The sequence below is a fragment of the Pipra filicauda genome, unplaced genomic scaffold (genome assembly GCF_003945595.2).
Source record: "Pipra filicauda isolate LSUMZ 115617 unplaced genomic scaffold, ASM394559v2 scaffold78_size3787270_pilon, whole genome shotgun sequence".
NCBI lineage: Eukaryota > Metazoa > Chordata > Aves > Passeriformes > Pipridae > Pipra > Pipra filicauda.
In genome coordinates this window covers 3,451,877-3,559,400 of record NW_024104964.1, presented here as the reverse complement: position 1 = coordinate 3,559,400, position 107,524 = coordinate 3,451,877, and the positions used below count along the sequence as shown (strand labels likewise).

The window sequence follows — 107,524 nt, the reverse complement described above, 5'->3', positions numbered from 1 at the left end:
GCCGTCGGCCCCATCTCTGTCCCCTGCTCAGGGGGTGCTGGTTCTGACCTCCCTGTGAGGGAAACAGAGACAGCTCTTCCTTGTAAAGCAGGAAAAAACCCCACTGTGGGGGGTTGCTTTTTGAGAAAAGAGGGGGTTTTGCCAGAAAAGGCAATTCCCCAGCCATTCTGCTGGGATGTTTTGGTCTGGAGAAGGATGTTGACTCCGAAGTTTGCAAGGTCTGATGCTCTGTGCTCACTTCAGGCCAGAGAGAGGCAGAAGCAGAGACAGGAGTAAAAAAATCCCAAATATTTCATGCAGATAAAATGTATTTCAGTCATTCAGAGCTGGAGGGAGCAGAACAGGATGGGATGAACCCCCAGCTCCCACCTCTCCGGCCTCATCCTGTGCAGCTCCTGTTCTGCATCCAAAGGGCACCAAATAACACGACACTCACCCACCTCACTGCCCCTTCACATCCCTCCTCCTGCACCCTTCGTCCCACCAAAAACCAGCACAAATAAACCTGGATCCACAGACAGGCTCTGGGAATTGCCACGCTCTGGGTGGGCAGCAGCACCTTGCTCGCCACCTGCAGCTCCCTGGGCATCCCTTTAGCATCCCTCCTCTACAAAAAAAAAACCAAACCCCAAACCTTGAGCTTATCACCTCATCCTGCAAATATTCAGCAGCTGGTTATGGAGCATCCCTTCTCCAGCACAGCCTGGGTGGGGGCACAAGGTCTTGGAGACCCTCTGGACCGGCTGCTGCTGGCACTGCCCCCCCTGAGGATCCCTTGGGAACAGGAGGAGGCGAGGCAGGACCACGTGGCATCCAGGTAATATTTAATAGCCCTGTCGGGCTTACGTGCTCTGGGCAAGCAAATTTTCTGGTGGGCTGAGACTGGACAAGTGGCCACCACCCCCCAGATCATCCCCCCCACCCCAACCCCACTGAAATAAAGTGCTGCAGGGGCTGGTGAGGCTTCACTCACCCCCACATCCCCATCCCACAGTTTGTTGGGTCTTAAAGTGGGGGCTCCTCCAGAAAAGCCACCAGGAGAAGGGCTTGTAAGGCCAAGGGCACCCACCAGGAAGGACATCCCACCCCAGGTGAGTTCTCCCCGGGAGCGGCGCGTCAGGATCTTCCTCTTGGCACCTGCTCACAAACGAACCCCTCCTGGAGAGGGGCTTTCAGGGCCGCTGGTGGGTTCTGGGGGCCAGGACGAGGGGCTGTGATGTCGTGGTCCCCAGGGATGTCACACCTGCGTGCCCTGCTCTGTGCCCACCACCCAGGAGCTGGGCCGGGGCTCTGCCCGGCTCGGGGGCTCGCTGGGCTCCAGCAGCCGGTCCGAGGACTCGCCAGTACTTTCCAGTTTGGCGTAGCCCACCAGGCTGACGTGGTCCAGCCGGGGCCAGCTCCGGTTCTTACGGTCCTTCATGGGGGCCACCAGCAGCACCCCCGGTCGGCCGAGGTCCAGGGATTTGGAGTGTCCTGGGGTGTGGAGCTGCACATCGGGGCTGAGATCTGCTGCCACCAGCTCTGCAGCGGGGCACCCGCCATCCATGTCAATGACGGTGTGACCACCACCACCACCACCACCACCACCACCACCACGGCCACCACAATCCTGGCCACACGCTGTGACGCTGTCGCCGATGGAGAGCGGGGCCGGGGGGGGCCGTGGTGTTTCAGGGGGATGCTCAGCAGGGCCCACCCTCCCACCAGCCCCTCGCGCCGCTGCGTCCAGCAGGCAGTTGTTGAGCTTGATGACGGGCAGTGCCAGGGCGCCCACGGCCGAGCAGAGCAGGGACTCGGCCCCGGCGCGGCGCGGGAGGCCAACGTTGGCCTCGGCGGAGGCGCCGGAGCGGAGGCTGTGCAGGGAGGCCGCGGGGGATCCCGCCGGGTGCTGCAGGAACTCTGCCATGGCCTGGAGCCGATTGGGGCCGTAGCAGTCGGACCACTTGCTGCCAGGGCCGGGGCAGGGCTGGCAGGACAGGTCCACCTGGTAACAGCCCTCCACGCACTCGGCGTTGGCCTTGGGGCCATCCCCGTGCTGGCAGTGCCCGTCCTCGGGGCCGGCGCCCTCGGGGAGCCCCCCGACCATGCCGTAGAGCCCCTTCTGCATCAGCCGGCGCGTCTCCATGTCCCTGTTCTCGTAGAGCATCGTGTTGGCGCAGATGAAGATGAAGAGCCCGATGCCCATGATGACGGGGCCGATCAGCTTCAGCTTCTCACTGTGGGGTCCGTGGCGCGCAGCTGCCACCTCCCTCCTCGTGTCCCCGGCCACGCTGGCGTTGCCCCCGCCGGCCCCTGTGCCGCCGTGCCCCCGGTGGGGCCAGTAGCCCACCACGGCGATGGTCATGCCCACCAGGACCACCGAGATGCCCACCATGACGAAGGCTCCGGCCGGCGAGCGCATGCGGAGCTGCCCCTTCACCGGGCTCTCCGGGGGGGATTTGCGCCGCAGGCGGCGGCCCCGGCGCCGCGAGGGCACGGGGGGCACCGGAGCCTTGGGACCCCCCAGCTCCGGCTCCCGCAGGGGCCCGTTGGTCTCCGTGCTCTCCACAGTCATCGTCTCGTCCGGCTCAGCCGCTCTTCCTGCGGGGTGGGAGGAGAAGGTGAGAAGGTGTCACTGAGAGTCCGTGTGCCTGGAATGCTGGGAGCACGGGGATGGCAGCAGCATGGGGAACAGGGGGACACTGGGAATGTGAGGGTGCTGGGAGCACGGGGACACAAGGAGCATGGGAACCACAGGGACACCGGGAGCGTAAGGGTACTGGGAGCACAGGGGGGCACGGGGACATGGGGAGCACAGGGATGATGGGAACATGGGGAACACAGGGCCACTGGTAGTGTGGGGGTACTGGGGACATGGAATGGCACAGGGACACCAGGAGCATGGGGATGCTTGGAACATGGGGAGCATGGGAACACCAGGGGCACAGGGATGCCAGAAACATGGGAAGAACGGGGATGCCGGGAATATGGGGACCACAGAGAGAGTGGGAGCATAGGGATGGCAGGAACATGGTGGACACAGGGATACCAGGAGCAGGGGATGCCGGGAGCATGAAGGACACCGAGCCCGCAGGTTACACCATGTCAGGGAGCAGCAGCTTTGCTCTCCCCCCTTGCTCCCTGTTTTCCTCGAGTCAGTTCTCTCTCCGCTCAGGAGCTGTGAAGGGCTGAGGAGTCCCCTCCAATGGTGCTCCTAAAGCCCCCAGACTCATCCCTCTAAACCCCTGGGCCGTGCAGAGAGTGAGGACAGCAGGGACCCCACTGTCAGCAGGGACCTCACTGTGCCACATCTGGCACAGCACTATCACTGGCATTGGGGCCCAAGTGACCTGTCCTGGGTCACTCAGTCCTGCAACACCTGCAGAAGGTGCCAGCACCCAGTTTCCCTGAACAGGAGTGAGGGAAGGGGCTGTTTGTTCATCCCCTGGGGACACTGAGGCCCGTGGAAACCCTAAGGTCTGACACAGACACAGCCGGAGCCCTCCGAGCGCTGCCACTCCCTGGTCATGCCCCACTTGTGATCCAAGCATGACCTAAAATCCTAAACCAACATCCCATCAGCCCCAAGCCACTCATCAGACCACAGGACCCACCAACCCAGCACACACAGGGAATTTAAGTCAAAAGAGATGTTTTTCCAAACTTACTGCTGTCTCCTATTTCCCCTGAACTGCTCAGTGCATCCCCAGGGTCCTGCCCTTGCACACACCAACATAAAGCTCCACATCCAGGGATTTACAGGGATTTACAGTGTTCCATTTTGTCCAGCACTTTCTTTCCTAGAGGAGCAAAAAGGTGTGGAAGCTGCTGCCCAAAGCAGCTGGTGCCCAGCCTAGTAGGAAGTGTCAGCTGGGCACGGGATAAGTGGTGCCCCACAACACTGGGAAGCCAAAAACATACCTTGAACATGTCCCAGACCAAAAACATCTTTAAAAAAATATAAATAACCTCATGGTGACAGGAATCTGTGTCACTCATGCTGCGAGCACTGGCACTGGGGCTGGAGCAGGACAGAGCGTCCGAGCCCAATCCCGTGTCTCCTGGCACTGCCAGCACGGGAATGCTGCCCTTGGGAACATCCCAAAGAGAGCTGCAGGGTGGCTCCCAGCCAAGGGATGCTGTGGCAGGGGGCTTGTCACACCACTGCATCTCCAATGGACAAGAAAAATGTTTGGACAACACCCAGCCATGGATATTCAGCAATTAAAATCCAGACACGAAACTTAAGGAGAACCCCTGGGAGGAAGGGGGTGACCACTCCAATTCTACTTCCTGAGATGAATGAAGTGCTGAGAGTCAGTGATCAGCATCCAAATAGCAAAAAATAAGATATTACATTTCCCCCCCTCCTAGTCTTAATCATCTTAAGGTGTTATCAGCATCAGAGGGAAGGAATTAAAGATATGAGTTTCAGGATGACAGCGTGTTCCTGGCACAAGGCTGTCAAGCTGTGACAACTTGAATAAGGGAGATTTAAAAGGGAGAAAAAAAAAGAAAATAAAGTCCCAAACAAACCAGCCACTGCTGAGGGGCGTGTTAAGCCTTTCTGGGAAACAAGCTGATAATCCCACATGGTAAAAGGGGAAACACAATAAACCTAAAGCAACGTTCACCCTGAATGGAAAAATGAGGTTTTAAATATTTCGATATTAAAGGGAACCAACTGGACACTTGAACACATCCCAAAGGCTGTGGGTGTTTTGCCTCCAAATGCCCTGATTTAGGTTATATCCCAGCTTTCTCTAATTGCCACCTTGGCTTTAACCTCTCTTAATTTTATAGCAAAGCCTTTATATGCCTTGCTGGCTACTTAGGGATTAAAAAGAGAAAGAGCCCCTAAATCACAAGAGCAGAACAAAGGCTCCTTGGCACTGACTGGGGGGAGAACATGAACCCCCCCAGGGCTCATGACCTCAAAGTCACACTGAACACACAACAGTCACCTCCTGTTTTGGGCCTGAGCCTCAGATGTGCCTCTTTAACCCCAAATCTGCTGTGACCTCCTCTAACACTTCCCCCCAAGCCCCTGTGGAGCCAAGGCCAGTGTCCACAGGGACCACGAGCATCCCTCAAATCCCACCCGTGAGGGCCAGGAGCATCCCCCAGGTCCCATCCTGGGCAACACTTTGGGTCCAGGTGATGTTCACCTGGGCTGCTCTTCCCACACTCTTGCCCTGGATGCAGCCTGGGGTTCAGCTGAGGGATCTGGGATGTTTAAAAACGGGTGCAGGAGGATGAGAGGTGCTCACCCACCCCACACCCACGGGGTCCAGACCCACACTGGGGCTGAAACAACCCCCTTCCCACCTCCTCTCTTTTTCCCTGGGCACCGGGAGGTGTAGGACAGGAGGCACAGGCAAATCCTGATGATCTGCCTTCAGGCAGGGAATCCCTTCTCCCCCTCCTCAGCCCCTGGCCACTATTCCTGCCAGGAATGCCTGTCCCTTATCTCCCTTCTGCTGCATTCTGAACTTGGAGCATTTCCTTGCTCATTGCTGGGGCTGGTTGTTCCCAGAGTTCAAACCCATTATTTTTATTAATAGAATCCCCAAGGTTATATAAGCCCTTTCCAAAAAAAAAAAAAAAGAAATAATTAAAAAAAAAAAAAAGAAAAAGAAATACAAAACCCAGCGCTGCCATCCCCTCCTGCACCCCGCAGCTGCGGCATTCCCGGGAATGGATTCATCCAGCGTCGGAGCAGCAGCATCAGACACAGCCTGGAGTGCAGGAATGGGGGTCCTGGGGGTGCTGCCAGGACAGGGGGACAGGCAGGTATTCCCAGCCACCTCCCTCCAGCCCACAGGCAGTGGTTCACCGGGACCAGCTTTGAGGTTCTGGTTGCCGGTGGAGAGGAAGGACAGCATGGAATGACAGTGTGGAGCTGGAAATGCCATCCAGAGCGGGATGAAGTGCTGCTCTGCTGCCAGGTTAAGCTCCCAATCCCCGCAATAAGCCTGGCATTAAAATAAACCCAAATATTTCTGCAATCCCCTCCCATCACGAAGGCACTTCCACCCTCCCACCTCAATCCTCTCCCGCCGCCTTCACAGACTGATGCTCCTAAAATTTGACACTAAATCCCAACACGTCCAACAGCAGCGGAGCTGGATGGAGGTAAAGTGGAATTTGGGAAGGGTCCCTCCTGCAGGTGCCCTGGGGATGCTCTGCCCCTGCCCCAACCAGCTTGAATTTGCATCATGCCAGCCTACCAAAAATCACATTTTGTCTCAAAATCTCCCTCTGGACAAGGGGTAAGGGGCAATGCTCGTGCCTGGTGGTGCCAGCCTGGTGCTGTGCCACAGGAGGTGCCACCCAGCTCAGTGATGGGCTGCCTCGTGGAAAAGGGCCAAGGGCAGCTCTGAGGGTCTTCCCCTTGCAGGTTTATCCCCCTCACCAGTTATCCTTCCAGGAGCTTTATATTTTCCTTGGCTCACACCTGGGAAGGGCTTTGGTGTGGGACAGCCTCCACCACACAGCAGGGATTTAACACCCAGCATCTCCCCAAGGGAGAATATTCCCATTGCTGTCCTGCCCTGCTCCAGGCTATGATCCCATCCTGCACCCAGGATCCCATCCTGTGGGTCCTCTGCAGGGCATCGCCCCGGGGACCTGCCCTGGATGTAAGAAACACCCAAGAAATGCCCAACAAACAGAAAGTGCCTCCTTTTTCTCTTCTTTTCCTAAAATATTGTGACTTTAAAGCCTCTCTCCTGATTTGGGGAATAAATGGATTTTGAAATCACACAGCAAAGCCCTCAGAGTGTCCAAAGGCCACCCCCAAAGCACCGAGCACAGCACAGCCCCCTCCACCTCATCCAAGCCCCAGGCAGCCCGTGATGGCCAAGCTCGTGGGGTCTGAGATCCCCCAAATTCCCCCTTGGCAGGGAAAAGGGACCCAGGCAACCAAGACCTTCTGGGTCCAAGGCTGTGCTGAGCTGCTGGAGCCCCCCCTGCTCCCCCACCCACTGGGAAGGTAGGGAGAATGGGAATGACAGTCTGAGCCGAGATGTGGAGCTTAAAAATAACTCCCTTTCAGCCCAACCTCCAACGCCGCCCCCAGCACGGGGCAGGAGGGACCACGGGAGCAGCACCCAGGCACCAGCTCCCTCCCCATCCCACCTCCCATCCCGGCTGGAGGAGAGGAAAAGCAGGAAAGCAGCAGCAGTCCCAGTGTGTGGTGCATCCCCTCATCCTTCTGACCCCACGTTCCCACCTGTGTGGTGCCTCCTCCTTTCCTATTTCCTCACTTCAAATTCCCTCCCCTTGGCTACACATAAAGACCTCCAGAGGGAAGGGACAGGAGAACAAGCTGCTGGCATCTTCCTGGGGGTCTCACCACCCCACCACCCACCAGCAGCTCCCAGTCCAGAGCTCATTCCCCAGGGATAAAACCTCCCTGCGTGACCCCGGCACCAGCGTGTTCCCAACGCGGTGACAAAATCTGGCTCTGCAGCTCCAGCTTTAGCTGGGGACACCCATTAATCAATCATAATTAAGTTCCCTCATAAAAGCTTCCACATAAACCCAGTAATGCTAATTATCACGGCGTGGGAAGGATTATCCCCCTTCCCAGCAGGAATCACCTTCTGGTCCTGGGCGAGGGGGGGGAATCTCACGCCTGGTTTTCACCAAGGTGGGGATAGATTTTCACCTCTGCTGCAGCACAGAAGAGCCCAGGTGTGATGACCCAAGGGTCTGAAACATCCCCTGTTCCTCTCTCCACAGCAGTTTTCCTCTTGGTTTCCCTCCGTTGCTTTTCCCAGGTGAAGGAGGGGATAGAGGAAGTGTTAACACACAACCCCCTCCACCTGCTGACGGAGGCATCACCTGGCCAGGCTGTGGAGAAGCAGAGTGCCAGCTTCCCATCTTCAGGTCACACATCCCAGACAGAGCCAGGAGCCACCAGGGCCACCACCATCACTTGGAATACGATCCCGGACAGCAGCTACAGGGAAAGGGGGTGCTGGGGTGGTTTGGTGGCACACGGGCCTGTCCCTTTGCTTTCCACCCCTGGGCTCCCCCAGGAGAGAAGGTCCTGATGGGCAAGTGGGATGTGAGGAGTGAGAGCCACCAGTGCCACCAGCAGCTCCACCTCCATTCACCTTGACTTCTCCAAAGTCCTCCCTGCTCCCAAAAAACGGGGCCATGCTCTAAACTCCTCTCTACCCCTCAGGCACAGAAAGTGCGTGGAAACATCCCACTGATTACTAATTACCAGAGCCTGCCTTACCCAGATTTGCTCTGCTAATTAGACTAATCTCTCCGGCTGGGAAATGAGCCGCAGTCACCCATGGTGAGGAGCTCACGCAACTTGGATGATGCTTAACTTGTGTCAGACCCCTGCGATGGGATCGGGATCGTAATTCCCGGCTGCTTCTGATGGGCCATTGTTTAGGGAGACAATGGAAACGCCGCGGATTTGGTGTTTCTCCCCCAAGCCGATGCCGAAATCAGGACATCTGCATTGCTCAACTTTTTTTTTTTTGATAGGAACCAGATGCAAATAATTAATAAATCCAAATTCAAGATAATGCAGGCATCTAAATTTAAACGGAGAGCGGATTTCTAATGGCAGCTCTTTGCTGGTTTGGAGGAGGGGGAAGAGTGGGGGGCTCGGGGGGATTTCCTGGGGGAATTCCTGCCTCTGGGAAGCAGTGCCGGATGGCTGGGCACCCAGCACCTTGCAAATCCTCATGGCCAAGAGAAAAGAAAGGAGAGGCGAAAAAAAAATCTGTAGGCTGGGATTTCCAGGTAATTAGGACCAAACTCTTCCTGAATTTGGCACCTTCCCTGCTGCTCCTTTGAAAAATCCCTGCCAGCGTGGAGGGAGGGAGGGATGGAGTCCGGGGGGCTGCCAAGTCCTCCCTGCTCCCAGGCATGGCCCAAGTTACCCAGATTCCACCTCCTCCTGTCCCACGGACCCACATCCCACTCGGCCTGTAAGCAATGGAATTCCCAGCTGTATTCCCAGCTGGCATCACTCCTGCCTCCAGCTTTTTAAATGCCTCATCTCCCCCACTCTCTGCCCTGCAAAAGTCACATCTCCCCGACTTCATGGACAAGGATCCAAATCCTCCTGGAGGCGAGAGGGAGCCGTGGGTTCTGCTGTGGTTGTTCCTCCCTCCATGTCACAAAGCTGAGCCCCTTGTGCCCACAGGCCCTCCCAGTCGCAAATTCCAGGAGCTACCGGGATAATTTCCACCCACTTCTCCTCTCTCCAATGTCTACATCAAGCCCTACGTGGGGATGAGCTGTGAGGCTGCTCCTTGCCCCAACCCTCTGCCAGGAGCCTCAGGAACTCCTGGCACAAAGTGCTGGGATCTGGGGAGTTGTGCCCAGCTCCCGTGTTTTGGCTGTGTGAGGATGTGTGTGGGCTTGCACACGAGTGTGTGTGTGCACATCTGTGCACACCTGGCTGTGCATGTGCGGGTGTGTGTCCGGGTGTCCCTGCGTGTGTGGGGTTGTGTCCGTGTGTGCACCGTGCCCGTGGCTGCCTGGTGTCTGTCCATGGGTGTCCGTGGGTGCCCGATGCCCCTGGATGCCCAGTGTCCATCTGTGGGTGCCCAGTGTCTGTTCGTGGGTGCCTGGTGCTCCTGGACTCCTGGTGCCCACGGGTCCTCGGCGTCTGTCTGTGGGTGCCTGGTGCCTGTGGGTGCCCGGTGCCTGTGGGTGCCCGGTGCCAGCGGGTGCTGGGTGCCCGTGGGTGCCCACGAACGCTCAGATCCCATGGGTGCTGGGTGCCCGTGGGTGCCCACGAACGCTCAGATCCCGTGGGTGCTGGGTGCCCGTGGGTGCCCAGTGCCTGTCTGTGGGTGCCTGGTGCCCGCGGGGTGCTGTGTGCCCGCGGGTGCTCCCTGTCCGTGGGTGCTGGCTGTCCCCATGTGCCCGGTGCCCGCGAATGCCCATACGAATTCCCGGTGCCCGCAGACGCTCCGGGGGTGCTCCGTGTCCGCGGGTGCCCGGCGTGCATCCCGCCCGGGCTCTGTGTGCCCGGGGTGATGTGGCTGTGCGCGGCCGGTGCCGTGCGTCCACATCCCTATCCCTGTCCGTGTCCGCGTCCCCCGCGGCTCCCCCTTCGCCGCCCCGCCCGTCCCCCCCCGTCCCCGCACTCACCGGCGGCCGCCGCTCCGAGCCGGGCCCGGGGCCGGTGCCCCGGGGGTGGCGGGCACTGGGCTCCGCCGCCGCGGCCGGGGCCATGGAGCGGCGGGAGGCGGTGGGATCCCGACTCCCGGTTCCCCGCTCGCCGCCGCCGGGACGTCTGTGCTCGGGGCGGGGGGGGCGGCGGGTTCCGCCCGGCCCCGGGTCCCGCCCCGGCCCCGCGGGGGGCGGAGCGCGGCGGCTTCGGGCGGGGGGGACACGGACGGGACGGGACCCCCCCCGTGCCCCACCCGGTGCGGGCTCCGGAGGGGCTCGGGAGCCGCTTCCCGGCCGTGGGAAAGTTGCGATCGCCGGGCGGGATCGGTGGGATTTGGGATTTTCCCGGCTCCGAGCGGGGCCGGGAGCGGCGGCGGATGGAGGGAGCCGGGCTGGGATCCTCCCTCCGCCCCGCTCGCGGGTCCCCTCGCCCAGCGGGGACCCCCAGACCCCCCCGCAGGATGGGCCCCGCCGCGCCGGGGATGCTTCGGCGAAAGGTGTCCCTGCCCACGGGGGGGGGTTTGGAACTGGATGGTCTTTAAGGTCCTTTCCCACCCAAACCATTCCATGATTCCGTGATCCTGTGAAACACTTAGAGCCCAGAGACCCTTCTCCACCCCCTGGGCACAGTCCCCCAGCCCCCCAGCCTGCAGTGCACCAGCAGATCCTGGTTCCAGCCAGGCCAGCCTGCCCTAGGACTGGGGCTGCAGTGGTTTCCCTCTTCCAGCACAGGGAGTTCAGCAGTTGGGATAAAGCATTATCCCATGTTAATCCTGGCAGTGGAGGCGTTTGCTGCAGCCCCCCCCCAGACAGCACTAACGTAGGTTCCAGAGGCACTTTCTCCTCCAGGCGCTTTGTTTCTCCTCCTCTGAACTCGCCAAAAACACAACAGATCTCTGTCAGCCCCAGGGACCATGGCACAGCATTCCCATCCTCTCATCCCCACATCCTCATCCCTTCATCCCCACCCCCTCATTTCCATCCCCACCTCCCTATCCCCTCATCTCTATGCCCTCACCCCTATCCCCGCATCCCCATCCCCTCATTCCTACGCCCATATCCCCATCCTCATCCCCACATCCCCATCCCCTCATCTCCATCCCCATATCCTGCATCTCCATCTCTGCGTTCCCATCCCTGCATCCTCATCCCCTCATTCCCATGCCCACATCCCCATCCCTGCCTCCCTGTGCCCACATCCTCATTCCCACATCCCAATTCCCGCAGGGGATGCAGCATCCCACTGGTGGCACCTCCCTACCCACTTTTCCCATCACATTCCCATCCCAACACTCCAGTAAGTGCTGTGGAGATTCCACCTTGTCCCTCCCCAGGCCTGGGATGTTCTGCAGGCAAAGGCTCTTTCTCAGCCTTTAATTAAAAACGTTTCCCCTTCCCCATGGTTGTGGAAAGTCTCGGATCATCAAACCAGACCCCCTGCTCTCCCCAGGGAGCCACGAAACAACTCTGCAATTCCCTGAGGGACTTTGCCACTGACACCCCACAATTCATAGGCAGATCCAGGATCCAGCTGGGTGTCTCTATGGCAGAGAGCACTGCCCAGGAAAGGTTTTTAGGGATAAAGCTCAGAAGTGAGGGGCAGGACACTGGGTTCCTCACCTGTCTCTGGCAGAGGAGCATCGTCCAGTGGGTTGACGATGAGAGAAATAAACTCCCAAATTCTGGAGGAATGCTGCATGGGATTGGCTTTCCCTCCCCCCTGCCAGGCTCAATTAAAAGAGATTTTGGGAATCTTCGGAGCTTCTTGAGTGAAGGGAAAGAAGAGGGATCATGGTAGTGGGTCCAAGGTGCCAACTGCACCGCTGGAACAGAGCGAGGCCTCCCTCATCCAGGCCTTGCAGGCAACAAACCCAACTGCCCAGGGAGAAATGGGATTTCACTTTGGCTTCTCGGGCTGTTCGAGCGAACACGTTCAAGGTCTCCCTTCACTGCCACTGGAACCCATCTGGGCACTCCATGATCCAGAAGAAATTAATGCTTTTGAGCAAAATCTGATTTGTATTCCGAGGCTGTACCTGTGCCAGGCAGAGCCGGCCAAAGAGCCGGAGGGGGAAGTGGTGGGAACTCGACGCCGGCGGCTTTCGGAGCAGGGGTCGGCGGTGCAGCAGTGTGGGCAGGGCAGGGAGTTGGCAGCACAGGGCTGGCAGAGCCCACCACGCTCCAGCACTGCCCATCCCTGCCCAGGACACTGCAGTTCTGCAGTCACAGGTCAGCAGTGATGCTCCCAGTGGGCTGGTCTCCCTGGGGGTCTGTGAGGAGAGATGCTGGAGGCAGGATTAGGGGAGAGGGCAATTCCAGGGCTTAAAGCTGGACCCTGCAGGGGACAGGCTCACAGAGAAGAGGAAGCATGGATCTTCCACTCTTCCTGAGGTGGAAGCTGCCAGGATGGGGATGTGGGGATGGGAAGGTTCCTTCTGTCTCCTTGCACAGTGGGATCACCTCCCTTTGTAGGAGCAAAGGGATGAGGAGGAGAAAAGAACCCACTGGAGACAAAAGCGATGGTGGAAAGAGAGGAAGGGGCTCAGGGAGGAGGATCTTGAGCAGAGCCCATGGCAGGGCAGGACCAAAGACTCAGAGCACCCTCCCAAAGCTCTGGGAGAGGGTGGCGGTGGTGGCTCTTCCAGACACATCTGGGATGGGGAAGAACAGCAAAAAACAGTCTGAAAGAGAGTCAAAGTCACTGTCTCTCTCCAGAGAGAGAAAAGGTGGATCTCCTGGTTGCTGGGCACCTCCTCTTAATACTGGGGGAGGGAGGGGATCTGCATCCGCCGTGATCCCGGCAAAGCCTCCTCTGCTGCCTCGGCTGGGGACCGAGCCTGGGCAGGAGGGACCATGTGGATGGAGGAAGGAGAACTAGACAGGGAGTGATCACAGCCAGGATCTGAGATCAGAGAGAAGGAATGTTGTTATGGAGAGGCTGAAAGCTCGGGGTGGGGATGACTCATGCTAGAGAACATACAGCTGTTGGAGCGGGATTTGGCACCGGCTCGCGAGGCTGCGGAGCCTTCCCCGTTAGCAGAGAGGGGAAAGAGGAGCCTCCGGGATGGCTCCGACCTGGCAGAGGCGGCTCCCGACCTGTGCCGGAGGTGATGGGCAGGGAATGCCGCCTGCCAGAGCAGGGACACGGCCCGGAGAGGTGTTTTGGGCAGCAGGAAGGGCTGAGCAGCGAGGTCCCCTGCGGCTGAGGGATGTGCCCGAGTGCCGGGGCTCGTTTGCTCTCGGCGACATTGCCCGACCCTTTGTGCTGGGAGAGGTGGATTGTGGCTGGAAGAGATCCCTGCCTGAGGAGTCACACCACAGTCTCTTCCCAGGCTGCTGGCAGCTGATGCTTATAGGGCACTGGGGCTTCTATCCAGCTTCCATCCAATTTCCATGCAGCGGGAAGGTTCCTCCTGTGCCCTTGCAGACAGTGGGATCACCTCCCTCCAGGGGAGCAGAGGGATGAAGAGGAGAAAAGAACCCACTGGGCACAAAAGTGACAGCAGGGAGAGAGAGGAGGGGGCTCAGGGAGGAGGTTGTGGGCAGAGCTTCCCCAAAATTCACAAGGCTGCTGCAGGGGTAAAGGGGAAAAACCATCCCCCCATCCACCAAAGCCAAGACAGGCAGGGAAGGGGATTTGGACGAGGCATCAGGAGGAGGGGGGTGAGCCAGCATCTTCCCAAAGTGGCTTTCAGAGAGATTTTTTTGGTATGATGCCTGGAAATAACCACAGCACCAGATTCCCAGCTCCATGGGATAAAAGCTCCATGGGCTGCTTCAGAGGTGGCCCCGTTGCAGGGGTAAGTGAAGAAACTGTAAATACAAACAGACTTGTTATTAATCATGTTCTGTAAATGTGGAGTCATTATCTTTATGTCCCTGCAAAAGTAATTATCTCCGGCTTTTCAATAAGAACTTGGAAAAGCCCCGAGACTTGAGTTCTGGAAATGTCATCTGTCTCCATGTAGAAGAAAAGCTGCATATTTTCACAGATTAATACGAGTTAAGCAAATTTACAAAACGAGTGAGTTTTAATTCATCTCCAGAGCTGTAAGTTAAATGCCTCTTCTCTTCCCGGCGATTTATGTTACTGTTTTGCAAACTTTTCCGGTGTTGGACACATCCTGTCATGCTGTGTTTTATTGTCCAAGCCAGTGGTACTCGTACAGGAGATAAGGTGGGATCTGATTTAGGGATCTCTCCTCCACTGCCATGTAAAGCAATCCCTCCTCACCCGACCGGGCTGGCGGGTGCAGAGCTCTGTGTAACCAATTCCTCTTCCCTACAAACAACCAAATCCAAGCATTTTCCACTTGAAGGGAACGTCAAGCCGATAACTCCAGGCCAAAGCACAGCTCTGTGCAGTTTGATGTGACTGAAAGCCCACAGAAACACCGAAAATATTTGGGAAGTTTGACATTGCCTGCTGCATCTACATTCCTGATGCTCCAGCAGCCACTTGGGGAGAGGAGGAGGAGTGAGGAGAGAGAGGCTGGAGACCCAGGGCCAGAACTTGCCAGGAGCCACTTGGCTGTTCCATTTCCAGCTCTGACAGCACAGGGGAGGAGATCTGAGGTGGGTTGAATTTCACCCCGTGTCTCTTTAAAGCAGAACACAATCGTTAACTGGATGGTGCTTGATCCCACCACCTCGGTGGGTGGCTCAGACGGGGGTCAGTGCAGCCAGAATTCACTTTAAGCAGCCAGAAGTGTTCAGGAGAGGGGTTTTTACTCTGGAGTAGCTGCATCTGGTCATCACTTGCTTTGCTTGGTCACGCAAGGGATCAAGATCCAATTCCTGATGGGAAGAGTGAACTGCCTATGAAGGATTATCCCAAAATGCACCAAAAGTCTCATCCTTCTAGCTCTTCCCCAGATTTCACAGAGTTTTCTGCATCAAAGTGTTTTCTTTTGGTTTGTCATTTCAGTTATATCCTAAATTACTAGGCATTAGTGCTTGCTAATGTTGAAGTAACAGAAATAAAAGCTGAAGTGCTTCAGCTAAAGCTGGGATGGGATGTTTCATGGAAATGCAATATTCTGAGATTGCCTTTTCATTTCAAAATGAGCCATAATGTTTCCAGCTCCACATGGCTCTTGGAGAGGGGGGAGGTAATTTGGATTTCCAAGCCTCTCTTGCTTTGCTGGAGTGGGCAGAGAAGGATTTGGGGCAAGCTGGGCTATTGCTGATGGCACACGGGTGATTCGGGGCAGAGGTGAGGGGTCTTCATGCTGCCTCACCCTACAGGAGAAATCCCAGGGGAATCCCAGGGATCCACCAGGGCCAAACTTGAACACACTCTGAGGGAAATGCATTTCAGGCCCTGTTTGATTGAATTGCTGAGCTCATCACTGCAGGAACGAGCTCAAAAGGGGGAGAGAGTGGAGGGAGAGGAGCTTCACGGACGTGGTCGATGGGGTGACGTCTGCAGCTGCAGGAGCCCTCCAGGCATCGGTGCTCCGAAGGGATGGAGCACTCTGGGAAAGCGTCATCGTCCTCCACACGTCCCCAGCCCCGGCTGGGATCCACCTCCCGGGCCCCTCTGCACCAGCCTTGTTCCTTGTTTGTCCCCTCCCTCATTAAATCACACCCTCGTGAGCACCAGCCCTTCATTAGCAGCTTGCAGGGGGAGACCCTGCAAGGGAGGGACCCTCCCAGCACAGGTGGCACCGTGGGGTCTGGCAGTGTCCCCCGTCCTTGTTCCCCCAGTGGGACGTGGAGCTGTCCTGTACCAAAGGTTCCTTCCCAAAATGCTTTGAGATCCATTTGGGTGACACAAAAGCCAAACGTTCCCACTCCGCTGCACAAGGAAAAGTGCAGGACTCGGGTGTTTGGGAGAGGAAAACATCCCCTCACCTGCCCTGAGGACACATCTTGGATCAGTACATTAAATAGGTCCTGTTGGCAATTCAGACACCTGAGCCCAGCATTCCCCAAATACAGCAAATATCAACAAACCTCTAAAGAATTAGCAATTTAATAATAATAATAATAATAATATTAAAAAAGTCACCCAGTGCAACATCCACAGGATTTTCTCGTGCTTTAAAGCTGGTTCCCGAGGTCAGGTGGGAGCAGGAGGAGCCTGGGCAGTGCCTCAGCACTAACACAGTTATCTGCTCCTCGGCCCATCAGCTGCATCTCATTATCTCTGGAGCATTATTGCATTTATCCACGTCCCTGCCTCAAATAACATCTCAGGGTGCAGGCAGGGAGGGAGCTGAGACCTCAGGAGGGGAATGGACTTGGGAGGGATCCCTTGGAAAAGGGGACGAGCCCAAGCTCAGCCACAAAGCTTTCTTGATTTGGAATATTCTGCTTCGTCCCTGGATACAAACTCATCCTTTGCAGCCCTTTCCTTGACAGATTCAGATCCCCCCACCCACATCACCTCACACACATGGAACCACTGCACACAAAGAGCATCTCCCACTTTCCAGGGATTGGGAGGATGCAGAATGCTCCCACACACCTCACAGCAGGGCAGCCCCCGAGGGTCCCAGCAGGGATCTCAGCCCTACAGCACCAGAACCCAGCACAGCCCCCCAAATCCTTCCTCTCCCACTCCCCAGGGACACCAGTCAGGCAGCAGGGCCAGAGCTGCACCCTGGTCATGTTTGAGGTGATGGTGATAAAATAGACTGGACGTGGGGTGGAGGTGTGGGGCTGGAGCAGGGGGATGGCTTTGGAGCGAGGGCAGGAAGGGCAGGAGCACCCAGGCATTTAACAGCAACTTCCAGGGAACTCATTTCCCTCAAACCAGCGTGGGTTTGTCTCAAACACCTCATTTTCCCTCCCCTGGTAAGGTCCTGGAAACCCTTGGCTGCTCAGTGAGCTGAGGCTGGTGACCTCATCCAAAGCCAGGGGGTTTACACAGGGCAGGGAGTCACCCAAGGGCCACATTTCCTCCCAAAGGGTGTTTTTCCACCCAAAGCGAGCAGGAGCAGAGCCTGTCAGCCATATGGTGTGGGCTGGGAGCAGCTGGGAGGAAAGCTGTGGAGAGCTTCCACAATCCCATCTTTGCAATTTCTTCTTTAAAGCGAGAAGAACAAGAGGAAAAAGAAACAGAGAGGGGACATTTGTGGGCATCCTTCTCCTTCCCCGCTGGAAAGGTCGGATGCTGAGGGTGGAAACCCAGCACACCAGTTATTTCCAGGAAATTATTTGGGTTGGAGCATCTCGGTGTGCTTGACCTTCCCAGGGAAGGCCAGGCAGGGACTGGAGTGGGTTCCATAGACAGGGGAGAGCGAGGAGAGCTCTTAACACTAATGTGTGGGAAGTGGCCATGAATAAATCAGCAGCATCTTTCCAGCCATCAGAGCCTGAAACTCTCCCCAGCGGATTGAGGAGCAGATGGAATGGCAGGATGATGTATGGCTGGATTGTGACAGGGGTTATTCAATGCTGTTACCTCCAAACCCAACAGACTTGGCCCCACAGGCCCCCAACCCTCTGCCATGGGGGGAATTTTGGCCCTCACCCCCCAGCCCTGCACAGAAATCCCCTCCCAAAGCTGCTCCAGTGAGCGATGCCTTTCCCTTTGGTACGACTCCAGGCTGGATCCGGGCATGGGTTTCACACTTGCCCTGCCCTTTTGATGCCACAGATGAGAGAGGAGATGTGGGGAGGCACCACCAGCCCAAACCTCCCTGTAACCAGACACATCCTTCTACCTCCAGCTGCCCAGCCTGGCCCCGGTAATCCCAAATCCCAGGCATTAGGCATTTAATCTTACATTTTATCATGTCTCCTCTCGCCAGGGGGGTCTGAAATTAAAAGGGAAGGAGGGAAGGGCTGAGCTCCTGTGGGTTTAAGTGGTTCTGGCTGGCGGACAAGAAGGAAGGAGGAAAACGCCGCGGTTTCTTCCGCCGGCTTTCCTTGTTTCCTGAGCAGCTGAACTCCTGAAGAGGGGAAGTGATGCAGCATCAGGGGAGGGAGGGGAAAAATGCCCCCTCCCAGGACAGAGGAGGAACTTGGGTTCGTGTCTCAGGCGCCGCGGGCAGGAGGGACCGAGCGGCTCATGGAGCTGAGCCAGCCCTCGGCTGCAGCCCCATCATTTTCCATGATGCAAACGGGGAGAGGGGGGAGAGCGGCCGAGGCAGGACACGGCCAAGGCAGAGCTCGATGCCTTTGATGTCCTCTCCTGCCGTGCAGGAAAGCTGGAGGCATCTCCCCCACCCTGGACTGGTGCTGGTTCGGGAGGTGGGATGAACTGGGGGCAGAGCCAGAGGGGATGTGGGGCAATGAGCTGGGAGCCAGGGATGTTCGTTTTGGAGCACTGGGAGCCAACAGCAGCGTGGATTTGGCTGTGGCTCCTGGACAGGACTCAGAGCAGGTCCCAGCTCTGCTTTGCTGATGCCCTGTGGGTTCTGGGATATAAAAATCCCAGTTTCCATTCCCTCCCCCCAGTCTGCAACACAGCCTTGGAACACCTCAGGTTTTTGTCCCAGAACAGAAGTCCCAGTGCAGGATGTTGCCCAATTAATGCAGGATCCCATCACTTGCCATCTTGCTCATCATCTCTGGGTCCTACTGATGCTAATCAGAAATGGAGCTGCCCTGGTTAATAAAAGCACTTGTTTAATTATTATTGGCAGAATAGAGAACTTTTAATTGCATTTCCCAGCCCCCAGATGAAATGAGGGACTGTACTTTGACCTCAGCTGAAATAACTATTAGCAACAGGTATATGTTACATATATCAATATGTTTCATGTAGATATATATATCAATACATTATTTTCTAGATGAAAATAAACAGAACCACAGCTGATAGTATACAAGGAAATGGTGAAGCTGTAACCCCACTTTTCCATATTAAGCAGGAAAAAACTATACAGGAATTTCAGCATCCCACAGCGGTGACTGGAGAAGGTCACTGGGAACCACAGGCTGGGATGCTGCACAATTTCACCACTGCCAGCCTGAGGGCACTGCTGGGAGAACATGAATTTTGGAAGAGCCTCACTCACTTAAAGAATAATGTAACCTGCCAGGCACTTAACACAGCCGGAGAAATGGAACTGCCAGCTGGAGCTCAGCCGGGTGGAACCGCCCGAGCCAGAGGGCTCCAGGGACAGGGAATGAGCTTGGGGGTAAGGCAGGAGCTGCCACTGGGGGGTATTTCCCTGTGTGGGTGTGCAGAGGCTCGGGAAACAGGGTGAGATGGGGAGGGGGGATCTCTCACTTCCAGGGCCTAAAGGGGCTCCAGGAGAGCTGGAGAGGGACTTGGGACAAGGGATGGAGGGACAGGACACAGGGAATGGCTTCCCACTGCCAGAGGGCAGGATTAGATGGGATACTGGGGAGGAATTGTTCCCTGTGAGGGTGGGGAGGCCCTGGCACAGGTTGCCCAGAGAAGCTGTGGCTGCCCCATCCCTGGAAGTGTCCAAGGCCAGGTTGGAGCAACCTGGGCTATGGAAGGTGTCTCTGCCCATGGCAGGGGGTGCAATGAGATGGGCTTGAAGGTCCCTTTCCACCCAACCCATTCTGTGATCTGGGAATGTGGCTAAAATCATGGAATCACAGAATCGTTCGGGCTGAAAAGCCCTCTAAGATCGAGTCCAACCATTCCCCCAGCTCTGCCAAGGCCACCACTAACCCAGGTCCCCAAGTGCCACACCTACACATCTCTTAAATGCTTCCAGGGATGGGGTGGGGACTCCACCACTGCCCAGGGCAGCTGGTGAAGAAATTCCATGAAGAAATGCTTCCTAATATCCAGCCTGTACCTCCTCTGGTGCAACTTGAGGCTGTTCCCTCTCCTCCTGTCCCTTGTTCTCTGGGAGCAGAGCCTGACCCCCCCCCGGCTCCCTCCTCCTGTCAGGGGGTTGCAGAGAGAGAGAGAGAGAGAAGGTCCCTCCTGAGCCTACTTTTCTCCAAGCTGAGCCCCCCCAGCTCCCTCAGCCTCTCCTCATCAGACCTGTGCTCTAAACACACCACAAGAGACATCCTGGTGTTCCCGACCCCGCTCCAGGCACTGAGAGATGGGGCACAAAACCAGCGGCAGCAGGATGGTTTCATTCCTCAACACCATCACCACGCCCACTGTGTGGACACCCCCAAACACTCTGCCTGTGCCTGGGGCTGGCAGAGGGGAAGAGGTGCCCACAAAGGACATGGTGCAGCTTGAAGCGACGGCGAGAGCCGGGCTGTGCCCGCTGCCAGCCGAGCACCCTCCGCCTGGCAACTCCTACCCCCGGCAGCAACCCCTGGGAATGGTTTGCACCGAGATCACACACACACACACACACACAGAGGCTCTCCCTGCCAGCCCCCTGCCTTTCCTCGTGCTTAATCAACCCCACATGTTAACGAGCAGCCGAGCAAAGCCAACCTGCCCCCCTGCTCACCCTGCCCGAAGGAGCCCGGCACGGGCGCTCCCGCAGGAAGGGCAGCTCAGCCTGTCCCTGCTCCGTCCTGTGCTTTGGTTCCTGGGGAGGAACATCCCAAAGCTGCTTCTCCGGGTGCCGGGAGCAGTCGCTGGGACAGGTTTGGATTCAGGGGTGCTGCAGCCGGGCTGGGAGCGCAGGCATTTGGGAGCAGAGCCAGCAGTGCTGTTTGCAATTAAAGCAAAGGCCCAGCCCTTTCCAGTGCAGGGCTTTGCTTCTCACCCCTGGACCTCACCAAGCTTCCAAACCCTCGGCTGGAATTCTTTGGCATTGTGTGAGTTTTCTCCCCTCCTCTCCAAGAAGAAGGACCCGCTGCCTGGGCACGGAGCAGAGCTGAGGAGGTGGATGCATGGTTGGAAATTCAGGAGGTGAAATCACCCCAAACACCCTGTGCTGAGAAGTTTTACCCAGAAAACACCAAGCTTCATACGAGCCATCCCAATCCACACTATATATTCATAATCCCAGTGAGTTGCTGCAGCCTGGGATGGTCACAGCCACCTGGCCACCAGTGCAAAGGCAACAACAACCATGAAAAATGCACTTTATAATCCCTCTGGAGGGGATTTAGCCGTGCTGAATGCAGAAATGAAGATATTTTATGGCCACCAAAGGACTGAGCAAGGGAGGAGACACCAGCAAAAGGACCCAGGAGGGAATGAGCAGGGATAACCAGAAACTGGAGGGTTTTGGGGAGTAAAAGGGATAGCTTTCATTTAAGGAACCTGACACTGTTTCTCCCAGCAAGTTTTCAATTACACAGTGGGTAATGGAAAATCCTGTAATAATTATGTCCATGTTGTAATGTTATGGAAAATACTGTAATAAGATTAGGGCTGTGCTGGGCTCCTCTGCCTGCCCCATGTGCCCTCTGCCTGCCCCATGTGCCCACTGCCTTCTGGCCTCTCCTGCTCCCCACAAAGATTCCAGGGCTTGGGAACCCCCCTGATGCCCCAAAACCCCACCACGTGGTGGGGAAGGGCCGTGGGTATCTCCTACCATAAGCAGGAGCTGGAGGGAGTCGGTGAAGGTCTCGAGCCTTCCCAACCCTCTGATCCTCTTCAGCCTCACCATCTTCATCAGTGAGATTTCTCCTGGAGATATTTATGGCTCTCTCTGTGTTGCTTTCCATGTCCCACTGAATATTGCATGTGCTATCGTTCCCCAAGGACCGATAGTCTGAGGAAAGCTGGTTCTTCACAGGCTTTTCTAGAGCTGCTAAATGGCACCTCTGCCCTTCCCCGGCCTGATTAGATCCCTGCTTTTACCACTGCTTACGTTTGCAGGCACTTTGGGGTGTGAGCAGCAGCTGAAACCTGTCAAGGAGTCAAGCTCAGGCGTTACAGCCTCGCTGGGGCTGCAGAGGGAACAAAAGCAGCATCTTTGCTCTCCATGAGGGCATGTGGTGGAGCTCAGCGGAGTTGGGTGGTGGCAGAGCCACCCACGGAGGGATCTGAGCCACCCACGAGGGTCTGAGTCACCCATGAGGGTCCAAGTCACCCATGAGATGTCTGAGCCACCCACAAGGGTCTGAGTCACCCAAGCCCTTTATTCCCATATCCCTTGCCATGGGGTATTTGGAGCCACCCGACCCCTTTAATCCCATCCCTTGCCATGGGATATTTGGAGCCACCCGACCCCTTTAATCCCATCCCTTGCCCCGGGGCATTTGGCTGGAGATCTCAACCCAGACGTAGCAGGAAACAAGGAGTAAAAGCTAAAAACAGGGTAAAAAAAGGGAAGAAACAGAGAAGGGAGGAGAAGTGCGGGTCCAAAGGGAAGGTGGGAATCTGTGCCATGAGGCAGGGGCCTTCCAAACCTCTGTTCCTTACAGAAGTGCTTATAGGGATTATTATACTTAATTTATGTAGATCTGCACTTGCACTAAAAGAACTTGGGAACTAATTAAACAGCAACTAAGAACAGCCCTGGCCTTGGATCTCACCCAGAGGGAAGCGATTCCTGGGAATCCTGTACCGAGAGGGAACTCAGCTGTCAGAATGCTGCTTAATCTTCCTAGAAAAGATATGAAATTTGGGATGATTTTCTGGAGAAAAGGGAAACAAATCAGTTCACAAACCCTGGAGTTCTCCCAAGGCAACAGTGCAAACTCTCTGGCATCAGTGGCCCAGGGGAAAGGGATCATCTGATGAGCAATGATTTTTGACACTATGTTAAACAGACAACTTGGATCCAGTCTCCAAGTGACTGTGTCTAGATGAAATCCAGGGGAAAAAAAAGAAGGTGCCATTTGGGAGAGCACTTTGCTAACCCTGCTAAGGGTGGCTGAGCAATTACACACACAGCTCTAATAGGCAGGAAAATAATTAACACTCTGCCACGGGCTCAAGTGGGGATTTTATGAGTCCTGATGAAGCCAAGCTCCCACAGGAGTATCAGGGTGGGGTTTTTTCACTCTTTCGAGACTATTTGATGATCTCACACACAACTATTGAATTTTTCCATCTATGGATTTAGCTGAGCTGCCCAAACAGCAGTGAATGAGTCGACTCTTGTGCCCTGTAAGGACAGAGCTCCAAAACACCAAGCCACGCACCCAGATCACCCACCCCCTTCCCAGGATACTTCCCATCTGATGCTTTCCTGAAGTTATCCTGCATTTGCTGAACATTGTGAGGAGCTTTTCTAGGTTAATCATGCTCACAGCCTGCACAGGCAGGTGTAAGGAAAGAGGAGAGAAATCCTGCAGTGTTGTTCTAATAAAACACGCAGTAAATACTGTGGGAAGCATCCACACATCCTGCCTGCGGGAATTCACCACTGCTGACCTCAGCCATCTGAAAATCAGCCGTGCTCTGGGCTCTCCTGAGAGCTAAGGGGGAAAGGCAGCGATTCCACACATCTGATCCCAAAACAGCTGTGTGAGGAAAAGGGGATTCCTTCCCTCCCGCAGAACTCGGTTCCTTCTCCCGCGTCCGGCGCCGAAGCCGAGATGCCTCAGATGAGACGTTCAGCTCTCGGGGGGGCTGATGCCACTTGAAACCAATCAGAGTTTTGACAGTGCCCTGAGTATCTCTGGCCCACGCCAGGTCACATCAGAGCTGTCCTGTCTCATTTCCCGCTCTCCTTGGCGTGCCAGGGAGGAGGGATGAGAGCTGACAGCACTCGCGTGCAGGAGCAGGCTCTGGCTGCGGCTCCTGTCCTCGCCTGCCCTCGTGCTGAGCAGCTGATACTCCGTGTTGTAGCTACTCTGGGTGATGCTCCTCTCCCTTGAGCCAGGCAAGAGCAAGGAGATGGTCCCTGGAGGCCCAAAGCTGTTCAGCTTCTCCCCGAGAGCAGCGCAGTGGGATGAGGGCAAGGAAAGGTAAAGGCACCCGTGGTTTGCAGAGTCTCTGCCACAGCGGGTCTGACCCTGTGGGATCAAGAGAAGACTTTGTTTTCTTTATCCCTTCCAGTAATTAATCAATTTTACTGCTAAACAACGCTGACTCTTTGAAGGGGAGGGCTCCTATTTTAAATCTTGCTTTGGAGGAAGCTGTAGATGATCTTAACCAGACGTGTCTTCTTACAGGGATGCAGTTGCTACTGCTCTGGCTGAGCACTCTGGAAGATCATGGAATCATGGAGTATCCTGACCTGGAAGGCATCCACAAGGATCATCCAGTTCAACTCCTGGCCCTGCACAGACACCCCAATAATCCCACCCTGTCCCTCAGAGCATTGTCCAAACCCTCCTGGAGCTCTGGCAGCCTTGGGGCTGTGCCCACTGCCCTGGGGAGCCTGGGCAGTGCCCAACCGGCCTCTGGGGGAAGAATCTTTTCCTAAAATCCAGCCTAATCCTCCCCTGACACAGCTCCAGCCGTTCCCTGGGTGCTGTCCCTGCTCCCCCAGAGCAGAGCTCGGAGCTGCCCCTGGGGAGGAGCTGCAGCCCCTGCTGAGCTCTGCCCTCAGTCTCTTCTCCGGGCTGAACAAGCCAAGTGCCCTCAGCCACTCCTCATATGGCCCCTCCTGGCCCTTCACCATCTTCATGCCCTTTCTTTGGATACTTTCCAGGATCTAAGATCAAACAGCACTTGGAGAATTCACTTTACTACAACGTTTTCCTCTTCAAAGATGCTGTTACCTGATTCCTAACAATCTGAAGGACTTAAACACATATTCCCAGCTCTTCCCACTGACAAAGCTCATGCAGGAAGATCACATCCATCCATCTCTCCTGGGCGACAGAATGCTCCTGAGGAGGAAGGGGCTGTAGCACCTACCAGAAGCTCCATCACCTCACCATAAAGACACCCCCATGGCTTTGGTGCTACTTAAGCACCTCTCAAGTGTTGGTGAGAGCCAAAGCTCCTGGCTGAGCTCTCCTGCCATGTCCAGTCTCCAGCTGGGGTGGATATTGATTTTTGGGGTCCATCAGCACGTTATGCTCCTCCTGGTTATCACCACAAGCTCTTTGTGGCTGCAAGTGGACAAGAGTTGATTTAGTCTGGGTTCATGTCCAGCCCTTTTCTTTGCTGTTCCAGGGGCAAACCCTGTATTTTTGTCCCACCTGGAAGAAAAGCTCCTTGGCTCCATGATCAGAAGCTCCAGATCCGAGTTTATGAAGGTTTTCTGTTTGTAGTGGGTGTAGAGTTTATTTGCAACATCCAGCTGGAAATACAGTGGTAACATGCAATAGTGGCATCCACGGCATTGCTCTTGGTTTTTAATGGAATTTGCTTGTAAACAGACATAAACAAGCACCAGCTTCGAGGCAGGAGAAAAGCTTTGGTGGCTCTGTCCTGGGGAAACCTTATGCAATAGTAAAAAAACCCAGAGCCTGTTTCCAGCGAGTCCTCATGAACATTTTATAAGAGAAACTGCCTGGGTATAAAAAGAAGTGACTCAGTGAAACTGGTAACGTTGAGCACAACTTTTGGTTTTGATCCAAAGCCAAAAATGCTTTATTTATTTGAAACGTAAACGGTTCCTTTATCAACTGCCTGGTTCAGGGGTTATTTAGGGCAGAAAGGTTGCTCAGAGCAGAGTTTCAAAAAATCCTGGGAAGCAGAGAAAGCAGCAAGGAAGACAGAAAACCTCTTGGCTGATTTATGGAGAGGAGGGTGGGAAAGGGGCCTCCCATCCCTTGGGAAAGCATTCCCGGAGCTGCCTTTGCTGGAGACTTGTTGCTGCAGTGAGATGAGCAGCACAGCCCGTGCTGCAACCACCAGCATCGCTCCCAGCCCACCAAGCACAGCTCTGATGGTCCTTTTCTGCTTCCAGCCCAGCCTGGGGTCTCCAACTGGTGAGCACAAAGATCCCAATGGCATCCCGGGCTGGCTCCCCTCGGAGCACTGGGGGATTCCCGCTCGTTTCGGGTCACCCCGTCCCCAGCTCTGGCTGTGGTGGGTACAGGGATGGTGCTGGATGGACCTAAATGGATCTGGTGCTGCTTGCTCTGGCTTATCCTGGGATTTCTGGCCGTGGGAAGGGTCTGCAGCCTGGCTTGGTGGGAACAAGGGAGGCTGAGATGCTGCTGGAGCTGCCCAGGAGCACCTTTGTGCTGTTTTATTGCGGGATTTGGAGGAGCTGGTGGGAAACCCCTGGGTCTGCCTTTGCCCTTCAATGCCTGAGGGACCCCCTGTCCTTGGCTGCTCAACCCACCACCTCCAGGTGGGATACAGGGGGCTTTGGGAGAGTGGATGATGTTGGGAAGGTGGGGAAAGAAGGGATGGGGGTAAAGAGAACGGGAAGCCTGTGGGGTCACGTGTATGTGCACAGCTTAGGGATGGGAAGGGAATTGATGATGGGAAAGTGGCAGAATTAACTGATTGCATGAAGAATTGATTGATGGGGAAGGAGATTCGCAGGCAGGAAAATGCCACAGGCACGACCAGAGGGAGGAAAAAAACCCGGGGAGAAAAAGGGAGGAGGTGCCACTGAGCTCTGAAAACTTAATTGGGTTAATTCTTTCAGCACGTGGTGCCCTGGCACGGAGAAAGGAGGAAGGAAAAAAAAACCTGTTTATGGGTAAGAAAATAAAAATCAATGTTTCAACCGTTGTGTTTCTTCTGAAATGAAGATGCTTGAAGTGTTTTCACTGAAACCAAAGCGTGAGACCTTCCCCAGCCATCGACCGGCAGCGCAGACGTGCTCGGGAACGGGGAAACTTATATTGCAGCCTCTTCTCTGGCCTTTTTCAACTCCATCCAGAAGAGAGACGAGTGTGAGACGGCGTGAAAAGCATCTGGAGACTCATTGAGTAGTTGGGTGGTCCCACTTGGAGCAGCAGAGACATAGCAGAGCTTCCCTGGGCTCCGGGCCTGCCAGGGATAACAAAGCCCAGAGCCACGGGCACCTGAGCTGGGAGGAAAAGCCTCCTTGGGGTTTTAGGAGGGTGCAAGAAGTGAAGGCATTTTAGCAACCCCTGACCCACAGAGCTGCTGGATTCCAGCACAGCCACGACCCCAAAACAATCTCGGTTTGGAAGGAGCTTTTGGGAGTGTCTTTTTGACGCTCGGGGAATTCGAGTCGGTTCGAGCGCGGAGCTGGAAGGGACCAGGCAACTCAGAAAAGCTCTTTAAAGCAGCACTGCTAAAAAAAAAGCCACCTTAGATCCCAAAAGGACCCACCACTGATGACACGTGAGGACACCAGGTTGATTCTGGTGAAGGCATAACCCTGTTTTTGAGGACAAACCACACCGAAAAAACACCCACTCCCAGATGGGACCTAATGGGGAGGGGTTTGCTGGGGGGATGCCAGAGCCCCCCACGCCAGCACCTCTCAGGGTTGTGGCACTGACACCCCCATCCCCTGCACAAACCTTCAGTGCATTTCTTAAAGAAACAGCTGGAAATGTTCCAGCAGCAAATGTATCCATCTCCAAAAAACCTCTCGCTTACACTGCCAGGGTCTGGCTGGCGAATAATGCAGAGAGCAGAAAGTGTCGTGGGGCAATTCATAAGCTCAGGCTGTTCTTGGTGGCCAGAAGAAGGAAATATGAGGGGAAGTGACAGGCAAAGTCAATAAATAGTGGAGTAAGTGCATTATTTGGGAAAGGCCTGGCACTGCTGCTGCTGGCTGGGGCACAGGGAGCACAGTTAAAGTCCTCCCTGGGCAGAGCACAGCCAGCCCTGTCCTTGAACCTCTCCAACCCCCCATTTGTCTCTTGTACCACTGTTCTCTCTCCCTCTCAAAGCTGGGATTTGCCCACCAGCTGCAGAGGTGCAGGATGGAGAGGGCAGGTCCTCCCTCCATCCCCTCATCCTTCTTTCCTGCTGGGGTTGGGCTCTCAGGGCAGTGAAGTTTGTCTTTACAGTTCCTGCTGAAGGGCAGTGGTAGGATCTGAGGGGTTTAAGGGGTCAGATCGGGGGGGGTGTATAGGAAATTAAGGCAGACACTTCCCCCCAAGGTCCCTGAAGGTGCAGGATCCAGCCAGTGTGCACGAGGAGGTCAGAGCTGGGGTCCTGTACCCACCCCTTGTACACCCACAGGTAACAGCAGCTTAACTGATAAAATCCTGATTTACACCTCAACCTGATGCAAAACCACAGTGAAAATCGGTGTTTAAAGGCACTTTAAAGAGCTTGGCTGCTGCTTTTTTAAATGAAATGCTCAGCAAAGCCACCTTTGAGGCAGCCCCTGGAGAGAAGCTTGGGGGGTGTGGATGCCTCCTCCACCCAGAGCAACCCTCCCACAGCCTCCAGAATCTGCCCTGGGCATGTTACACATGGAATCACAGAACCATGGAATGATTGGGGTTAGGAGGGACCTTAAAGCTCATTCCATCCCCTGCCATGGGCAGGGACACCTTCCACTAGCCCAGGTTGCTCCAAGCCCCATCCAACCTGGCCTTGGACACTTCCAGGGATACAGGGGCAACCACAGCTTCTCTGGGCAACTGTGCCAGAGCCTCCCCACCCTCAAAGGGGACAATTCCTTCCCAATATCCCATCTTACCCTTCCCTTTGGCAGTGGGAAGCCATTCCCTGTGTTCTGTCCCTCCATTCCTTGTCCCAAGTCCCTCTCCAGCTCTCCTGGAGCCCCTTTAGACACTGGAAGACTGGTGGTTTCTTCGTGGATTCCTTAATCCCTCATGGTGTCCTATCACAGGCCATCCCAGGACTCTGCCATCTTCCTGAAGCAGCTCCCAAAATTGAGTGTTGAACTAAAACCAGCAAGAACTTGTTCTCAGTACGAATCAATGTTTAAACTCTGCATTTTGGGGTCTGTTTCCCCTTCCCTAATGCCCCACTGGGCTTCTTTCCCTGTGTGCCCATGGCAATGATAATTAACTCACCTCTTCCTGCTCTAATTGCAATTCTCTGATAAACTGCAAAACACTGTGTAATGTGCCCCAAAATCAGGTGTTGAACTTTTCCTCCTGATCCCCCCCAAGGTTTCCCAAAGCCACACCTGCAGCAGGTCGCCCATCCCAGGGGATCAGGGCACGGAGTCACGTTGGCAGCTGAAGGTTTGCAAACCTCCTGAAACCAAAAGTATTGGAGATTTGGCTCCCAGCCATAATTCCTAAACTATCCCATCCTCGGGGTAAACATTTGCTCTCGTTTTTTTTTTTTTCCCCAAGGTTTTTTTTGCTTCTATTTAAAACCCTCAGCTTGTTTGTTTTTGTTACCGTGATCGGATCCCTGGTCTGGGGAGTTGGGAATGGCTGGTGCAGCCTCAGGAACATCCAACACTGCCTGGACTCTGCAGGGATGCCCTCGCACTTCTGAGATCTGAGTTTCTCTGTGAAAGGGTCTTTATTTCCCTGATGGAGAAGTTTGAACAGAGCAGGATGAATCAATCCCCCAAAAGGCTGACTGCACTTGCAGGTTACTCTGCTCAGGCAAACGTGGAATTTTTTTTTTTTTTGTCCCAAGTTTTTCTCCTTCGGGCAGGAAAAACCTGCAGTTATTCCATGTCAGCCCCCAATGGTTTGTCCTTCGTGCTGAGATCCTTGCACAATTCCCTGGTGGAATCTGCACACCCACTCGAGGGGCTGGAGGAGTCTCTGGAGAGTCTGGGAGGTTGTTGGCCTTGGCTGAGTGGGTTTGGAGTTTAGGGACTGGTACTTGCAAGGCCGAGCTCTGCTCCCATCACCATCAAGCCCCTCTGCTCTGGAGCCAGGCTGGGAGAGCTGGGGTGTCCATCCTGGACAAGAGAAGGCTCTGGGGAGACCTTGGAGCCCCTTCCAGTGCCTAAAGGGGGCCTACAACAAGGAGAGAGAGGGACTTCTCATATGGACAAGGGAAAATGGCTTTACACTGAAAGAGGGTAGGGTTTAGGTTGGATATTAGGGAAAAATTCTTCCCTGTGAGCATGGCAAGGCCCTGGCACAGGTTGCCCATGGCAGGGGGTTGGACTAGAGGGGCTTTAAGGTCCTTTCCAAGGATTCTATCATTAAAACCTTCTGTCAGCAGCAGAGGACAGTGAGGAATTGGGGATCAGGTGCAGCCACAGCCAAGGCTGGTGCTGCTCCGTGCACACATCAAGGAGAGCTCCAACACAGAGGTAAGAGACACAGAAAAAAAGGGATAAAAGATGAAAATGCTGCCTGTGTTGTGAGTGCCAGGTTTGGGTTTAGGGGGGAGGAAAACGTGATGACCATCCCACCCCAGTGAGAGCCAGCCCAGCAATCCTGCCCAGCCCCAGCCCCAGAATGAACAAACCAGCTCTGAACTTATATTAATTTTATTCACATTTCCAGAGGAAAGCATCGGTGGAGTGCAAGGGCATGGCTAGTGTTGAAAAGCTCAAGTATTTGGTTTCAAACAGGCAAACATTCCCGAGGCTGAGCCGAGCCTTCCTCCCTTCCCCTGCACGTGTTTCCAGTTCAAGTAACAGGAATCTCCAAAATAAGCTGGCTCATCACATGATGGAGGGGATGTCAGAAACTTTAAAGCTCTCTGTGGTATAAAATCCCTAAGCAGGGCATGAAAGTAGCAGGCAGGAAATCTTGTACAGCTGAACGAGCTTATCCCTGGGCTCAGTGCTGGGTTTTTCCCTCTGGATGAAGAGTTTTGCTGTCAGTGTCCAACCTTAATGGGATTCATTACCCAGAGCTGGAATTTGCTGCTACTGGATTACAAGGATGATCATTGGTGATGGCACAGAAAAATTCCAACAGGAGGAGAAGAAAAGGAGAAAAAAAAAAAATGATTGCTTTGGGATTCAAAAAAACAGGGATGCAGGAAGAAAAACAGAGCCAGGAATAAGACCCACTTGGAGAACTGAAACTTCCCAATTCCTCTGCTGGCCCACAGGAACTTGTCACAGCTCTGGGTGGCTTATGAGGAATATATTTGTATTTCTAAGTGGCTCCTGGGTTCAGCTGGGCCAACAACTGGTTGCTGCCGACATCCAGCAGACCCCAAATCCTCCCAGTCCCAGCTGGAACAAACCAGCCTCAGCTTTGTTCCCTGCAGAGCCACAACTTTTGGCTTTTTTTTTGCTTCAAAGTGCACGTTTCGAATGAGACAACAAGGCATCAAGACAAACCAAAGGCATCTGCAGAGCCCTGGCCTGGAGCAGGGCTGGGAACGGGCCTGGGGCAGAGTCTGGCAGCAGGAACAACTCATCAGGACACACAGGAAAGCAACAATCCCTGACACAAGTGCAACAGCATCAGCAACCCACGAATTCCTAAGTTATGGGGCTAAAAAGTGAGCTGGTTTAGCTGTTTTCTCTGTCTTGTAAATATTAGTGAGTTTGAAATCTCTTTGCCCGGTGAAGTCGCTGGATTTTATTGGAATACAGCTATATTTGGGAAAGGAGTGGGTAATAGATGTGTGCACATTCTTGCTTGCTCTGCAAAGACAATTATCAGATTACAAAAAAAGGCACAAGAAGCACATTCCTCCTTCTTCCAGCCCTAAAAGGTTCCTCCTTCCCCCCTGCTGAAAGCACTGTGCTGGCTGTCACTGAACAACCTCCAAGAACACATTTTCCTCTTTGATCCAGCTGGCTTGGAAGCCCCAAGGATTAAAGATTTCTCTTCTGTTTGAATAATTTCACTGACTAGAATCTCACTGCTTGTTTAACCGATTCTCTTCATCCTCCATCTATATATAGTAAAAAGAAATGAAATTAATATTATATTTTGGTTCAGTGCTAGAGGCAATCTGCTGTCCCCCAACTCAGGTTCCCAAAGGGAGGAGGTGAAACAGAAACTCTGGCAGGATTTGCTCGTTAGGAACAAGGGAAAGGCAAAATTGCACTCACCCCACCTGGCTGGGTGTCACAGAGAGGGAAACTGGAGCATGGAAAGGCTCAGGGTTATTTAGCAAGTCAGTGGAGAGCCAGGAATAAAACAGCCCAGCTCTGGATCCTCTGCTCCACTTGTCAGGAAACAATTTTGCTCTGCCCAGAAGGCGAGTTCTGTCTGAGCCCAGGACATGCCACTTACAATTCAAGTCTTCACGTTGATGCTGGATGTGCAGAGCAGGATAAAGGAATGGGACTCTTTGGTGAATATCCTGGTTATCAGACTAAAAATGCATTTTAATACACTAAATTAATCTCTTGCCTAGTCCTTACCACTGCAGTGAATTTCTCTCCTGCAGCTGCCTGGCTGATATTTAATGTTCCAGTTATTAAATATCCCACCTACCCTGTGTCTTCTCTGTGAAGGCTTAAACATCTTATAAAAAATAAGAGTATGGAAACAAACTGCTCTAAATGATTATTCCAGGACTGAATGGCTTCAGTGGGGTGGATTCTGCTGTATTTACAATTTTAAGGAACTTCCTACTTTAGGCAAGTCACCAGGACCTTCCCAGCAGCTGAAGGTTGGACAAAGGACGTGGGGGATGAGGGAAGGACTTTGTGTCACCACGTGGCCATGGACAGTGTGTTCATCCTGTTCCCAATGGCTCTGGGGAAGCAACACTGTTGGCAGAGATGCCAAGGGAGTTTGAGGTGCCTATGGATGGATTATGTCACCATGCAGTGCCCTGAGAAATTGCCACAGCCCTGGCAGAGGTAAACACACCTCCAGCACTTGGAAGGGCTCCCACATGCAGGATTCAGCCTGGCAGCTCTGGATGAAGGGCTCTGAGGGCTGTCTGAGCTAAGGTGGTCCTGGATAAACTCCACAAGAGCCAAATATCTCAGGGAGAGCATCCAGAGGGGGAACCAGGAGCTGCTGTGCTGCCAGGCAGGAGCGGGAACACCGAGGTGTTCACCCTGTCTCCCAAGGTTTCCATGGGAGAGGACAGCTCGGGAAGTAACAGTGTGGAAACCCCATCCAGGATGTCACAGTGCCATGGGCATGTTCCTAAAACTGGCTCTGTTCCTTCTCTGGCTCCGAGCAGAGCAGGAAGCCCTCGTGCTCCCACCAGGAGAGCACAGGCTGCCTGCACAGGGACACAGGCTGTGCTCCCTCCCTGATGCACCTCAGCTCTTTTGGGAAGTGATTCCCACCCCATTTTACTGTCTGTTTAAACCCTGATTCCTCTCCAATCCAACTTCCCTGGATGTGTGCTCTGCCTGCCCCACTCCTGAACAGGCAGAGGAGCTGCAGCTCTGCCCCACAGGACCCTCCAAAGTCCACCTGGAGGGGAGAAGGGCCAAAGCACTCCACACTCATCAGGTTGGAGTGTCCAAAAGAAAAGCCATTTGTTTCTAGGAAATCTGTTTACACACACACTGTGGCCACTGCTGGGTTTCCAACTCCCATTCCCAGCTTTTGGCTGACAGTGCAGAGGACAAGAACAAACCCATCCGGTCCCCAAGTGCTCCTGATTGTGCCATTTTGCCAGAAAATGTTCCTGGCCCAGAGAGCAGCTGCACAAAAGCACAGAGGGAGAACTACAGCTAAAACATTTATCCTTGTCTCCCGTGGGAGATTCCTTCCTGGGATCTTTTCCCACCCAAAGCCCACCTGCACAGGTCCTGGTGATCTAAACGAGGGTTCTGCTCGCTGGCAGAAGCAATGCCTGATGGAAACCCTCTGCCCACACTCCCTTCCTGCTGTGGTTTAAGCAGCCCAGCAGCCAAGGGGATCAGAAGCACCAGGATCAGTAGGAGACACTGGAATTTAACAGTCCTGAAAAGGTCAGCTCCTGAGTCACAGCAGTGAAGGATATGGGGGAGTTGCTTTAAGTGCACCTTTTTCCTCCTTCCTCACTCTCTCTTTCACACATACAGAACATGTTCAACTCACTGGTGATCACTCAGTCTCTCTTTCAGGCACTATCATGGACACAGAGTCAGTTTTACTCCAAGCTTTCCTCCTGCTCCTGCAGCTCCACCAATGCTACCCTGGATTCCCCTTAGAACCGGAGGTTTCTTCTCCATCTCCAAAAGAGATTGATATATCAAAACCAAATTCAATTACAAAATATAATAATAATCCTCTTCTTGGAAGTGAAGCTGCCCCATATTCCAGACTGTGGCAGGATTTTTTTATAACCTCAAAATATTTTGACTAAGTTCTACTTAAAATACATCCGAGTCCCGAAATCCGCCCGTTCGGCACATTGGAATGCTCACAGCTGAAGACCCATTCCCTGTGAATTCCTCGTGGGATGTGCCCAAAGGGCCCTTCTCAGTTGTCTTCTGCAGATTTGAACATGAGGATGGCGTTGTAGATCTTCAGGGCAGGGCCCAGCTTGATGCTGAGGATTTTAACGATGTCGTTCTGCTTGAGGAGCAGGAAGGCCTCGCCGTCGATCTGCTGGAGGTTGGGACACAACAAAAACAGGGATTAACCAGCAAGGGACAGGCAGGATTCCCACTTCTGGTCATTCCCTAGTCCTGGCACCCACACCCTGGGACGTTCCCAGACATGCTGCCCTTTCCAAGGATCACAGACCTCATCGCATTTTCCTACCAATGGAGAAGCCTCAGGGTGTGCTTACGGAGAGACCATGAGGTGCTTCTTCAACAGAATTTAGAGTCTCTAGAATTGCTTTAAAAAGCCAAAAATCCTACAGCCTATACACAATCTGTGGCCAGAAATTAGGTCAGAAAATCCAGAGTGCCAAACTATCCAAGAATTAATATACCACCCTGATCCATGACTGCCCCCACACAGACTCCTCCACCCCTGTTAAGCTGTTCAGGGTAAAAAATTAAAGGCAAACAACCTTTTTTTGGTCAGTTCTGCTAAAAACCTTACAGATGAGAACAATCCCTGAGATGTGAACATCTGGCTACTCCCACAACTGGGATGTTTTATGCCCACAGACAACAAGTCTCTGTTTAAAGGAGAAACAGGAGGTTCTTGTGAAATCCTTGTCAGTGGCACTAACTGGGCTTGCTCAGCACAGGGCAAAAGAAACCGTGTGCTGGATAGAACAAGGCATGGTAAAGTCTGGAAAAATCCACCAGCAAGGAGATATTCAATGAGATGCAAATTAAGCAAGTGATTAACACACTACCATGTGAAAATCCAGGATGCTCTAGGTAGCAGCGAGTGAAATCATGACAGACTATTTTAAGAAGAGGTTAAAAATTTACTTGAGCAAGAACATCCACAGAGACAACACAGATATAATTAATATAAACCCCAAATGCTGCAGGGAAGAAGTGAAAGATTAATGGACACAGACAAACAATATGTGTCTCCCTAAGTTATTCCATTAAAGTCCATTTACAGGGACTGACAGTGTCTCCTCCTCTCACTTGATGCTCACCAGTGCAGCAGACAAGGAGGGACACTCAGCCCAGCCAGAATAACAGTTCTGCTATTTTTGTTGCCTTCCCAACTGGAATTTTTTTGGATGTCAATGACTGGTGCAAGAGGAAACACTGAGTAAACTCGGGCAAACATCTGATTAAAGCAAAGAGTGGGAGCCAGGAGATTTGGGTTCCCCACCTCTCACCACACAAGAGCCCCTTAGCAAGTTATTTAACCTCCCAGTTAAGTAACTGGGAGGAACTGGGAAGTTAATTCCTCCAATGGGAATGCCAGCAGTGCTCCCAGCCCACAGATGGCCACACAAAGTCCCCCAATCTTATTTTCAGGCTGCCCAGAGTCTACACTGCTGCAATGAACATGTTAAAAATAGCTTGAAACAAATGGGGCTGCTGTTTAAATTAAATAATAGAGTCAAGAGGAGCAGAAAACTGCTGGAAAACAGTCCTACATTTCGAAATGCTTTGGAGTCCAATATTATTCCTGTGCTTCATTTTCACTGCATTGCCTCACACATGCTTATTTTAAACAGACCTGCCCTGAACTGGACCTAGAAACAAGTCTGTGCTTTATTATTCATTTCTTTGTTCCATCTTATTTGGATGGTTTTTAAAATTCTGTGCACAATTTGTTCTCTTCATTCCTAATGTAAGCAGCAACTTATCCCTGTCCAGCCCCCCGCCAAGAGGAGTCTACCAGGGATTTATTTCTCCTGGATGTGGAGCACTTGGAGGCTGAGCCCAGCTAATGGACAGTGTGGGGGAGCTCAGCTCTCCTGTCACTCACACCTACACTCTGGCCAAAGCCAAACTGCTAAAAGGGTTTTAATTTCAAACTGACAATTTGGGTTGAGCGTGAACTTGTAAAAACAATGCGAGCTCCTAAAATTTGGCACAGGGAATCACACTTGGAGGCTGCAGGAAATAAGGGATTAAAATAGACCGTGGCTATGACACTGTCAGAACTAGAAAGGAGAGGCTGCTGTTTAAATTATGGCCATGAGAAATACAATAAAATACATGGAGAATGGTTGGATTCATTACAAGATTTGCTTGGTACAGTTTATCTAGCACTCTTACCTCTAAATACATCTTCCCTAGAAATCAGGATGCACCTTTTCCACTCAGCTACACTGAAAGATTGGTTCATTTAAATAAATTCCACTATTCCCACTATATTCAGTTAAAGATTTGTCACACTGTGGAGAGTGCTTTTTGCAAGCCTCCATTTCTTTTGCTCTCTATTTTGTGTGTGTCTGCATGTTTTTTAAAGCAAGGGGAAGGAAAGCACAGATACATAAATCCACAAAATGCACTGCAGCCTGACTGACCCTGAACAGGAGCCAGCTCTGGAGCAGTGAACTATCACAAACCTGCCCTTTCCAGTCACTGCAGTGAAGCAGAGGAGGCACAGCCCCTCCCTGAGCCCTCACAGCCAGAGCAGGAGCTGTCACAGAGCCATGGAATGGGTTGGGTTGGAAGGGACCTTAAAGCTCATCTAATTCTACCCCCTGCCACGGGCAGGGACACCTTCCGTAGCCCAGGTTGCTCCAACCTGGCCTTGGACACTTCCAGGGATTCCAGGGGCAGCCACAGCTTCTCTGGGCAACCTGTGCCAGGGCCTCCCCGTCCTCACAGGGAAGAATTCCTTCCCAATATCCCATCTAATTCTGCCCTCTGGCACTGGGAAGCCATTCCCTGTGTCCTGTCCCTCCATCCCTTGTCCCCAGTCCCTCTCCAGCTCTCCTGAGCCCCTTTAGGCCCTGCCAGGGGCTCTCAGCTCTCCCTGGAGCCTTCTCTTCTCCAGGGGAACCCCCCAGCTCTCCCAGCCTGGCTCCAGAGCAGAGGGGCTCCAGCCCTGGAGCATCTCCGGGGCCTCCTCTGGACTCACTCCAGGAGCTCCACATCCTTCAGATGTTGGTTCCCCTGGACCTGGAGGCAACTCTGCACGTTGGGTCTCACTGGGCAGAGCAGAGGGACTGAATCCCCCCCTCACATCCTGCCTGGGCTGTGGGATGAGCCCAGGACAAGGTTCATCCCTGCAAATTCATCGGGGGCTCACAAAGAGTCTCCAAGTACCACCTGCAATGGAAGTGGAAGCTGAAGCACTCAACAGCCCCCACCTATGATCCACCTAAACAAGTGTGCCAAAAACCAGGACAGCCTTATCCCCTGCCTGCAGAGGACTCCCAAAAGCCACGGTGAACACACCAGGAACAGGGAACAAGCCCAGCCCAGCCCGTGGCAGCAATGACAGGACACGCCACAGGCAGGACACGGTGTGACTTCCCAACCTCTCCCTGTTCAAGGAAAGGTTTTCCTCCTGCTCTCACCCCATGGGGGAAGCCAGCAATTCCTGGGAAACCCTGTGCCTGCCAGGCTCCCCAGGAGCACATGTCCTCGTTAGAGGCAGCAGATGAGATCCTCCCCACCCCACTCCAACAGGACATCTTTATAGTGGTGCCAAAGCCACGGCACAACGGTCCAAGACAGGATGTTCAGCACAGGCTCCCTGATTGGAACTGCAGGGGAAATTTAAAGCAGCAGGATGCAATTAGCCATGCTGGAATACAGCCTCCTGAATGCCACAGGCTCTGGAATGACAGGGCTGAGCAGGTCTGTGCTCACAGCCCAGGGGCAGGGCACGCTGCACTTACCTCTTCCCTGAACACAGACGCTTGTTCTTTGCAACCAGGCAAACGCTGGATGAAGCTCACCACCTGGAATTCCAGGGAAGAAACGTGGACAATTAAAATGGGACACTGTCGAGCAAAAAGCTCCTATTTCTGTACGAGTTCTTTATGCAAAAATTTTTACAACTTTAATACTTAAAACTCTCCCATTAATGAAGGATATATTTCTGGGTTGCTGCTGCAACTCCTCTGCATATTCTGGTTACCAGCAATAACTGTCCCTGTTGCCATTTGACCATTTCTCTCCCTGCTCCTCCAGTCCTCTAAAACACCCTCACAAAATCAACATTATTTTTCCAGATTAAAAGCTGTGTGTGGCTACACTACTTTAAACTCATCCTCAACTTCACTTTTCTCTACAGTATTGCTGGAGAGTAAAATTAGGAAGAAAAAAGGATTTAGACAGTTTCCCAGGATGACTTTGCCTGTGAGAGACAAGATAAACCAACTGAATGAGCACTGCTGGTTTACCAACATCCAAAGGCAGGAGAGCTGGGAAGGAAAGGAGTTTTGGTTTTATTTAATCCGTGGTGGGTGCACAGGATCCATGGTACCAAGAGGATTAAACAAGTAAAAGTTAATTTTACATTTCACACTAGGGAGAACCTTTCTAAGCAGGGAATCTGTTAACATTGGGAATAATCTCCCTGGAGACCTGGGTTACATTATATAACACTAAGGAGTGCAAGGAGCAGCCGAGGATGAATTAATGTGTATTGTCTTCTCCAGCTGTAGCTCCACTGGTTCATAGAATATTTGTATATTGAGGCATAATCAGATCAAACATCTGCTAATTGGATGCTCCCTTGCAGGAGCAGCTCTGTTTCATGAGGCACATCCATGTGAGTTGTTACAGATGTGACATTTCCTCCTGTACACAAACAAGCAGCTGGGAGGGGTCACTGTCACACACGAGCACCCCTTCAACTCAGGATTGTCAAAGCCTCTCCTAAATCGTGTCACTGCATCTCCAGCTGATCCCACCACTAGACTGAGAGTCATTCCCTCCCTCCAGCCATGGGGCTCTCAGTGCCCTCCAGGTTTGCTCTCCCCTGTGGCAGGAGCAGCTCCAATTCCCGTGGTTTCTGTTATGTAACCCGAGAGCAGAGCATCCCTCTCAGTGCTCCATTTAAAGGGAACCCCTAAAATCCACATCTCCATCGGGCAGGGACTCCAAATTTTCTCCTGCAGAAGTGCAAATTCCTCTATCACAAACAAATGACAAAACAACCACTTTCCTTTTGAATCGTCCCCACCCCTTACTATTAAACCACAAATAAAAATCCTTCTGCAGGGTCTGGTGCCTTCCAGAATTTAAGAGACAGTTGGGCCCCTCAGGGCAAGAGGCTCTTCAGTGTCTGTGGCACTGGGAGGCTGGCAGACACCTCCTGGGAATGACCTGAGCCTGCCTTGCTCCTGTGTCCTTCCCTGCACGACTGCTGCTGGCTACTGTCACTGACACGGAGTGACAGACCTTTGATCTGTCCCAGGAGTCATTTGTAGGGACACTGGGAGCTCTTTGTGCCACAGGAGAGGCTTTTCAAACAAACAGGAGCCCTGGGGGTTTACCAGGGATGGAGAGAAGGGAGGGAAGGAGCAAACAGGAGTTGAAGGTCCCCAGAAGGGGAGCCAGACCCCGGGTTCCATCGAGCCACAGTGACCTGCCTGGTCCATCACTGCTGGGGAGGAGAGTCCCCAGACCAAGATGTGGCAGTTGAGGGACAAGGGAGGCTCAGGAGCATGAGGTAAAAACACAGTGACACCACGGGAAACCAACCCAGCCCCCCAACAGTGGCAGGGAAGCCCTGAATCCAGGGAAAGGGTGAGGCTGGAGGGGCTCACAGTGAGGAACTGGGACAGGTTGGGAACACAGTGGGATCAAGGCTTTTCCTTTGAAGAAGTGAATGCCTGCCAGCCTTTCCTGCTCCATTTTAAAGGGAATCCCTAAAATCCACATCTCCATCAGGCAGGGACTCCAAATTTTCTCTTGTAGAAGTGCAAACTCCTATTACAAACCAGCGACAAAACACTACTTTCCTTTTGTAAGGAATGGAGAAACTGATCCCTGCTGTAACCACCCCAATGCTCCCAGAGCTGTCTGCTGGAAGCTCTTACACTCCCAATGCACATTAGGGATGGAAAAGGGGTTGAAAAAGAGCTGAAAACACCTTAGAAACTCCGTATGACCCATCTGGAAGGTGCTGATGTGATCCCAGAGGTGACACACTGAGGTGAGCACAGGATTTATATCCCTGGGTGGCAAATGCCTGTCTCACACTGCACCCCTGGAACAGCTCCTGCAGGACTGACACCCCTCCTGAGGCCATCAGAGACAGGCTGGGCTTAACTGGGATTTAAAAACCCAAAAGCACTTGGCACAAAGACAGTCCCCCCCCCCCCAGGTATTAACATTGATGCAGGATTAACTAATGAACAATACAACTGCAGCACATCTTAATGTTCTTCTGTGAGTCAATATGCTGTGCCCTAAAAACATGACAGGAAGCTTTCAATAAATACCAAAGCTGCATTAAAGTAACTACTCTTGTTGCCTGCTCAGTGTTACCAGGAGTTTCTTTGCTGGAGGGCCCCTAAATGCTGCTGCTGCTCTGCCATTTCAGCTGTTCTCAACCAGCAGAGAATTAAAGCAACATTTTTTCCCTTAATGTGGGTTTTATAAAATAAAACCAGTTCTTTAGCCTGAAACCAAAGGAGAATTTTACACCCTTGTTACAGATCAGCAAAATGGGCTCCTTTGTGCAGCAGAGTTCAAAGCACAACCCAAAGGCAAATGTTTGCCCTGCAGGAAGATGTTGGGAGCCCAAATGCCAACAGACCAAATGTACTCTGGACTCCCTAAAACACAGCAAGTCCTGCTGCTTTCATCTCCCAGACCTGAGGTTTCACTGCACTGCACATGCTGATCCTGCAAGTGCTCAGACAGAGCCCAAACTGATTCCTCTGGGAATTTGTGATGAACATAATTTGCAAAACCAGACCCACTTGATTGAAATTCGAGACAAAAACCTGTAATGACTTCAGCCAGTCCATTGTGGGGCTGCAATTGAGCTTTTTAATGTGCCAATCACACTGTTACTGGCAGCCAAAACTTCCTCAGTTGTTTCAGGCTGAGCACAGAGTTCAGGGTATTCTGGGTTGGAATCACTATATTGCCCTCCATCCATGTCCTGTGGTCCCTGCTTACATTCATCTGTTATCAAACTAATATCCCAGTTAAATTTGCCCAGCAGCTGCTTTAAAGGTCAACTGCAAAGGACAGATTTTATTTGGCTTGGATCCTGATGCTGTACTTCCATGAACCAGCCTCCCTGTTTTATCCAAAAGAAAGAGATTTTGATTATCATGTCAGAGGATTAACTGCTTCTGACCTTATTGATTTGCTAAAAGACCTTTTGGACAAATCATTGGAAACTTTCTCAAAAGGACAGGAACAGCAAAGCTTTCAAGAGATATTTTTTCCTCCTTGCTACGAATTTAATTCAAACATATTTTTATTAAAAAGAAAGAAACAAAAAACCAGAACAAAAAAACGCCACAACAACTAAGTTTTAAAACAGCAACCCTAATTGCTCTATCCCCTTCCCAGCTGCTGTGGTTCCCATCTCCCACATCACTGCAATCCCACCAGATTCCCAGCAGTCCTCCAGCACAAAGAGCAAAGTCAAATTGGATTTATCTGATGTTAAGAGGCACTTGGGGAAAATGCACTTTCTGAAAGTCTCTGAAGATCCTCTCTGCACCACCACCAGCAGCACCTTTCTCCTGCTTTGCAGATTCCCTGCATCCTTGCAAGCACAACACTACAGCACATTCCTCTTGGATTAAATGCCCTGCAATTAAGTGCCAGCATCCAAATTGTCACCACTTCCCAAGTGCAGAGACAAATATTATTTATGCCCAAGGCATCGAGGCAAAAACCAACTACTCAGCACACAAAACACTCCGGGTTTTCACACACCACCTAATTACAGGAGACATCTCCAGAGCTGCAGAGACACATCCCCAGCTGCACAGATACCTCTGCCAGAAATCAGGTCAGGCTTGTGGGCAGTTTTGTCCCAGGGGAATCAGGCAGGGAGAGGCAGGAGGAGTGGGCATGCACAGTTTGGAATTCTCTGCAATGAAGTGAATCAGCAGCAAAGGAGAGGGGGAGGGAGATCACAGAGAAAGGGAATCTGCTGTCAGGAGGAAGCTTCAGGCCTGAGGAGTGAGAGATCAAGGGCTAAATAAACAAACAGAGGCAGGGAGGGAGGGAATCCTATTGAAGCTGTGGAAACCAGAGGGTTAACATGGATCCCTCCCTGCTAAAGGGACTTGGGTGTAACTTCCAGCTGAGTCAGCTGTGGCACATGCACAGCAACCAGAGGGGGAAAGGGAAGAAAATAAAGATGTCTCCCAATTAGCACTCCAGAGGAGGAGGGAGCTGGCTTTCCTGCAGCCCAGGAGAGCAGAAGAACAGGGAACTCACCTCTTCCACAGTCCATTTGGCAACTTGTTTGGCTGTGAGGCCTGAGACCTCTGGCAAGAGCCTGCAGTGCTGCTCCCAGAAGAGATGGAGCCGGTGGGTCGGGTTAGAGGCCAGGGAAGGCATGAAGATGGACTGGTGGAGGGCCTGCTGGAGATCCAAATCAGGGCCTGGAAAAGGAAAGGAGACAAGTCAGAGCCAGGCTCCGAGTAGGAGCAATTACAAAGCAGGAGGAAGGGTCACAGTCTGGAGAGGGGAGCAAGGCAGGGTGGTCAGAGAGGGCCAGGCACGGCACACTGAGCTTCCAGGCCGTCCTTCCCACCCTCCTGAGCAGGAGAGAGGGGGAAAAAAAAGATAAGATTGCCAGGCTGGAGGCTTTATCGTCAGCTTCTTCCCTGGAAAATGATGTCATGCTGCTAACAGAGAAGATGTTTGCAGCCTTTTATTGACAAGGTGGAGGAGTTCTGGTAACAGCATCTTCGGCTGGGAACTGATGGCACAGTTCCAGCTCCCAGCTGGAGCCAGCCTGGGAAGGGCTCTGTGCCTGCCAGCCTGTGGCCTGGGCTTGCTCCTGGGGAGACTCCCAGGCCAGGAGTGCTGCCTGTTACCTCCAGACATCAACTCCCTCCTCATGTGTCAAGTGGCGGAAGCTTTAAAAACCAAGACAGAAAAAAAAAAAAACGAGAGGAAGAAATCACCCCTCCCTAATGAGATCACTGGAGCAGTGCAGAGTCATGGTCCTGCAGGGACGTGCTGCTTATACAACAGGAAGCCAGGCAGAGGATGGAAACAAGCTGGGAAACATTCCTGGGGTTTACAGCGGTTACGGTGGGCTGCCCCCAGCCCCTGCCTGCCCGGCGCCATCCCGCGGCAACCACACGACATTCCCGCTTTATCCCCGACATTCCCGCTTTATCCCTGCCCTCGGGAAGGCTCCCTGTGCCCGGAGCGGCTGCCTGAGCTCAGCAGCTGTCAGTGGGTCGGGGTGCCAGGTCTGGGGGGTGTGCCAGTCGCTACACGGAGAGCACAAAGGGAAACGGCAGAGTATAAAAAACCCCCCAGATTTCCGTGGTTTTCCAAAGGGAAAGCAGCACTGGAGGTAAAGCTTGTTCTAGGGAACGGTCACTCCCCTTGTCCGAAGGGTCACCTCATCTCCACGTCCCTAAAGGAAGTGGGACAGCATCAAATGTATCAAATTTCTAATAATGAGAGCGAGGGAGGATTTAAAACAAATAAAGCCTGAGTAGGAACCGCTCAGTTCAGGAGCTCCTGGTGAGAACACGGCACAGACACTGCTCCTGGGAGAGTGTCACCAACTCCTCCTCTGTCCCACTGTCCTTGTCCCCACCTCTCCCTGCTCCAGGAGGTCCCACTTGTGCCCAAAGTTTCCCCCACTGCTGGCTGGGCACTGCTTCCACCTCATGCCAACTCCTTTCCTCCACTAAGCCCAAATCCTCGTGCTAAGCACCAAAACCACCTCAACAAATGACTTTCCCTCTGAGAAAGCAGCAGTGATCTGATAGTTTAAACAGAGCTGGGCTGAAAGCTCTGGGTAGCTGTGACATTACAGGTCAGTGGATTATTGCTGCATTTCCCTCCCCTGATTTCCATCATTCTGTGTCAGGTGAAGGTGGAGTGGGGCAGCTTTCCCTGCCAGCTGCAATTGCAGCTCAGAGCTGGCAGATCCCTCAGCTCCCACTGCAGAACTCAGCACTAGGTAAAAATGAGTATTAAAATAAATAAATAAAAATAAATAAATAAATAAAAGCCTAGGCACCTGTCCCAGTTTGTGCCTGCTTAGCTATTTTTGATTGGAGACTTATTACCATGTTAAATCCTCCTAAAAGCCTGGTCAGCTCCGTTCTCTGAAATGGCTTTTTATAGTAAATCTGAAAGTTAAGCATATGGTTTGCTAAAGTGATAGGAGAAAGCTGCTCTGGAAACTTAACCTGTCATGTACCAGGAAAAGTAAAAAAAAAAAGCATTGTTTTTTCCATTTAACTTTTCTTTCTTCTTTTCCTCTTTGACAAAACCTTAAAAAAAGTCCCCAAATGATTCAGAATACGTTTCTGGATAGCCAGGAGGGTCTGAAAAAAGAAGCTGATGGAACTTAAACTATCTGCCAGGTTTTTAAGCAAGTCTCCCTTGACACTGTGCTGGCTCTGTCAAGGCCTGACACAGGTCACAGACTGTTTGGGAATGAAAACCTTTTGCCACTAGAGAACTCGAGTCTGCAGTGGCACAAGAGCTGGTGCAAACTGTCTTCTCAGTTAATAAATACAAAGCTTCACCCTACAAAGTATTAAAACTTTCCCTTCTAAGTGATTTTACTCTTCCTCATCATTTTAAAGGAATTAAAACTACCACTGCCATCCCCTCCAGCTTCATCTTGACTGTGGAATCAAAGCCAAAAAAGCTGTGAATTTCTGAATGCTCCTTGTGACTGTGGGGATATTGCAGGGATATGAGCACACAGAGAAAAAGGCATAAAATTTAACCAACCTTTCCCATTGCTTTCCCGTTTCACCAGCTGGAACTTGATATAGGCACGTGAGCACCCAAGCCTGAAAGCACCAATTACAGAACATTTCAGATGATACAGAAATGGATGTAATTTCCTCTCTATATAGAGATTAATGGGACTTATAGAAACTTAGAGAAACTAAAAACTTTTCCCTGTTAAAATAAGCAGTAGCACTGCTCCATCCCAGACCTCTCTCTGAGCCATTAAATTCATGGCTAGAATTCACACTTGACTTTACTGCAGGAAAGAGAGGGCCAAAAATGCTGGGAGGGAGGGAAGAGATTCACCATGTCATTCTAAAACCCTCTGCTGCAAACCCCTGATCAAACTTTGTGATTTGCACCTTTATTTCAGATACAGCAGCAGCAGCAAGAAACACCACAGTAAACGCAGGAAAACACATCACGCAAATCTTATTTACGTTTTTGGTGTGGCTTTGATGTCTGCAGAGGAATCCTCCTCTCCCCAGTCTCTCTCCTGACTGTTTTCAGACTGCTCTGATGGAGTGTGAACGCTGCTTTGACACCACTTCTCACTGTCTGGTGCAGCTTTTCTGGAAAGACAGATAAATGACGGGAGCTGAGCTGACACCCTCCGGTCCCTTTTCCCACAGGAGAGTGAAGCTGGCTGCTCCTTCCAAGTGAGAGCAGCAACTACCATCTAGTGGTGGAACTTTCCCTCCCCACGAGTACAAAGTGCTTTGTTACTCCTCTGCATGGATTGGGAGAGATTATGTGAAACAAATCAGGCTCTGTGGACTCAGGCTCTGATCCCAGCAGCTACAGGAAACCACTGGGTAATGGGCAAAGCCAGGGATTTAAGATTTCTGAATCCTGATACCTCTGGATAACATTTAAGAGGCTCCATGACTGAGTTTGATGCATCAACTGAGCTACAGAGTTGGCCAAGGAAGGACAAGCAGCAGAGTGTTACCAGATTTACAGGCTGAATTCAGACCTCCCACTACGAGGAAACAAAATACTCAGAAGAACAGAAATATATCACAATTCTAGAATGCCATTTATTCTGTGAGAATCTCAAATCTCCTGAGGGGGGCTTTATGGTAAGAGTGCCACTGAAATGCAATCAATTCTGGTGTGACAATTAGAAATTAAGATAGCTCTAGCTGGGAAGAGGCAAATTTGGCCTTCGAGGGAAGAGAAGCATTCATTCCTTTTTTTCCAGCCAAACAGATCTTGGAAATGTTATAAATCTAAACAAATAGATGAACTTTAAGATATATATAACCCTTCATATACAACAAAGAATAAAAAGAATAAAACTATTGCTGGAGTTTGCCCCAGTGAGATGATCTTAATAAAATCCTTCATGCCCTGGTCTGTCCCACAACACATTTAACTGCCTCCTGTGCTCCAAGAACTTACACACAGTTTGCTTCAATGCTGCTCAATTCCAAGATTTTCCTGTAAGAAAACAAAGTACCTGAAGGAGCTCAACTTGTTTGCCAAGTGATACACACAGAGTCTGTTTAATGGTGCAAAATAACCTTGGCCTGACAGTTTTAGGACAAGGAAACGAAGGAAAAGAACATATTTTAAATTGAAACAGCAAGGAAAAATTTATGGAGACAGAATGCAATTTCCTTTGTTGGAATGTGACCAGAGCAGCAGGATTAAGGAATTGAGAAACCTATTAAGGCATATGAGGGTAGAAAAGTGCCTTGCTCTGTGTTAAGAGTGTCTGGGGCACAGGTCAATATTACAGACAGATGAACTCAATGCTCTGCTGCTCCTCTGCCAATTCTGGTGGTTTTTATCCTTGTAAATGGTTTTGTTCCCCAGTATCTGCCAAGAATAATGTTCAGCTCACCTGGATTGTGGAGAGTCTCCCTGAGAAGACTCCCCTGCTCCCAACAGGAATGGGGCAGGAGTCTCCAGCCTCTTGGCCTTCTGCATGGTGTTCCCAGGGGAAGGTCTCTCCCCGCTCAGCCGGTCCTGTAACGAGTTCTCTCTGCTGAGGTTCACATCAGAGTATGGGCAGCCAACCAACCTGGGACAGAGAAACAAAAACCAGAGAGAGGTGACAATGCTTTACAGTCACACAGCCTTACCAGCCTCAGGCAGAGAAATCCATCACAAACCCAGAAAAAATGAGGCCACAAACACTCAGGGAGATGTTATTACCCACTCTGAGGTGCTGTTAGAGAAGAGCTCGTCCTCTGTAACCTGCTTATGTGAACATTTCATGGAACAAGTGAGTTCGGCAACTTTCACTCTGAAAAATCCCAAGCCCACATTACAAGCTACCAGATCTTCAGACCTCCTCCCTGAGATTGTTTTCTGGCTCTTTAAAATAGTTTACTTGAGAAAAAACCTTTCTCTTCCAAGAGAAATCAAAAGGCAGAGCACAAAACATGAGCAAGCACTCCTCACTCTTGTACTTTAATAACCTACCCACACTCTCTCCCTCTTTAATGTCTCCTTGCCTGCTGTTCTTAGGCATATTATTTTACAAAAACCTCTCCTTTAGCACTGCTGGAACGAAGAAATTGGAGTGAATTAGTCTGTTTGCATTGCAGTTATAATGATTATACTGGTATAAACAGAATTTATGATGAAACAGCACATTTAGACACAAGAGGGAGCTGCAATTGCAGATATAACCACCTCCAGAACAAACACTGAGATCATTTCAGTGCAGTGCAGGTGCTTGTTGCTGCATTATCATTATTAACAGCACTCAGACTCTTAGAGGACCTCGTTTACATACGTGTAATGTGTCCCATATCGTGGTCCCCGGACGTGCCCGATCCCGTGGCAGCCTGGAGTGGGACACACTTGTCCCACTGCTCCCTCTGGGTCCTCAGCACCTGAAAATAAGTTAAAAAAAAAAAAAAAAAAAAAAAGGCAGTTAAACATGTGAAGAGCAAAATGCACTCAGGAAAATCATCCAGCATAACACCGTGGTGTCTCTGCTTACCTAGAGGGACCTGCAGAGCGTGTCCAGTCTTGGCACACCAGCCCACGGGATGGATGTCAGGGCTGTCTGCATCCACCCAGAAATCATAATGAGGGTCCCAACCATCGAAATGGATCTGAAAGAAGCACAGTCTCAGTGAGGGAGACAGTTAAGGGCATGACTCAGCTTTTATGTTAACTTCCCCCTCTGTCTCACCTTGCTCAGCTTGAGGCTGATTCATTCAATCTTTCATTTCAATCTTTCAGTCAGGCACAATCATCTCTGTGCTCAGGGTAACTCTTTGTTTTCCTGCATCTGTGTTTTACAGAACAGCCAGGTTCTGGTGACACAGTTGTGTCATCCCACACACCACAGGGTGCTGTACACTCAGAGCCCAGAGCTATGCAAACAAACTGATTATTTAATTGTTCTGTTTTCTGAGGATCCCAAACCACCAGAAAAGCCAACAAGTTCGGTGAGTTTTGCAGTGAACAAGCTACAATTTCCTGCTGGATGAAGAGACTGGTAACAGCTCAGACCCAGGTCAGGTTAACAAAGACTGAGGATCACTAGAATCTAAAAGCTACTGGGTTGTCTGTGCAGCAAAGTTTCAAACGGATGAATTGAATATCAAGCTACTAAATATTGGCAAAACTTGGCTTTTGCTCACAGCAAATGAGACTGAGAATCAGCTGGATAATGGGAAGTGAACTCCACTCCTACCCACACAACTATCCTTTGGGAAGGAGACCTGTGGCCAAGGAGCCTCCATCAGTGCAGCCTCCACTTTAGCTGGCTCATACTTAATTTCTCAGAAGGCAAAGCACAGCAGATTTTTCTGGCAATATATTTATGTGAAAAGAATTACTTAAACTCCACCTATGTTACAAATTCCTACTGGAGAATGAAGCCACTTCCCCCATGGACCAGGGCTTAAATTGCTTTGAGTTTTCCTTTAAGTATGGCAGGAAAAAAACCCTGTCAGGTATTTTCCCCCCAGCTGAACACTAATGCTGCCTTCAACCCCAGAGATCACACAGGAAAACGCCACGAGATGGAAAATCACACTGTCAAGTGTCATTTCAGAACAGTTACATTAAAACAGCTACTAACAACACCAGGCAATTCCATCAGATTTCAGCAGAACAAAGCACCAGAAATCATTTCCAGTTGGGCAGGCCCTGAGGCCACATCAGCTGCCAGGCAGTTGTTTGCTGCTCCTCCAACCGAGGGGGTGTTTTTCTGTTCCTCAGCACAGGGCTCTGCACTTGGCAGCAAGGTCATACCTTAATGCGATGGTTGTCTTTGTCAACTATTGTTGCCACTCTTATCAAGATGGGATTTCTCCTGTCCACAGCCTCCAACTTCATATTAACTTGGAATCCGTGAGCAGGGCGCTGGAAGAGAGCATTGCAAGCAGAATGTTAAAAAGCCTGGGAGTTCAGAGCTGGTCACCTGCTCTGAATGAAATGTGCTCGGGTTTTCATCCATCCCTTTGGAGCTTTGGGCACTGATCTCACACAGACTGCTCCAGAGGCCAAAATCAGAGTGCCCAACAGGTTAAAATCAGAGTGCACAAGAGGTTAAAATCAGAGTGCACAAGAGGTTAAAATCAGAGTGCACAAGAGGTTAAAATCAGAGTGCACAAGAGGTTAAAATCAGAGTGCACAAGAGGTCAAAACCAGAGTTTCCAAGAGGATTGAGGTGTGTGTTTGTCAGCAGTCCCAAACTGCTCGAGGCAGCCTGAGCTGTCCCAGCACAGAGAAGCATTTCCCAGCCAGGGCAAGAGGTTCTTCCCTCACAGACCAAAGGTGAGACACCACCCCAAGCTCCACTGACACATGGACTGCAACCTGACAGCAACACCCCAAACCCAGCAGAAAGATGGTCTTCTCTTGGAGAAGAGAAGGCTGAGAGGGAATCTCAACAATCGATGCAAATATCTCCAAGGGGTGTCAGGATGGTGCCAGGCTCTGTTCAGAGGTGCCCAGCAACAGGACAAGGAGCAGTGGCCATAAACTAAACCACAACAAGTTCCACCTCAACAGGAGGAAGAACTTCCTTCCACGGAGGTGGCAGAGCCCTGGAACAGCTGCCCAGGGAGGGTGTGGAGTCTCCCTCTCTGCAGACATTCCAAACCTACCTGGATGTAAAATTCAAGACCCAGTTGTGTCACCTGCTCTAGGTGACCCTGCTTGGACTAAATGATCTCCAGAGGTCCCTTCCAACCCAAACCATCCCGTGATTCTGTGATCTCACACCTGATCAGAACAGTGGCCAGTTCACCACTGTCTCACACCTCCAAACACCACCGTGTGAAGTCTCTCTTCACTACCCTTCATGAAATCCTTCCTGGCATGAGATCCAGCCCTTGGAACACCTTCATTACACAGGTTACCATCTCCTTTTTATGACAACAACTGTGTCTGCTTGTCAACAACTGCTGGGAGCTGCAGTGCTAGACCCAGGAGCAGTTCCAGCCCCAGAGTCTCCCTCTTCCGTCGCTGTCTCACCTTTCCCTCAAAGCCCAACAACTTCGTAAAAACTCCCCAATGCCCTTTGGCCTGATCTGTGTCCTCTGCACCACCCCCAGATGTAACCTCTGAGCAACAGACAGCTTTGTCCAGTTTTTCCATTTCTCTGACTGCAAATTCCTCCTCTGACCTCCAGAGCTGCGGGTTATGGAGCACTGGATGCTCATTCCAAACACATCCCTCTTCACTTCTGCATACAGAGGTCAGGATTTTAGTAAGAAATGATAAACTGGGTGTTTGAACACAATCAGGTAAATGAAAAGGTGATTATAAACACTCTTCCCTCCCAATCTTCCTTATCCTTTTTACTGCCAGTGGCTGGGGGCAGGGGAGGAGGTCCACAAACTCCAAACCTGAAGTTCCTCTTTGGTCATTTCACCTGGACACAGACATCTACCCACAGGCTTCCAGCCACAGGGCACACTGGAAACCAGACAATCTAAACTGCTTTTATTTTTAAGAGCATGTTATTGAACCAGCCAGCCTTGCCTGTCTGCCCTGAGGAAGGAGCCTGAGATCCAAATCCTGCCCAGAAGAGGAGCCAGGCTGTTTGTTTAAGCCTTGCTGAAGGGCTGCTGCCCTTCTGGCAATAATTTATGAAGGGTTTTGAATTGCCAGCCCAAGAGGATGAGCTGAAATGCTGTGATGCTTACAATGAAACTGTCTCCTGAGCTTTTGGGGGGAGAAGGCAGAAATGCAGCCCCAAGACCTGCTATTTGTGCTGATGATCAGTGTCTCCAGACTAGGTAAGACAGCTCTTTAAAACTGTTAAAAACTAATTCAGTGAGAAATCCCTGTTCTGGCTCTCAACCCGTATTTTTATGTACTGATTTCCTGTAATTGCTAACTGGAATAATAATAATAATTTTAAAAAAATCAATAACTTTGCCATTTATTTGCACTCCAGCCCAACCAAGCCAGAAAAATAATGAGGTTTGATCTTGAAAAGAGTTCTAATAACTGTTGATATATCAAACACCTTTTATTTTCCTGTCTCATTTTTGAAACACAGTTTTGGATGCTAATTTAGACTCTGGAGTTTTATGAGAGCCAGAATTGGTCCTTCTACTCATCTCTAAAAGCCTGACACCTGAAGGAGCAAACAATGATGTCCAGGAAACAGGAAAGGAGACAGACAAGGCAGTGCATCCCCTCTGGAAAACCTTAATCCCAGGGATGTTTTGGAGTTCAGCTGTGCTGCAGGTAATTCCAGCTGTGATTTTACAGTTCTCTGAAGAGGCAAAACCAGCCTCTTCAAACCCCTGACACCCACCTTGCAACCTGCAACAACCTCAAGTGGACACCTGCTGAAATCCAGCAATTATCAAACCTGTCTGGCTGGATTTTTGCCTCCCTTATCTGAGGCCTCCCTGATTGCTTTTCCTCCTCAGTCCCAAAGACCTTTCCAACAAAATCACAGGAGGGCAGCAGGTATTAACCCCCAACTCCAACTCCAGCAGAAGGAACCAAGTGTCACGGTGGCACAGAAAAGATTTGGAACATATTGCAAAGTTTAGCAAGGTGAGCCAGCAGTGTGGAAGGGGAAAAAAAAAATCAATTTTAAAGTATTTATAAGTTATTTGAAAGGTGTTTGTTTTGTTCATGCTCACAGTGAGCTTCCAGATAAATGCACTGAACTGCAATGAAAGAAACAAAAGCTCGTGCTCCCAAGGTTGAGAGAAGCACCTTCAGAGCCTGCAGGATGATGTTACTGCACCCAGGAGCTTGGCAGAAATGCTCTTTCATCTGTTAATACACTTGTTTTCCCCCCAGGAGAACTAAGATCTATATTAGAACATGTAAGTCCTTGATAGGAACTTCTCTACCTCAACTCCAGCCTCACCTAGCAGGGAAATATGGATTTGCACAACTGCAAGGTGAAAGTATTTTAGAAAGGTTTTTTTATACACCTGATGACTGCACACTTTTCCTTCCTTCCCCACCAAATATGCCCAGTTTCAGACCAGTGATTCCCACTTCTGACCCTCACAATGGTTGGGAATGTCTGTTCAACCAGCACCAGTCCTGCTCAAGGTGTCAACTGGGAGATTCCCTTTGCCCCCCCAGCAGCTCTTTCTCCATTCTGTGCCCTCTCTGTGCCCTTCCCACACTCCTCTGGAAGCCACAGTTGTCTGTGTGGACTGAAGGCTCTTTCCTTAACTCTGCCAGTGGAGCAACTGGAGATATTTAGTCAAAACTCCTTCCCAAGACAGCTTTAAAAAAAAAAAAAAAAAAAGTCTTGTATTTTGCCGTGTGTTTTGTTTTAGCAGCAGCATCTTAAACATCATCTTAAAGTAAAAGATCTGGAGATCACCTTAAAGAAAAACCCAGTTTCACCCTCCTGGCACAGGCAAGGTGGCCCACCCTCAAAATAAAGCCTGTAGCACAAAAAGGTGAATAACAGCACCTGAGCAAGGACAATCAAAGAGATTCACCCACCAGTTTGAATGCTCTTGCTGGGGCCGCTTGGGAATTAGTTTCTTCCAAGTATTTCTCCCATGAGAAGGCTTTGGGATCCTTGTATCCTGAAAAAACCCACAGAATTAACATTTAAGTAAGAAAAACCCCACGTTTATTGTTAAAAACAACAGAGCAGCAGCTCTGTAACACATAGTTAATGATGCTAATTTAGCACTTGCAATGGATGGTGCTGGAAAGTGGCCTCTTTGCTCCTCCCCACCATTCCAGCAGCCACAGCAGCACTGCCAGTTCCCCAGGCCCTGCACTGGGCTTTAACCCTGACAAGTTCATTTCTGCACAGCTTAATCACTTCTTATTCTCTAGAGAAAGCTGCCAATTAAAGGCTAGTCAGAGATTTCTGTGATGTGCAGTGGCATCACTGAATTAATTTCCCACTTTATTAACTATTCTGTGTGTGAGTGCCTGCAAGACTGGAGAAACTTCTCACCTCCTGCTGCCTGCTCAGTAAAACCAGCAGCCTGGAGAGAAAAGGCTCCCTGGGCATGCTGCTCTAACAACAGGGCTGTCTCTCCCTGGCAATTACATTTAAGAAACTACTCTACTTTTTTTTTCTCTTCCCATTTCAGTAATTTTTACTCCCAGGATTGGCTCCTTTGGGCAGGAGGGTGCAGGGACTAAATGCAGAGCACGGTCTGAAAATTGCTGCATTTAAGTCCCTCAGCAGAGACCAGAACTGGCTGCAGGGGCTGCTGGGGGCACAGGAAATCGTGATATGAGCAGAGAACTGCCTTGCTGCACATCCCAGGGGCAGGGACAGATGTTTACAACCCCTCCTCCAACTGCAGGAAAAGCACAGAGGCCAATCCCTCCCGTGCAGAGGGATCTTGTAGTGCCTCCTGCTCCACAGATCCATGGTAAGTACAGGAATTCTTGCTCCAGGGCTGTCAGTCTGGCAAATGGCAGGGTTCATTTTATTATGTTTGCTATTTTTAAGGTGAATGAGAACTTCCAAGGCCTGAAAACAGCACTGGTTTCCTTGTACGTTCTGCCCTTTCTCATTCACCAACATTCCCTTCGTTTACCAAATTCCAGTGCAGCAGAAAGAGATGTGGCTTCAGCTACTCCTTCACTTCCAGAAATTCCATCTAGGAAATCATGATACTGATTCCTTTTTCTTCCAACTCGAAGGAAATGCTGGAAATCCTTCGAAGTTTTTAGCTTCTGAAATCAAACTCAATTCTAAATTACCAACCCCCGTTCCATTCACTGAAGGAACTGTGAACCAACGTAAAATTCAGTGGCAAAAGGCACGAGCAACAATATTGTTCAGTCAGTAAAGAGTTCTGAGCGGAACCTGGAACTTGCAAATATGTAATTACGTGGAAGACACAGTTTTTTACAGGTTTTTTTTGGCCTGAGGCAGGAGAGAAATCTCACTTTCAACATACCAGGTGGTGTTGTCAGTGGGGTTCCAGTTTCCTGGCAGTAGCCCACGGGACGGATGTATGGGCTGCTCGTTTCACACCTGAATCAAAGAGGGAAAGTTGGCAGCAGTCACATTTAGAGCAAAAAGAAAGGAAGGATTTCAAATGCTGCCTGATTTGCTGGGGGAGCAGATGCTTTCAGTGGGTGTGATCACGGTGTGGAACACGAGCATTACCTCGTTAGGGTGGGAATGCCAAGTTTTCCAGGCATGTGAGCTGCCCCCAAAGACAGGGAAATACAAAGAAAAATCATAAAATGGAGATCTTGGATGAAAGGGACCTTAAAGATCATCTAGTTCCAAATCCCTGCCATGGGCAGGGACACCTTCCACCAGCCCAGGTTGCTCCAAGCCCTGTCCAACCTGGCCTTGGACACTCCCAGGGATTCCAGGGGCAGCCACAGCTTCTCTGGGCAACCTGGGCCAGGGCCTCCCCACCCTCACAGGGAACAAGTTCTCCCCAATATCCCATCTAATCCTGCCTTCTGGCAGTGGGAAGCCATTCCCTGTGTCCTGTCCCTCCATCCCTTGTCCCAAGTCCCTCTCCAGATCTCCTGGAGCCCCTTCAGGCACAAGGATGCTTCTCACCTCCAACACTTCCCAGACAACTCAGGTCCCCCCACACTGGTTCTACCCTGAGCTGCCCAGCACTCAACCAGGAGGGAAACTCCTGAGCAACTGCCTCTTTGGGAAAACCCAAAGGAATTACTCACAAGCCTCGAAACCCATTTAAGACCCCAACTTTAGTGGTTACACTGAAAATACCAACGATTACCCTCAGTGGAAGAGCAAAACCAAGCCCAGTCTCCTTGCAGGGGTGTGTGGAAACGGGATCTCTTTACCAGTAGTCGTAGCTCTCGTCCCAGTTATCGAAGTGGATCAGCAGCCGGTTCTCCACCATGTCTGTGATGGTGGCCACGCAGATCAGGGAGGGATTCTTCTTGTCCACTGCCTCCAGCTTCATTCCCAGACGAAACCCAGAGGGTGTGACAGGCTGAGGAACGGGACAACAGGGAAGGGAAATCAGCCACGCTGTTGGCCAAGCCTAATTCTCCTTATGAACTCATTTGTAACCCCAAAACCCACAGGCCAAAACACACTGCAGTTACCAGCAAGAGGTTTGCAGGCAGGATTTCCCTGAGTTCTGGCAATGACTGTTTCTGTTGCCAAAAAAGGGCTGATGTGGCTCGAGAAACAGCATTTCCAGGTAAACCCAGCACCACAGACTCCCAGGCTGAGACAGAAATGCCTTGCAGTGATGGGTGTGGCAGGTCCTGTCTCACTGGGGGAAAAGTTAAGAGAGTCCTCAAGGAGAAGAAGAGACTCAGTGGGAAGCAGAGCAGAGCTGGGCCCTGATCCTACTGGAGTCAGTGCCTGTCCATCTGCAGTGTCCAATCCATCAGCCTTTGTCACTGGAGTGACACAGATGGCAGGAAGGGTGAGGCAGGGACTGAGGGCAACAACCACAAAGAAAGCACCAAGGGGTGAAGGATGAAAAATGCTCCAGATCCACAGCCCCATAATGAATCCCATGGCACACATGAGCATGCTGCTGGAAACCAGAAATTATTTTGGAAATGATTAAATTAGGGGAAAGGGACACAAATATCCCGAACTGCAGGGACACAGCAAAACAGACGGCTGTAATATATTTAATAAATGGTCCAGTAAATCTTTTCCTCCAGCATTAAGGAGGAAGGGAAATACAAATTCTTTCTCTGGGAAGTCAGTGACTAGGGGAAGGAAGAAAAATTGTACTGGTTTTCCATCTTAAAAATAAATCACAGCAGGAAGCAGTTTGCATCTGATTGTACCACAGTTGTACCTCTGACATGAGCATATTAAAACCATGTAAATAATCTGGTCAAAATTCACTTAGCACCAGACCTATTGAAACACCTTCTATTCCACATCACCACTTACAGTGCTGAGGGTCTTAAAAAGGCTTTTTGGAGCTGCTTGAGCTTTGCAATTCTTCAGATAGGAAGTCCAATTAAATTCTCCCTCCTTGAAACCTGGGAAGAGAGATAAAAAAATTGTTCTACCTGGCCCCGGAACATTCCGACAGGCTTTTCAGAAATGGAAATTACCTGGGAAGAATATGAACTTTGCATGATAACTGCCCTGCTAAAATCTTCAGGGGATGTGCATTCCAGCTAAAGCATCTCTCTCTTTTTCACTCTAATGGCCAATCATTAATCTCAACCTTCAGATGTTTCTGGGAAATCGAATGCAGGGAAGAAGCAAGTCCTGAACCCCAAGGAGACATCCAATACAGAGTTTCTAATTTGACTAACAACGTCACTCTCTGGGAACATCAAAAAGAAACTGTTTTGTTCTTCTGTGAGTCACTGTGTTAGTTACACCTCTTCCCTTTAGCCCCTCGGATCGAGTTCCATGCTGAAATCACACTAAAAATGAAACACGCAGAGCCAGGACAGCCAGTTCTTAGGAGAATTTATGGTTTCTTGTACACCACTCTATTTTTTTTTTTCCATACCTTTAGGAGGGAGCAGCTTATGGCTTGTTTTTTCACACCAGCCCACAGGATGGATGTCTGAGGAATCAGCATTAGCCCAGAAGTCATAACACTCTGGATACCCATCAAAGTGCAGTCGCATCCTGTAGCCTTGGATCTGCAATGAGAGGAGCTCTGATTGCCAGAAAGGGTCATAAAGAACTTAAAGAAAATCACTAATCAACTGCATTGTTCTTTTCCATATTTATTCATTACAGGCAATTAAAAGGTTTGATATTCTGAGCTACGATTGCAAAAATCTGACAGGAAGGATTTCAGGCAGAGACCCTCAACCACATCACAGCATTCCTTCACTGTCACCTGGAACTCCTAACCATTAATTAATTAGTGTACTATTATTTTTATGTTTCTACTTTTCACTGGAAAAAAAAAAATCCTAAATGTACATGGGACTTTTGGAACCAAAGACAGGAAAAGCAACTACCTCAGCCACTGTGAGAACACAGAATCGAGAGGGGTGTTCAGGATCCAGCCCTTCCAATTTCATTCCAACTTTAAATCCATTCCGGCCTTGTGGGAATGATTGATACTGTGAGGGGGGAAGAAATATTTGCTTTCAATTCCTAGAGACAAAATCTATTGCAGAGCAGTCATTAGATGTACTCAAAGCTTCAAATGTTCAGCTCAGAGAAGAAAATTCTAGCCCCAAGTGATTGCTGCTCGAAGAGACAGGTGCAGGTTCAGGGATCAATAATGGCATGATCACAGGATTTCAGATTTGTTATTCTAATGAATCTCTCAAAAACACTGAACCACGAGCCTGTTGCAATTAGCTGTGAACAAATCTTTGAGCAGATGCAGAAATGAGCTCTTCTCAAACACAAAAGAATCCCTTTCCCAGCCCAAAGCAGAAACAGAGGTGGGAAAGCTCAAATTACTTCGTCTGTCAGTCCAGACTCTCCCCAGAGGTAACCTGGCATCTTCAAATGCTGAAAGGGACAAGGCAGGTTTGATCTGGAGCCCAGTTACTCCAGAAAACATTTGTGTTTCTCAATACAAATGAAACAAGTGAAGTGTAGTAAAGGTTTTAAATAAACCTGACCTGGGATTCTAAATGGCTTTTTGACTCTCTGCAGGACCTGACCTTCCTGCTCAGCTCACTCTGGAAGGACCAACAGCCCTGGGCTTTGAGGAGCTCCCAGGGAGCTGAATGTTTAATGTGCAGGAGCAGCTTCCCCAGGGCTGCACTCCCCTCTGCCACCTTCACTGAACGGACACAGCTCCCTCCCTCCCTCCTGCCAGACACCCACTGAGCGAATCCACAACATTCCCAGAGCTGACTGACTCCAGTTTCCCACAGGGAAGGCTGGAAGGGCTGTTGTACAGCCACAGGTATGTGACAGACATTAAGCTGTGCTTGGATGTTGCCTAACAGCCCATTTATCCAGAGCAAAGCCGATCCAAAGAGTTGCTGTTTATTTGGGAGTGAGATCCAACCAGCATTTCTAATACCCTGGTTTGGGATGAGACTCCCAGGGCAGATGCCTCATTCCACAGGAACGTGTGAGGGTTTCTCTGCCTGTTTGCACCAAACCAACTCGGAAATGTTACTGCTGGCTTGAGGGTGGTCTCCAACCCCACCTCCAGTGAGCCAGAAATCCTGCAATGCCACCTGAGAAAAACAGAGCAAGGGAGTGGAAAAAGCTGCCAACCTCTCTGAACAGTTTGAGGGGAGCAGCTGGCATCTGTTCCTCTTCCAAGTAGGAAACCCAGTTCCATACCTTCTTCTTTCCAGGAAGCACTAATTAATCAAAAACAAAGAGGAAAATCAATGTTTCTCTCCGATGCTTCCCGCTTTTCTCCTCCTCTCTTCTCCTTCTCCTCCCACGTACACTCCAGCTGGTTTGCTGTGGCACCCCAAAGGAGGCAGTGTTACCCAACTTTTGAGGAAAAGGAGGAATTCCAGCAGTAGGAAAACCGTGCTCATTCCTCACTGAATGAAAATTTGTCACAGGTCAAAAGGATTGTGGCACCCGTATTCCCTGGCAAGATGCCCATGGAAAGGTGCCAGTGGAAAGCCTGGACAAGGCAGAATAATTTAAAAATGTGGAAATTAATTCCTTCTCCTGGTATTTCACAGAGGAATAAAGGGTTAAATATAAACTAACAGACAGCACAGAGAGGCATATAACTGCAGCTGCAATAAACCTAAAATACAATAAACGAAAAACCAGGTGAATTTTCATTCAGTTCACAAGATTTTATATATATATATATATATATATATATATATATATATACACACATGTATTAATAGCCTTCTAATAACACAATGCAACTATTAGAGAGGCAGCTCTCAGATAATGAAAATAATTTGGATTCATTCTAGAACCACAGTCATACACACAGAAAATCACGTTTTAAATGTACATTAAACATCTCCCCCCAGTAACACACTAACTCATTTAAGGTATGTAACACATTTAAGTCGCAGTCTAGAATCAATCTCATTGTTTACAACTTATTTTCTCTTTAGCATTACAGGCTCTGGCTGTGAAGCTCTCCAAAGTCAATGGAAAGAAGATTCTTATTGTCTTCAGTGAGCTTTGGATCAGGCTGGCTCCTTCCAGATCCTCACACTGTGCCCATCATGCAGGGAAATCCAGGATATTCCCCCTAATACATCCCAGAAGCTGCCTGTGGTAAGAGGGTTATGTACCTAATAAGCTACTCTGAATGTGAAATGAGCTCTACTGTCCTTTCCTCTTCTGTTTATTATTATTATTATTATTATTATTCACTTTATAATAGCTACTAAAAAAAATATCTATAAACATTAAAGAAAAGAGACTCTGAGCTTAGCTCACCTTGTTTTATTGGTTTAGTGTTTCTGCGGCTTTTCATATTATTTGATTTATTCTTCTCCTAGACACAGATATGTTAAAAAGAAGTTTAGCAAGGTTGGTTTTCCCTCCCTCTGATCATCTCACAATGCAGGTACAATAAGGATGGAACAGGTAACTACTAACAGGACTATTAGCCAGTATTATGTCTCTTGAATAACCCTGCAAGAACAGCAGTAGGGAATGCTACACAGATAACTTTGATCCTGCAGTATCCCAAAGTGCTTTACAAGTTATTTAATACATGCTCCTGGAGTTCACTTAAATGTGGCTGCACAAGAGCAGCACAGGCCCAAAATCTCCACTACAATACAGAGGATTTGCTCTCTGCAGTGCAGGATTTGCTCCTCACGTCAGCAGCCTTACTGTAACTCCATTTTCCTTTCCCTTTCTCGTGTCCCTCCATGCCAGGGAATGGATAGAAGGGGAAAAAAAGTCATTGCTGAAGGCCTGAAGGAAGCAGAAGCTTCAAGGAACTCCTGCCATGGATGAACCTCCCCCCCCAGACCACTTGGTTTCCCTGTGCCACACTCCAAGCCCAATTCCCAGTTCTCATTCACATTTCTTCTGTGTGCTTTTCACACTCAGGTTTGATTCCTCCCAGGTTGTCATTTCTCAAAACAAACCGAAAAAAAAAGCCAAATGTGCAAAGCAAAGCAAAGGTGCCACCAGACACGCCCCAGAAGGGACAGGGGGGCAGTTCCTAAAGAGGAGAAGGAGAAGGGGGAAGAGAGAGATTTCAAGGACTTCTGAAAACATCCATCCCCTAAAACATCTCACCCACATCACAGGGAAAAGCTGAGCAAGGAGATGAGTTAAACTGCTCATGACATCAGAGGCTGCAGCTCAAGTACCCACCAACACCTCCACAAGTGGCTCAGCTGTACAGAACCATGGGTGATATGTGAATATAAATGAAATGGCTCAGAGACACACTGCACGGGCAGGGGCAGAGCACAGGGTTGCACAAAGGGTCCTTAACTTCAGGAAAGTTAAGGAAAGATCAGCTCAGGACTTGGGAACTTCTATTTATCCACCACTAATACAGGTTTCTGGTTGAGCATTCTCACAGTGTACATGCAGGTACCTGATAAAACCCAACCAAACCCTGTGGTTTGGCACTAATCTTCAATATCACAAAACAGTACTCGACTGAGAGAAGGTATTTTGGAGGCCTGTGGTTTTATTACTGTGAAATAGAGCTGGTGTACAGGGCTGTAACTACCCCTGGAAAGTTACAGTCTGAAAGCCTGACTTTCACTTCACATGAGCTATTCACTGACCCCTGCAATTCCTCAGAGCAGGTATTCCCATCACTGGTGTAAATCAGGATCAGCCCCAGACCATTCCCTGGGTACAGAACAACCTCCCTCAGCTCAGTTTGCTCTGCTCAGGGAACTCTGAGACAAACAACTGCCCCTGCTTTTCACAGCTCCCTTTAAAGCAAGGACATGCAGCCTCGTTTACCTCATCCTCATATGCATTTTCCTCCTCATCCTCCGAATCCAGAGGGAGTCTTCTCTTCCTCCGGAGCCGCCTGACAGGTCTGCCAGCCTCAGTCACCTGACAGCCACTGCTGGTAGGAACATTTCTATTATTTCCCCTGTTTCTGCCATCACCTGGAATGTCTCTGACAAGCATTAAACATCCAACACTGAAAACAAAACCGAATTAAAAGTGCAACACTCCTGCAGTGTCTCTGTGCCTCTGGGGAAGAACGAGGAGGCCTGGACTGAGAGCCTGAAGAAGTGTCTGCAGGATTTGCTGGATACAGAACAGTAACACTTGCTCTCAGGAGTTCATTCGACTCACAGCAACACTTTTCTCTGCCACAGTGTTCACTTTAAACATTTTTAAACAAAACCCAGGAAAAATCCGAGGTTTCTTTACCTGTCCCTGTGCTGCTGGGAGCCTGTCTGAGTACAAAACTTCCCATTCTCAAAGCAATCCATCTGCTCACAGGTTTGGGATTCCGAGTAGGACACGCCTGGTCTGGGCACTGTGGAAGCAAGAAACAAGACAACTATTAAATTAAAATGTTAAAACACATTTAATTGCATGATGAGTTCTGTCAAAGTCCTTTACAAACTTCCACTGAGTGACTCTCAGAATCCCATGGAGAGGGGTGTAATTATTAGCTGTGTGCTGACCCACCACCTCAGCAGAGAAAAACCCCTTTTATCTGTAATATTTTAATTTTGAAGAAACCCTGCCCCCTGTAAAAGTGACAAAGGAAGATATAATCTTAAAGCTATAACCAGGACACAGTTACAAATCTCATTATATTTCTTTATTCTTAGTAACCCTTTAACTGGAAAGACAAATGTCAAACAAGTCCATCTTGTTTCGATGCTTTTAATACAGCTGGCTAAGTTTAAAAGCTTCTGCCTTTATATATATTTTGTACATATGAAAATCCTTCATAGGTAGCCCCTAAAAACAGCACATTATTGATGGGAGAATAGAAACAATCATTTCTATACCTAGCAAGAGATATATATATGGATCTTTCATCTGAATGAGAGTATGAAAATGTAAGGAATAACTCCAATATATGACATATATTTACTTTCTCCTGAGTTCTTCCTAACGCAAATTAATTTGTATTTGATATTTTAACAAAACCCCAGGCATCTGCACTGTCCTGATGGATAATTTGCTCCAGTAATCTGACATTCAAATCATGCACGGGGGCTTCTGTGTGTACATTTTCCCTGCTCTGCATCAGTGGCACCACTCGTGTGCACTGGTTTGATCAATCCAGTTTTTAATGCACCATTAAACACCTGAAAAGAAGAAAAAAAAACCACAAAGCACCACTCACAACCCAGACTGAGATATGAGTCACCTGGCTTTTATTTAAAGCCTTTCTCAGTCTCCTCAGCAGCACTTGGGCTAATCCTGATAAGCCAAGTGATGTTTTTCATCGATATTTCATTGCTCTCCACGGTCCAATATGGATGTTGGATCGTCCTTGCTGGAACTGGGCACTCACTGCCCATGAACAGTCCACACATTCCTGTATCACAACCTGAAGTCCCTCCATGCCCTCAGGGACCATCGATTCCAGGCAGGGAAAAGACAAACCAGGGAAGACTTGCAAGAACCAAGAGCTCTGATGTTCAAATCTGTCCAACAAACACAGTTCTATTTATCGCAGTTACTTCCCTAAAATCCCAGCACAAGCAGGACCCCCCCAGCTGCCGACAGAAGGGGCACATTCCACAGGAATTTGTCCTGTGTGACCCCCAGCTGGAGCTGGATGGGCTTGAAAGCCCTCAGAGCACGGTGACAGCTGTGCTGCATCAACACTGCACACATCTGGAGCTGCCAGGGGCCACAAGTGGCTCTCAACCCATCTTCAGTGACACTTGTTCTGGTGGGAAATGAATGTCCCAGAGGAGCAGAGGAATGTGGGACAGGCGGAGGGGATGTTGCTGAAGAACAGTGACACTGAGGAATAACCTGCTCTTCTTTGTTTGGCACCCATCCCCTGCTCACACACACAGAGGAAATCCAGATACAGAACAAGAAAACCTCTCCAGACACACACAGGGCAGCAATGGAAAAGGAATGACACGTGGCAGACTTCAGAGAGTCTTCCTTTGAGCTTAAAAAACTCCCTAGGCTATGCAGGAACACTTCACTGGCGCAGATAAAATCATTAAAGTGTGTTAAATAGTGTCAATATGCAACTTTTATTAGTCCTGACCTGCAAATGTGACCGAGCACCAGAAAAAAAAAATAATAAATTTTAAATTAAAAAACCACCTTTCTGATGAGCAAATAGCTGCAAGGATTACTCATTCCTTGATCTTCTTCACTATCTGCAATATGGAGCTACTGAACTCCGGAATGAAAGAGGCAAGTCAAAGGTGGCTGCATTTGCAAGCTCTGCTCCAAAGCTTTTATTCCAAGCACTTCATTAGTCTGAGATCTTCCCTCAGCCATCCGTGCTTTGCTCAAACCTGCTGAACTCAGTTTAAAAGCATCTGCTTCACCTCTGAGGAAGAGCTCCTCGATGAGTTGAGAAGCACCATCCTCCTCCTACTCCTGCCTGCTTCCTGGGCTTGGGATCCTGCCTCCAGCACCCTATCAAAGCCTTATCCCAAACGTTCTTCCTCCTCTTTCCTCTTCTTTATCTAAAGCCTGTATTTCTTAAAGCTTCAAAGACGCTGGACTTGCTTCTAGAAGGCTCACTCACTTCCTCCTCTGCAGCCCTGAAGAGACAGAACACCATTTTCATTTCAGCACAGAGAGAAACAACCTGGTTTGAAGGAACAAGAATTCTAAGGGGACTCAGTTTCCTGGAGGATTCACTCCCCTCAATCACCAGGAGAGCAGCAGCATCCCAGTGCACATCCCAGGGATGGGATGACTGGGATAGCTCAGTACCATGGGCAGAGGGTCAGTGGAAGGAGCAGATCCAGAGCTCCACGTGCTGTTCTGGAGTAGAGCTTGTCCAGGAGCCAGTGTCACCATGCAGGAGCAGGGTAATTTTTGGGATAGTGACACTCCTGCACATGAATCAACAGTTCTGATTCTGCCCAAACCAGCAGAGGCAGAGGCTGGTGCTTCCTCCTGCAATAACCTGATGATGTAACCCCAGCCAGGTGAGCTGGGCAAGTCCAGCCCCAAAACACATATAAATTAACATCAAAAAACCAACCAGAATCTTTATTAACAGTCTCTGATCTGAGGCCTGGCTGATCATGGAGGCAACCTACAGTTTCATCCTGACGTTCTTCAAGACAATATCCCTCATTCCTAAATTCTGGAACTGCACAACTGTTACTGTCAGCACTGCATCTTCCTTTACACAACAGAGCAGATTTGCTAATATAAAATCCACACAATCCCACAGAAATAATCTGTCCTTCCTGAGATAATTTTGAAACGAATTAAGGAAAAAGATATTTCATCGTGCACGCAAGAAATGGAACAGAGCAGGAAGAGAGGGGGGTAAAAAGGATTAAACAGCAAAAACAAAAAATAAGTATTTGGCATCTTAAAGTGGCTCCTTGGGCAGCCAGTTACTGTGTTCCAGCTGGACATTCCTACCAGACCCATCAACAGAGGTAATCAGGGCTCTTATACCTGGTCATTTAATATAAAACAACACAATGTTTCTTGGTGCCTTTCAGTCTAATAAATAATGTGGTGCTTTGCTGATTCTCTGCTATTATGAGGAATCAATAAAAGAGAAGCTGTTTCTGCGAAGGAACGTTACTGCTGGTTAAGAGGCAAAACACTTCAGATGTTTAAGGAGCAGGAGGGTAATGATTTGGGTTAAATACAGGGAAAAAGTTAGCAAAATAATAATCCAAAGGAGTCAGTGGATCCAATTCCATGGAGGAGGAGAAGGAGAAGGGGAAGAGGAAGATTATCAACACCTGCAGAAGGTGGGGGGTCTGGTTCTGAATGCCTGATGTGGTACCAACAATCTGATTTTTCAGAGCTCTCGAGCCCCTTCAAGTCCAATTTATTTCACTTCAAATTGATCTTTTCCTCCCCAAGACTGAGAATTGCAGCTTTCAGGGCAATTCCGTGTCTTCGTTTCCAGCCATCGGGAGCACAATGGAAGGGAACAGCTGAAGGTCATTTGGGAACCACTCCACACACATTCACCCCCTAACACTGAACCCCATGTCTGTGGCCATCAGACCCTGGTTGTGATTCACACCAGAGCTGTCGTTGTACCATGAACACATAAGATAGAGCTGCCAAAAACTGCAGAAACCAACCACCGATGGGAACAGAACGTAAAGACTCAACCCCACAGCCTGAGAAAATTCATCTTCCAGAGGAAATGTCTTTCTCATGCTGGATTGAATTTACTGGGCTTTGTTTTCTGAGTATTTTGGGTGGACATTTCTGAGAATCAGGGAGATCAGGCCCATAACTTCTATTAGCAGAAAACAATCACTTAAAACACTTCCTGCCTGTAGAAATCAATTGAGCAAGAAATTAGAAGGAGAGGGGGAATACCACCAGGCTTTCAGAAACATTACTAACATTTCACCACTTCCTTGGTAATGCCAGGCCAGTTGTTTAAAACAAAGTCTTTTCTCTGCACAATTTCTAGTTGCAAACTGTAGAATATATTGCAAATATTCTGTGCTGCCACAGGCTTGGTGGCCACTCATGTCCTGTGTCCTCGTTTCTCACTTGTATGTTGTTACCAGGTGAGGTACCAATCCAGTCTAGAAAGTTGGAGGATTTACTTCACACTGCAGAACTGTCAAAAATCACAATGCAGAATAGAATCTTGAACTTAACCAGAGAAGACTTGATACAATAACGAGTCTTCTTCATTGCTGTATTTTATAAATCCACTACGACCCATAGGAAAATATAATAAAGTAATTACTTTTCTTATATGCTCCCTATCAGTAAAATCTACAATAAAATCAGATAATACAATAAAAGGAAGCAAATGGTGCAATTAAGAGAGAGACCAGAAACTAACCTGAAACATTTTGAGGAGCCACAGTCAGGCCCAAACGTTCCTCATTTGTCCCAATTTCTTTTCATTTTTAACATTTTAAGGCTCAGAGACATTAAGGCAAACGAAGATACAACAAAACTGAGATGAGTCGTTCAGTCCCGAGCTGCAGATTCTGATTTATGAAATGATAAATGACTGCCAGGTTGGCAGAGATAATGGGGCTTAATTAATATGCTCCCACCCAGACCTCTGTGCTTTATCTTTAGACAGGGAATTCACAGGCAGAGGTCAGGAATACTCAGGTTTTTGATCTCATTTCTGCCCCTGAGCCAGTGCAGCCTTGGGAAAACGCTTCATCATTCCTGCAGAAAACCAGCTTTGGCTTTTAACATCCACCTTGCCCTGGTTAGGAGACCAAAAATAAAGAAAGAAAAAAGGTACAAATTCACACAAACAAACAAACAGTGAGATAAATGGGTGGATGGGGGTTCACTCTATTTCTCTGAACACCATCGGAACTAATGGGAAGACAAACATTCCAACAGAAATCCCATTTCAGGCACTACCAGGTTGATTTCCGATGACACGAGGATTTCAGTGTCTCTCTGTGAGGGTAAATGTGAGAAACACAACGGTGCAATAAACCCAAAGACTGTAAATCAAGTAATAACACGAAGTTTGCAGCCCTTCTGGCTGAGCTTCCACGGACCAGGAGGCAAAATTCCATGTGAGAAGCAGCTGGCAATGGAGAGAACCACCTGATCCTGGGCTGTTCTGGGAAAAACCGACTTACAAAGAAACTGCCTTCCCCAAAACAGAGAGGGGCACTGGGCAAAGCTGGTCTTTTCCTCAGAGCACTCAGAGCTGGCACTGGGAGCTCTGTGCATCCCCAGTGTCCCGTGAGCTCCGGCAGCAGCGGCTGCCACCCGACGTGTCACATCTGCCAGGCACTGCTGTGACACGAGTGAGGGACAGAACTGCAATTTAAACAGAAACACACGAAAAACCCCTCATGGCTTCTTGCAGCAGAACAAATCTGGTCTCAGGAGCTGCTTCCAGCACTTCCCAGCTCAGACACAACCACCTTTGCTGTGACGGTGACTGATGATTCTTTACTCACCCATCAGAACCTTCCGCTCACCTCGGGCAAGTGACATTTTGCAAGGCTGAACTAATACCATCACCCAAAAAAACCTCATCAGTCAGGGACTGAAATGAACTTTCAGAGCCTGCAATGGGGAATTGTGCCGATGCCTCAAGTGTCAGTAGCCACTGGCAAGCATTTAATGGCGTGATGAGGCTTAAAGTGCTTTCACTGCCCGTGTCAGTGAAGGGGGAAAAGAGATAAAATTCAGAACTGAGGAATCCCGAGATCCACCCACTGCACCTCCTACTAATTTTTGTAATGACAAATCAAGGAAAATACTGCTCAAAATATTGAAAGGTCTAAGAATGGAGAGGGATGCCTTTGGGGTGGGACGGGCTGCTGAGGACAAGCAAACACGTTCTGTCAGTTCTGCCACTGGGCTGCAAGATAAACTCCTTTGGTTTTCAGGAGTTTGCAGTGCTGTTGATTTGTCACAGCACAGCCCTTCCAAGCCTGCCCTAAGCACATGCTAATACAGGAATTATGGTGTGCTGGGAGACAGACACAGTGGCAATGCGACCTCAGTCAGTTCCTAAGATCAGACAGCAACACTGGGAGTTTACCCCAAACCAGCAGCTCAGCCCAGTATTAAGTCCAAACCCATCATAGCCCATAAGCTGCTCTCTCTTGGTTTCCAAAGTAGAATCATGGAATCCTGGAATGGGTTGGTTTGGATGGGATCTTAAAACTCATCCAGTGCCACCCCCTGCCATGGGCAGGGACACCTTCCACCAGCCCAGGTTGCTCCAAGCCCCGTCCAACCTGGCCTTGGACACTTCCAGGGATTCCAGGGGCAGCCACAGCTTCTCTAGGCAACCTGTGCCAGGGCCTCCCCATCCTCACAGGAAGAATTCCTTCCCAATATCCCCTCTAAGCTGCCCTCTGTCAGTGGGAAGCCATTCCCCTTTATCCTGTCAGTCCAGGCCCTTAAAAAATCTCTCTCCATCTTTCTTGCAGGCCCTCTCCAGGCTCTGGAAGGCTGCAATTAGGTCACCCTCAAACTTCTCTTCTCCAGGCTGAACAATCCCAGTTCTCTCAGCCTTTCAAAAGGTTTAAAAGCTACAGCATAAATAGGGTTGTCAAAACAAATCCTGTGTGATTCATGAACACGACATCTACCTGTTTGCTTAGCTCTACCCTGCATTTATCCCATCACTTCACTGGATTCAATCAGAAATTAAAAAAAAAAACAAACCACAAAACAAACAGGAGATGAGCCACAAGATGCTAAACCTGGTAATAAAACACCAATTCCTCGGGGAGGGAAATATTTTACCAATAAGTTGAAGCATTCTCTGGAAAGTAATCTGCCAAATTCAGCAAAGCACATCTGCCCTCACACCTCACCTGTGGAGCACAGCGAGTGCTGATAATTAGGAGAAATGGGGTTTGGAGGGAACTCGTTTGCTTTGGCTGCTAATTGATTCCACGTGTCAGAGCTGTCCTTAACAAGGAGATAGTTGCTCATTTTCCCCCCAGTTTCTAATCCAAGTTTTCATCCCACTTTGCCACCTTCTTCCTGCTCCTCCGCCCAAGCAGCACACATGGAGGGCTTGAGAAAAGGTTGAAATAGATTAAAAATTATATAAACTATGGGAGAAAGGGAACAGTGTTTGGGGGGGGGGGGAGAAAAACCAACACTGCAACTCAGGAACCTTATTATTTCAGAGAAAGACTGTAAAGGTCCAGAGTAACCAGTTCTCTGAGTCAGTCTGGTTTTGACCCAGTCTAACCATGTTTTTTCCTGATATTCAAACTATGCAACTCTGATAATAATAATAAAAATAAAATGGGATTTAAGCCTCCAAAGTGCTTTACTGTGCAGAGGTGAGGCATGGACTGGCACATGGACATTCCACACCCTCATCACCATGTCTCTGGCAACACTCATGGTGGGATTCTTGGTATGTCCCGTGTTGGACCCGATGATCCTTGCGGGTCCCTTGCAGCTCAGGATATTCCATGAGTCCATGATGTCCGTCATCACCCTAAAGGAATCTGATCCCATGTCCCAGTGTCGCTGCACATCTCACCTCCCAAAAAATATCAGCACTCACATTGAAAAGGACAAGGTGTTTATACCGAGGCTTCACCCTCAAATTTATATCTCCCACCACCAATGGAATATATGGTTAAATGCAGAAGTGTTTAGACTAAAAGCTTTGCATGAAAATATAAGTGAGATAAGGGAGAGTGAAACCTTCTCCTGCAGATAAACCAACAAAATTTTAAGCACGTTATAAAGCAAAATTGCAGATGCTGCTTTAAATAAATTGTAGATGCTATTTTTCATAATCAACCTAAAGCCTTAAAATTTGAGTAAATAGAGAATTGGTGGTAAAAACTGCAGACAAACAGCATGGCTGGGGCAAGGAAAATGGCCCCTCAGGGGTCAGCGGGTCAGGAATGGTCTGCAGGGCACATCTGGCTGTAACAACTCACCCTCATAATGGCAATAAAACCCCCAAAGACAACATAAATTAACTCTGGCCAGGAATAAACAGAGCTGGCCCTGTACAACCTGCCCACAGTTGCACCCAGTTGTCCTCAAGCAGCTCCAATTCAGCTCCATTTCCACCCCGGCACCCACCAGGAATTACAATTCATTTCACACGCGTTCAGCTTTAATGGGATTATTTGCAGTGTGAGGCGCAATCAATTTTAGGGCAAAATCTGTGCACAGAGGCCAAAAATGTCCTCTGTTTTAATTGCATCTGTAATTACTTTATAAGACTACAATCCAGCAAAGTACCCCGGGGACTCCTATTAATCATTATTACATATCTTACATTGCCAAGCGGGAAGACTCGCTGAGGAAAAGACTGTTCCCATCCTCAAAAATATGGAATTTAAATAGATTACGGATCATAAAGTGGGAAGCAAACCACCGACGAGACCATGATGGACTGTTCCTAATTGCTGTGTGGGAAAAAAAGTTCGAAGCACCAAATACCCGTTTTTCCCTTCTTTTACTTCTGTTTTATTATATATTAAAAAAAACCCCACAAACCAGAAAGATCTTTTACAACTTGGCACAAAATATCAGAGCTCTTTATCCCTTAATCCCAATTACAGGCCCATGTGCGTTTGGTTTTGTTCCTTTATAAACTTGTCAGGGCGGTAATTGAATAAATCGAATGTTTTCACATTGAAAATCTAATCCGCCTCCTTGTGGCACCAGGAGTCCATCAAACTGTCCCAAATCCCTTTCTCCTGACCCCAAACATCCCCCAGATTGTCCCGCACCGATCCCAACCTGCAGACGGTCGATACTTTTGGAGGATTATATTTATCCCTCTGTTTATTCGCCACCGACTTTTCCCTCCGCTCGCAAAATCCCGGTTCCATTAGTTCTACTCTTCGGATCCGCTGCCAGAAAGTTTGATGTTGTTTCGGCCTTTTTTTTTTTCTCCATGTAAAATCTCTTCCAACTTAAATGTTTCTGGGGTTTGGGTGGAGGAAAGTCTACAAGAACTCTTTCTACCGCGCTGGATTTATATATTTGTTAGTACTTCGGAGTTGTCACACTCCCGAGGAAGTTTCACCAGCGCCGCGATAACCCCGATTTTCCCCACCGCCTTCCCCCCCCCACCGCTTTTTGCGCCAAAAAACCCGGGCAAAACCAAACCCCAGAAAGCGTGGGCATTTTACGATTTATTTTATTAAACTTAAACCCGCGTTTTTCGCTCGGTTTGGGGGGGGGTTTGCGGGGGGTTTGAGGGCTCTCTCCGCGCCCCGCGGGGCCGCGGGCTGAGCGAGCCCTGAGGCGGCGGCGCCGCCATTTCCCCTCGCGGCGTCCCCCCTTCGCCCCCCCCCCCAAGATGGCGGCGCCCCCCGGGCCCCGCGGGCCCCCCGCACTCACCGGCCGGTCCCGGCCCGGCCCCGCCGCCGCCGCCGCTCCGGGGCCTCCTCGCGGTGCAGCTCCGGCAGCGCTGGAGCCCCCCGGGCCCGCCGGGCGGGGAGCGCATGCGCTGGGAACGGGAACGGGAACAGCCCCGGCACCGCGGGGAGGCGGCGCTGGGTGCGATGGGGAGAGGGATGGGGGGGGGGGAATGGGATAGGGGGGAACTGGGATGGAATGGGATGGAACTGGGATAGGGAGAATGGGATCGGGGAACTGGGATGGGAGGGGATGGAACTGGGATAGGGAGAATGGGATGGGGGAACTGGGATGGGAGGGGATGGAACTGGGATAGGGAGAATGGGGTGGGGGAACTGGGATGGGACTGGCACGGGGATGGGGGAATTGGCGTGGGACTGGCACTGGGATGGGGGAACTGGGATGGAATGGGATGGAACTGGGATAGGGAGAATGGGATGGGGGAACTGGGATGGGAGGGGATGGAACTGGGATTAGGAGAATGGGATGGGGGAACTGGGATGGGACTGGCACTGGGATGGGGGAACTGGGATGGAATGGGATGGAACTGGGATAGGGAGAATGGGATGGGGGAACTGGGATGGGAGGGGAACGGGGGTGGGACTGGCACTGGGATGGGGGAATTGGGATGGGACTGGCACTGGGATGGGGGGAACTGGGATTGTGATGGGGCTGGGATGGGACTGGCACTGGGATGGGGATGAAACTGGGACAGGGCTGGGCATGAAATCATTGGGACAGGGATGAACTGGAGTAGGGCTGGCACTTGGACGGGCAGGTACTGGAGCAGAGCTGGCACTGGAATAGGGATCATCAGAGACAGGCACTGGGACGGGGCTGGCGCTGGGATGGGCAGGTACTGGGACAGGAGGTTACTGGGACAGGCAGGGAGTGAGATGGGAATGATCTGGGACAGGCAGGCACAGGGGTGGGAATGAGACTGGGATGTGGCTGACACTGGGACAGACCCACCAGCACGTGTGGGGCACTGGGAGCGCTTGGAGGGGGCAGATGTGGGTCTGGGGGCACAGCCCCATCCCTGGTGCTGCTCCCTGAGCCAGATGAAGTCTGGGCAGAACCGTGGGCATTAGGGCACATTCGTGGCTGAGATGGAAATCTGGGAAGTTCGGGAGGTTTGGAAAGTGGAGCTGTAAATCACATCCAGCAGGTCGGGACTGTGCTGGACACACCCACGAAGAATAGAAAATATTGCCCCCCTCTCCTCTGCATTTGTTACACTTGTTTTTCTTCTCACCTGGGAATGTTATTACCCTTTGTATTTGAATTTTGGAGCAATAAAAGACGGGGGGGTGGGATTTTGTTAACGATGTGTCGGGTGTTTTTGCCACGGTGAGCAAGGAAGGAGCACGAGGGGGCCCTGAGCTGTGACAGCTTCAGTGGAACGGGATTTTGGGGAGATAATAAATGAGGTTTGCCCCATGAGATGGGTACCCCAACCCTAAATCAGATTTCGGGGCTGTTTTTCAGTGCATTTGGGTAGATATTTCCAGCCTGAAGCTGACTTCTCACTTTGTATTTAATTATTCAAACAGAAATATTACTTTGGAATATTGCAGAACTATGGCAGATGTTCCACTGATCTTCCTCTTGGGCTATACATGATAATAATTATTGTTAATATTTTAAATTATTGCCATTCTTGCCCTGGCTTCACACCTGCTGCCAGGTAAATCCCTGGTTTCAGGAGCCTGTGGTGCCAGCACTGGGATTGCAGCAGCTCGAGGCTGGGAAAGGCCAAGTGCCCACACCAGTGAGCCACGTGAGCCAGAGGTTTTCATGCAAAAACTCCACTTTTTTGTGAAATTAGTGGGGGAGACTCGCTCAGTGACGCTCATGAGACAGAAAAAAACATGAAATGATGCAGCAGAGCCTCTACTCCACGTAGTAAATCACCAGTACTCCTGCAAAGGGAGTATCCAAACCCTGCACTGCACTCCCAGGAATCACCATCGCTCCAGGTGCTCGCTCCTGAAGGATTTTTGGGTTTCCCTCCTGTCACTGCACACAGTGACAGATTTTCCACATACCTCCAGAGGCCTGTCCTCAGGTATTTAGGGAAGGGATGTTCCTCCCAGAGGACTCACTAAAACCCAGCTCAGTCTTTAGGAGCAGCCCTGGCAGCCAGAGTCACTCTTGTGAAGTCTCTGCCTGGACTTTATCATTTGCAGATTTTCTTAAAAGCTATTTTTCCATTAATTATCCCCCATTAGCAAACATCTTGCCTCGCCTGGTTTGCTTCTGTACTAAGATTAAGCAGCAAAAAGGATTAAAAAATGTCATTATGAAAGCCTAAGATGTTAAAGCACTAAATATATATAGCTGGAAAAGGCTTTTCCTTCTAAAGAAATTAAATATCACTTCCACAGAGCTTTCTCATGCTGCCGTGGTAATTTGACATTTGATAAAGTCGGAGCCACTCGCCAAGCCCTGACCCCTCTTAAAGTCTGGGGAAATATTTGGTGTTGAAAGCAACTCTGATGATCTATCGGCCTTTCATCTTTTTAATATGGCAGGACAAGTTCCAAATGATCAAATTATACGGAATGAGTTGCACCTACGAAGTCCAGCATCTCGCTGAGAGAGCCTCTGCCATCAGTTTTGTGAGCAGTTTGGAATTTGCTAAAGGAAAGCTGTGGAGGAAGCCGTAACTAACCTTCTTATTCCAGCCCAAGAACTCACAAAATAGGTTTTTTGCCTTTTGTCTTTCAGGACAGGAGGCTGGGAATGACACTTCGTCGTTCCAAGCCATCCCGTGCAAGGGAAGAGCTCGGGGGAAGCTCAGTCTGAGCAATTTGGGAAGGCCCCAAATCTAAATTTGGGATCTTATTCAGGAACATCTACAGAACTCCTGCTAAAAGCTGTCCTCCCTCCTCCCCACATTCCCAGGGATTCTGGGGACACACCAGTGGAACAGCCCCCCCTCCAGTGTTTCCTCAGAAGCACATCCTGAGCTTTTTCTTTTATAAAGGTTCCCCTCAAATTTTATTAGGAAAAGCTCCCGGAAAACATGCTGAGAAGAGACTCCAAGTCTAAACTCCCAGTCAGTCAGGGTGTACCTGGAGAAGCTGGACTGGGAAAGCGAGTGCTGGGGAATTCCAGTCTGATGGCAGAGCCAGTCTGGACCCTGTGGATTCGGAGCAGAGGGGGTTTCTGTGCAGCAGCTCATTCCCAGGAAAGGGCCAGACACAACCTGATCCTTCCATCCCTGGCTGGAAATCCCCAAGCTACAGTTCTCCTGCCTTTTGGGGGGACAGCAAGGCAAAGCCAGGCTGATACTGGTGCATGTTATCAAAGCCCACAACATCCTCCTCCCACCTGGGTCACACTGACACCTCCCCATTCAGAGAGTCACAGCTCCTGACTGAAATTCCAGATGCACGGTCAGGGATCACGAGATCAAAGGACAACAAGAATTAAACAGCTGGGACAGCTCCGCCTTCTCCTGCTGCCTGTGCCAGGAAAACACCTGTGAAAGGATCATGGGTCTCTGCCCTTCCTTTCCCCAGGGCATGGGAAGAAAAGCCAACAGTGTGAAAGGGGAAAACACTGAACTGATGAGCTACAGAATATGAAGGATTTCTGAGCCAAGAGCTCTTTCTCTGTGAGTGACTCTTTGCAAATTCAGGCTTTCACTGGTCAATAGAAAACGCTGACAATCCCAACGCGTCATGGAACCACCACCAAATGTCATCAAGCAAAAATAGTCTTTATTCAAATTTCATGGAAACAGGAATCACTGTACTTTGCAAGACAGGGAAAAAATAAAATAAAAAAATTTAATATAAAACAAAGATATTGTCACAATACCAGAATATGGAACTATACTTCTTTTCCCTATAGATTACTGCAAGTACCTCTATTTTTTTTTTCCTTTTGACTGTGCTATTCACAACTTTGTAAGTCCAAAAAATATGGAACAAAAGTAGTATGAAACTTAAGACTTAGCACTTTCACTAAATGGCAGACATCAAAGGGCATCAATTCGAGGGCAAAGACTGCTGAAGTTGTCATACCTACCATCAGTCCTCACTGCAATCCCATAAACCCACCAGGGCGCAGTGCTCATTCCCTGCAAGGCTCTTTCTGGAAAACAGGGCAATGTGGGGGCTCTAGGAAGAGTTATATTTAAAGAGAACCTCTCTGTTGGGGAGAAAAGGAGCGGAGCAGCCTCACGCCAGGGAGCAGTGCAGGGAGGGAGCGCTGCAGTTAATGACAGACGGACCATCGGGGTTGTTAAAAATATACAGCATCGACAGGGTTTCTACTCCAATCACTTGGTTACAGCTACTAAACATGTACAAAAGACTCTTCCAACCATTCCAAGTGGGGCTGCAGCAAGGTTAGGATCTGGAGCGGGACCTCGACCGTGACCGGGAGCGGGACCTAGAGGCTGACCTAGACCTGGACTTGGACCGGGACCTCGGCTTTGAAACAGATTTAGACCTGGAACGAGAATCTGATTTGACATTTGGTTTGGACTTGGAAATGGACCTAGACCTGGAGCGGGACACCGCATCCTCCCCCTCGCCTTTGGCCTCCTTCTTGTCAGACTCGCCTTTGAGATGCTCCTTTTCCTTGGAGCCTGACCTGGACCGCTCGTGGCTGTCCTTCCTTTTCTTCTTGCTGCTGGCTTTGTCTCTCTTGCTGCGCCTCCTGCTCTTCTCACTCTTGCTGCGGCTCCTGCTTCTACTTCTGCTGTCATCCCTGCTCCTCTTCCTACTTTTCCTTTTATCCTTGCTGTGGCTCCTGCTCCTACTCTCGTCCCTGCTCTTGCTCCTGCTTCTAGCCTTGCTAATGCTCTTCTCCCTGTCTTTGCTTCTACTCTTCTCCTTGCTCCTGCTCCTCATGCTCTCCCTTGCCTCTCCCCTGTCCTTACTCCCACTCCTGCTCCTGCTCTTTTCCTTGCTGGGGCTCCTGCTCTTGGCCTTCTCCTCGCTGTTGTGGAGAGCGCCCTCAGATTTATCCTTGCTTTTGTTCCGGGATTTCTCTGCACTCCTGCTGCGGCTCCTACTTTTATCCTCCTTACTCGGAGTCCTGCTTTTCTCTTTTTGGCCTCTGCTACGGCTCTTGCTTCGACTACGGCTCTTGCTTCTGGAACGGGACACAGACCTGGAAATGCAAAGGCAACAGACAGTTGTGGGTTTGAGCAGCACTGAAACTGTGCAGAGAATGGGAGGGAAAAGAAAAACAAACAGCGCTCCTGCTGCAGATTTGGGATGATGCTTCTTATTTAAGTGGGAGTCCCCAGTTCTCCTGGGACAAAGACATACCTGGATCTGGATCTGCTCTTGGAGCGGCTGCTGCTGGCACTGCGGCTCCTGCTCTTATGGGAGTGTCTGCTTCGAGAGCGAGACCTGGAACACAAGGAAGCAGCTCCGTGTTAGCTTGTGAGCCCTGGGGGAAAATCCCCAGGGGTTAGAGCACCTTTCAGAGAGTTACACAACAGTCACAAACTCAGAGCACCCTTCTCCCACCTCTCCTCCCTGCTGCCATGTCTGGCAGTGAGCAGGGTGCTGATCTGGAAGAAAATATGCCAGTTTATTTAAGGGATGATCACCTTCCCAGTCAAATCACAGTTTGAATGTGGTGAGACACTGGGATAAAGCTTTGACTTTAGGCCTCGATTTCATAACCAACTTCTTCTAGGAACAAGTAAAGGTTTGCCTGAGTTTTCTTGCGACAAGTTCTACCCCAGAATGGAAAGGGAAGAACACTTGGTGCTGCTGAAGCAGCTCTTGGTCAGACAAGGAAAGCAGCAAATCTCTGAGGAACAGCGAACAGGTGGAGGTTTCCAAGCTGAGAAAGAACTGTTAGTCCTGGTGCTTGGAGCAGAACAGAGTGTTCAGAGCTGAAGTGTTAAAAGCACCTTCTGTTCCATTCTGTGTGCTCAGCTCCACCGGCCACCAGCTGCTCCTGCCAGGCACTGAGGACTGAGATGTTGGGGAGGACAGTCACAGGTGTTCAGAGAGCAGGTCCACACATCCCCCACGGGAGACACCTCTGAATGAGCCCTCACTGCCCTTGCTCATTCTCAAAAACTAGATTTATTGAGAACTCTGAACACTTCCAAGGTGGTTTGGAACCCAAAAGCCTCCTCCTGATACACATTATCGACGTACCTTGAATGGCTTCGGCTTCTGGAGTAGGAGCGGCGCCGTCTCGATCCAGGTCTGTCTTCCACTAATCTAATCTTTCTGCCATTTACTTCTGTCCCGTCCAGCTTTTCAAGGGCTCTTTTCATGTCAGAATAGGATTTGAACTCAATCACACCTTCATTTTTCCTTCCTTTGTGTGCATCTGCATATGTCACCTCCCCTGCCTGACGCATATAATCCTAGGGGAAGAGGACAGAATCACCATCGCCTCGAATCCAGAGCCAGGCTTCCAGGCTCATCTCTGTAACGATGCTCCCTGAGCCTCTTCTATTCACTGGGATGTCAGCAAGGCTTTGAACCAAACAGCATTTGCAGTGCCAAATAACATGCTCTGATTTCACAGAGTGGGTGTCATTAGAACCAGGGTGGGGCTGGTAGTTTTGAGCCGAACGATAATTGAAGGTCTCCCATCTCCAGTCTAATATCAAATATGCTCTGGACTCTAAGTCTCAAATTACAGAAGCGATTAAAGAAATAAAATGCTCACTCTCTAAATCATGTTTCCAAATGTAATTGGGAAAGGGAATAAAGGTTGAATATGAAGAGGCAAGAAGCCCATAGGCAAGCAAACCTCCCTTTGTCCTCCACCTCGGCAACCCAGCTCATTCTGCTGGAAGAATCCCCACAGAAGTCAAAGCTCAACCCATTTTCCCACTCCATGCTTCCCAGTTTCTCTGTTTCAATTCCTAACCCCCTCTGTTTATCAGGGAGGGCCATTCTGCCCCACTTCAATCAAGCCACCAGGCCAGGCCATCCTTCACCCCTGTGGAATTTTGGCTGCAGTGGAAACACAGCACAGAGCTCTGGTTTGGTCTGTTTTCAGCCCAGCTTCTCCCATCTTAAGTACACTAAAATGGAAGCTATTCCCAAAAAAGCAGCAATGCATCCACTGGAGGATTAATCATGCCATGCTCTACTTACAATTTTGAATACCAGAAGCAAAGACAAGCTACTGATGAAGCATTAACAACAAAGGCATTGGCAGCATCTCCATACATACCTGAACTAGTGTTACATTCAATTACAGACCAGTTTCTACTACGTCAAAGTTTGTTTAGAACAAATTTTACACATCCTTAAAAGAGAACCATAAAAGAAAGTGTTCCTGTAAGAACAAGTGGGTTTAACCATTGCTGCTCAGGTTGATAAGGAAACACTATTGAAATCCTGCTCCCTGTCCTGCTCCCTGAATCCATGAGGGGGATAATCACAAGTCAACACGTCACCTCCAGCGCACTCAGAGGCACCACGGGCTCCACAGTGTCACCCAACACTTCCACTGCTGAGAATCACCCTCCACTCCTTTGCACTTCAGAAATAACAGCTTTTGGCAGATGTTTTGCTTGATTGCTCCTTCTGGAAGCATCTTTTCCCTGAACCTTTCCTTCAAACGGCTTTAAATGGTGTGGAAATTGCTAACAGAGCCTGTGCAGGAATGATGCTATTGGTTCAAACAGCTCTAGCACCTTACAAGTTGATGGGTTAAATCCAAAGTGACAAGGGCAAACTCCTCCATCTCTACTGAATCCTACCCCTGGTGTGATTCAAGCCTGTTTTGACAGGGTTTAAGAGAAGATAAACCACAGCTGTACGTGATGTTAATGGCAGAAGTTATTCTCCCACTCTCCAGTGCCACCAAGCCTGCAGGTGCAACTCCCAAGCTCTCATTAGTGCTTTCACATATGCAAATACGCTGCTGTATCGATTTAAGGTGTGTGTTACTCCCCAGATCTCCTGCTGTGCACAGGAGCACGGGAGCTGGGAGCAAAGCCCAGGTGTTGGGCACTTTGCCTCGCTGAAGCTTTTCCCCTTTGTGCTCTTGAACAGAGAGAGAGGGTGAGGAAAGGGCCCCATACCTTCAGATCCTGCCAACTGCAGCGGCTTGACAAATTTTCCACAATCAATCTGTATTCTGTACGGGTCGGGGGACCGTACTTATCTCTTCCGCTTCTTCTATAACCATATCCACCTTTAGGAGGTGACAGACACAACTTCAACCAGGGAAAAGGAGCCTCCTCGCCCCCCCACAACGCCTGTCCTGCCCCGCCTGCTCCCGAAGGCAGCCCAGCCCCACCCACCCTCCAGGCTAAACTCACCCCCCCTCAGAAAGGTTACAAAGACCCAAAGCATGTTAAGGATGTTTTACTACAATTAAGCAAAGCACAGAGTTATGATTAGGCTACGATTAACATGCAATTAAATTTAACATTATCTTTAAAACAGTTTGAAAGAAAAAAAAACGAATTAAACCAGTTGACTAATGTTACTTACATTGCTTAAAGGCTTTCTGAATATCTGACATGAATAAAGCTTTTCAGGCACCTATTTCAGATTAATCTCATCTGTCTCTAACCCTTGGGATCCTCACCACCCAGGTCTAATGGGAAAAGGTTGCCGTCGTCACATGGCTTCCTTTTTTTTTTTGGTCAGCCAAGGGCCACAAAGGTCAAAGAGCCACTCATGGAAAGGTACCCCAAGGTCAGCAAATGGAACGGGCAGTCATCTTAGCCTCAAAGGACTCTTTCAATTAAAACATTGAGGTCTTTGTTAAATCTATGTTAAACAGCACATTGCAAATAAACCATTCAAAATAGTTCAATGAAATGATAATAATAATAATAATAAAAATGGTACGAGAAACTGCGTTTATTAAGTTATCAATTAAAATAGTTTAATACAAACAAGTTAAGAAATATTCAGATCAACAGTTACATTTACAGTTACAGAACAACTTTGTATCATTTTCTTTTTAGATTACTTTTTAAAGAAAGGAATAAGACGATGTTTTATTTAAAATAAGGCAGGGATACAAAGGCACAAGTGCTTACTGCGTCCTGAACCGTAACTGCTGTCCCGGCGTGGGCCCCGGGCGTGCTCCACGATCACTCTCTCCCCACACAGATCCTTCCCATTCAGCTCATAAACTGCATCATCTGCATCTCTCAGGTCATCAAACTCCACAAAGCCATACCTATGGAAAGGGAAGGAAAGGGAATCACTGTGGAGAACTGAACTGCAGGGATGTGGGATCAAAAACAGAGCCCTGGGTGTGCTGTCCTGCACAGGAGCCTCCTGAGGGTACCTGAGGGTTCAAAGCTTTGAGCCTTGAAAAAATGGAAAAAAATTAACAAACCTCCAAAAACAGGGAGAGAGAAACAGGCAGGCTTGAAAACACATCTATTCGTTTATAAATACATGTTTTACAGAAGTGAAACAGTTGCTGAATTGAACTGAAGGTGATTCTTCATCAACAAAATGATAACTATGTGAAGTGTAATTGTTGAATTCGTTTATGTTGGCAAGAGATGACTATTATGGAATAATGCTCAATGAAATTCGGGGTGTGATTTTGCTTTTTAAAGGTAGGATTTAAAAACCCCAGCCATTAAAAGTGAGCTTTACCCCACACACTGAACAAACTCACAGTTACAGAACTGTTCAGGTTGGAAAAGCCCTCTAAGATCATTGAGTCCAACCTGCCAAGGCCAGCACAAACCATGTCCATCCTGTACAGGGGCTCAGGGACAACCTGGTGACCTGTTCATGGTCACAGAGCAAATCCACAGCAGATGAAGCCAAACCCCATCTGCCCATTTCTAATCTGGCAAGAATTAAACTCCCATTTAAATCCCAGCATTGTGTTTCCCATTATCCCAGTGGGTCAGGGGAAGAGGACAAAAAGCACCAGAGGGCTGTTTATCAGAGCTGAGTCTACCAGCAGCTTCTGAAATCACTTCTCCTTAATCACCTGCTAAGATGGGATCCACAGAGAGCCACCACTGCTGACCCAGCCATCAGAACCTGCTGCTCCACGCCAGCTTTTAAATCTGCTTCCTAATGTCTGCTATTCCACTTCATATGTGGCATAAAGCTACTTACTAAAAACGTCAGTGCAATTTACTTCAGCTCCCGTGAAACCACACCATTTTCTGCTCACGGATCAGAAAGAGCTCCTGGAGAATGTCCTCACCCCGAGCAATTCCAACAGACTGAACCTCCCAAAAGGTGGGGCTTTGTTTCTTTTAAAATCTGAAGTGAAAGGCAAAATGTGATTTTTCTAAAATTGCTGAATACCTGAAATAAAAGGCAAGTCCTCATCTTTCTCCTCCTTCCAGCTGCTTCCCTGCCCGCGTGCCTTTGGAAGAGGATTCTCCCTGCTGGCTCTGTGCCCTTCTCTCCACGCCAGGACCAGCACACAGCCCAAGCACTCCCTAAGTGCCAAGTTTTTCCCACTACTCATGAACAGCTGGAGATGTGGTGGAGCTCAAAAGCCCAAGTTTCACGTGCTGTTCCCTTTGGAAATCCCTGAAGTTCTGCGGGGGTTGCAATCCATTGGAGCTTGACCTGCGGCTGCAGGGTGGATTCAGCAGCTGCTTTGCAGCTTCCCAGCAAAGAGAGACCTGCTCACCTCTCCCCAAACAAGCTGATGGTTTGGCAGCTTCCCCAATTTCCCATCACACACTTGCTCCACACGGACAGATGTCTCCAAAACCCCCACTGCTCTTCCCGCAGCTCTGGATGAGCGAGGTCGGGTCAAACAGCCCCAGCATGAGCAGACACAGAGGAGGAAACGCAGGAAAAACTGACTCCTGCCTTCAGCTTCGCTTGGAATAAAGAATGGGATGTGTCCAGCCCTAAAAAACACTCCTGAAAATTAACTTATCAACAGCTCAGGACCCACTGGGGCTCCCTGTTCGAGCTGCCCTGTAGCCAAGGCCAGGGCCAGGAGCAGGATGTTACCAAGGAAAAGCATCTTTGGGATGTTACCAAGGAAAAGCATCTTTGGGATGTTACCAAGGAAAAGCATCTTTGGGATGTTACCAAGGAAAAGCATCTTCAGGGCCCTTGAAACATTTAAATAACACAGAAGTTACAGCCTCAAAAAATAGCCATGAATTCTCCAAAGCTGCTCAGGGTGATGCAGGTGGGTAAACACACGAGTAGAACTATTTTTTAGCAAGACTGAAGATTGGTTTCTTCATGATTGAAAGTTTGCAGTTCCTAGAGGCATCACAGGGAGCTTTTAGTGTATTTTAGACAATAAAAAACAGGCTGAAAAGTCCAATTTTCTGGTCACTTCATACACACTCATTACACACACAGAGCTCTGGCTGTCAGTGCAGCTCTGAGTGGGAAAAGAGAATATGCAAATAAAGAGCACACATTAAACACTGCAATTTGGAACAGAGAATCCTACAGGAGCCACATTTTCATTTCCCCATCCTTCCCTCAGGTAATAATTGCTTTAAGCCATTGAACTGCAAGCTTAAATTACGATTAGTGAGCCCCAGCTAAGCTTTTAGGACTCTGTGGTATCACATTGCATTCCATCCCCTCGCTCCAGCGTTCCAGTTTAGCTGCTCAAACACCCAGCAGCTGATCCACCAAGGAGAGCTCCCAAATTTCCAGAAGCAACTGCAGGAATGTCTCCAGTCAAACACTGTGCAGGAGTTTTTAATCACTTGCTAAGCACTACTAAAAATAAGCTGTGGAGGAAGGCTCAGGGCTGTCCCAAGAACAGACACACAGTCTGATTGCTCAGGTACCATTTTTTGTCAAGGAATTTACCTCCAAATCTGTGAAAGAACTTAAGAATGTTAAACTAAAAAAGGAATTAAGTTGTTGAGTTAATTCCAGAAATGCAGGCTGGGCTCTGGCTAAGCCACAGCTGAAGCAGCAAACAGCAAGGTGAAGGCAACTCAATTACATTGTCTTAAATTTCCTCTTCTCCTTCCCTTCTTTTGCAGCTTTTGAACTCTGCCTTCCCCAAGGGAAGCTACAAAACAGACTCCAGCTCTGGAATAAAGTGTATCCCATAGAGAGCACCTGGATTTTGGATACGGGCAGGCTGTGCCCTCCTCCCCTCTCTACCAGTTACTGTTTACACATAAGATATCACAGCCCTAAATCAGCTCCTGTCCCCACAGCACCTCCCTGTTCCTAAATGCTGGGCTGGGATCCTCAGGCTGGTCCTCAGCAGATGTTTTCCAATAAAAGCAGGAAGACAAGTCCCTCTGCCACATCAGCAGTTCTACATCTGCTAACAAAGTTTAGTTGGCTTTTTTACCCCCCCCAACATCTGTGAAACAGAAATATTGAATTTGGAGGATTACTCAGCAACAGGAACACTGACCACCCCAAAACCCACTTCCAAGGATACACAGTGGGACTGGAAAACAGCACACTTGGATACTCCAGCTAATCTTCAACGTTACCTGAGGCTGTGTGGGTTAAAACACTGACACGTGAACACTTGTTTGCTTTAATAATGGGTTTTATTCATCTTCTGAACCTGTTAAATGTCAGCCTGCAGCACAACCAGCATTAAAACTTAATGGGCCTCTTTTATTTTAATGCTCAAGGACTAAGTTATACAAGAAATTCCTGTTCTCCACTTCCAAGGTGGAATTAATACCTGGATCTCCTGGCTATATAACAATAAAATCCATGTTCCACTCAGCCTTGCTAAGCAAGACTTCAACTTGTGTTTCTTGGAAGAAGCAAAGGCTCCAACACTTGTGAGGTTTTGAGTGTTGGGGAAGAAAACCACCAAAAATAGCAATTTGCTTTCCCTTGGAAAATCCACACTCGAATGTCTCGGGAAGTCAGAGCAGGATCCAACCCCTGGAGCAGCAGTGGGGGCTCAGCTGCTGGAACAGCACAGGTGAGAACACACAGGTACAGCGGGTTTGGGGGATTTGGGGACAGGGCAGGACACATCCCACCCACCCCCCCGGCAGCCTGGGGGTCTGGGAGCAGCTCTGCACTCCCCCAAAACGATGGGGTTCTTTTTTGGGGTGTGTTATCCTGGCTCACCCTTGGGAGCTCATCCTGGGGTGCGGAGAGGCCTGGGGGGGACCCCTGGGGTGACACCCCCTCTCTACAGAAGGGGACAGGACACAGATGACCTGCCCCCTCCCCCAGTAACTGAGGTGGGAACCCAGATATCCTGCACCCCAGTTGTCACAGAAACCCAGGGGTCCTGTCCCCACAAAAAAGGGGAACCCAGGAGTCCTGTCCCCTCAAAAAAGAAGGAACCCAGGAGTCCTGCCCCCCATAAAAGAGGGAACCCAGGAGTCCTGTCCCCCAAAAAAGAGGGAACCCAGGAGTCCTGCCCCTTCCCAAAAGGGGGAATCCAGGGGTCCTGCCCCACAAAAAACAGGGAACACAGACGTCCTGCCCCCTCCAAAATGGGGGAACCCAGAGGTCCTACTCCCTCCAAAAAACGGGGAACACAGAGGTCCTGCCCCCTCCAAAATGGGGGAACCCAGGGGTCCTGACCCCCTCACCCCCACCCAAAGGGGAGCTCAGGCACCTTCCTCCAGTCCCCACAGAGGCTCAGCCGTCCTGGGCCCCAGAAAGGGGGAGCCCTCCAACAGAGGCCCAGGTGTCTTGCCCCCCATAAAACAGGAAGCCCAAGAGTCCTGCTCCCTGTAATAAAGGCCCAGGCATCGTGTCCCCCCTCCCCAAAGGACAACCCAGGCCTCCTGCCTCCTAGCTGCCATCGAAACAGAGGCGTCCCGTCCCTCCCCCATATGGGAAACCTAAGCATCCTGTCCCGCCCCAAAACAGCCCCCTCGCAAAAGGGACAACCCGTCCGTCCTGCCCCTCTTCAAAAGAGGAACCCAGGGGTCCTGCCCCCTCCTCAAACACAGGCCCAGCCCTCCCGCCTCCACCCCCCAAAAGGGACCTGCCCAAGAGTCCCGTTCGGCCAGGAAAGGCCCGGGTACGGGGTGGAACCCAGGCCTCCTGCCTCCCAGTTGCCATGGAAACACGGGCGTCCTATCCCCTTCCCCAGAAAAGATCCTGGGGGCCTTTCCTCCCCAAAAGAGGCCCAGGCCTCACGCCCCCCCCAGAAGGAGTAAACCAGCTGTCCTGTCCCACTCCCCAGTAAAGACCCGGGCGTCCTGCCCCCTCTCGCAGGGGGAACCCAGGGTCCTGCCCCCCCACAACGAGGGAGCCCACCCGTCCTGCCCCCTCCCCAAACGCAGGCCCAGCCGCTCTGCCACCCCCCAGAAGGACCCCAGGCCTCACGCCCCCCTCAAAACGGGCGAGCCCACCCGCCGTAACCCCCCCACCCCCTGCCCCCCACACACCATCACCCCGACACTCAGCGGCCCGTGCCCCCCTCACACCCCTCGCGGCCGGGCCGGGCGCCCGCGCTCACCCGTTCTTGAGGTCCACCTCGAGGATCTTGCCGTAGCCCTTGAAGAAGCGCTCCACGTCCCGCTCCCGCGCCTGGTAGCTGAGGCGGCCGATGTAGACCCGCGGCATCGCGGGCGCGGGGCCGGGGCTGGGCCCGGGCGGCGTGAGGGGCCCGGGGCCGGGCGGCCGCCTGACGTCACCGCCGCGCGCGCCCCGCCCCGGCACCGCGCGCGGCTTAAAGCGGCCACGCCGCGCGGTGGGGCCCACCCGGCACACGGCACCGCGGAGTCGGAGAGACACGGGGACAGACACGGGGACAGACACAGAGACAGAGAGACAGAGACACGGGGACACAGGGACAGAGACACGGGGACAGGGACACAGGGACAGAGAGACAGAGACACGGGGACAGACACAGGGACAGACACAGGGACAGACACAGGGACAGAGAGACAGAGAGACAGAGACACGGGGACAGACACAGGGACAGAGAGACAGGGACAGGGACAGAGAGACAGAGACACGGGGACAGACACAGAGACACAGGGACAGGGACACAGGGACAGAGAGACAGAGACGGGGACAGAGACAGAGACACGGGGACAGACACAGGGACAGACACAGGGACACAGGGACACAGGGACACAGGGACAGAGAGACAGAGACAGAGACACGGAGACAGACACAGGGACAGGGACACAGGGACAGAGAGACAGAGACACAGACGGACAGACACAGGGACAGACACAGACGGACAGACACAGGGACAGAGAGACAGAGACACAGGGACAGACAGGACAGATACAGGGACAGAGAGACAAAGACACAGGGACAGATACAGGGACACGGGGACACAGGGACAGAGAGACAGAGACACAGGGACAGACACGCAGACACAGGGAAACAGAGACAGACACAGAGACAGAGAGACACAGACACAGAGATACAGTCACGGACACAGGGACAGTCACAGAACCACAGACAGAGAGTCACAGAATCACAGGAACAACCGGGTTGGAAAAGACCTCCAAGATCATCCAGTCCAACCTGTGACCCAACGCCACCTCGTCACCCATCCCCACACTCAGGGTGCTCAGGGGTCCCCCCAAGGTGTCCCCCACCTGTGGCCAGACTTGGCTGTTCCTCACTCCCTCTGATGAGCAACAACATCCCTCTTGCTGATCCCTAAATGTCATTTCTGGGGACTTATTTTTATCATTTGGGTTGACACATCAGATGCCGAAATCACACCAGATCCCAGCAGAGTCTCTGGGAACATTCCAGCATTAGCAGCCACCCCCCTAAAATAACCCCACAATCACCCCCAAAAACATTAATACTGTGTAGGTGCAACACCAGCAGCTGGATTTCCAACCACGATCCCGCCCATTTAACAAGCAGAATTAAATCTAATTATTGATTCCTTCGTGCCCTGGTGTGGGAGGGAGCGGTGGGAACATTTTGTGAGAGAGTTCTCTAAAGCTCGTAGGGTTTTATCACAGAGCCCAATAAACAAGGGGGATAAAAACCTTGCATTAATTTTTCTGGTTTATGTCATGTTTAATGGACCTCATAACAATTTCAAAGTCCTTTTTGTGCTTTATTTTCCCCATTTTATCCATTGATCAGGAAGTGCTGGGGCATGGGATGTGCCTCTGCCTCCAATACTGGTGGGGAGAATGGAAATGCAAAATATTGGGGGGGTTTATTGGGAATATTGGGGGGGTTGTTGGGAATGGGGGAGCAGAGGGGAGGTGCTGGCATGGAGTTTATCACAGGGAACACCTGGTGGGCTGCTCTGTCTGCTCTGCTCTAAGGGAGGTCTTGGGTGTGAGGGGTTATAGGGAGGATAAAATGTTTTTTGATGTGTCCATTTAGGTCCAACACAGCTGTGGGGTTTAACTTCAGAGTGATTTGCTCCTCCCAATGCACACACAGTTGTACAGGAGTCCCCTCCAACTCTGATCAACATCCCTGCCCCCAGGACCCAAAAAATTCCCCAAAATGAAGGTACAACTTCCTGGGTCTTCCCTCACCTCTCCCTGTACATGGGAATGACAGTGCCCAGCTCCCAGTCAGGAGGGACCTCCCCACACCCCCAGGACTTTGGCAGATGATGGAGGGGGGGCCCTGCCATAACCCCCCTCATCAGGACTTTGGGATGAGTCCCATCAGGCCCCACAGACTCAGAACCTGCAGCTGACACAAGAGGTCCCTCACAATTTCACATCCCCAAACAATTCCACAGTCGTGGTCCTCTGACTCGGAGGAGCAGGTTGGGAACTCGACACAAGGTGGGAGGACCCCAGTGAGGTCCCTGGGCTGGGCTCTGAAGGTTCTGTGGCAAAGAAAATCCAAGGAACCCAACCAAGGGAGGGGTGGGGGTTATTTCCATTGCAAGGTGTGTTTGGGTTCATCCTACAGAGCAGCACAGAGAGCCTGCTGAGAGCTGAGAGCATCGCCTGGATATGGGGACAAACCACAGCAGAAGGAGCAGTGTGGACATCACAGAGCAGAGGTTATTCCATAGGAATTCCACACAGGCATTTCTGCACAGGGGAGAAGGTGCCCAAGTGAAAAACTTCATGTCTGGGACACTTGGATGTCCAACACTGTCACCTTCCCACCCCTCCCTGGGCACTGCTCCTTGGGGCACAGGGACACAGCACTGCCCTAGCAGGACATTCCACATGAAAACACAGCTGGAATTGTCTCTGGGCTCCAACCAGCTCCCTGGGAAATCAGGTCTTTGGGGCTACTTCTGTGTCTCCCACCTCCTGCTGCCAGGAGAGGGGCACCACACTGTGATGTCACCGTGATGGAACACAGGCTGGAGAACTTCCCAGGCAGCTGGAACCACAGAACTTCATCAGGCTGGTTGGAGGCAGCCAAGCTGAGGAAAAAGAAGTTAAAATGGAGATGTCTTCACCAGAGACATCCTGTGCTCCCAGCCCAGAGGAGCCAGCCTGGTGGGTGGCTCAAGCTTCTCATCCAGGAGATGACACGGGACTGTCCTGGGATGCTCCCACAGACAAAGTCGCCCTTCAGGATTGGCAAGATGAACCCTGGGACCCCAAGGTGAAATTTTGTTCCTTGAAGATCTCTGTCAACACCAAACCTTCGGATGACTCCTTCCTGGAGACGCTCTGGGAGATCCTCAGCAGCCAGAGCTTCGAGTCCATCTGGTGGGGCAACGACGGGAACTGCATCGTGATCGGAGAGAAGCTCTTCAGGAAGGAAGTGCTGGGGAGGAGGGGGCCGAGGAAGATCTTTGAGACAGAGTCCATGAGAGGCTTCCTTCTCCAACTCATGTTCCATGGATTCCGCAGGATGGAAGGGGACTCTCCCCTGCTGACCTCCATGGAGGAGCTGAGAGCAGTAGCAGCAGCTGGGTCTGAGCTGGGCAAGGTAGGTCAGCTCCTCCCCACACAAAGATCCCTCAGGACATTTTGGGGGAGGTTCATGTTCGGATAAAATCAGCCTTGACAAGGCCAGAAGTGGGGATGGGAACAAACAGTTTTGTCTCCACATCAGTGTTATTCCCAACATGTCCATTCCACGCTGCGGCGCCTGAAAACTTGTGGGGTTTGGGTTTCTCCAGGGGTTTTTTGGCCTTTGAAGACCCTACACTTCTCTGCTGCCAAATGCCCAAAACACAAGGGTGGTTGTGACCTAACAAAACTCTGTCCCAACACTTTACTCAGATGAAACCTGATGTTTAAAATGCCCCAGGGAATCCTCTAAACACCCTTTTGTCCTTGGGATCTCCCTCGGATCTCTTCCTCCCTCCTTGCAATGATGGCAACCAACTCCTCTCCTTTGCCTTTTGCAGCTCCTGTTCTACTCCAACCCCCATTTCACAAGGGATGACCCCTCCTGCCATCGGAGGGGCGTGGAGAGTGCTGGGGAAAGCCTGATCCCCCCAGCCGTGTCCCCGCCGGCCACCGGCAAGAAGGCAGAGCTCCCATGGAAAAGATGGTGGGATGTTCAGCTGGCAGCAGGGGCAGAGGAGGAAGAAGAGGATGATGACACCCAGACACCCACGAGCACCAGCCCTGAGCCAGGGGCAGGCACCCCCACCCCGCTGGGCAGTGCCAGACCCTCCCCACCAAAACGGCCCCGCAGGCGCAGCCCCGCCGGCATCCAGGAGGCAGCTCCTGCTCCAGCCACGGCTTCACCGCCCCGGCTCACCCCTCCTGCCCCAAACAGGCCCCTGGCAGTGCCCACACTCCCGTCTGGGCAGCCAAATCCAGGTTTCACGCGGGTGCCTGGGGCTGGACTGGCTCCGCTCTGCGCTCTGGGGTTTGGGATGGACAGTGTGGGGTCACCACCCAGCCACACTCCAGCCCACAGCCACTGCCCCACCTGCTCCTGCGGGGGGAACAGTGGGGCCAGACCTCAGCAGGGGCAGGACTGGGAAGAGCAGAGGCCGTAGGGAGCTGTGGGGCCATAGGGGTAGAAATGCAGCAGGACAGGAGGAAGCAGGAACACGTTGTTGGTTGTTTTCGGTAATAAATTGTTTCATTTTGCTGTGTCCATCCTCTGCAGTGTCACAGTCACTGTCCCACACCCGGGCAGGGGGGCCTTCAGGGATGCCAAGGGTCTGGCTCCAGCTGGGATGGGCCAAAGGCTCCAGCACTCACAGTGCCCTTGACAAAATCCAGCAGATCTCAGGGCTCCTCCAGGAGCTGCAGCAGCACCAGGGTCACTCCAACCACAGCAACACCTCAGTGCTTTGGGGAGTCTGTGCCCCTTCCCCAGCTTGGGGGCAGGGGGGCTGCAAGGAAGCAACTTGGGCTTTTCCTGCCCATCCCACCTGGGATAACTACAGCAGTGCAGGAGGCAGCAGTGCAGCTCCCTCAGCTCCAAAAATATACAGAAGGGGGAACTGCTGCTCTTTTGACACCCTGAGCTGATTGAGCCACTGTTTGGGCTCCCAAACTCACCCCAGCTAAGGTGAGATGCAGCCTCCCTCCAGCAGCACTTCCACACAAAGCTGCAGAGGCTTTGAGAGCTTTCAGTGGCCACCCACAAGTTAAAAAGCAAAGGAAAAAAGAAAATCCATGGATCTGGAGGATTTTCCCCCCCCAAGTCTGTGGACAAGAAGCGGGGCTGTGCTGGAGCACGACAGGGCTCCAGGAGCTGCGGGTCAGAGGAGGAGGATCTGCTTGGAGGACACAAAGGGCTTCATGGAGGCCTCCAGGGCTGCCCTGTAGTCCTGGAGCGGGACCTCGGTGCTGGCGGGCGCGGTGAGCTGTCCCCTCTGGATCAGCTGGCACAGGGTGTCCATCATCCCAGCCACGCTCTCCTGGTCTGCACGGGGAGGGAAGGAGGGAGCTGTCACTGTGCTGTGCCAGCACCATCCTGGGAAACACCCACTCAAAGCCATACAGGGGCCTGGGTGTGATGTGCCCCCAGCTCGGGCACGTGGGATGAGGGAAGAGGCCCTGGGGTGGTGACAGGGCACAGTCCCTGCCCGAGCCAGGTGTTTCAGTGCCCTGGGGATGAGCAGCACTCGTGACACGAGTGAGAGTGAGGAACACGGTGCCAGTGGGGTGGTTTGGGAGCCGCTCCCGTGCCCACCCTCAGCCCCCCACCCCGGCTCACCCTGCGCGTGGTCCTTCCGCCACTGGGTCATCCAGAACCCGCGGAGCCGCACGTCCCGGAAGATGAAGGCACTCTGTGGAGAGGGAACGTGCACCCAGTGACACCCCTGGGTCCTCTCACACACCCAGGGACACCTGGGGGTCCCCACACACACCCAGGGACAGCCCTGTGTCCCCTCACACACCCAGGGAGACCCACCTGCCCCTTGTGCACCCTGTGTCCTCCCACACATGCAGTGACACCCGTGTGTCCCCCCCACACCCAGCGACACCCCTGTGCTGCCTCCCATCCTGACAGCAGTGGGAGGTGGCAGTGAGGCCCCTCACCCCCTCGTTAGTGCTCCCATTTGTGACTCAGGACACAGTGGGATGTGGAGATGGGACTCCAGTGTGGGGTCAGGGTGGGTTTGATCCTCGGCATCCGTGGGGCCGTTTCCCCACTGGGAATTCACAGCAGCCCAAACACACCCTGAATAAAGCCATGAGACCAGCAGTGGGATTAAAGGCAGTTTGGCCTTTCAGGAGCCCATCAGTTAAATAAAAAGAAGGCTGGAGGCTCTCAGTCTCGATCAGGGTGAGCTGAGCTCCCACAGTGTCGAGCAGGAGCCGAGGGGACATCACACTGGATGTGCCCCCAGGGAAATGAAGAGCATCTCCAGTACTCACCACAGGCACCATAACAGGCTGCTTTGCCATCCCCCCGTAGGTGACCATGGTCCCTTTGGGCCTGCAGCAGGAACAGACTGGGTTATGTGGCCCCCAAAGCGCAGCTCTGCCGTTCCCACCTCCCCCTCTGCCAGCCCCAACCCCACTGCTGCACCCCAGGGCTGTCCTCGCACCAAGGGCTCCCCCAGTTACCCCTCAGACCCCGCTTTCCAGGCTCTCCTCTTGCTTCCATGCACCAACAGCTGAATTTGAAGCTCAGTGCACCAGTTGTACCCAGCCAGGACGTGGGGGACCTTCATAACTGGACCTCAGCTGCTCCCAGCTACCGGCAGCGTGAGACACGCAGCAATGAGGGGTTAACTTTACATCACTGTTGTCATGCAAAACCACTTTTCCACTCATCTTCCCTCTATGAAAGTTCCACAGACTCTGGAGCAGGACCCTCTGGTGCAGGTTTCTGTCCCCGAGCCAAACTTACTGCAGGTGCCGCAGCATCTCCGTGGTGCTTTTGCCTCCGACGCAGTTCAGGGCGAGCCGGGGCTTGGGGGTGCTCTGCAAGAGGTTAGGAAAAAAGATCCCAAATTTTAGGGCTCCTTTTTTAGGGTGGGACCATGGTTCTTGAGGGAGCAACTGCCCTAACCTCAACAGTTACTTAGGGGCAGTTGAGAGCTGTGGAGTCAAAACCTATCACAGAATCAAGGAATGGTTTGGGTCTGAAGGGACTCTAAAGCCCCTCCAGTTCAATCCCCCTGCCATGGGCAGGGACACCTTCCACTTGGTTGCTCCAAGCCCTGTCCAATCAGACCTAAAATCTATGATCCTGCCCTTGTGGAAGCAGCAAAATTCCTCAACTTCTGGGGCTAAATCCTGATCTAGAGGGAAATTTGTCCTTCCCACCATCCCTGCAGCTTTCCCTGCAGTGCTGAACGCAGTGATGGCCCTGGACCATCTCTCTCCATTGGGATCAGCATTGAGGTACCTTAAATATCTCTTTCATCTCTGGCTTTCTCAGCATCTCCTCTGTGACAACGTGGTCTGCACCCAGGGCCATCAGCCTCTCCACCAGCTGTGGGAGATCAGGTCTGGGGGAGGGAAAAAGGAAGGGAAAAAAAGAGGACCTGATGAACCAGGAGGCAGAGTGTCACCTTCTCCTTCCTCCTGCTCATTCCTCTGTCACTTGGGGACAACGGGGCAGAGGCTGGAGGACACCTTGGAGGAGCAAAGAGGAGATGGGCAGGATGGGTGGGATGGGTGGAAGGGGCAGGATGACCAACTCCAGCTCCGAAAACCTCCAGCCGAGGGTTAACTTTCTCCGCTCATCTTCCCTCTCCAGAAGTTCAAAGGACTCTGGAGCAGGACCCTCCAGCGCTGGTTTCTGTCCCCAAGCCTGTGCCCAAACCACCACCCAGCCCAACTTTTCCTGCCCAGGGGACCCACCTGTCCCTCACCACGTTGATGGTCTTGACGCCGGAGGCTCTGGCGATCTGGATGACGGCCTGGCCCACCCCGCTGTTGGCAGCGTTCTGGATGACGGAGTCACCTGGATGGGAACAAATCCCAATTTTCATCGCAGAAGAGGCTGGAAAATCCCCCCAGAATTCCTTCTGCTTGGCAGAAGGCTTACCAGGTGCCAGGGTCTCAAAGTCAGTCAACATCCGTAGCGCTGTGCAGGGGTTGACGCTCAGAGTGGCCGCGCAGAGCACGGGGATGTCACCGGGCACCTTCAGCAGCTTCTCCTCAGGGAACACCCCTCGTGTCCTCCACGTCCCTGGGTTCCAGCAGCAGAGCCACAGGAAGGTGGGAAAGGAAAGGAAAAGGAAAAGGAAAGGTCATGAGACCTTAATTCACACCGTTGGCTTAATGCCAGTCGCGGCAGCATCGCCACGCCGGGCACCTGCTAAACCCTGGAGAGGGAATTAGGGAATAATTTCCCACATGGGTACAGCCAAAACAGTGGATGGATCCCCAGATTTATCACCCAGCAAAGCCTATTCATTTCCCAGGGGGATAATGGGACTGGGGCTCCCCAGGCACAAGGAGTGTGCAGAGATAATGGAAATACTCTCCATCCTAGGAATGAGCCCATATATTCAAAGCCAATTTAGGCAGCTTTACTCCCTCTACACTTAAATCCAATTTAACCCTCTATCATCTATTTACAGGTTTTTTATGTTTAAAAATATCCCATTTGGCTCTTAACTCGATCTCTTTCCTTCTTCCATTAAGCAAAAAAAGCCTTTTAAGAAGAAATAGGCAAAGAACAAGCTGTTACACTAAACCAGAAACAACACATTTCAGGCCATTGGCATTTTGGAGGAGCATGGGAGGCATTTGTTGGGAAATGAATTCCCACACTTTCCCAGCAGAGCACTATTAAGGAGCAAACTGCAGTGAGGTGTCCCCACAACCTTGCCCAGGTGAGATGTTTTATCCCAGGCCTTTGGGGAAGCTCTCAGTGGATGGGACAAAACGTGGCTGTTTCCAGGAAAACACGGATTGCTGCAATGCTTTATAATGGCACAGAAGCCTCATAAAGGGTCTATGCTACAGAAAAGAAGATTATTTCTAAATTTAAATTTAGTATAAGCAATGGCATTGCCACTGCTCCTATTCCAGGTGCTCCAGGCTTTTGCATTGTAAGGGGTTCCTGTGAATAGCAGCCCCTTCCCTGGAGCTGCCCTGGAGGATGAGCAGCATCACTTGCTGGGGCTGTGGAGCAGGAACGGAGCTTGTTTTATAAAAAAAACCACATTAAAATAAAATAGGTGGCGAAAATATAATTTAAATCAAGATATAAACAGGTAAGAGACAACTCCAGCAGTTATCTGACTGTCTGAAACAATCCAGCTCAATATAATTATGATTTAGCTCATACGGCACTAAATGGGTTCCAACTGCTGCTCCCCTCACCCAAGAGTCCCTAAAAGGGCTTTTTTTCCCCTTTTTGAGTCCTGCCTCATTAGATGTGATGGCTGTAAGTGGAGGGACACGGGGCTCTACTCCCCCCCAGCAAAGACAGTGCTTTGGAGGGCTGTGATTTTGCTGCAGGACCCCCAAAATCCCCCCACCAGCTCACACAGCAGCACGACCGTGGCTTTGCTCTCTGGGAAAGCTTGGGCAGCTCCCAGCAGGCTCCAGCATGCCAAAAATCCTTGGAGAAGACGCTCTGCAGGTGAGGGATGAGTGAGGAGTCGGGGGCACGCTCACCAAGGCCGGTGTCCGCCGGGATGACCCAGTCCCCGGGTTTCAGAGCCGACACCCGACTCCCGACCTCCAGCACCTCCCCGACACCTTCGTTCCCTCCCACGGCCGGCAGAGGGGACAGGATGGCGTAGGTCCCTGTTGGGAAGCAGGAGGTGAGCTGGAGACCCCATCACACTCGATATTCCCATGCCATGAGCCACCTCCAAAACCTCTGAGACATCAGAGCTGGACTTTGGCACCCCAAACATTCCCATCCCAGGGGTCATTTCCAAACCCTCCAAGACATCCAGCGTTTGACACCCCAAACATTCCCATCCCAGGGGCCATTTCCAAACCCTCCAAGACATCCAGTGTTTGACACCCCAAACATTCCCATCCCAGGGGCCATTTCCAAACCCTCCAAGACATTGGAGTTGGACTTTGATACCCCAGCATTCCCACCCCAGGGGCCATTTCCAAACCCTCCAAGACACTGGAGTTGGATTTTGATACCCCAACATTCCCATCCCAGGGGCCATTTCCAAACCCTCCAAGACAGGAGCTGGACTTGGATACCCGAGACATCCCCATGCCAGGAGCCATTTCCAAACCCTCCAAGACATCCAGTGTTTGACACCCCAAACATTCCCATCCCAGGGGCCATTTCCAAACCCTCCAAGACAGGAGATATCCCCATGCCAGGAGCCATTTCCAAACCCTCCAAGACATCCAGTGACATTCCCATCCCAGGGCCATTTCCAAACAAGACCTGGACAAGACATTCCCATCCCAGGGGCCATTTCCAAACCCTCCAAGACATTGGAGTTGGACTTTGATACCCCAGACATTCCCATCCCAAGGGCCATCTCCAAACCTTCCAAGACAGGAGCTGCACTTTGCTGGTCTTTGTGGGTCCCTTCCAGCTCAGAATATTCTGTGATTCTGAGCACCCCACAAGACTCAATATGCAAAGTATTGATCCAACACACACCTTGGATCATGTTGATGTCAGCGGGATTGATGGGAGCCGCCAACATCTTGACGTGGACATCAGAGTCTCCCAGGTTGGGCACCTCCAGATCCTTCAGTCTGAACAGGGGGACACAAAGGAAAAGGGCATTAAGACCAGCCTGGTGATGTGTTTTGTGCTGGGGTTGAAGGTGGAAGGTGATTATATCACCTCCACACACTTAAATTAGCAGCACTGCCTTCCCCATCCCATTAAAAAACTGGATTTATATCAGACAAACGGACAGGTTTTTGGTGGAGGCTACTAAAAGCCAACCACCCAACACAACCCTGTGTCACCAGGCCAAGTGACGCTCACTAATTTTAACAAATTCAGTAGATTGTGTAAAAACCCACAGTTTCAACCAACGGGGGATTTTATGGCTTGTCCTGCCCAGTTTGAGCCTTACAGGAACTGGGATGTTTTCAGAAATCTGTGAAAAAAGGAGAAGTCAGGAAGCACGAGACTGGCCTTGCAGAAGAAATGGGGTGATGGCAGCAAATATCAGTGGTGAAAAGCACTGTTACACAATTTTGGAAAAGCAAAAGTCCTTCCCCAAAAAATCAGGGGGTTGGGTGTCTGGATGTACCCAGATAATGCACTGGCATTTCTAGGGGTGACCTGAGCTGGTGCAAGCAGGGCAGCAAGGCCTCGAGGTCTCCCCCTCTGAGAAAAAGGCCTAAAATCCACCAAAATGTGACTTTCTCCTTCCAAGGTTCTTTGGCTCATGATAACACCAAGCACCAGCTGCTGAACCCAAAAAACACTCATGACCAGCTTGGTCCCTAAACTGGGACCTCAAAGAGAATCCCCATGGATGGGATGCAACCCAGGATGAATTTGGGGTGCAGCACTACTGAGGGCTCGGACCTCCCCATCATACCCCAAATTAGGCAGGAATGGGGAAGGAGCAGCAGCAGGTCGGTGGGGGACAAGGGGACCCCCTCAGCATCTGCCTGTGAGACCATGGGGGCACCCCAGGGTCCCCCCGTGTGCTCAGGAGCCTCTGGGCACCCTTGGCACTGCCATGGGGGTTCCACAGGGAGCTGCAACCCCTCCCCTGGGGTGAGTGACCCCCAACCCTGTGCACTGCACCCCCAAAGCAGCCCTCCAACAACCCCAGACCTCACCTGCAACCCCACCCCACCCCGCACCCCTCTGCCAGCCCCCACCCCAGCCTTGGCCCTACCCCCGCCCCCCCCTCAATACAATGGCCCCCAAATTCACCCCCACCCCACTCCTGCACCCACCCTGCAATGCACCCCAACAGGGCCCTCCCTGCACCTCCAGTGACGCCCCCATTCCTGTACCTCATCACGATCCACCCCAATACAGCTCCCCCTGCACCCCCACTGTCCCCCCGCTCCTGCACCGCACTACAATCCACCCCAGTACAACCCCCCTGCACCCCCACCCCATTCCCGCACCCCATTACAGTGCACTCCAGTACAGCCCCCTCTGCACTTCAATACCCCCCACCCTATTCCTGCACCCCCCTGCAATGCACCCCAATACACCCCCGCTGTCCCCCCTATTCCTGCACCCCAATACAGCCCCTACACCCCCGCTGTCCCCCCTATTCCTGCACCCCAATACAGCCCCTACACCCCCGCTGTCCCCCCTATTCCTGCACCCCAATACAGCTCCTCCTGCACCCCCAATGTGCCCCCTCTTACTGCACCACGCTCGGGGGCTCCCCGTGCCGCTCATAGACCAGCCCGCGGGGGGCGGACCCCGCCGAGGCCGATCGAGCCCGAACTGGGGGGGTCCGAACTGGGGGGCTCCGCGCCCCCCGCAGCACCCGCGCTGCCGCCCGCTGCATTCGGCTCCGCTCGGCCCCGCTCGGCCCCGCTCGGCTCCGCTCGGCCCCGCTCGGCCCCGCTCGGCTCTCCCCGGTGACACCGCCAGGGCAGTCCCGCCCCCCCGGGTCGGCCCCGCCCACTCCCGCCTTAAGGCGGCCCGGCCACCCCTGCGATGAGTGGGTGGGGGCTCAGCGAGGTCGTCCCGGCTGGTTGGTTGTTTCCCGGCTTAGAACGCTTCCATCAACGCAGTCTCAGAACAATCCTAAACATCCACTGGTCAGATGATGTGACCAACACATCTGTTCTAGAACAAGCAGCAGTCACAGGTATTGAGGCCATGTTGCTGAGAACACAGCTGTGCTGGGCAGGGCACGTCTCCAGGATGAAGGACCAACCACTGCCTCCCTAAGATCTTGCTTTAGGGTGAACTTGCCACCGGCTGCTGCAAGAGAGGAGCCCCAAAGAGGAGATACAAGAACTCCCTGAAACAACATCTCAGCCTTGGCCACATTGATCACCAGAACTGGTCTACTCTGGCCTCCAATCGGGAGGCCTGGAGACACACCATCCATAACGCTGCTGATACCTTTGAGAACGCAGCAGGATCACCCTTGAGGAGAAAGGACAACGCAGAAAGGATCGTGTCTTGCTGAATACACCACCTAAGGAGTCTTTCTGCTGTGCCTTTTGCAATCGGACATGTCTCTCTCGTATTGGCCTTTTCAGCCACCAACGCACTTGTAACAAACGTGGGTAGAGCCTTCCCAAATCTCCGTTCGCGCAGCCCGGCCACGATGATGATGTTTCCCAGCTGGTTGTCCCAACGCTCCTCCTAAAATCGTCAACTGTGCCAATGTCAGCGCAGCCAAGCTCCTTGTGCCAGCCCAGAAGCCTCGGCGGGTGGGCACAGGAGCATCCTGCTACATCCGTGTGATCGCAGGACCCTGGAATTATTTAGCTTGGAAAAGACCTCTAAGATTGTTGTTTTGAGCTCTCTCGCCTGAGCGGCACCACAGTGACACTCGCTGTGATTTGCTGTGATTTTTATCCCTAAAAACCTGTTGACGGCAGAGATTTTTATCCCTTGGTTTAGGAGGAGCAGTTGAGCCCAGCAGGTTAAGCCCGACCCCAGGAGTTAAGCCCGACCTCAGGAACCTCGTGTGGGCTCTGCTCAACTGCAGCTCTCCCAGCACTTCATCAACATCCCATCCCTGGAAGCTGGAGCAATCAAGGCCAGGTTGGAGCAACCTGGGTTAGTGGAAGGTGTCCTTGCCTGTGGCAGGGGGTGGAAGTGGATGAGCTTTCAGGCCTTTCCAAGCCAAACCATTCTGTGTTTTAGGGAGAAAAGCCCCTTTTCTCCGATTTATTTCCAGCCACCCTATCTGGGACGAATGCACCCACCACAAGCAGGGAGAGCTGCAGGGAAATGTTCATCAGATGATTATTTAAAACAACAGATGCCTGACACAAGTGGAGAGGAAAAAAATCTCTGAGAGTAATTTAATTCAATGTTTTGTATAATTATCTTGAAGGAAAGGTCTCATTTATTCTTCCAATTAAAGCTGATGAGATTGGAGGGGGAGAAGGGAAGCGGAGCCTCCTGCCTTCCCCATCGACCTGTCACAGCAGAACAAACAGCAGGGCTTAAAAATGATTCCTCACGTGAGACTGGACTTCTCTGGATGCTGGGAGCAGCCCGTATGTGAATCTGGGTTTGCTCAGCACAGTCTGTGGAATTAGCAGATTCCTTCCTTAACACCATCCCTCCCTATGCCAGCCCTGGAGCTCCACTAGTCCCCACGGCCCAGAGCATTCCAGGGGGTTGAGAACCCCTTGGTGGGACCAGAGGGTGTCCCTGGAGGGCTGGGAGCTCCAAAGGGAAGTGGTCACATCCTGCGCCTCCCAGACTTTGGCATCTGCAGTTTGGGGGATCAATTCTGTCCCCGCTCTACAGCACTAAAAATAGACTTCTCCCACAGTTTAGTGGGATCCTGAGCACATCCATGTCCTCTTACCACCCGAGGAGATGAGGCTGCCTGGGTAATTAAACTGCTGGACTGATTTGAGCTCTGATGGGCCAATGGTGATGTGGGGATGATGGAAGACTTCCTGAGGTGCAGGTTGATAGAGAACTTCTGTCTTCTTTAAGCTGACTTCCAACCCAAAGAGCTCAGCAGTGTGTGGCAAAGGGTTAATCACTAATTAAAGCAGCCAAATGAGAGGCCTCTCCATCCCCTTACAAACGTGTGCCCCCACAAACGGGGGCTTGGCAGACAATTTATGATTATTTTGTTGATGTTTCTCCTGTAACAAGCACAATTTCCGGGTGATTAATGACTACTTCATATCCTGGAATTGCACTTTTTTGTAGGAGAGATGCATGAAAATCCCCTTTGCAGCTGAGGGTTTGGGAGTGGGTGGGGAGAGGAGGAAGAGGAGATGGTTCCTCAGCACTTGGATCTGGCCAGGGGAAGGAGTGATGCTCTGTGCTCCTCCTGCTATTGTTAATGAGCTATAATTTATCATATTATGATTTATGCAGCCACTGATTAATTGGAGTTGCTCATACTCAGTCATGGCCTGAAAGCAGAAGTGCTGCCAATAAGTTTGTGCAGAGCAGGGTGGGAACAAGCACCTGGGTGACACCAGGGTGGCACTTGCTGTGATTTTATCCCTGAAACCTGTTGAGGACAGAGATTTTATCCCCTGGTTTAGGGGGGATAACCCCAGCAGGTTGAGCCCGACCCCAGGAGCACAGTGCTCTCCCAGCACTCAGTCAAGTTAATGTGGAATTATTAATTAACTGCTTATAAAATTGACACACTTTTTAATTAAAGGGAATAATAATCTATTGCCTTTTCGGTGGAGAAGTTGAAAGTGTGCCTGCTTAGCTTAGGAATAATTAGGGAAGCTGAGTCTGGAGAGATCACTGGGAAGGGGTTTTTTGGGGGGGGATTTTGGTGTTACATCTCAGTGGCTGTCCCACGACAGCCAGAGGTGGTCCAAGCCCTGCTGGATCTTCTGGACATTGGGTCAGGATACTGGGCTGGGATCCCAGGGCTGGGATGCACCAACAGGTAAAACAATCTGCAAAATAATTCCCTTTTCCCGGCAGAGAAAGGGGTGCTCAGGATCACCCTGTGGAGGGGCTGCACCGACCCCTTCTCCCTTTTCTTCCTGGTCACTGCAGCCACCATCCTCCTCCTCCTCCTTCTGTGAACAGTGGAGAGTCTTGGGGCCGGGTCCATCCCCACCTCCTGGTTTTTACAAGGCTTAGGGCTGTTATTTTCCCATTTGGAGCCCCGCTCTCCCCAGACCCAGCCCTGCTGGCAGAGCCCCCTGGCTCTGACGTAGATCCCCTTTTATTAGACATGCCTGAACCTTTGAATGAAAAACACATTGTCCTTAAAGACCTGCTTTACATAATCCTTGGCTTATCCCTGAATCCCTCGTTTAACACCTCTGATGGGGGCTGGACAATCCCATAAACTCTTGAATCCTTCACCTTAAAGCCTGTGCTCGATGCTCCCGGCTCTGTGTGGTGGCGAAGGCAGTGGGATGGGATGTCCAAGGAGATTTTATTTCATTTTCTAAGCACACTGACAGCTGTTTCTGGCCTCCCTGTATTGTTTTTGTTTTTTCTTTAATCCTCCTTTAAATTGTTTCATTGTCAGATAACTAAAAAAAAAATGTATGGAAAGAAACAGGACGCTCGGCGGCGAATGGAGAATTGATGAGTTCTGATCCTCTGCCAAGGAGATGAACAAGGAGGATTCAGCTCCAGCCGTAAATAAGGAAGGAGAGGGAGATGCTGAGAGGATCCAGCTGTGCTGGGACATCGTCCTTGCTTGCTCCTTGCTTTTCCCATCCCTGCTTTTTCCTTTGCCTCCAGTCCTCGGGTTGTGCGGTGGAGTTTGTCCATCTCTGGATTCTCAGGGGATTTAATGCAAAAATCATCCTGTTCAGGCATCTTTCGAGCTTGGGACAGTGCAGGAGCCGGGCCTGGGGTCATTGTTTGGGGGTTGATGCAGAACTGAGGTGTGTGTCCAAAGGGAATCATCCAAGTGTGTGTGGGGGGAGCACAGCTGGAGGGGGGAGATGCTGCTTTTGGGGAGATGCTGCTTTTGAGCCCCATGTTGCCCTGATGACACCCAAAGGTGCCATCACCCCCGTGTGACTTTGCAGGGACATCTCTTGAAACAGCTTGAAAAGTTGCCCAGGTGAAGAAAAGCACCAACTCACTGTCTTTTATCCTTTTTAAACCATGTTTTAACTTTTCTTTTTTTCCTCCTGTTGGCTGCAGACCCGAAATGCTCCTACTGGAAACTGTGAGCCTGAACCATCTTAATTTGGGAAAAGAACTGATGGATCAGAGGGTTCTGCTGGTTCCAAAGCCAGTTGGTTTTGTTTGTTCCCGTTAAATGCCCGATGAGCCCTTTTTGTCTCCAACTGCCGAGCGCATCCTTTCTCCAGAGGGGTTTGGAAAACCACCAAACCAGAGCTGCTGATGCTCAGAGGAGGCCAAACAAGAGGGAGGAGAGCTGACACTTGGATGATTTGCCTCCCCCCTCAAAAAAACAAAAACGCTTCTCTGATGCAACGCCAAAGGACGTGGCACAGAGAGTTTTGGTGAAAATTTGCTTGGGTTTAATGCCTTTATTCTGGGTTTTTGTTTTGTTTGTTTGTTTGTGGTTTTTTGGTTTGGTTTGGTTTTTGGTTTGGTGGGTTTCTTTGTTTGTTTGTTTTTAAATTACATTAGTTTTATTTCAAAGTTTAGGGACAGGGAAATCCACTCAGTTGGAATGGCAGCTGGGCTGAATAAGTGCTGAGTGGCTGGACGGACAGACATTCCATGGTACTCTGGAATATTTTTTGGGTGAAAAAGCTGTTTGTAAAAATTCCAGGAGCAAATATGGCTCTCCCAGACATTTCCACATGTGGGGAAACAGAAAAAAACAGAATCCTGTGTCCCCAGTAATGTGATTTTTAACTGTTTTACGTGAAAAAGCTGTCGGATGCCGGGTTAGGAACCACAGGGAAGTGCAGAGCTACTCCTCTATTTCAACCCCACCATCACGGAGGTCTTTGCAGGAGTTAAAAAAGAGACAAAAATGACCCAAAGTGAGATAAATAGGCCCCCAAAAAAGGTGGCTGGAGGGGAAACATTTGGGCTAAACCTACTGGAGTGGCAGCAAAGCAGCTGGTGGGTGCAGTGGGTGCAACGCCAGGTGGGCCTGGAGGTGACACCAATGGTACCAGTGTCCCCACATCTGTCACGCTCCATGGAGGACTGAAATGGGACGTTTTAGTGGGGTGGCAGAGGGGGGGACAAGCAGAGCCCTGATAAGTGTTGGGATTTTAGATTTTGAAGTGGAGCTGCTGCCTCTGGAGGGAGGACCTGGGCATTTGCATCACTCTGAGGAAATCCCTGTAAGATCCCACTGGGGGAATTGATGGCACTGGGAGATCAGCTGGAGCCCTGCAGGGCCAGCCCAGGGGCTCCCAGCTGCCTCGCTGGCTCCGGAGCATCTCCCACAGGGACTGGGATGCTGCCATGGGATGTGCTGGATGTTACACCTGCAGCTCATGGGAAACGCAGGGGCAGCTTGAGAAAGCCCCTTTTGCGATGAAAAGCAACCCTTCTCCTCGGAATTAGTGCCTGGGGGTGAAAAAAGAGCAGTTTGCTGGATGCGTGTGGACCCCAGGCTCAGCCACACGTGGGGCATCCCTGAGGCTGTGCCACTGAGCCCTCAACAACACGCTGTTGGAGCAGCACCCGGGGGAGGATTTAGCTCTGGGTGTTGGCACTGATCCTTGGGCTTCCCAATTCCCCGTGGAGAAACCCCAGTGCCCTTTGAGCCCAAACCAAGAGGTGGGTTGGCGAAGGGTCGGGTCTTAAATAACATCTTCTGACATCTTCTAACATTTTCCTGGCTATTTCCTCTGGAAGCTCTTGTTCATCCCTTGCATTGAACAGGAATAGGGAGTTTTCTTTGGATGAAGGCACAGGAGTTATTTCATCCCTTTCAGGCTGTGATAACTCATCTAATAGCCCCATTACATCCGGCCACGGCACCGCGTCGGGCGTCTGACCGCTCAGGGCTGGACAGGCGGGGAGGGGAACAGCAGGATGAGATAATCTATTTTGTCTGTTAAGAAAAGAAAAAGGGCTTTTGGCATTAGCGAAATGCAGGTGATTTGAGAAAATAGCAGGGACTCGTTGGAGGGAAGGAACTGGATGGGGGTGTAATAGGTGGAGGCAGAGAAAAAGCAAAAGGGGGGATGTGAGGGGAAGAGGGAGAGAGGCTGGAGGAAAGGGAAAAGGAGGAAAAAAGGCAGAAGGGGAAAATTTGTGGGTGAAATGACTTAAAATTCAGTGTAGAGGGTTGTGTCCCCAGGCTGTTTGCTGCAGGGAAAGCACCGCCAGGAGCGAGCCAGGGAGGGGCCGAGGGCTCTGTGTCCTGTGGGTTTAATGGGGAAAAATGGGGAATTATTGTGCTGGCAGTAAAGGTGGTATTCTGAAAGAAATTAAAATTTAATGAGTTTTGGCACGGTGGAGATGACACAGACTCCCTGGTCAGTGTGGAGATGCTCCAGCTGGTTTGGGGGAGGCCGGTGGGTGCCACAGCTCTATCCTGCAGCTACTGGGATAAGGGCTCAGGGCAGCCCCTCTCCCTCAATCAGAGGGGTTTACAGAGATATTTGAGAGAAAAAAAAAAATCCTCCCCAAAGTACCATGGACTCCTAAGAGATTAAAAGCCCCAAATCCCAGCTTTTTACCCCCAGCCTGAGAGAAGCCACGAGCTGTGACGGGGCCGGGCTGCGCTGGCGGCTGCTGTCACCGAGCACCCCGGGGCTGAAAACATTTCTCCCTCGAGTGGGAGGGACAGTTCCAGTGGAGACCATTTGCAATCACAGCAGGGCCTATATTTTTCCTGCAAATGACTATACTTGAAGAGCGATTACTTCATTTTAACTCGATTGCTCCTGCAAGACGCCCGGGGCTGATGGCAGCGGGGAGACAGGGCAGGGGAAGGGCTGGGACTCGTGTGGAACTCATCCCTCCAGTGCTCAAGGTGGAAGGAGATGCTTGGCAAGGGATCAGAGATAGGATTTGCACTCCAGGAATGGGGTAGAGCTTGGTCCTGAGGGGTTGTCAGTGGCTCCATCCCTGGAGCTGCATGGAGAAGTGCTGTCTGTCCATCTGTACTTCCATCCTCCCTGCTCCCCTTTGTCCCCCCCATGCAGGATTAGTCCCAGGCCATGCGTGATGGGTGCTGTGCTGTGCCATCCCTGTGCTCCTGTCTGTACCCCTGGCCCTGCCCTGGCCCTGCCTGGGGAGGTGGTGACGGGCCCTTGGCCAAACTTCCCTGCCTTTCAGACCTGTTGGGCAGATGGGATTTGAGCTGGATGTGCTGGAGGGGGAATTGTCCTCATCCAGAGCCCCAGGGACAATTCCTGCTTGTCCCCAAACCTGGTGGCACTATGAACGAATCCCTTCTATGCATGCACCACCCCCTCCATGCATCCCATCCATGCATCCCCTCTGTGCATCCCTCCACACATCCAGCAGCTCCATCACCCCAGGAGGCTCCTCCAAGCCCCTTCCCCAGGGAAGGAACCCCCCGGGAGGTGACGGCTTCCCGTGCCCTGGGCCAGTGCCAGCCCTTCCCTGGAACAAGGAGCCTTTGTTCCCTGGAACAAGGAGCCCAATCCTGCAAAATTCAGGCTGTGTCCTGGGTGCATTAATGATCCTGGTTAAGCAGCACAATGTGTCACCAAGAGAATCCCAGAGCTCACCTGAGGAGGTGGTGGTTGGGACTGGGGCTGTGAGGTAATGGAGCAGGATAGTGACTCACGGGGAATTGAGGGCAGTTCTGTTGTGACGGGCTGGCTGCAAAAAAAAACCAACCCTTTTTATTTCAGTTTGCAAAGCAATTGGTTTGGAAACACAATTTTGGAGTTTAAAAGGCAGTGGGAAGCACAGTGCAGGGCTCCAAGAGGCTTGTGTGGCTTAAAAACTCCATGTTTCCAGGTTGGTTCCCCCAGAATCCTGGGAATATCCTGCTGCTGCTTGGCCTCAGATGCCTTTCCCTGCTGAAATGAGATGTTTCTGTTCAGCTCCTGGGACAAACCCCCTCATATTCCTCCCCAGTCTGGGCAGAGACTGTGCCCAGCTCATCCATTGGGTGCTGCATGACCCAGGTCCTCTTCCCAGCAGGATTTTGGGGGGGTTTTCCCTTCTTTGGGGTCTGGGGGACCCAGCAATGCCAGCACTGTGCCAGCCCTTCCCTGCCTTTGCTGCCACGTATCTAAGCAGCTTAATTCCCTTATCGGGCATTATTTTAACAGGCTTTTAGCCCCGCTGGGAGGGGATTTGTCAGGATCTCTCTGTGCTTGGCACGGGGCACATCCACACCTGGCTCGGGGCTGGTGTGCTCTGGAGAGGGGTGTCCATCACCCTCTGCCCTCACCCCAAATTGTGCTGGTCTGGCTGGGTGGGTGCTGGTCTGGTTTGTCCCTGGATTCCCCGTGGGAACAGATGCATCACTGCAGGTGTCACCCTGGAGCTTACCTGGCTGGAGGGCTGCTGGGAGCAACTGGGGAGACTGGGAATGGAGGGTAAATGTTGTGCAGCGACACAGGGGGGGGTGACACTGCCAGGGGGATGTTTGGGGCGGGGGTTTTGGGGTGACCCCAGATCTGCTGAGCCCCTGTCCCAGGGAGGAGGGGGCAGGAAAGGGCGGTGCAGTGTCCCTGGGTCAGTAGGTTAGTGCAGTGGGTCAGTGCAGTGTCCCCAGGGCTGTGCAGTGTCCCCAGAGCTGTGAAGTGTCCCTGGTCAGTAGGTTAGTGCAGTGGGTCAGTGCAGTGTCCCCAGGGCTGTGCAGTGTCCCCAGGTCAGTGCAGTGACCCCAAATAACAAAGCCATCCCAACACAGAGAAGTAGCACGGCAGCATCCCTGGGGATGAGCTGAACTTGGATGAAGATTTTGGTGCTAGTGGGCGGTGTTGCCCCACTTCCAGGACTGGGAGCTTCCCGGTGGATTCACCAGGCTCAGAGACACCCAGGTACCATCCCCTGTCCCTGCCTCACCCTGCTGGGGGCTGGCACTGTGTGCTGCCTGGGCAACATCATGGCAGGGTGATGCCAACACCAGGGCTTCTCCCTGTGTGACTTGGGGTGAAAACTCCCAATATTTCCAGCGTTGTTTCCCTCTGCCTTCCAAGTTTCCCTTTGCCCAAGCAGTCTCCCACCCTGTAGCCACAGCCAGGGCTGGGTGACCCGAGCACGGATCACGCCGGAAAGCTGATGCAAAGCCCCCCTCCTCCTCACCCCAAACCTTTGGGAAAAACATTTTCCTCCAGAAACAGGGCTGGAGAGGATGTCGGTGAACAAGGGGCCTTTCATCCCCGCTGGCAGCGCCGACAGGGACACCGGGGGCTGCCAGTGCTCTGTGCCCGCTCCTGCGCCTGCGCCCGGGAAAGGGACGGAGATTTTCCTTCCCTTTGAAAACCCTCTTGGGGTTTTCTCCTTCCTGCTTGCTCTGTGTCCTGCACCTCTCTCCCTCCACCCTGGGGGACAGTGGCTTTGCTGGGTGTCACTGGGGTCCCCTGTGGCACTGCCACTCCCCATCCAGCCTTGTCCCGGTTTCCATGTCACCGTCCTGCAGGGCAAAGTGTCATGTCCCTGTGCCTCGAGGACACTGTGGTGGAGGATCAGGGGGTTTCAGGGACTGAGGACCCCTGTGTGGGGGTGGAGAGGGCAGGAGGCTCTGCCCCCAAAGAGCAGCAGGGCCTCTGTCCCCAGTGCCCAGCCTGGGGGTCCTGGCTCTGCCCCACAGCCTTGGGCACAGCCCGTGGGTGATGGAGGGCACCTGAGGGACTGGCAGCACCCACCCCAGGGCGGGTGTC

The 107,524-nt window shown here is 51.1% G+C and overlaps 5 protein-coding genes across 9 annotated transcripts; 1 reads left to right on the top strand and 4 right to left on the bottom strand.

The window, feature by feature from the left end:
* Positions 1–939: 939 nt before the first annotated feature.
* On the bottom strand, positions 940–10,182 carry TMEM200B (transmembrane protein 200B). Its single transcript, XM_027714641.2, has 2 exons — positions 10,114–10,182; positions 940–2,580 (listed from the first exon to the last, which is right to left on the bottom strand). The coding sequence occupies exon 2, from the start codon at positions 2,552–2,554 to the stop codon at positions 1,238–1,240; it is 1,317 nt and encodes a 438-aa protein (XP_027570442.1). The 5' UTR covers positions 2,555–2,580; positions 10,114–10,182; the 3' UTR covers positions 940–1,237.
* A 19,963-nt stretch (positions 10,183–30,145) lies between these two features.
* On the bottom strand, positions 30,146–71,139 carry LOC113984566 (lethal(3)malignant brain tumor-like protein 3). Of its 4 annotated transcripts, none has more exons than XM_027714650.2 (20): positions 71,008–71,139; positions 61,441–61,549; positions 61,018–61,126; positions 59,515–59,572; positions 58,360–58,448; positions 57,132–57,236; positions 56,669–56,804; positions 56,092–56,183; positions 55,011–55,162; positions 54,134–54,210; positions 52,704–52,789; positions 49,017–49,127; positions 47,752–47,866; positions 47,542–47,641; positions 46,642–46,821; positions 45,233–45,364; positions 44,790–44,851; positions 42,291–42,457; positions 37,766–37,828; positions 30,146–34,146 (listed from the first exon to the last, which is right to left on the bottom strand). In XM_027714650.2, exons 1-20 carry the CDS (start codon positions 71,111–71,113, stop codon positions 34,018–34,020), a joined length of 2,178 nt encoding a protein of 725 aa, XP_027570451.2. In that variant the 5' UTR covers positions 71,114–71,139; the 3' UTR covers positions 30,146–34,017. The 4 variants fall into 4 exon arrangements, with proteins under 4 accessions (XP_027570451.2, XP_027570453.2, XP_027570452.2 ...); XM_027714652.2 differs by having other exon boundaries at positions 30,146–34,143; XM_027714651.2 differs by having other exon boundaries at positions 61,018–61,123.
* A 3,592-nt stretch (positions 71,140–74,731) lies between these two features.
* On the bottom strand, positions 74,732–85,541 carry SRSF4 (serine and arginine rich splicing factor 4). Of its 2 annotated transcripts, XM_027714642.1 has the most exons (6): positions 85,369–85,541; positions 80,030–80,172; positions 79,058–79,170; positions 77,166–77,380; positions 76,317–76,400; positions 74,732–76,155 (listed from the first exon to the last, which is right to left on the bottom strand). In XM_027714642.1, exons 1-6 carry the CDS (start codon positions 85,473–85,475, stop codon positions 75,387–75,389), a joined length of 1,431 nt encoding a protein of 476 aa, XP_027570443.1. In that variant the 5' UTR covers positions 85,476–85,541; the 3' UTR covers positions 74,732–75,386. The 2 variants fall into 2 exon arrangements, with proteins under 2 accessions (XP_027570443.1, XP_039245860.1); XM_039389926.1 differs by lacking the exons at positions 80,030–80,172; positions 85,369–85,541 and adding an exon at positions 79,473–79,665.
* A 1,392-nt stretch (positions 85,542–86,933) lies between these two features.
* MECR (mitochondrial trans-2-enoyl-CoA reductase) lies at positions 86,934–97,666 on the bottom strand. The gene is made up of 10 exons (XM_027714643.2): positions 97,487–97,666; positions 95,793–95,890; positions 94,826–94,957; positions 93,243–93,386; positions 93,056–93,158; positions 92,598–92,700; positions 92,097–92,170; positions 91,619–91,679; positions 90,954–91,026; positions 86,934–90,659 (listed from the first exon to the last, which is right to left on the bottom strand). The coding sequence occupies exons 1-10, from the start codon at positions 97,630–97,632 to the stop codon at positions 90,496–90,498; spliced, it is 1,098 nt and encodes a 365-aa protein (XP_027570444.2). The 5' UTR covers positions 97,633–97,666; the 3' UTR covers positions 86,934–90,495.
* On the top strand, positions 88,183–89,884 carry LOC113984564 (heat shock transcription factor, X-linked-like). Its single transcript, XM_027714644.2, has 2 exons — positions 88,183–88,754; positions 89,179–89,884. Exons 1-2 carry the CDS (start codon positions 88,260–88,262, stop codon positions 89,779–89,781), a joined length of 1,098 nt encoding a protein of 365 aa, XP_027570445.2. The 5' UTR covers positions 88,183–88,259; the 3' UTR covers positions 89,782–89,884.
* Positions 97,667–107,524: the final 9,858 nt, after the last annotated feature.

Bases quoted from the DNA above. Each gene is read 5' to 3' on its own strand.
- TMEM200B (XM_027714641.2), bottom strand. From the start codon at position 2,554: ATGACTGTGGAGAGCACGGAGACCAACGGGCCCCTGCGGGAGCCGGAG.
- LOC113984566 (XM_027714650.2), bottom strand. From the start codon at position 71,113: ATGCGCTCCCCGCCCGGCGGGCCCGGGGGGCTCCAGCGCTGCCGGAGC. The intron at 61,550-71,007 runs GTGAGTGCGGGG...TTGCTTCCACAG, and splicing joins GGCCGGGCCGGGACCGGCCG to TGCCCAGACCAGGCGTGTCC. The intron at 59,573-61,017 runs GTAAACGAGGCT...ATCTGTGTCTAG, and splicing joins AAAATGCATATGAGGATGAG to GAGAAGAATAAATCAAATAA.
- SRSF4 (XM_027714642.1), bottom strand. From the start codon at position 85,475: ATGCCGCGGGTCTACATCGGCCGCCTCAGCTACCAGGCGCGGGAGCGG. The intron at 79,171-80,029 runs GTAAGCACTTGT...CACCTCCTAAAG, and splicing joins CAGTTACGGTTCAGGACGCA to GTGGATATGGTTATAGAAGA. The intron at 76,156-76,316 runs GTATGTCTTTGT...TTGCATTTCCAG, and splicing joins AAGAGCAGATCCAGATCCAG to GTCTGTGTCCCGTTCCAGAA.
- LOC113984564 (XM_027714644.2), top strand. From the start codon at position 88,260: ATGGAGATGTCTTCACCAGAGACATCCTGTGCTCCCAGCCCAGAGGAG. The intron at 88,755-89,178 runs GTAGGTCAGCTC...TGCCTTTTGCAG, and splicing joins CTGGGTCTGAGCTGGGCAAG to CTCCTGTTCTACTCCAACCC.
- MECR (XM_027714643.2), bottom strand. From the start codon at position 97,632: ATGCAGCGGGCGGCAGCGCGGGTGCTGCGGGGGGCGCGGAGCCCCCCA. The intron at 94,958-95,792 runs GTGTGTGTTGGA...GCTTCCCAACAG, and splicing joins TGACATCAACATGATCCAAG to GGACCTACGCCATCCTGTCC. The intron at 93,159-93,242 runs GTAAGCCTTCTG...GTTCCCATCCAG, and splicing joins CTTTGAGACCCTGGCACCTG to GTGACTCCGTCATCCAGAAC.